Source organism: Aplidium turbinatum, chromosome 4 (assembly GCF_918807975.1).
Source record: "Aplidium turbinatum chromosome 4, kaAplTurb1.1, whole genome shotgun sequence".
In the NCBI taxonomy this organism is placed as follows: Eukaryota; Metazoa; Chordata; class Ascidiacea; order Aplousobranchia; family Polyclinidae; genus Aplidium; species Aplidium turbinatum.
This window is the reverse complement of record NC_137475.1, coordinates 39,576,503-39,720,681: the sequence shown is the minus strand read 5'-3', so window position 1 is coordinate 39,720,681 and position 144,179 is coordinate 39,576,503. Positions and strand designations below refer to the sequence as shown.

At 37.2% G+C, this 144,179-nt stretch overlaps 7 protein-coding genes across 9 annotated transcripts; 3 read left to right on the top strand and 4 right to left on the bottom strand.

Annotated features, from left to right (window-relative positions):
* The first annotated feature begins 3,191 nt into the window (after positions 1-3,191).
* On the top strand, positions 3,192-12,334 carry LOC145769156 (longistatin-like). Its single transcript, XM_082580746.1, has 4 exons — positions 3,192-3,328; positions 9,885-9,968; positions 10,689-10,816; positions 12,170-12,334. The coding sequence occupies exons 1-4, from the start codon at positions 3,192-3,194 to the stop codon at positions 12,268-12,270; spliced, it is 450 nt and encodes a 149-aa protein (XP_082436872.1). The 3' UTR covers positions 12,271-12,334.
* On the bottom strand, positions 12,209-38,407 carry LOC145769155 (uncharacterized). Its single transcript, XM_082580745.1, has 16 exons — positions 38,273-38,407; positions 37,193-37,246; positions 36,522-36,641; positions 35,619-35,720; positions 34,610-34,826; positions 33,869-34,067; positions 28,445-28,586; positions 26,325-28,108; positions 20,479-20,551; positions 20,140-20,193; positions 19,352-19,471; positions 19,009-19,131; positions 18,090-18,249; positions 17,362-17,560; positions 15,455-15,596; positions 12,209-14,881 (listed from the first exon to the last, which is right to left on the bottom strand). The coding sequence occupies exons 1-16, from the start codon at positions 38,331-38,333 to the stop codon at positions 13,122-13,124; spliced, it is 5,310 nt and encodes a 1,769-aa protein (XP_082436871.1). The 5' UTR covers positions 38,334-38,407; the 3' UTR covers positions 12,209-13,121.
* A 12,633-nt stretch (positions 38,408-51,040) lies between these two features.
* LOC145768436 (uncharacterized) lies at positions 51,041-66,424 on the bottom strand. The gene is made up of 11 exons (XM_082579928.1): positions 66,373-66,424; positions 65,734-65,811; positions 64,136-64,183; positions 63,574-63,720; positions 61,923-61,970; positions 60,929-61,051; positions 59,497-59,661; positions 57,877-58,129; positions 54,648-54,843; positions 53,518-53,662; positions 51,041-52,844 (listed from the first exon to the last, which is right to left on the bottom strand). Exons 2-11 carry the CDS (start codon positions 65,801-65,803, stop codon positions 51,238-51,240), a joined length of 2,802 nt encoding a protein of 933 aa, XP_082436054.1. The 5' UTR covers positions 65,804-65,811; positions 66,373-66,424; the 3' UTR covers positions 51,041-51,237.
* A 12,815-nt stretch (positions 66,425-79,239) lies between these two features.
* LOC145769540 (protein CMSS1-like) lies at positions 79,240-137,874 on the bottom strand. Of its 2 annotated transcripts, none has more exons than XM_082581189.1 (8): positions 137,738-137,874; positions 98,355-98,464; positions 97,000-97,117; positions 96,755-96,817; positions 96,118-96,253; positions 95,358-95,476; positions 79,806-79,894; positions 79,240-79,439 (listed from the first exon to the last, which is right to left on the bottom strand). In XM_082581189.1, exons 1-8 carry the CDS (start codon positions 137,814-137,816, stop codon positions 79,356-79,358), a joined length of 798 nt encoding a protein of 265 aa, XP_082437315.1. In that variant the 5' UTR covers positions 137,817-137,874; the 3' UTR covers positions 79,240-79,355. The 2 variants fall into 2 exon arrangements, with proteins under 2 accessions (XP_082437315.1, XP_082437316.1); XM_082581190.1 differs by lacking the exon at positions 137,738-137,874 and adding an exon at positions 126,812-126,896.
* LOC145768793 (uncharacterized) lies at positions 80,159-88,021 on the bottom strand. The gene is made up of 8 exons (XM_082580388.1): positions 87,640-88,021; positions 86,042-86,185; positions 85,220-85,342; positions 84,240-84,508; positions 83,030-83,640; positions 82,477-82,710; positions 81,893-82,011; positions 80,159-81,449 (listed from the first exon to the last, which is right to left on the bottom strand). Exons 1-8 carry the CDS (start codon positions 87,985-87,987, stop codon positions 81,201-81,203), a joined length of 2,097 nt encoding a protein of 698 aa, XP_082436514.1. The 5' UTR covers positions 87,988-88,021; the 3' UTR covers positions 80,159-81,200.
* LOC145769306 (uncharacterized) lies at positions 100,628-117,350 on the top strand. 2 transcript variants are annotated; one of them, XM_082580898.1, is made up of 19 exons: positions 100,628-100,827; positions 105,093-105,171; positions 105,673-105,916; positions 106,012-106,129; positions 106,608-106,752; positions 106,989-107,086; positions 107,377-107,508; positions 109,724-109,882; positions 109,972-110,163; positions 111,152-111,367; positions 111,763-111,954; positions 112,271-112,429; positions 112,629-112,781; positions 113,098-113,196; positions 113,550-113,663; positions 114,033-114,266; positions 115,144-115,405; positions 115,725-115,882; positions 116,115-117,350. In XM_082580898.1, the coding sequence occupies exons 1-19, from the start codon at positions 100,804-100,806 to the stop codon at positions 116,226-116,228; spliced, it is 2,892 nt and encodes a 963-aa protein (XP_082437024.1). In that variant the 5' UTR covers positions 100,628-100,803; the 3' UTR covers positions 116,229-117,350. The 2 variants fall into 2 exon arrangements, with proteins under 2 accessions (XP_082437024.1, XP_082437023.1); XM_082580897.1 differs by lacking the exon at positions 100,628-100,827 and adding an exon at positions 104,699-104,879.
* Positions 124,026-136,903, top strand: LOC145769539 (uncharacterized). The gene is made up of 13 exons (XM_082581188.1): positions 124,026-124,186; positions 127,268-127,370; positions 129,779-129,875; positions 130,602-131,009; positions 131,783-131,951; positions 132,038-132,216; positions 132,333-132,467; positions 132,717-132,844; positions 133,155-133,301; positions 134,080-134,189; positions 134,821-134,962; positions 135,647-135,790; positions 136,126-136,903. Exons 1-13 carry the CDS (start codon positions 124,050-124,052, stop codon positions 136,357-136,359), a joined length of 2,133 nt encoding a protein of 710 aa, XP_082437314.1. The 5' UTR covers positions 124,026-124,049; the 3' UTR covers positions 136,360-136,903.
* Positions 137,875-144,179: the final 6,305 nt, after the last annotated feature.

The window sequence follows — 144,179 nt, the reverse complement described above, 5'->3', positions numbered from 1 at the left end:
AAATGAGCAATGTGTGTAGGCTAAGCATAGGCTACGTAGCCTAATTCAGAAGTCTTTTGTATTTTCTTATGGTAGGCTACAGGGTCTCTGAGAGAAATTTTCACTAGGGGTACGAAGATAGTCATTCCGGGCTCCCCTCTCACTCTGGGCCCCCTTTGTCTTGTGCAAAACGCGTGATGTTTACTTATAGGCGTATTGCACACCATACAACATTTTACTGCAGAATTGGACATCTGTGAGCAATAATAGTAGGCTATCAGGCTTCAATAAAACTATTATTTAGTGCTTTGTGTTGTGCATATCATGTGATCTGTCACTCGCCAATTTGTGTATCCTGCATTGAATTCGTGTGTCAGTTGTTGATGGTGCTGTTGAAAGGTGCCGCTTGTACAGCTTTAATGTAAAATTTTAAAATTCATTGATTTATTTTTTTTAGATGTAGCATATAATTATACCTGATGAGGACACTATGTGGCATAGAAAATGTTACATTTAGAAGTTGTTTCTTGTTTTTTTGTGTGTTTAACAAAAACATGTTTAATTCATTAACGTTACCGGCATAGGCGTAGCCAGGGGGGGGCGAACGGGGCCATGGCCCCCCCCCAAATTTTCAAAGTTTGGATTCCGAAGTTGAACCCTTTGTTGAAAATATAATATAATTTGTATAAATTTATATTGTTTTCCAAGACATCTGGCTATTAACACCCCCCAGGACTTGTTTTAGACACACAAAAAGACACCAATAAATTTTGCAAATCGTAAATCGCGCAAAGTTTACGCGATTTACGCTTCTTTTAACTAATCTGTGGAAGCAATTTCAGAATCGCTTACTCTGTAGGGTTTTTGTGTAGCTGAGTTTTTTGTGTTCTCTAATTTTAGCCGCAGTTTTTGCCCGTTTGTGTGTAGATAAGAGCTACCTTTAATAAGTTAATAGCTGTTTATCTGTTAATAAGTTTCATACAAATATTACCCTGAAAGTGTTTTCAGAAAGCGTTATAATCCATTATTTAAGTGTAATTTTGCAAAAATTTTCCGGGGGAGCATGCCCCCGGACCCCCCTAGAATACGCGTGCCTTCGGCACGCTCTAACCCCCACCAGCTTTATTGCTTCCCTTGCTTAACCCACCAGGATGCGCCACTGCACATCAGGTAGTGATGTCTTAAATCAAACATTTTGTCGTTCTCTTCCATTCATCAAATCATTGGCCCCCCCCAAAATTTTTTTCTGGCTACGCCACTGGTTACCGGTACTGAGTGTTATGTGCATCTGGTACAAGTCAAGCTTTCTACCAAGGCTCAAACATAACATCTTGTTAAAACATAATCAAATTAATCATCTGACCAAACGTTTCTTTATTAACTTTTGCATTCACCACATGCCTAGCAGAGGTGAACGAAGTCACTTTTTTTAACACCGGCTCCGCTCCTGCTCCGAAAGTATTGACTCCTGCTCCTGCTCCGAAAGTCATTTCGAAGTAAAATAAGCGTGAAACTACCTTTTTCAAATAGTTTTTAAAAAACACAAAAATCCCCAAAACACCCGGGCTTTAAAAAAAAACCCTAGCGGGTTGGGCTTTTCCTCACCCCCCCCCCCCCCCCTCCTCGGACAGGAGAAGAACCAACGACTTAATTTAGAGTGCTTTTAACAGAACATTTTTGCACATAAAGCATTAAATCACCACTTTGGGTCCCTAATTTGCGCGCAATGCACTTAATTACTTTCCGGGCCCTTTTGTTACATTACGGGCCCCCAAGGACTAAAGAATAACAACTTTTATGCTTGAATTTAGTTGTTTAGGTTGGTTTTAACCAAACGTTTTTGCGCGCAGACTATAAAATCACTATCTCGGCCCCCCCAGCAATCACAGGCCTGGGCCCTCAAGGGTACGCCGTACCATCCGTACCCCCCTCTCATAGGCCTTGGTAGGCTAGTTATTAAACATTATATTTCCAAAGGTTGGCCTACCTTGGTGAAAACATGCGTAAGCTATAGATAAGCTACTATAGCCTACCTATAATTAGGTTAATGCAATGAGATTAAGTGAGCAAAAAAAAATTAAAATTTTTTTCGAATTTGGAGGACACATGACCAAGTTCCCCCTTTAAATCTTCCAGCCTAGGATACCAGTAGTCTATCCTGCAACTAATAGCTTACATGGTCACAAACACTTTGCTTGCTGAATTCATGGAGGTTGAATTTTACTGTTTTGTGCTTAGCGGTTAAAGTTTGTCACTTAGCCTATGCTTCTTTCTGAATCTGAGATATTTTTGTAGCCTAGGCTATGTTGTGACAAGTAGGCTAATCTTCTAGCCTACGTTTGATGTTCAGAAATAAAATAATTTAAAAACCCAAACCCAACCCAAAATATAATTGAACCAAGCAATGTGGGTTACTGTAAATTGTTTCCTTGTTGAGGCTTTGTGTTGAATTAACGTTCGTTGTTTGTTTAAAATTTGTTTGGATCAAATGAAATTCAACTCGACTTAGGCCTACGCTTTCATGAGCGTTCATATTAGGTACGTAGCGTACGCTAATCATTTTCCATCCCGATAACTCAGTTGGTAAAGTGCTTGTCTATAGCCTACGAAATCAAACTAACGCTGGTTCGACTCTCAGGGGTGCGCTTGAACAACGCTTTGCAAGGACAGGCTCTTCGATTCAGCGGCACTTAGTCGATGGAATAATTCATAGACATTTCAACAATTTCATTTCAACAACATTTCAACGATCAGAAATTAACTTCACTGCAGTCACACTCGGTGACCAGACCCGCGTCAGTGGTTCAAAGCCTTTACAAGTAGCCTATGTGAAACTGCCAAGATTACGCTCTCTTAGTAGCATTCTCAGTCCGAGAATAAACATTCAATCAATAAATCAAATATTTATCAGACAAAACATAGTCCTTTTATCAATTAACAACGTAAACAGGGCAGAGATATCCAGATTAGCAATTTTTCAAAAGATGTTTGATATTGTAAATGGAAATCTTCTCAGCTCATAGGCTACTGTGTGAAACTAAACACATGGCAAATTTAAAGTAAACCTTTGACGCAGCTGAAGACGTCGTGTGTGCTTTTATTGCAAATATGGCTACGCCGCTACACCGTATGAGCTACTCCGAAAAATCATTGACTAAGTAGGGCTAAAGCAATCTATAGCAACAAGTAAACCTTTGTTAATTTCTATTATAATGCATTGGCAAAAGACAGTTTTACTTTTTGTAACCTTTTCTTCTACGCTAGTGGAAATAACTTCCAGCACTGGTACGGGTGGCAACGCTAAGCCCTCATTTTCAGATGGAAAAGTAAGTTTAGTTAGAGATGAAGAGTAAGTTTTTGGTTATTATTGGAAGTAGCCTAGACTGGTTTCACTGCAGCGCAGCCTAATAGCAGTCTACCTTACTACTGTAAAGCAGCCTATCTTGATAACGACAAAGGTTATAAACGTATAGGCCGGCAGCCCGTGACGTATTTGTAACATCATAAGGTACAAAAGGTTTGAGTGTTTTATCAACCTTGCCCCACTGTGGGATGTTCAGAAACCCACATCCGAGGTTTCACTGCTGGGGCGTTTGGGGGCTACGGCCCGGTGAAAAACCCATTTTGGGGGTCAAAAAAACATCATAAGGTACAAGAACAAAACCTATGCCAGATTTTATGCCTTCACTTGTAGACTTTGGAACAAGTCGATCTGGGTGCCCCAGGTGGGGCATTTCAGAATAAGGGGCCCCCAAAGTTGGGGCAAAATACGTGAAAATAACATCATAAAGTACAAAGATGAAACTTCTTTCATCAGTTGGGGCATGTTCCACTGAGTACGAAACAACTTTTCTTATGGCCCCAAGGTGGGGCTTAACCTCATTTTGGGGGTAAAACCCCTAAAATTCACAAAATTAACATCATAAGGTACATGGATGAAACCAAGTGTAGGTGATAGTACCTCACTTACGGACTTCAGAACATCAAAATTTGGTCGCCCCAGGTGGGGCATTCCAGAATAAGAAGCCCCCAAAGTTGGGGCAAAATACGTAAAAATAACATCATAAGGTACAAAGATGGAACTTGTATCATCAGTTAGGGCATGTTCTACTGAGTTCGAAACAACTTTTCTTATCGCCCCAAGGTGGGGCTCAACCTCATTTTGGGGGTACAACCCCTAAAATTCACAAAATTAACATCATAAGGTACATGGATGAAACCAAGTGTAGGTGATAGTACCTCACTTACGGATTTCAGAACATTAAAATTTGGTCGCCTCAGGTGGGGCATTTCCGAATAAGGAGCCCCCAAAGTTGGGGCGAAATACGTAAAAATAACATCATAAGATACAGAGATGAAACTTGTATCATCAGTTGGGACGCGTTCCACCGAGTTCGAAACAACTTTTCTTATGGCTCCAAGGTGGGGCTTAACCTCATCTTAGGATATACAACCCCCAAATTCAAGGTTGTAGCCTATTTGGATGAAACCAAGTGTTTGTAAAACGTCAAAAATTTTTTGCTTCAGCTGAGGATTTTTTCTAGCACAAAGACTGATACCGGAAGTCATAATTCCGTAATAAGCAACTGCGCTATAATTTAATATTTCACTGGTTGAAGACTGTAGTGTACAGTAGCATACAATGTGATAATGATCGATTTGGCGCAACAGGCATGCTTTCGTCATAGACTATTAAGTGTTACTCTGTATGACAACATAGCCTAATGATATTATGCTACTCTTGTGGTTATATTTCGTACAAGACAAGAGTCGAAGACAATAATAGCGCTTAGAGAACTCCACGTGCTGTTTCTGAAATTCTCATACTGACTGCCAGTTAACCTGCGCCATTAGAAATGTAAGATTTAGTATTATAGATTAAAGATTTTGAATCTTGCCAGTGTGTAGTGCCGGTTCCAGTAGCCTACCATTTTAGTTCTACTCAATAGAAAAGGTTAATTTGATGAAGATATTTACAACAAACTACAAGCTAAGCTACATCTCAGGTTAGCAGACAGCATTAGTAGCACAGAAGCATCTGGCTGATGCAAAAAGTAGAATTCGACCACGACAACTACCGGTAGTAACCAGTTTACAAGGGCTATCAAATAATAAAGTTTTAGTCTTCAATTGTTTAGAATACCGGTAGCGTAGTCTACGTTTTGAGTTCCTACTAAGAATTTTCAAGGAAAACCGAAACAGGAGAAAATGGCAAGACTGCCCAGTACTGGTATGGATACTTAAAACTTGTCAAGACGTACCTCCTCTTTGCTCGGAGTATTCATTCTGCAAATCATCAGTTGTTTGTGCACTGCATAGGAGAGATGTCAAGCGTGTTCTTCATTTTCAACCAACCAAATTATGCAAGATGGATTTTGCGACTGCAGGATAACATGCTAAAAATGAAAGAAACTCACCCTGGAATAAGTGATCTGTTTTCACCCTGGAATAAGGCATCTTGTCCGTAAAAAGAACTGAAAAAAACTTTTATGGATGTGCTGTTGATCAAACTTTGGAGCAAACAATCAATGCAGAATCCGCCAATCGACTCACTGGGATTAGGCTACGTCTTTCACCAATTCAATTGGTGCCAGACAGAGATGGGCACTTACCCACTTTATGCGCCAAACGATCCTTCCCCACTTCTATGAAGATCTGGGGATAACATCAGCAGAGAAAGCATCATTCGACCTTCATCCTTCAAGCATCGATAGAGATTGCAGACATTTGGATAAACTAATGCAAAAAGTAAGCAATACAGTTAATCCATTTAGTGCAGGCTTCGATGTATCCTTTCTATTCAATATTAGCACAGGAAAAGCAGTAGCTCCTGCCACTTTAAATTTTCTTTTGAATGTTTTTCAAAAAGGTACTGAGGATAGAAACAAATTTATTAGTCAATGCCACCAGGACGCTAGCACCTTCAACAAGCCAATACGTAAAAACAAAATCTGCAACTTTGCTTCTGAAGCTGCCGTTGTCAAAAGCATAACCCGCGAAGGCAAATTTTCTCACTTGAGAATGGAACGCAATTTGATTGGAAGGCTTCTATGTTTAGCAGTAGATCACAAGGTAGACATGGAATTGATGCTGTCTTACCCCTTTACACCAGTACCACTGTCTTTGTGCCATATGGATGCAACGATGAAATCAACCCAAAAGTCAATGCTTTTGAAGGCTCTTTAAAAGAAAATTGGAAGTACAGATCCGCCTTTTGTTGACTGCACGTTGATCGATGGTATGTTTCTTCTTCACACTCTTGGATATTTGCCGATGACGTTCGGAGGTGTTGCAAAGACGATTTTGAAGAAATTGTGCAGACACAGTGGGAAAACAATACACGTTGTTTTCTATAGAACTGTATCGTCGTCCATCAAAGATGCCCAGCGAGATCGCCGAGCAATTCACGACTTCCGCGATCAGCAATACATCATCGAAGGAGAGGCCATGAAACGACCTGTTAATTTTGCAGCCGCAATGAGAAATGACAACTTCAAGCAAGCATTGGTGTATTTTCTTGTTAATTCTTGGAAATCAGATGAGTGTTCCAGCTTCCTCGACTTAAAGGTTCTTTATGCTACACTTGATGAAAAATGTTATGTTTATCGAAAAGATGGCGAAAAAATGTTGTCTGGTGAAGAGGAGTCCTTGTTATGCTACCACGAAGAAGCAGATACGCGCCTAATGTACTACATCGTCACCGCATGCCAAGATGTGAAAAATGTGGTAGTCCGCTCTAATGACACGGATGTTCTGATTATACTGTTGGGAAATTTGTCGTTCGTACAATATATATATGTAAACATATGGATAGAAGTTAGTGTACAGGCAAACAATACTCTGAGATATATTGATGTATCAAAGCTTGGCAGTACTTTATCTCCAGACATGCTTTGGTCGCTTCCCGGTTTTCATTACTTTACAAGCTGTGATTATACAGCTGCTTTTTTGGGTAAAGGGAAGGCTCGACCCCTTAATATATTGGAGAAAAATGTGCATGCTCAACATGTCTTTGCTGCTTTGGGATATTCGAAAAATCTTGATGAAACCATTGAAAAGGGCATTGAAAAATTTGTGTGTCAGATGTATGGATGTAAAAGTGGTCATTGCCTTAATGAATTACGATTTAAAAAAATCATTGAGACCTACAAACCGAAAGGTTCCAATCCATTGCGACGACTGAAAGGTTCAGATGGAAGCAACTTTCCCCCGTGCAAAACTGTGCTCCATCAGAAAATACTCAGAGCGAATTACATTTGTGGCATTTAGAATCATGTTGCCGAAAAAGGAAGCTTTTTCCAGACACCAGTTGAAAGCGGCTGGCGTTTGGAAGATGGTAAATTCACTCCAGCTTGGTTTCATGGAGATCCAGTTTCGTCCACGCTGGATAACGTTCTGCAAAGTGAGAAGAGTTTGGACCAAGACGGAACAGAACAAGATGATGAAACAACAGAAACGGATGAATGTGACTTTTCTGACGACGAACCTGCAGACCTTTAATGAATAGATGTTTTTGCCTTTCTCCACCTCAAGCATAAATAAACTGTCGGCTATAGCCTACATAAGCAACTTTTTACCTTTATTCTTGTAAACATGGGGATAGAGTATGATTTGAACTTGTATTAATTTTACGGTTTCCACCAGAACTCACGAAACCACATGGAACAAACTGTTAGGATTAATCTTTTCACATGGCTGCAAACCAGGGCCAATGGTGCATAGCCTACTCAAGAGAGATTATGCAGGAGGCATGCTTTTTCAAGAAGCCTCTTGACTTGATGAACAGGGCATACGTTTACAAATAGTTCAATGTGCATCTTTTCGTTCTAGTGTAGCCTATAGTTTAACGTTTCTTTCGCACGCCTTCCAGGTTTCGTTATTTTGTAGCAAGCAGTTTTTCCATTCCTTTCAGCACAAATCACATGTTATTCGAGAAGTCCTCTCAGTTGTTTAAATGAGACCACATAGTGTGATTTGTTTCTGTTCAGTGTTTAGCCTGAGAGAAACTTAAATGTAGGTAGGCCTACATACAATCCGGGACTGATTTTCAAACTAAATTAGCCCGGGAATTTAAAAATAATAACGGTCCACTTCTATCAAAATAGATTTAGCATAAAAATGCTCGTTTCACAAACAATTTATTTCATTTCAGAAAAAGTCTTTCATCGGTAATATGATGTAGGCTATAAAATTAGACATTGTACGTATTTGTACCGCAAGCTTCGATTTGTAACTTGAACCATTGTCAGTGTTATTCAAACAAACAATAAGGATATAGCGCTACGACTATTATATTTCAAATAAAATTTTCTTTTGTACATAAAACAGGACAGTCAGGGCCGGATTTAGATGATGAGGGGCCCGGGGCACTTTTAGATCGGGGGGGCCCCCATGCAAAAAACCATCTCTACGTCTACAGTAGCATCAGTCCAGTACTGCACAGCATTTTGCAGACTTTAAAGGCCAAAAGGAAAAAATACATAACAAAATCACATTTTTTTCCACATAGGGGAGCCCTTCAAAAGTCGGGGGGTCCGAGGCAACTGCCCCCCCTAAATCCGGGCCTGAGGACAGTGACCCTCTGACCGGCCAACCGGGAACGTTCTCGAATTCCCAGTAGGCTAATGATTAGCCGCCAATCCACCCCTGCGTACAATATCTATTTTCATTGTGATAAATTTTAACCTAATAAGCAAATGTTATGCTGTGTAGATATTATATCTTACATATTTCGTTGATTTTCCAAAATATTTGCAGACGTTTTGAAATATATACGAGAGACACTATTGGTTTTATACCTTCTGATGTTAATTTTGTGAATTTTAGGGGTTGTACCACCAAAATGAGGTTAAGTCCCACCTTGGAGCCATAAGAAAAGTTGTTTCGAACTCAGTGGAACATGCCCTAACTGATGATACAAGTTCCATCTTTGTACCTTATGATGTTATTTTTACGTATTTTGCCCCAACTTTGGGGACTCCTTATTCGGGAATGCCCCACCTGGGGCAACCAAATTTTAATGTTCTGAAATCCGTAAGTGAGGTACTATTACCTGCACTTGGTTTCATCCATGTACCTTATGATGTTAATTTTGTAAATTTTAGGAGTTTTACCCCCAAAATGAGGTTGAGCCCCACCTTGGGGCCATAAGAAAAGTTGTTTCGTACTCAGTGGAACATGCCCCAACTAATGAAAGAAGTTTCATCTTTGTACCTTATGATGTTATTTTTACGTATTTTGCCCCAACTTTGGGGGCCCCTTATTCTGAAATGCCCCACCTGGGGCACCCAGATCGACTTGTTCCAAAGTCTACAAGTGAAGGCATAAAATCTGGCATAGGTTTTGTTCTTGTACCTTATGATGTTTTTTTGACCCCCAAAATGGGTTTTTCACCGGGCCTTAGCCTCCAAACGCCCCAGCAGTGAAACCTCGGATGTGGGTTTCTGAACATCCCACAGTGGGGCAAGGTTGATAAAACACTCAAACCTTTTGTACCTTATGATGTTACAAATACGTCACGGGCTGCCGGACTAGTAGGCCTAGCTCAAAATTAGGAAAGCTAAAACTAATTCTTTTGGATAAACTCACTTTGGAACAATTCTACTGTAGAACAATCTATTGTGGACTGTGGACAGAGCCACTTACTCGATTGAAATTCTATCCAAGTGTAAACCCAAGCTCAGATGTTTTATTCCTCACATTTCAAATTAGAATGATCGGATTTCTAATCGATTTCAAGCTCATGGTGAGCAAAATGTAAAGCTTGATAAAACGAAAAACTGAAAGCAACAGAAACTTTTGCCAATTAGGCTACATAAAAATCGGGTTTTCACTATTTTTTTAATCTTTAATTCGTATTTTGAGTCAATTTAGCAAGCACCTATCACTTGTATGTTATTATGCAGTCACATGAAGAAAGAACTTAGTCAGATGATTAACATCGCCATGGATAGCATCAGTTATGAACACATGGAATTTTATTACTTCAGGTAAGGTTCAGCTCAGGTTCAACTGGAGATATGAAAAAGTGAACTTGTTTTGGATGTTTCCTTAAGAATTGATTTCAGCCTATTTTTAAGATGCAACAATTTCTAAGATTTTTTTTGGTAAATAGTGATTTTCGTCACCAGATAAATATTAACATATTCTCCTAAGTTATAAAAGCTGGCGGCGGGAAGACGTTGGCTTTCCAATTTTGGTTCGATCAACACCGGGCTTAAACTGGTCTTTGATAAACACCTCTCCCAGGGTGTACAAACTTAGGTGGGCATAATTTCTGCACTAAAGAAGGTCGAGAAAAACAACTGGCAACCCTACTCTCCTTAGTTTCGAAGCCTCAGTAGTCTACAACTAGACTCATCTTATCACCCCCGACACTTGGAATCAAGTATGGAACCACCTTTACTTTATAAAAACTGAAATGTAAAATGAAAATGTAGCCTACAAACTAAGTGTGCATAGGCTACATCATTCTACTCCGCATAAAAATATGTTTTGATTCCCGCATTGGGCAACTCAGTTGATGTGAAACAAGATTATAGCCTATACGCCCCAAATGCAAACGTAGCCTAACCTATAGCCGATCTTTGCAAGCTGAGATCTGTGGTAGGCTATTGGTATGATCACCTTGCAACGATAAAATGATATCTGGCAACATGTTTCTATTGTCTTGTTAAGACTTTGTGCATTATTATTTTTTGCCAAGAAAGACTACATGACGCCAACTACGATCAACATTTGGATGGCAACGAACTTTATGCCGCTTTAAGTGAATCATCGGTGAAATTGCTTGATCAAGCCCCTCCTGGCAAGATGGAACTGGAAAAGTATTATGGAGGTAGTGTGAGAGGTGTAGGAGAATTTTACGAATCAGTTTAAATCGTTAAAGTTTACTTGTAAACTCACAATGCTACAATCACACCAACCAAAAAAGCTTGGTGGTAAAAATGGTAGGCTATAACGTTTCAGACGCGGTCAAGAGTGCACAGCAGGTGCAAGCATTCGCAAAAACTAAATGCCTCCACCGATTGCTTAATTACAGTAGTTAAGCGCTCGACTTTGTGCACGAAGAAACCTCAAAATCAAGCGCGCTAGTTGGACTCTCGGGGTGTGCGCAATAACATATTAGAGGCTTTCTTAGTCCGAGGATAGAGATTCAAACTCAATCAAATGAAAAAGCTAGACTTCTTCTTCATTGTTACGTTTTGCCTCAATAAGTTTTGCCCCCAGCTTTTACAAAGTCTGTCACAGAATTAAATTACAACGAAGAACGAAATTTGTGGCCTTTACAGTTATAGATCAAGCACAAAGCATTTTTAACGGGCTTCAAACAATATTGCATATCCAACAATTTGCTTGTTCAGAGCGATGTTTGTGAGTTTGTTGCTAACTTTCAATAGAGCAGTAAAATGTGATAAACCTCCACTTTGCATATGCGCCTTGAATAGCTTCTCTTTATTGACAGACGCAAACACACTTTGCACTCGGTCAGGTAACATAACGTACTTAACTTATCCTGAAAATTTAGGTCGACCTAATGTTTAGCTTTACCAAAAAGGCCAGAGCCATAATCCACTGAAGATCCCGAGTGATCAGGACAGTTCTTTTTTTCTGCGATGAACAGCCTCACAACATCTTAAAGCTGAAAGAAGCGAGCGAGTAGCCTACCTAGCTGTTTGACAGCCATCTTAGAGCATAGGCTACTGCAGCGTTTGTGTTTGGTTCAACTCAGTCATCAGATTCTTAAATTGGCGATGATTAAGCGTACGGATGCAAACGTACAGTAGGCCTAGTCGACGATTTCCAACACAGGCTTCCTGTCCAATTGTCCAAGTTGAATATTTTGCTTACAACTTAGGCCTACATCATGCGGATTTTTATAAAGTCGACTTAGGCGAGTTCTATTGAGCGTAAGAGCTGCATAAAATCGGGAAAAGAGCCGCATGAGTCTCGTGAACCACGGGTTGACTAGGCCTAAAATAAACTAAATTTTGCTCAGTAGTTATAGATATCTCTGATTTTGCTGCAAAAAATGAACACCAAAAAGAATGGTCACGCCACGCCAATTGGGTGAACCACAACGCTTTGAAGTACGGTATTTCTATTTAAAAACAATCCTAGAGTTAAAGTAAGATGAAAACATAACATGCAGTAGGTCTACCGATATGTAACTGGTTTTGTTTGTTTGTAGATGCAGTTGACGCCTTACTTCGGGAAACTGACTCCGATGGGGATGGATTGATCTCTTGGCAAGAGTACTTGTCGAAAACGCGCAGCTTTGCAGACTTATAAACAGAGTGCTAACACTGTTTAATCAAAAGAATAAAATATTATTGATTGATATGATGTCATTGGAATTAAAAACAGAGTGAAACTGTTGACCAAGCATTTGATAAATAAAATGACTTGCGTTCTTCTGGTGACTATAGGCTACTATAGGTTACCTCCTGATGTTAAGGATCATATCTCGCTTTTATTTCCGACGTTCAGTCGTGCTGACTGACGAAATGTCGATAATAAAAGTTAGGTATCATCCTTAACATCAGGAGGTAACTTAGTAGCCTTTAGCCAACAGAAGAACTCAAGTCATTTTATTCATTGGGGTTAGCTATATTACAGTAGACTGCTGCTAAAATTGAAATAAAATAAGTTAATACAGTAAAATATGCTACTTTTTATTATTATTCAATCCCGTTTATTTTTCTTTGTCGGGATGCAAAAGAAAACGATATTGTGGAAATAAAATACTGATAGAACATAGTCCGTAGGCTAATAATCTACAGTTTCGAATTTTTTTTTGATGCAAATACTTAATACAAAGACTAGTCTATATAACAGGAATGATAGGTAGAATCTTCTTTCTGTTAATTAAGGTACATAAGGTAGGCCTATACATTGTATGGTTCGATAACGAAGTTTGATTTTGAGTTAAATTTTGAAGTATTTTTAAAATACAAGCTGTAGCCTACCAACGACTAACAGATTAAATCTCTTCGACTATTCAAATAAGGGGCTATGTCTAACAGTTAGCTTCAGAAAGGTACAATACTAGAAGTTAGGACAATAATAACTTAAAAAGTTCATCTCACAAATTCACTGTGCTTCGAATAACCTTGGTGCAAGAAGTAGATAGCACATGTACTTTAACCTATACGCAGGTATGCTTGGCATTGTTGTAAGGAAAAGGTTCGCGGACAGTAAAAGCATGGCCAGGTGGTAAAACATAATACAGTACGCTGCGGAATAAAATTAAAACAATGAGGTGTTTCATTTGAACTTTGTAAATGACATTCGTAATAATTAATAACCTTTGAACAAGTCGATTGGTCACATGGACCTTCGTCGAGTATTCTTGCAGTTCCGCAAAACCGCTCGCATGGTCTTTCATCATATTTTATTGACTCTGCTTGATTACAGTTTCCGATGCATCGTCTTTGACGTTTTTGAACTCCACGACCACAGTCACATTCTTCATAAGTACTCCATGGACCGTAGGTTGGACATGATCCTAAGTTGCACTGTTTTGATTTCGTTGATCTTCCTTTACAACTTTCGATTAGCTTGATTTCGTTACCATCAGTACACGTTCGTTTGCGGACTTGCACTCCACTGCCGCAAGTAGTAGAACATTGGCCATATTCTCCCCACGAGCTCCAAAAAGCACATTCTTGTGAATTGCATATCTCTATTTGGTAAGGTGATCCATGGCAACTAGGACTGTTTGGAAAGAACATCTCACAAACACGAGTTCTCCTTCTACTTCCTCCACCACATGCTGCGTTGCAACTTGACCATTCTCCAAATCTATTCCAATAGTTCTGAGGACCAGAATGTTGTTGGAATATATTTTTCTTCTTTATGTAGCAGAGGTGTCTTTCACAGCATTCCTTAAAACTCCCTTTTAGAGGTGGGTAATTTTCAAAGTTAAGGTCTTGATATGGACAACCTGGAGATAGATGAGCTCTGCGGCATAACAAACCAAGAAGATGGTTATTTTGCAAGTTAATGTTAGTTACCAATCGATTGGAGATGGAACCTTGTCTCAGTAAGTTGATGAAAGAATTACTGCTCAAAGAGGTCCCTTGTGGAATCATAGAAGAGAGTACTTCTTGTGGTGCAATACTTCTATTAGGAGTTATAACATTAACACCGGAATGTCTTGATCCTTGATCAACTGTTACTGAAACGGTTGGATTTATAGGTTGCTGAATACCAGAAAACGGATATTGAAAAACAAACGGAATAATGCCAGGAGTAGGCGGAACGGTCGAAGGATACGAAATAGGTGTCAAGTTGTTGATATTAGATGATAAAATGTCACATGGATTGATTGGAAAAGCTCTTGGATTAGGACTCAAATTAAAATTTCTTGAAGTTGTGGTCAGACCTTCACTTTGCCTAGCGAGAACACCTGCTCGAAATATGTCTTGGCTGTATGTAAGCAAAAATGAATTGTGAAAAGGGTCAGGATTTTGTGTTTTAAGAATATCACATGGTTGCTCTTTTTTGAGTTTTTCTTTCCAATTTCCTGGTGTTATTATGCCACTTTTTACTTGATGCCAGAAATAGGGTCGGGCATGAGCAGATATGCCCACCTTTTTTGATAGCATGATATTTAAAAATTGATTATAAAGCTTTTGAGAAGTCACCGATTCATCTACAGTACACCCCGACAACTTGCATTGATGGTACGAATTCAAATATGATTCAGAGGTATCTTTTTTGAAAAGCTGACAAATGTGCCTTCCATAAATATCTTTTGCGCCATGTTGATCTTCATTGCTATCATCGTCCCGAACAAAGTTAGGGTTAATTCTAGCTGGATAAAAGCAGTTGTATCCATTGTAGTTGAATTCAGGAAAATAACACCCGTTGATAAGAATGCAGTCTATTTCTGTGATTTCTGTGAAAGTCAAGCTAATATGTATTAGATTTCATATATAAAGAGCATTAATGAGTAGTTTAACTCAATTGCAGGAAATCAGCATAGCTAATTTTGGTTAGGTTTAAAGATGCATCAAGTTAAGAACACAATAAAGATTAATTTCTAATAAGCAGGTGAAACCAAGCAACGATAGGACATTTAACATATCGGTAGTTGGCCAATATATAAATAAACTATCAACCGCAAACGATTTCAGCTATGCGACATTTGAGCCCTTGTTAAGCATCTAATAAACTGATCTACACATAGTAGGCTACCCGAATTGACACATTCATTCTTTTGCATTTCTTATTCATGTAAGATAGGCCTATGTGTAAATCAATAGTTCAGATGCTTGATAAGGACTAAAATGCTGTATAGCCAAAAACGTTCTCAAATTCTATAGCTTATTTCTTTAGGCTATATACCGTGACAACAAATCTTTAAAATACTGTAATATCCTGTGGCATGTTTTTCTATTAAAATTTCTCGTAGACTACGTTAGTCCAATCGTGATGTAATAATATGATCAAAAGTGAAATAACTTGTTACCTTTCCACCCAGCTATTTTTGGCTGTATATCAACGCTGTGTAACATTTTTAACACATAACAACCAGGTAAAGGCTCTCTTAATGCAGGCATGATCTGTCTGATCAAGCATCTGGTATATAATGGATTCCAGGGCTGGTTAGTCTACAATAGAATAAGATTTTTGTCAGATGGTGATTACGTGCGTGCTCATATGCAGAGTGCAGACCCGGAGTGGGTTAGCCCACCAGAAGTTCGGCAACTTTCCCGATAGGCTGGTTGAATTTTTGAATGTGGGCCAAACAAACGATCACGGTATTTTGCTATGGAACACACAGCCTAGGCTTGTTTAGCACAAGATATTAATCCTTCTATTAGAATCAAAAAGCATTTAATGCATGGAAAAAGATTTGTTTAATGGAATTAAAATCAAGCGTAGAGTACGCCCAAGATGCTAGACATCGTAGTCTTCCAAGCTTCTGTCATTTAACATTCGTATAAAATCACCGTTTTAATATTGGTGTGTTTGTACCCCATTCACTCAGACTGTTTGCAGGCCTATATGTTAATTTTTGTCGATCTCTGTTTTGTTTGTTTTATTATCTTTATCCTGCATTGCGGGAAAGCGGACTTGAGCGCTATGCATCGGTGTACGTCTTCCGACGTACACCTGACCCACGCTGCAGCCGACGGCAATGTCTGTTTCCGGTTGTCTACTCTACTTATGACTTAAATTTGGTACTACCCATTACTCGAAATCGATCACTGGGTAGAGGCAATTATCGTAAAGTTTCTTGCCCAGAGAAACAACAGCAAGTGCGGGTGGCTGGAGTCGAACATGCAGGCTCTCGACTGCGAGCCCAACGCGCTAACCACTCGGCCACTGCTGCCGAGGTGTCTTGTAACCTACCACGCACAGGGCCGTTGAGAGGATAATTTCGGCCCAGTACCAATGAGATTCTCAGACCCAAAATCGAGGCACCTTTGAGAAAAAGCACCACTGTATATCCAAAGAGTACGCTGTTGTTTTTTCAAGTTTCCAGACCCTTTAAAAAAGTTATCGCCTCTAAATTTATCTTGGAGTCGAGTCCGAAGTAGCCTACTTCCTGGACCCCCTCCGGTCAGCGCAACTGATCATGCAAAAGAGTTCTTACTTACATTAGTGCATGCATAGTTGCATACTTATTGTTTCGTAGCCTATCCAAATTTCAGTTTCGTTTACTTTGTTTTTATTTCTGACCATCACAACGAAAAACAATATATGCCAAACATAGCATAGGTCTAGGAAAGGGTAGTAGCAACAAAATGCGGACGTTACAACATGCATAATGCTAAAGCAGGACAATCAGTTTAAAACATGGCACAGTCGCAAGACCTTAATCACAATTTAGGAAGCAGTATAAAATACGTCCGTTTCATCATGATTAAATTGTCACAAAATGCTTTGGAGCGAGTTAGCTAAAGAATCTTTTTGGATATAGGCTGCTGCTGCTTCTTCTTTAGGCCCAGTTGGCAAATTCAATCCACAGCACTTTTCATTAGGCTGTCATTCATTACTACATGTGTGCTTCTCTCTGTTTTTGTTTTATTTTTTGCTATTTGTTTTTTGGGTTTTGTGGCCGTGCTAACTACTGATATATAGGCATAGCCTATACTACATAACTTTTCATTCAGGCACGTTTTAAACCTTTCAAGGTTTTGCCACCTTTTCCCGTTCGTTAACGTGCTGGTAGGTTTATATCGATTTTTGTAGTTAGTATCTTTTTCGTCCCGAACGCGTGACGAAAAATAAAATGATTGATTGATTGTAGCCTATAGGCTACGCCTACGTCTAAAAAGTGTAGCTCATGCAGTGATATGACCAAAATCGTAAACCCCTTCCCAAAGTAGCCTGTGACAGCTGAATATATTAAGACATAGAAATACCTACTATCTCATTGAAGGTCTGTGCAAGACGAAGGAATTTGTTGTTTTGTATGGCTTGGTAGCATACAGGGACACCAGGCAAAGCTGCAATAGTAAACCCGTTGCGTCTATATGCTAACTCTTGGTCGAAATAGCACCCAGGGTTGGATTGGCATGTGAAAAGATCTCTTTCAACCATTGCATTGCTGGTATTGCAGGGGATTCTATGAAGAACAACAGATTTATTGAACATACAATTGAGTTTTATTACGGTAGTTGAACCCACAAACCGCTCGCTTCGTTTAAAAGTAGATACAATAAGTTTAAACAAATGAAAATTTGCACAATGCCAGACTATTGAAAAATCAATATGCATGACTTGAAATTAAGTAATAGATTCGGTAGCTTTTGCTAAAAAATATACAAAGAAATTAACCTTTGATTCACTTTGAGATCTCAATGTAGGCCACCACATTTATTAAGAAGAAATCCAAACTTTATCAATTCTCCTATAGGCATATTATAATTATACACTATAGGCTTTTAAGGCTTGTTCGAAGCCTGAAATGAGCACGGATATTTGTATTTTTTTTCATACACCAAAGTGATAAAACAAGCGTTTCCATAAAGTTCTGGAAATTCAAGTTCAAATGTAAAACGGATATTTTAAAATTTCAATTTGAGCCGGATCACAAATTTTCGTCTCAACTTCAATCTCAAGTCTGATTTAAGTGATAAATTCTATCATATAACCTTAGACAGTATGGAATATTCACAGGAGGTTTAATTAGATCTGAGAGAAGTTCCAAATTGGAAAAGTCAAGGTTGCAGTTGACAGCAAGGCCTGAAATGATGCATCCGTAATCTTGTAAGAGATGATCTTCAGCTGCTCCGGAAGAAGAAGAGCCGCCGCCTGCATTACATGATGGAAGACTTGACTTTAAGAACTGCTTCAATTATAATGTAACATTTTGAGTTAATGTCAAAAATGTGTATATTCAATTATTCATAGTTTAAAAAAGTTTATTTTCAAAAACATGGCTACTGCGCATCAACCTTACAATATCATTTAACAAGCTACGTGGATTTGTATAGCTTTAATCTTTAATTTTTTTACAGTTTTCATTGTGGCTTAAGTAGTTCGTAAACTTAAGTCTTCAATTAGGTGGTTCTAAATGCCGCCTACAATGGTTCTGCAAATAAATAAATAAAGCTATAATAGGATATACCAGGCAGCTGATTGCTCAATTTCATCCTGCTTATTGTCAAAATAGTTATCTGAGTTTATGGACTAATCAGATAATCACATCAGATAATTCAATCAGAAAGAAGGTATTTCTATGTCCTGATTCATTCTCAATTATTATGGTTTGGAAAGGGATTTAAGGTTTTTAAAACAATTTACACCCTTGTGACGTTCAAATTTAGTTGAGGCCAGCAGTAGCCTACATATTAAGTAGGTTATCATCCCTGAAATGGATATGGCTTTAATCTCGCCTGTTTATTTATTTAATGTTTAAAAATGTATGAAAAAATGAACTAAGCGTTTTATACTTTGATTACTCATCCATTAATATATCATTTGAGTTATACTAGAACAGTTTGAAAGTAGGACATTTCTTTCAAAAATACAGAAAACAAATTAGTTTAAGAACGTTTGCAGTTTGCTTACTTGTCTGAAAAAAGCTTCTTGGATTTACACTTGCGGTGAAGCTAGCCATGTTGGTCTGGGCAGCATTTTTAAACAACAATGCGGTTTGCTCTGTGGTTGGACTATCAATGTCAACATATCTTACTGAAACAGTAAAGCAATGTCCATCACAAAATTACAAAAAGCAAAAGAAATTTTCACATTCCATTGTAAAAAAAAAAAAAATCAATTTAAAAAGGGACTGATTTGTTGCCTAGTGGAAAGTAGGATACGTTGTTGAATGGGAAACTAATATTTTATAATCTTGAATTCATCCTTCTGTGCTCATAAATTTTGTAAAAACACTTTAAAATTGACAACTCACAAACTTTGGGCAAGCATTTTCCATTCACAGTGCCACAATGTGGTGGACAATCGTTGCCAGTTGTATTGAAAGGTAGAGAGCTGCTATTGCAAGGGTCCGTAAGACACGGTCTGTTGAAGCCTAAACACAGTACGTTTTACTTGTAGCATTATCAATTGAAAACTTTAATTGATCCCAAAAGAAATCCAAACTTTTCTGAATAGTTGTCAAAAGGTTGCTTTTGAATCTTTATCCTCAGACTGACAAAGCCTTGATTGGTTATTCCTGGTAGTTTCGCACACTTGTAGAGGCTCTTGACGCAGGGCCGGTTACGGCGATTGGCAGAGTGAAGTTTTCCGATTGTTGCTGTAGTGTTGTTGCCGAGGAATTATTCCATTCACTGCCGCTGAATGGAGAGCAGTCCTGAAATGAGTTGCTCAAGCGCCTACCCCGAGAGTCGAACCAGCGCCGCGTGATCTTGAGGCGGGCGCGTAACCACTGAGCTAACGGGGAGGCAAAAGGTATGGCAGAAGGATGCCATTAAAGACACAAAAGGTTCAATTGATGAAGACGATATAAACAAAGTGATATGAGAACTGTAGAGCTGGACTGACTTTCTTAACTTTTTCAACCTATTGTAATCTTTAAATTAACAATAAAAGTTGATGGCACAACCTAATCAGTTACAAACAACAACATACACATGTAAAGTATTCACTAATGCTCCGAAAACCAAGCTAGCAATATTGCCAATTTTGCATCACTATAACGTTTTTACATGTAGAAATAGTGTAGAAAAGTCAACTTACCAGAATCTACGAATCCTTTTGATATTAGAAGTTGGAGCCTGTCTTGGCAGTCGTCTGGAAAAGAAATCGTTTTAAACTCATGCTTGCTTTGCAAGAAAGAAAGAGTATCAACAGGTTTGGTGAGTGCTGTTAATATTATCAGAATATTCTTGCGTCAAAATATTCACACACAGTACAGTACGTTATTTCAAGCGGGTTTCCTTCGTCAAAAGCCTTTAGTTTATATCACATTTGCAGGAATACCACACTGCTGCCATGTCCAGCATAAAATCAATGGTTTTCCATAGATTAATGATTTATCACAGAATATTTTCCATCTGCAGTAAATCAAGTACTTACTGTGTATGCTTTGAGCATTGTTGGAAATGACAAGAAAGCAGATGGCATACAGAATATTCATTCCCTGCATTTCCTGCAGCGGTTATCAAGCTACCGTTTTAGCCTATTCATAAAACAACTGCAAAAATAAATAAAAATTCTTTCTACATTTTGCTAATTGGTAAACATTTTTCTGTGAGTCGTTTGTTTGGTAAAGAATATTGCTTTTAAAATGTGGTGGCCACCTGGAGTCTATAAACCTGTTAGGAATCTCTGGAAAGATTTCAGGGATCGCGAGTGTTGCGCCAATTTCTTACATTCTGAGATTTATTACGTTATTACAATTATAAGTTCAATCGAGTTAGTGTCGCAGTCATGTTGTAGTTGTCGAAGTCTGTGCAATATTACATGCACTACAAATTGGACAAACTTAATCTCTTGTATATAAACATATGCTAATTATTTATACGCTAGAATTTCACGCAAGCCTTGGTCTTGAAACGATGGAAAGTCGTAAGTTTGATATTTTTTGAAAAGGCTTCGTAAACGAATAAAGGTTGGAAAACTCTCTGCCTAATACGAAGCAATTTCAGTTAGGCTGCTGCAATTTCTGTCGTTTGATTTATTATGTCTTGTTAATTTTCATTTATGTCTTGGTTCTAACAAATTGTAGTATGTTTGTAATATTTAGACAAATATTTAAAAAAAAATCTTTACGCGTTGATTACCTTATGCTCCTGGAAGCTCTAATCAAATTAAAACTACTTTTTACGCGTGGCTGGCCTATCATCAACATTTTTTAATAAATATTTAATTTAACAAGCATAAAAAATACAGTTACAGATAGCCTACCTATAGAATTCATTTTCTGAATTTCCAATCAAGAACTGCCCGCATATTGATTTCAACCAAACTGTGCTGGAAATTATTTATCAGAGCAGTTCAAACTAATTTTATCTGGCCGAAACGTCATGCTTCATCAAGGAATAACAGAAAACAAAGGAAGGGTAAAAGACAGTACAGCATCACGTTTTGTTCAGCTTGTTATAATTGGTTTGATTCCAGTCCATGTCATATTCATTTGCCTCCCATTTGTGTTGTTTCTTACGCAAAACAGTAAAGGCACGCGGTAGATTGTATCAATTGTGATACAAAATCGCAACAATACAACTGTCAGAAGGCGATAACAGTTTTACGTGGCTACAATAAACGTAATATGAAGCTATTGATTACTTGAGGAAATCTTTATCTTCGGATTGGGAAAGCTTCTCTGAGAGCTTACTCCGGGCAGTTTTATATAGCCTACTTGTAGAGGCTTTGAACCCCTGAGGCTTGAATCAGGCCGGTCAACAAGATTGATAGAGTGAAGTTTCAGATTGTTGAAGTGTAACTGGCATTCATTGTCTGTGAATTATTTCATGTATTTGGTGCCGCTGAATGGAGAACTGTAGCCTACCTGAAATGGGTTGCTCAAGCGCACACCTCTAAAAACAAGCCAACGATGTTTGTTTTTGCCGTTTTCTCGTTCGTAATGTCCGGTGGTTAACTAGCTGAGCTATCTGGGTGAGGTTATTTGATTATTACGTCACGTTATTATCTTTGTTCGTTTGCACGTATGTGTGTGTTTTTATATTCAGCATAATTTCGCTTATTTTCGATGCATACGTTATCGAGATACGAATATAAGATAAATAAAAGGTAAGCTTAAATAAAATCGTTTGAATTTGTATTAGATGGCATTGGGACTGGCATCCACCACTTTTTTGTGGTACAGCCTGCCTACATTATTTTTACATTACATACAGTAGGCCTAACTATTCATCTAGAAACCATAATAGACTGTTTCAATTTAGTTGGGATTGTCAAAAAGTTCTTATTCAAATAGAAACATTTTAAAGTGATTTTTAGATGATTAGTTTGTTACTGTATTTGATGCTGTATTAAAATGCAGGGGATAAGATGCAGGAGATAGCCCTGACGAAAACACATGAAAAGAAAATGAAGTGACAGAAATGAAAATGTTACAATGATCTCTGGGGTTGACAAAGCAGAACAAAGTAAGAAATGAAATCATCAGAGAACGAATGCAATTCGGAGAGCTAAAAGACAAGCTGAGAGCGACATCACGCCTTAAATAGTTGGGTCATGTCGTAGGAGAAACGAAGGCTATGTTGAAAAAGAATATGATTATTGGAAGTTGGTAAAAGAAAGCCAGGAAGGCTGAAAAGAAGTTGAAGAAATTGTGTGACAAAAAGTATGGAAATGGTGGGAGTGTAGGAGGAAGATGTTGCTGACAGAGTGATGTGGAGAACTGCAATTTACATCGGCAACCCCACTTCAAGTGGGAATAAAGCCAGAATAAAAAATTAATGTATTAAAGTAATTCGCTGTGTTTGGCTTTTTTCCTTGGCATTGAGCATTTTTTGTTGTATTAATAGAATTTATTGCTTGCTATTTTTTATATCAATAAAGTATGAAGATGTCACGCATGAAACTTTGAGGTTGTGCTTGCTCCAGTTATTAGGTTATATTTTCGGGTTGATAAACTAAAACACAAAAATCTAAAATCGAGTAATGAAGACTCTAATTTCTTTTCAACTCTCTTCTTCATCTCTCGTGTCGCTAAATATCAGGGTACCCGTCGGTTAGCCACTGCCTGGCGTCATCGTCAGTGAAGACCAGGTCCTCCATACCATGAAGTGGCCTGTGCAACGGGCAATTTGTTACTATGTGGGCTGTCGTCTGCATTTCACCATCTTACAGGCAGCACCCGTGTCAGAGCTTCTTGATGTTACCGAAATTTAATACAGGGACTTAAGCACGGAAAGAGTCTTTAAGAGGGCAATCGTCTCTCCCGCAAAATTTATCTTCTTCCCCCAAAAAAATGTGTTTTGATATTATTATAACTTTTTAATAGCATTAGAATTAATGTAAAATGCCGTTTACCCCCAACAGTTGCTATCGCCCCCTAAAATTATTTTCTAGCTGCGTCACTAAATTACGCAGGGATGGCCAATTAATCTTGTGTGTTAATTAATTGCATATTAGTTTACAGAATTATACAAGAGACAGAAATTGCAACCCGCAAATAAATAAATAAATTCAAACTAGGCTGGAACCCAAACCGTGTTAAACCATTTGTAAACAAGTATCATTGTAAGTTCAGAACATTGTAAACAAAGTATCGGTAAGATTGATCTTAGTAAGATCAAGCAGCTCTGGTTCGATTCTCGGGGTGTGCACTTAAGAAAGGCACTTCAAGGACAACTTTTTATTAGGCGGCGGTTAATGGATAGAATTTACAGACAACCTAACTTCAAAATGCGGAAACTTTACTCTGTCAATCTTAGTGACTGGACAATGGACATGCGTCAGTAGGTCAAAAGCTTCAAGCCATGATTAAGCTTTCAAAGAGACTTTCTCAGTACGAAAGTAAAAACTTTTCGCAATCAAACCATTCAAACGGAAAAAAAATAACTGCAGTGTCAAAGTTTATAAAATTATTTTTGAACTTGTGATAAGGAAACACAAAGCGTAACGTTTATAGCGTTGTTTGAGCAATGCATGTTTTCCCCTTTTTAATTTACCAGTGGCTTAAATACTTCTTAAATAGAAATATAAACGCAAGGCGTAAATCTTTTTTAAAAATAATTTTTCCCCAAGTTTATAACATGTCTCTCGAACATGACAACAGTAAAAATAGAAGAAAGTAAATAGCTTTAACTGTTGCTGCAAGATCAGCTTAAAAGATGGTGTTCAATTAAACCATCCACTTAAATCAAGAAATCTTATTGCAAATAACTTGATAACTTTATACAATCATGACTACAAGAAGTTCAGTAGCACGAATAGCCGAAGGCTCAAAACTTATGGACTTTAATCTGACACTTTAAGCCAACAATAGAAAAATTGGTTGGATTAAAATTAACTACAACTTCTTGCTCTATAAACAACCTTATACTGGAAGCTCTCATTTAATTAAAAGCAAACTTTCTTCCTAACTCTTCGAGTAAATGACTGTTTTTTAAGCTTTGCTGTTCATTGCAAGAGCGAAATCAGCTCCTGACGTAGATACCATTTTAGCTAGCTTTCTTCTGTTAGCCTGCTACATGCTGGAGCTTTAAAACAAAGCAAGTGAATAAAGCTGAGCTACATCTAGTCATTGAAGTCTACACTAATAACTCATTAACAATTAAAATTGTTTTTATATGCTGTAACTAACTTTATCGTTTTGTTCAAAAACATTTAATTATAAAATTATGAAAATTATTCAATTTTCGTTATTTTTCTGAATTTTTAAAACTTTGTACAAATTCATCTGTCTCTGTCGAAAAACAACCATGTCTTCGTTTTGAACTTGGAAGTAAATTTGACATAACTTAGCATTGATGACGTTAAGTTTAACACAAGCGACCGCTTATGACATGTTTATCTCTTGATAGCTTGTCGAAAAGTGACTAAACTTCAAAATAAACAACACACATATGCTCTTGTCGTTTTGGGTGGTCCGCTCTGCACTCGTCCGACTTGCCTATGGCATTGTCCTAAGGCAAGTTGGCCAATGTCTATCACAAGACGTGATATTTGTTGCCCAAGAACAAAAAAACAGTAACCTAAATGGTTTTCTGGTCGCTGTTTGGAGTCTCCACCACATTGTGTTAGAGACCATGGTTTGAACCTCAGTCAAGCCATACAAAAAAGAAAAGAAAATGAAAATAATTTTGAAATTTTGCAATGCCTGATGATCTTCTGCTTGCCACCAGAAATTTTTTATCAAACATCGGTTGCACTAACTACTGTCTACTGTCAAACATCTCTTGAACATATGTCCTGCCCACGCTGGCAACGATGCAACAATGCAAAAGTAGAAACGTTGCTTACTGAGTAATCATGTCTACAGCATAAGTTAGTAGTAATGGGAAATCAACAACGTGTTGTAGCTATAGTGGAAAATCAAAATCTTATGAACCTATTTATCAATTAAAATTGGTTTAAATCGACAGCTTGTGCTTTTTACAAGTTAGCGGGCTTAACCCAGACACCAAAATCCGTCATTTTTACATTGGTTCAATGTCTGCAGAGGTTCAATCAATGTAAAAATAACAGATTATGCTGACTGGGAATCGACCTTATCTATCACAACTACAGATAAGTTGAACCTTTCCGATTTGTGAAATATAATAATGATTGTTATGTTGATTTGCTTCTTGCTTGTGAGACATCATCAGTAGCGTTGACAATGAGGAGGTCCAGGGCGTACGTTAGGACCTAGGATAATTTTAGGGGCCCGATAACTTTCCAATAGGCTCTGGAATTTGAAGAAGCCACCGCTTTTTTTGGATTTGTGCGTTTTTCTTAGAAGTGTGTTGATTTGGAGTCCAAAGATCTCATTGGTACCGGGGCCATAATACCCTATCAACGGCCCTAGACATCATACTTAGTTTGTTAGGCGTTGTTGTTACGCATCAGTTGAACTGTCTGCTCTCACGCGTTAAAGTTGAACTTTATCCTTGAAAAATTGAGATTCAAACTGACAAGACTTTTGTATTAAGCTCTGCTGAAGATTGATGTATTGGTATAAGACAAATGTCGACAATCTGAGACAATACTACCGTGTAAACGTTTATTCACGAGTTGTAGGTTCTGTTTAAACCAATGCCGCATAAGATCACAAAGTAAATACAACGTAGGTACAATACAAAGACATACCAGAGTTTAGAATGACGAAATTAAAATTATTATTGAAATCTTCATGCGATATGATTTTTTAATTCTAATCAAGGTTAAAACATCTTCAACTATAAAGGAATATGAGAAGCCCATACAAAATCTGCAACACCATCCAGCCCTTATCCTTATCATCCTTGTCGTTGAAGATGTTGTCTGCACACACCAGGAGTGGGGCGGAATAAACTTCGACATGATGAACACCTTCCGTTAAAGCAGGTTTCGACTTTTCGGGGCTGAAAATTTTCACAATGAGCAGGTTTATCGCATTCTGTGCGACCCGGTGTTGTGAGGGAACATCGATAGAATACAACTTGCTCGCATCTTCTTGTGTTACATCTTGCCCGTCTCCGAATGGATTCGCGTCCACAGAACTTTTCACATTGTTTCTGTTGTGTTTCCTTTTGTGGCGGAGACTCACAATTTCTGACGCATTTACGTTCTCTTGTTTGAAATCCTTTACCGCAACAACATTGGCTGAAATCACCCCAAGCACCAAAAATTGGACACTTTTTAGATTTACATGGTCGGGTGAAACTATCCTCTCCTATGCAGCCTCCTTTTGGCAACTTACTGTTACCGTTGATACATGTGCGTCTGCGTGTTTGTGTTCTTGTGCCACAAGATGCGCTGCATTCTCCAAAATTTGTCCACCGGCTCCAATGAGGACAGGGTTGTTCATTGCAATTTTGAGATTGCTCAGATATACCTTCACAAGTTGCTGTAGCTAAAAAGTATGGTTTCTCGCACTTACGTTCACGTCTTCGTACACCTCCACCACAAGATACGCTGCACTCTCCAAACTCCCCGTACTCCCCATAAAAAGGAGCTGGGCCTGAACGTTGTCTGGAGAGTCGTGATCGTGGAATGTAACACAGATTTCTTTCACAACAACCTTGAAAACTACCTTTTAACAAGGGATATCCGCTTATATATAGCTGCTGGTATGGGCAAGGATCATAAATTGGGTAGGTTGGAGGACAGACATACCGAACTAGTGGGTTTCCAACAAAAAATGGATTACTTAGTATGTTTCCATTGGATGTGGGTGGAAATGGTAGTACTTGAGGTACTCCTGGTGGCAGTTGTGCACCAAATTGTGGAATTCCTGACGGCAGCTGTGGACCAAATTGTGGAATTCCTGACGGCAGCTGTGGACCAAATTGTGGAATTCCTGACGGCAACTGTGCACCAAATTGTGGAATTCCTGGCAGCAGCTGTGGACCAAATTGTGGAATTCCTGACGGCAGCTGTGGACCAAATTGTGAAATTCCTGGCGGCAGCTGTGGACCAAATTGTGGAATTCCTTGTGGCCCAAATGGCGGAATTCCTTGTGTGCCAGGTCCGGGAAAAGGTCCCGGAATGTTTCCAAAAGGAGAATTACAAATACTTGAACTACCTAGATTTATGTTCTTTTCTGTAAGGTTTCGGATGTGTTGCTCTAAAGTTTGAAAATTGTATGGGTGCACAAGTTTATCTCGTTGATAATTAATATAACCATACAAGGGACTTTGATTTAATCGAGCAAGTTCTTCTTCATAGTTGGATGCAGTAATGGCTCCACTTCTTACACCCTGCCAAAAGTATGGACGAATAGAAGAGTCAACCGCAGGAGAAATTGTCAATTTTAGATACTGATGATACAAAGTTTCTCTTGATACTGATACATCAGTAACGCAACCAGCCTGCTTGCATTGGTAGTATGAGTTCAAGTAATTCTGAGGAGTATCAGTTAAGAACGGGCGACACTTGGGCTGCCCATATTGAGCTCGTCGATTTAAATCAAACGCAAAAGAAGGATCTTCTCCAGCTCGAACTGTGACGTCGTTTATGTCAGCCGGATAAAAACAATCGTAATCACTTGATTGCTCAAGAGAAGGCTCCCAACAAGCATTTAGAAGGTAACATTCTCTTCTGGTAATACCTAAAAAGTAAAGAAATCTTAAATTTTTCTGCTCATATAAAGAGATTTTGAGATTTAAAGATCACTGAGGCTACCAAAACAAAATCAATCGCGTACAATGGTCATTTTTTGGGTTAACATTAAAAAAAATTCAACATGCTTGATTAGCATAAGGACTTCAGCCTATATATCACATCTTTTATTTTGATATGATGTGAACACTGAACAGCTATAGAGCAAACTGCAAACCTTTAGAGTGTGTAGCCTGCTGAAAAAAGTGAATACCTCAAAAATGGTCACCGTATGCCATTGACTAACATGTAGGCTACCAGCTTATACAGATACAATTTCACAAACCTTTCCATCCAGCAAATTTTGGTAAAATATTGACTGCTTTTAGAAATTTGAGAGTATAGCATCCAGGGTCCGGGGTCGTAATTCCAGGTATGTTTTGGTTGATTAAACAATGTGTGTACAGGACGTTCCAAGGTTGATTGTTCTAAATATTGAATAGACATTAGACAGTGTTAAAAAGGTTGTGTGCATTTTTGTTTTTTATATTTGTGTATGCTTTGACTTGTCCCTTATTAGCCAATAACTGTGCATATATCTTCTATTCTTCTAATAAAGGGGTCACCAACCTTTTTTGCATGCGGCCACTTTGGCACTTAAGAGAGCTGTGGCGGGCCGCACTAGTAAAATTTTGGGTAGGTTTACTCTTATACTAGAAAAGAACGCATTTCGTACCCAGTATCCATCGTTACAATTACATGTTTTTAAATCTTAGAATACCGCAGCAACAAAATTAGTCGAACAACGCTACTGCCAGGCCAAGCTCCTTTAACAACACTTATGACTTCTTTAACATTGCCTAATAAACGAGGCCACTTGTTTTGCGCACGAATGCGGTTTCATCAGAATATTCATCGCCAAGCAAAGAGTGGTGTTGTCACTTCGCTTCACAAAAGATATCTTGCCATTTGTCACAATCAAGGTGCAATGCCTCGCTTTGTATCTTCAACGAGCGTGTTGTTTTCATTGTAGAATTCTGGTGCGATGTGTTATTGTCGGTTATGACCTGAAGTAACCTCTGATGACGAAATCTGTATTATGTAACGTGTTTTCTGGAATCATTTTCTCTACGTGACCTTCTATAGACTTCGGTTGTTTACATTTAAATGCTACGTGACCGAACGATGGTTCTTTATGATGTAACCTTCTCGAAGTTATTGGACTGAACAGCCAACTATAAATAGTGGTGTAGTTTGTGTAATGTTTATTCTGAGATTCTGAGATTATTATTATGGTGTTTATTATGAGTTGATTATGAGAGTTGTGCTATGAGTTGTGGATGGGTAGTTGATGCAGAAATTAGAGTTATTTGAGAAGCCGTTCGTTAAAGTTCTTCAAGAAGTCAGATTATCATTTCGCTAGTAGAATTATTCGACATTTAATTGACTTCTTTTCGGTTGACCCATTAAACTACGTCATTGAATCTTTCCAAGTCTTTTTCCTGGTAAGAGATAGAAAGAAATCGTGACATTCTGGGGGCTCGTCCGGGATAAACCGAAAAAATTTAACCGAAAAACCGAAGAATACCGAAGATTTATTGAAAGAATAATAAATTAATGTCAAGATGGCGGATACTGTCAAACATGAGATGATTGAAGACTTAGGGAGCATGGCTGAACGAATGGGGCTGACTGGTAATGAGAAGTCTCAGTTTGTGATGGAAGAGTATCACAAGATAATGGACCAAAAAGCTCAGCGAGAAGCTGACGAAAGAGAAGATAGAAGAGCTGCTCGTGAAATACGGAAAGCAGAACTTGAAGCTGAAGAAAAACGAGCACAGCGTGAGGCTGAAGCTGCACAACTTGAAGCTGAGGAAAAGCGAGCACAGCTTGAAGCTGAAGCAGAGGAGAAGCGGGCGCAGCGCGAAGCAGAGGAGAAGCGGGCGCAGCGCGAAGCTGAAGAAAACCAAGCACAACGAGAAGCTGAAGAAAAACGTGCTCAACGGCAGTACGAAGCAGAAGCTGAAGAAAGAAGAGCGCAATATGAATTGGAAAAGTTAAAACTTGAAGTAGAAAGACAAAAGCTGGACATTGGTGAGCGATCTAATTCTACTAATGATAATGCTCGAGATGTTATTGTGGCGCAAGTTAGACGTCCAGATTTGCCATCATTTGTTGAAGAAAAAGATGAGTTGGATAGTTATTTGTTAAGATTTGAAAGATATGCTACAATAGCCAAATTGGAGAAGTCGACGTGGGCTACCCAGCTAAGCATGTTATTATCGGGACAAGCTCTTGATGTATATTCGAGACTTTCACAAGAAGAAGCCATGAATTACGACAGATTGAAGTTAGCTCTGTTAAAGCGATACAATTTTACCGAGCATGGATACCGTCAAAGATTCCGTGAGGCAAAGCCTGAACGACACGAAAGTCCGGGTCAATTTATTGAACGTTTAAGAAACCTTTTGTTAAAATGGTTTGAACTTTCGGGGGCCGAACAATCATTGGACGGATTGGCAAACCTTATAGTTAAGGAACAATTCACAGATTCATGTTCAAAAGATCTGTCTGTTTATTTAATGGAGAGAAGTCCAAAGACTCTAGAAGAAATAGCCAGTGTGGCAGAACAGTACTTAGTGGCTCATGATGAGAAGTTGTCGACTGAAGAAACGTTGTCATGCGATAATGACGAAGAGCAAACAAATAATTTTAAAGGAGGTGCTGTTCCAAGAGAAGTACGTTGTTTTAATTGTAATGGCTTAGGTCATAAGTCTGTTAACTGCCGGAAGAAGACTAACAGAAATCATCAGGAATCGAGGAAGTGGTGCAATCGTTGCAATAGGCAAGGACACGAAGCGAAGGAATGCAAGGACAAGTCGTTCTCCCGATCCAATCAGTCTGGAAAAGATAAAGACACAGAGGACGTTTATCGATGCGGTTGTGCATTAATGATTCCTGAACCCACGCTTGGGGAGGAGAAACCGGATGAAGATGTTTGCGGAAAAATAATACCTGAAGATTACCTGCCAGTAGTGGATGGAAAAGTTGGAGACAAAAAGGTAAAAGTTTTACGTGATTCTGGTTCTACTGGTATAATAGTGAGGAGAGATTTGGTTAAAGACAGTCAATTAACGGGAAAAACTGGCCATGTGACAAAAATAGATACCACTTCAATCCAAGGACCGTTAGCGATGATATCTATCGAAACTCCGTATTGTAGTGGGACTGTGAAAGCGTTATGTTTACAAAACTCTTTAGTTGATCTGATAATCGGAAATGTTTTTGAGAGAAATTTTGAAGTTACTTGTTATTCTTGTGGCAAGAATGGTCATTTTGCTCGAGATTGTTCTGCAGATAATCAGCGACGATCTCACGGTCATGGATACAATGAGCGCGAAGAACCGAGGGGAAGAGGCAGGCGACGACCATTTGGAGTTTGCTATAGATGCGGTAGACGCGGACACTTCGCCAGGGAGTGCGTTGCTGACGGCGGACATTCGGAAAATAGACGTTGCCGTGACAACCACTGCTACCGATGTGGGGAGATTGGACACATAGCCAGGAGCTGCCCTTTTGATGAAAAGGCTTGCTACAATTGTCATAAAGAAGGTCATCTCGCCAAGGACTGTCCGGAGAGGAGATGTTTCCGATGTAGGAAAATGGGTCATCTCGCTCGCCGATGCACTGAAGATGTTGAGGACGTTGGAGACTTTCGCAGAAAACGTGACTATTGTTTTAAGAAAAGCTATCGTTGGTAGATCATGCAACGATAGACTTATGAGAACTGATTATTGAGTAATTAATTGTTTTGTGGTGTGTTTTGTATTGATTGTGTTGTTATATTGTTTGCAACAATATTCTAAGGGGGGGCGTATGTCACAATCAAGGTGCAATGCCTCGCTTTGTATCTTCAACGAGCGTGTTGTTTTCATTGTAGAATTCTGGTGCGATGTGTTATTGTCGGTTATGACCTGAAGTAACCTCTGATGACGAAATCTGTATTATGTAACGTGTTTTCTGGAATCATTTTCTCTACGTGACCTTCTATAGACTTCGGTTGTTTACATTTAAATGCTACGTGACCGAACGATGGTTCTTTATGATGTAACCTTCTCGAAGTTATTGGACTGAACAGCCAACTATAAATAGTGGTGTAGTTTGTGTAATGTTTATTCTGAGATTCTGAGATGATTATTATGGTGTTTATTATGAGTTGATTATGAGAGTTGTGCTATGAGTTGTGGATGGGTAGTTGATGCAGAAATTAGAGTTATTTGAGAAGCCGTTCGTTAAAGTTCTTCAAGAAGTCAGATTATCATTTCGCTAGTAGAATTATTCGACATTTAATTGACTTCTTTTCGGTTGACCCATTAAACTACGTCATTGAATCTTTCCAAGTCTTTTTCCTGGTAAGAGATAGAAAGAAATCGTGACACCATTAAAAGTTTCAGTAAACATGAAAATGTTTGACACATCGCAATACAGGCAACAATATAGTAACCTGCAAACATATCAGCGAAAAATAGGCTCCAATAACAGAGAGAAAGAAATCTGGCACCATGAAACAAACTTGTGGAAATCACCAAAAAAAAAAAACGGTTTCTATCGTAACGCATGAACAGTGTTCCCTATAAAAAAGCAATGAGTTGGTTTTTCATCCTTTTTGTGAGAGTCTATAAAACCGTCTTTCCTTGATTAGGCTATTACACAAATGTCACTTGCGGTGCTTATCAGCATGGCAAGAATTGTTGATTAACAACATTTTGCAGTAGGCTACTAAGCTAAATATTTTCATACCAGAAAAATTCTTTAAATTTATATACAGTATAATATTTTTCCAATTAATTATAAATTGAGTTGGCACACCGACCTATTTTGCCAACAAAAATCTTGTATAAAGGAACACTGCTCGTGAAATCCAATAACGGTGAAACGCACACAAGTGTTTACGGGACATTTACAAACTTAAAATAAGCAACCCTATGCTCTCAGACATTTTCGAAATTCGAAAACAGACGTTTTAATCAACCACCGGGACAGTGTGGCTGGACATCGCATTGGAATAACTTTAAACGATCCCTACTTAGAACTGCAATCTTATTGGTAGGTCGGTGGAATCGTATGCACAGCGAAAATATGCTTTCCGGAAAGTGTTTTTTGCCTTCATGCTCTTTAACTCTTCAAGAAAAGTATTTTTAGTTATACTTGTGCGCTGATACCTTTCGCTGGCCGCACAAAACAGCGTGGCGGGCCGCATGCGGCTCGCGGGCCGCCAGTTGGTGACCCTTATTGGGTTTTTTTGAAGACATGAGCTCTATTCATTGCACTTTTTTCAGTTCAGTTGTTTTTATTTCTGACAATCACAGCGAAAGCAATACACTTCAGTATAGCAGAGGTTTAGAAAAAGGTAGAAGTGACAAAACGAGAAAGTTAGAACGTGCTTGAGATGGAAGTATGTTATTATGTTAAAACAATTAGAACGGTCACACAATCTTTACAAAAGTTTAAAATGAAAAAGAAATAAAAAAAGAGTTCTTAAAAAACATGTGCAGGCCATAGCTATATTGCCTTTATCGGAAACAGATATTTTCAAGATTTGTATGGATAGACACTTGCTGTGAAGATCGGCCATGGTGCGTTATCAAGTGTGCTAAAGGTCGAAACGGAACACAATCATCTTGTAACGCTCAGCTCATAGCAAAGAAAAGCAAGGTATGTAAAGATAATTTTTAATATATTTTTTAGGTATTTACGTTATTTCTAGTACCTTTGAGGTGTAATCGTGAGCCAAACGCTGAAAGTTGTTGTTGCGAACTGCCAAATGACATATAGGTACACCAGGCATGATCGAATAAGCAAAACTTCGTCGCAAATCTGCAAGTTCTTGATCAAAGTAACAACCAGGTTTGGAGTAACATCCCAAGGGGTCTGTCTCCAAAGCTGGGTTTCCAGGACGACAGGGAATTCTTAAAAAAACATGTTGCATATGAACAATGCATACCATAAGCTTACAAGTAAATTGCATTGTTAAAATATTAGCAATTAAAATATGGTTAAAATATTAGCAATTAAAATATGGTTAAAATATTAGCAATGCAAGCTAAGTTATAACTTATAAACAATAGATGCGAATATAAAGGTACCTTTGTGAAGAAATTGAACTTTTAGTTCTTAACCTCAACTCATTAGCCTACTTCATATGGCATATAAGCTATTAAGCAAAGGTGATGAAAATAGAATTATGTGAAATGAACTATGTAACAATTAGAAAGAAAACAAGGACGAAATCAAATCAAAATTTTGATCATGTTTATTTATTTGGGCTTTACCTAGTGCGTACGCACTCCAGAATCTAAGTGTTTAAAGAAGTTTTGTATCATATCTATTGTATCATTTTTTGTATCATATCATATAGGCTACAGTTACCATCACCAAAGACCCTAACAAGCTGTTTTATTTTTATCGAGATCGTCAGAAGGTTTTGTTCAAATAGAATTTATGCACAAACCTTAAGCAATAGGGGACGTTTAAAGGTGGCTCTAGTAGATTTGCGTTGGATGTTATGTCATACGGATTCAAGCCACAGTTGAATGGAAAACCTCCCCGCTGGCATCCATATCCTCCCAGTATGTCGGAAAACAGATCAGGAGTTGTGAAGTCAGGAGCTGGAGCTCCAGGAAGATTGGATGGATAAAGAGCAGGAGGATAAAATTGAGGGAGAGTTGCTAAAAGAAAACCGCACATTAGCAGAGCAATAAAATACAAAAATGGCCATATTTGGCTTGTTGTGAATAGCCTGCTTTTGTTTTTACATTGTAAATTATCTATTTGTATTAACAGCAGGCAATGACACTTGTTAAGAGAACACAAGTAGACGAATATCGTATAAACAAAGCATACTATTGTTTCTCAGGTTTGCTATATGAAGTAAGTTAAACTTTGGATCTTAAACGAGATAACGAAAAACGAGATAACTTAAACGTGTTGCACCAAACATAACACCAGAAGTAGGCTATAACAGAAACTACAAAGCCACTTCTTGAAACCTTAGTTGCAATTGGAACTAGGGCTTTGGGTTTGGAGTCAGGCGACAAATATGCGACTCCAACGTCGGCTTCAGTGTTGCCAGATTTTTTTTAATCTTTGTCCTTTTCAGTTTTTGTTTTTTAAATTTATTTTCATTTAAATTGTGATCGAAGTTGAAACGGCGACGTTCACAAAAGTTGACAAGAACAGATACTTCTATTTTCGGGTGTAGTTTTAAAGCGCAAGACGGAAAACAAAAAAACAATAATTAAAAAAATAGTGCAGATAAAAATTTTCTTTTTCATCGTTTTGTATCATGGGAGTCGGGTAGGTATTTTGTTTAACGACTCCGACTCCGACTTTACAGTCCAAGAAGCAACATCGAAATTCATCCTTTGAAACATTTACAAATTTACGTAGCAGCCGCTATAAGTTACCGGTAATACACATTAAAAAAAAGCATTAACTTCATAGGCCTATAGTTACCGTACCTGGAATTCTTAAATTTCTCGGTGAAATATTTTCTTTTCTAAACGAAGCTCGTACTGTTTGAACAATGGAAGCCAAAGGATTTTCGCTGCCAGAGAACGGAACTGCGCAACAGAATACATGTCAGCATTTACTGTAGGCTTACATGTTTATGAGAATAAAGGTTATAGAACATACAATGTAACGTTATACTGTAGTTATCAGCTAGTAGACTGTTTGCCCAAACAAAAACAAAAAAACTTTCTTTATTAGGCTTCACAATCGAAATGTACTCTTATGAACATAACATGTTTCCCGAAACATCTTTCAATAGTTGTTAATAAATGACTTAGTCAATATAGGTTCCAGTATAATCCGTAAGTTATGATGAGTACATAATGAATAATGACTTGAAATTTTGTAACACCGCTGCAGGCAACAAATTACATCGCCTTGTCGCTGTTCGTTTTCAAGAAGACTTTACTGAAATTTATATTGTTTTATAATAATAACAATGAGCTTCTTCTGATCAACCTCATCTTAAGTAACTGTAATGGAGTAAATTGACAACCAGGGCCATTGATAGAATTACTTTTGCCCAAGCCTCTTATGAAGTTCTCTTCTAACGAAAAGAATAAGACTCCAAAAACATGCGTATGTTGTTTTACCCCACTTCCCCTAGAAACAATCCGTGTTCTTAAAATAACCAGGATAGAAGGTTACACAGCATGCACGATCAAATATGTGGAGCAGCTTTTACAGACAAACCGGGTATACAACATGCTTCTCCGGGATAAGCTTTAACAACATGCTTTAACCACAGGCACTAGAACACCAAACGGGGATAAAAAAAAAAACATAAGCAGCGACGGAGAACTTAAAACTCTGATCTTGCAGTAGCTTACAAAACGTATTCAAACACTCACGGGATTTCGAGAAGCATTTCGAATCTCTCATTGCACAATAGTCCTGAGGACAAGGCTCGCTTGCATTTAATGGTGTCGTCATTTCAACACATGGGTTTTCTGGGCATGGGACAGTAGAATCTAGACATAAAATTGTAAAAAGCACCGACAACATTTCCTAAGATTATAAATCAAACAGTACATTATGTGAAGATCTTACATAAAGAAGTTTTTATTGGATACAAACGCAACATTTCTAACCAAAGTTTTGCAGACTACATTGCAATGCAATCAATCACATTTGACCAGGATTTACATTATATAAAATTACGCATAATTTGAAAAATCAAGACGCAAAAGCATGATGAAGATAAAAAATATCAAACTGTGTCTGATTTGTATAAATGTATAAATAAAAGTATGGTAAAGGTTTTATTGATTACTTTATGTTTTATTTCAATGCAAGGGCTCTTTGAGGGTAGAAAACTCTTAAAAGGAATTCTTTCTGTGATCGTATTGATCCTTCAAATACAATCCCAGAAAACACAATCCGTCAGGTTAACATTCAGTCATCAACGTTAGCAGATGTTGAGTCAATGTAAAATTACAATTGACTCAACGTCCGCTAACGGGATAATTCTCGCTTCGTTTAATTCTGGGATAATTCGTGTTTGGTCTTGAATAAATCTTACTTGGGGCGAGGATTCCGTTTCGTTTTAAATTTTGTTTCTTTTGTCGGCATTCTTCTGCAAAAAAGAAAAAATACAATGTGAAAATGGACTAATCTGCTGGTAAGGACAATTGTTACTTATTACATATTTTTAATGTTTGCCTTCCAGAATAAAAAATAAAAAACGAATTAAGAAAGCACAAGTTTCAATTGGTAAGTCAGCCATCGATGGATGATGACTGTGAAAGCTTTATCCTTGATCTGAGAAAGACTCTTTGAAAGAATAATCCAGGAAGTTTCGCATACTTGTAGACAATGTAGAGGCTTTGAACCTATGACACAGGTCCGGGCACCAACATTGACAAAGAAAAGTTTCTGTTTATTGTTGAAGTGTTTTTTATAACCTCTTCCATTCACTAGGTGTCGTTGAATACAGAGCAGCTTTTAAAATAGATTTCTAAAACTAGATTAAACCTTAAATCAGGTGTTTAAATTGTTATTAGTAACAACTACTCCATACTTTTTACTAACAATAGAAATGGCCAATTGAGATGTGAGATTTTTTTAGCAATCATATAATATTAAAAGGCTTTTACGTTGCTAAGTCGCAACGAATATAACTTTTTACTAAAGTACTAACGTAACTCTAACTATCCTACTTATGAAACCGGTGTATAAGTTTAAGTACGTTGTTCGATATAATGTGACCTCGTACAAGTTATGAAGCTGATGTGGGATGGTGTTGAAATGCAAATAATATGTTTTTCCACTCGTTTTTAGTAAGTAGACTTTTTTTAGCAATAATAATAATAATGCTTGTTTTTATATAGCGTTGTATTCATTGCAGAAAGCGTTTCTCCTCAGCGCGTTATAAAGCAGGAAGTGTCAATGCAGCCGTGTAGAGACGCAGCTGAGCAGGCCTACGTTATCATCCGAATCCATTTTATTGCAGACCACCAAGCAGGAGTAAGATTCAGTACCATTTAAAAAAGTCTTTGGAATGACCTAAGAAGGTATCGACCCCATGCCTTCCGATTCAGTGGCGGGTGCACTAACCATTAAGGATGATAGGCCCATTGTACAGTACTTCACATATACCTACCTTCAGTTAGCTGAGAACTGCCAAACGCGAAGAGAAGGCAAAGCAATAAACAACGCTTCATCTTTTGCTTCTGTCTGCAGATAAATTCTTAGAAAAACGTAGACAATATTGTTAAGTAAGCCTAGTATACTAGGCTGAAATCAAATGAAAGGATCAGACACTATCTTTATTGTATCCAAGCAATGTTTGGTTCTGGTTCAATTCAAGAATTAAGAAAATAAAACCGCGACAAAACCATTCCTCGCTTTGTTCTGAAGCAGTGAAAGCCCTGAAACAGGGCTTTCACTGCTTGAAACAGGGCCACCTTTTGGTAGTTGTAAAACTAAATGTTTGGTTTTTGTCACTAAATAATCTGTTTAGGTCCATATTTTTTATATTTAATGATAAGGCCTCCATAAACCCATATAATGCTAAACCCTGTGAGTTTACTAGGTTATTTTAAATGCGCACGAGTAACCAAGGATGGTTAGAACCGATTCCGTGACGCTCGAATGGTCGTCCGTTCGATACTGCTCCAAAGCACCTTGTCTTGCCAATACAATTATAGCACGAAGGTATTTAGAAATTAGAGTTAGTTGACTCGATGACTCCATGTTCCTTCATTACTTCCACCTGCCTGTTGTGGCACACAAGGAAATAAATTTGAGTTAATTTCTCAAAATAAAAACACGATTATTATCACTATGATCGGTCATTGTCATCGTGTGAGCCTCTGCGGCCGAGAGTCTATCCTTTTACCACCCCACATTCACGATATTCCCAGGCTACACTGGAATGGCACCAGAGAGCAGCCAGTTTTTACTTGTATCCTTATTTTTATATTATCGGTGCTATTGTGCAACAAAACATTCTTTACCAAGACTTGATTTATTTTGTCTGGCATTGTTTCAGTTCTGAAGCTTTACACTCAGCAGCTATAATTTGTCCGGCATAATGTATTGCAGACTTTGTTCTATCTATTCTACTACTTTCGAATTTTACTGGCAAACACAACTAATCCTAAGCATCAGTCATCACTGTAGTTGATCGTATCATGATCATGGTCGTGTAAATTGACTGAAAGCATAATTATACCTTATCGTATTCATGATCATGATCGTGTAAATTGACTGAAAGCATAATTATACCTTTCCTATTTGTTAATACCTTCACGCAGATGCTATTTTTGTGCAGCAAGTGACTAATTCGAGTGCAAAATATCTTGAGGCTGGGACAAAAAGCAAAAAGTTTATCACTCATTAAGCTAACAAATTAAAGCCCGAGCAGTACAGGTAATTTTACTCCGTTTGATTTTTACCGTTGATCGAATTGATGTGACCAATATAAGTAGAGATAACAACTACTGCGTACCACTAATTTAATTAAAATATTTCCTTTCAGAAACAACCATTTTCAGTGTTTAAGTGTTTTATTAGTTGTTGAAAGCAGCCATGCAAGCTATAGTTAACCTGAGTGTCGTGTGATACAAATTTTTCAATCCATAACAAGTCATAAGTATATGTTTTGTGTTTTTACAGCAAACACTGACTTTGACAAGTTCTACGCTATGTAGGCAGCCATGGGTATTGGGTAGCGCAGAACTTGCCCGTGAAAGTTTTTTTTGCCATCTTTTAGCTCTGTTTGGTTGGTTTGGTTTTGAATCTTTATTCTCGGTCAAACAAAGCCGGATAGGTTATTTCTGGTAGTTTCGCACACTTGTAGAGGCTCTTGACGTAGGATCGGTTACGAGTTTTCGTCATTTTTTTTCAGTTTTATAATTGAACAAAAAAATGTTGAAAAATGCATTGTCTCGAAAACTAAAAAGTATTAGCCTATAATGGTTTGATTTGCAAAACTCATACAACGCTTAACCTACACTGGTTGGTTTGGTTGGTTGGTTTTCAATTTTTATCCTCGAACTGACAAAGCCTTGATAGTTTATTCCTGGTATTTTCGCATGCAAAGCCACTTTAACAGGCTCTTGACGCAGAGCCGGTTACCGAGATTGTCAGAGTGAAATTTTCCGATTGTTGAAGTGTTGTTGGCGGGGAATTATTCCATTTACTAGGTTCCGCTGAATGGAAAGCAAACCTGAATGCAGCAAATAAGCAATGTACTAAGATATAACCTATTTAATGTTGTCTTCTTCAGTACTATGGCTCCAAGAAATAAAAATGTCATTTATATATAACGCCGTATCCTTCATTGCTACTGTTCTTCGTTCTAAGCCAAGGGTCACCATATTACGACCGCAGATGCACCGTTGGGATCCGTTTATCCGACCTTCTGTACTATGCAAAAATGTGATATAGCACTAAATAAACATTCTTTTAACCCATTTACGGCCGGTGTCCTTTTAAAGGGACATCGTTTTGAATGCATCAGTATTGCATCATCTTATTTTGATTGAATCATTTTGGACTTGCTAGTAGTTGTTTAGAGTCTATTTTGGAAGGTGTTGATAAATATTTGCGAACAACGTAGGCTACTTTTTCTGAATTTTGTGAAAGTTTGAAAATTGTTGAAAAATAAGAAGAGCCCGATGAAATGAAGTGAGGAGGAACATGCATGTTTTATTGCCTATTGGTAATAGATATGAATTATGTTTCTTCATAGTTTGGCACTCTATAATATTGTGCTTCCTACTACTAGGGGTGGGCAAATTCAGGTCGATTTTTCAGGACCAATTTTTTCTAATGCTATTTGGGCTGGTAAATATGAATCCGTTGATTTTTTGCTCTATGGCGTCATAATAGGTTGGTTCAGTGGCCATTTTCAAAATGGCGGCCAAAAATGGCTATTTTGCTCTCAGGACATACGAGTGAGACGAATATACCTGTGCAATATGTCTAAATATATGTTTTGAGGATCAAAGATTACAATAAAAGCACTTTTAGCTACCTGTCATGACACCTTTTTGTCTTTTTCTGCAAAAAAGATCATTTTAGGTTATTATTTGTGTATTTATTACGCCGATGATCGTTTGAGCTTTTTGTTACATGCAGCCATGTTACCAGGAAGATTGAGAAGGCACTTTCAAACTGCATGGAAGTTCACAGATATTCGTTTTTGTACTTTTAGTTCGTGGCTGTTGTCAACTTCCGCGAACTTCGATCACTGAACTTCACACATAAAACGAAAATGGCGCGCGAACTTCCGTCAGCTCAAGAAAACTTACGTCCCGATTTTTTGTTTTGCTGGGTCCAGGTTCTTAGGCTAGGCTATTGAGAGTTTTGAGGTTAGCGGCTTATCACGTGGGTGTTGGCTTTTAGTGCTGCAAATCCTGCCCTTCAGATTTTTTTAACACTATGGTAGTTTGGTCAGAACGATAATGTTTTTCATTTTTGTTTGCAAGCTATTTTGCTTTCTGTATGAAACGAAATGAGCAACAGAGTCGAAGAGGTAGATCTCCACCTTCATTGGAAGTTACCGGTATCTTGAGCTGAAAAAAACTTCTGATTGTGATGTAACAAAACCTTATACAATCGCCATATTCTGCCTTACCATAGTGGTCTACCACAAGAACGGTTTGAATCAGGGGAATAACCGTTCTGTGAGCTTCCGTCAACTTATGTGTAGTGTGAAAGGTTTGTGATTTCATTTTCTGTGAACTTACGTGTAGGTGTAGTCTGAAAGCGCCTTAGACTTCTTCTGTGTGTAAGTTCATCATATTTACTGACCTTAGGCTTCTTTGTCTACATTCAGGTTGACTAGTTGTTGCACTAAGTAATGCAATATAGTTTATCAATTATGAAAACTGAACGACGAGTGAGAAGTGAAAGCAGGAAAGAACTTTTTGGATTCAACTACACTGAAATACAGAAATATAAACCCACAAGAAAACTAGCTGGTCACAGCGGTAAACCATAATCTCTTCGTGGGAAAATTGTAACATAAAGTTCCCGGATCCGTTCGTCTGTATGTAATGACCGAAAAAGAAACACTCCTTCGAAACGTCTATTCAAAATTGTATTTCTGTAAAAATAGCCTCAAAGCTGTCGAAATTGGATGCAACGCCGTACACCACTAAAACTTGTCACTACAGAACAGATTACTTAGATAAAAGACGGAAAATTTGTCCAGCTAGCAAGCACCAAGCAAACAGTTAAATTTGCGACTGACTTCCAACAAACAATTTACGAATGACTAGAATAATTTGCGATATCTCAAATGCACGTAGACAGTAACTGTGACGCAATAATGAAAGACATTGTTACGCAATTCAAACCGGTGTTCAAAGGTAGTGATGCAATATTTCATCAGGTCTTACGACCGATGGTGCAATATTTGGACATTTTCTAGCAATTTCCATGACGTAAGATGCCAGCTAGGTTAAGTAGACCATAACGGTTTTTATATATGACGTTTGATTTGTTGAACAATTGTCTGGAACACTAGCTAATGGGACTGTTGTAATTGGACGAATGCTACAGCTATGCAAACGAAAGAAGGGAAGCAAGGCCGCAGGACTGAAGCGAGTAAAGTTGTAGCTAGAGAACTGAGATGTGATTGGATATATACAAAAAATGTGTGTCCTATGAAGAAAAAGTTTGTTGCTGCCAAAATTAAGGAAGATAATGAAAAATTCAATGAGTTGCGAAAGGCCGAAAAATGTACAAGCAAACCTAAAAGTGATGCTTGGTTCAAAAAAGCATCTGAATTCAATGACAGGCTTACTAATTATGGATATGACATCCGCTGCAGAAACATAGACTACCAGAAAAAGTTAGAAAATAAATATCAAGTAAAAATGACAGCAGAAGATCAAAAGTTCTATGAAGATAGCTGTTTTGGCCCATACAGAGCTGTGTGAAGTAATACTGTACAAGGCACCAAAGATGCTCTACACTCTACAGTTAGAGCGAAATGCATATGCCAATAGGGCTCTACTGATTTTCCATGTATTTTGTAATAAAGAATGATTAATTGATACTTGATGGAGAATCGCTGGCCCGCTGCTTCTTAGTCAGGAGATCCCCTAGCATATCCTTAATGGAAATCAATATATGTTCTGTGCCAAAAGATTGGCTTAGATCAAAAAAGTGGAAAGAAAATAGAGAAATTTCGCTGAAAAGGAAGCATCTTGCGATTGAGGAAAGGAAGAGAGAACAGCGAGAACTGGATAATCTAGAGAGCATAGAAGCAATGAATTGTGCAGTCGACAGAGACAAGGATGTCAGCTACGAGGCTTCTGAACCATCGACATCCCAAATAACATTTCCCAACAGAATGCTTCGTTCGTCAAAAGAGTCAGCTGAGAAACAAACCGTAACATCAGAAGAAATAAAGTTCTCGTCAGTGAAGGTGAGGACTGGACGAAAATCTTTCAATGAGACAGTCATACTTTGCTTGGTCCAGTGTTTCTCAGAAACGGCCGCATCGCTCAATGAAATATGCAAACTAATCGTCAACGTAGCTAATATGATATTTGGTCAACGATGGCGAACCGAGAACGAGGAAAACTGCAATGCCGGGAACAAATATGATGATGGAATGAATAGCGATGACGATAATGATGATGAACCTGACCAAACAGTACGAGATCTGACTTACGTACTCCCAAGTCGACGTACAATATCGCGTTATCTGGAAGATGCATCGTATTTGAATCTCGAGTACGTCGCGCGACAGCTGCTACATGAAGATGATAAAGTTATCACTACAGGCCTCGATGACACACAGAAAGCTGCCGGTCACCGTCATTACGATGTTAAAACAGATCACATTACAATCGTTGGAAATGCTGGTGATAAAAGGTCATTTACTACTGGTTACGTGGAAAATTTGAGTCATTCCGGTGAAGACGGAGCGAAAGCGTACAGTTTCAAATTGAAAACCTTAGCTGTCCTCGCGAACTGCACTGTGGAGGATATCAAGAGTCAAATTGACTTTTAGATGTCTGACCGGGCGGCTGATTGTAATGTTTTACTGGACAAACTGGACATAGACACCAACAAGCGATTAAAATGTTGTGCTCACATAATACTGTGTGTTGACCAACGGCATAGATAAAGTGTACAAAAATGCTGAGCAGAAAATTGGATTGCAAAATCTGTTATCACTATCTGTTGGTGAGAAAGTCTTCGGCTCCCATGGCACATCAGTTCATACCTTAGGACTCGCTAATTTGTTTTTGCCAAGTCATGCGTCTAACAGTGTTTCGCTTTACAATGACTATACACAGTGGATGGAAGATAATAATATTGATCACCGAGGATTCAGAGGATTTGTATCTAACCGATTTGGGCGTATTGCAGATTTAGCGCGGTTGGATTTGCAACATCGTGTGCACATAGATGCGTTCTTTAACCAAGTGGTAGACATCAACAGCAATAAGTTGGTGCTTGCAGTTGCCGCATGCGTTCAGAATGAATGGTTCACTCGATGCTCAGAAATCTACACCAAAATGGGAAATGTAATCATATTCCCTCTGATGCAATTTTTGGGCATTGATGAGACTGACAACAAGGTGCGGAATGACGACAGAAATTGGAATGGAGTTAAAGTTTTTTTTTATCAAAAATTGAATGTGATGAAAGAAGTGATGGAGGCCAAGCGAGAAGGCAAACCAAGTGGTCTGGATAAGTTGGAAGCTGCAGTGATGGAGGAAATTATTGATTCTGTGGAGAGGCAACTTTCGGCAGTCGAATTCCTGTGGCAAGATGTAAACGTGGGCGTAAATAGAGAAGCACTGAAGCAGGCACCACTGACAAATTTGGGCTGCGAGTCACAGTTTGCAAAATTTGACAATCGTATAAGAGTTACAGGTGGGAGTACGTCTGTTACCACACCCTCGCGGAAAAATGTGGTTTTCACAAATGGCCTACTGGTGGACTCCAGCTTTGAACAAAAATCTTTATTGGAAAAGAAAGCACGCTGGAAATGGCAAAGATGTTCAGAAAAAGTCAACAGCGTGAAAAAACTGGAATCGGACTTTCTGGCTACTGTCGAGGCAACAAAAAAACTTTCACTGATTAAAAAAGCAGATCTAAAGAACAAGAAGACACAGAAGACCTTACGTCAGATCGACTTGTGCAAGTTGCATGGCGGTCCAGTTACAAGTACATCGCTTAATTTATTGGAATGTTTGAGTGGAAAACAACTTTTAGCCAAAGTTAGCCATCTTCGACTAACTATAGCACCCGAAATTCGACAAATGAGACTAGTTAAGGCGGCTGACGGACGATACCGGGTTGAAAATTTTGGTGCAGAAGAACTGAACTCCTCCATTAAAAATGCACTAATGCCAGTATCCAACATTACGACGACTGTGGACTCTCTTTTGAGCAGAATTATGTGAACTGGCATGAGTAATTATGCGAGAATGATTGTCAATGAGATATTCGTATGATTATTTTCTGTTAGATGGTGAAACACACTAAAAAATTTTAATTTTTTATGTAAAAAGCGTTCTTTTTTTCGTATTTTCAGATGATATCGCCACAGCAATGCCGTGAATTGTAAAACTGAGTTAATTTTTAGAATCTACGCCCCAAACAACCTATATTTAGACATATTACATGACCCATATGATCAAATCTTCATCTGATTGATGAAAAATATCAATTTTTTAGCGGCCATTTTGAAAATGACCGCTGAACCAACCTAAAATGACGTCATAGACAAGAGAACTCATCGGATTCTTATTCAGAGAGAAAAATGGCCATGAAAAAATTGGGTCCTGGAAATACTATTATCAAAATGCCTTTATTTGCCCACCCCTACTACTACACTCTAATTTGTGTAAGGTTTTGCTTTTTTTGTTTGTTTATTTTGCTTTATATTTATTGTTGCCTTTTAAAAGGACACCGGCCACATGGCCACATTTTTTTGTTTGTTTGTAACACTGTCAAAGAATATTGAACATCGTGTAAAAGCAGCACATTGTGCCTATGGAAGACTTAACCATTGTGTTTTCAACAACCATGCTAAATCTATCCGCACAAAAATTATGGTCCTACGGGCAGTCGTTCTATCCACCCTTCTCTATGCTTGTGAAACCTGGACGTTATACCGCCGTGACATCAAACGTCTTGAAAATTTTCAGCAGAGGAAACTGGGTCAAATGCTAGGCACTCGTTGGGATGATTGTCTCAGCAAAGATGCGATCCTAGATCGCGCTAGGTTGGTTGCCCAGTTCAGAAGCCACCATATTGCAATACTGCCGTCGCTGGACAGGGCATGTCATGAGAAGGGACAACGAGGAGAGACAACTAGAGACAGGAAACCCCCCCCCCCCCCCAGAAGACCAAAAATGCCATACAAAGATCAGCTGAAAGTCTTCCTCAACCATGCAAACATTGATCTGGATTCATGGGAAAACCTTGCTAGTGACAGATTACTCTGGAGAAAAATATCTAAGGACAGTACGGAAATTTTCGAAAAAAAAGGATACAAAAAGCCCAAGAAAAACGAACACTAGAAAAGCTAAAACTACAGTACCACGTCCTTCCCTCCATACAATCCATAGCCCCCATACAATGTGACTTTTGCCCACGTCTTTTCCATCATACACTGGCCTCCAAAGCCATATATGACATCACCATCCAAAGCCAAATTCGATTTGATGACGAAACCAATGCTCGGTCACTAGCTGGAGCCGACGACTGTCAGTAGCGTATCGCTATGGTTTGTGCCGCCGCGGCGGACCACGATTTTGCACCCCTGAACGCGTGAAGTAGGGGTCAGCAAATAGAATTCGAGCCAAATCCGTTTCAAAAAATATTTTTACTATGCTTTTTCGTTTAGGTTTAAAAATATTCTGCCGCCACAAGCTTCAGGCCGGGGGGGACTGCCTAATGGGGGGGCACCCTCCCACTAGCTCCGCCGATGGTTATCGTGAATATATTATGTTCATACAATAACTTTGAAACGTCTTTCAAGAAAGATCTGACAAATTTCTACCGAAACAAACACCTTCTTATGTTAAGGTATCGCGAGATTTACATTTGACTATGTGGCCGGTGGCCTTTCAAAAGGCAAACAAAAAAATGCATCAAAAAAGCAAAAATCATCAAATTTTTTTAAACTAATTCAAAAGTTATGACAATACAACTTTGTGGCTGAAATATTTCCTAAAAAGAGTACCGCTGTGTAAAGTGTTTAAGTGTTATAGTGTTATAATTTGCCATTTTCAGTCATGCTGCTCTGTTGGAACTTTGAATTTTCCAAAAAAATAATTAGCTTGCATGTGATTTGGAAATTTGTGATAAAATAATGATCTTTTTTGTCTCTTTTACCCATTCGCTTGCAACAACCAAAAGTGGCAATTGTTGCTTACAGCTGAATAAATCACCACCACAGATTGCTGACTGTGTTGAACAAAATGGCTATCTGGCCGCGAGCATCTCTTTTTACATCCATTTAGCTCTTTCTCAAAAACCTCTACTCTGAGAGCTTTAAAAAGCAGACATGTGAGTTAGTGAGGCTTACAATAGTACAACATTACCCTGGAACTAGCTGAGTGTCACAAAAATAAGACTTCGTACAGCTTTTAAAAATCCTTTTGTATGACCAGACAAAGTATTGCGATTTGAAGTTGGACATTTTAACCACTTAGCCACCGAGCCTGCAAAGGACTTTTTCTTAAACCAAACAAGCCACCATCCAATAGATTAGATGACGTAGTTCTTTCTTCGTAGAAGAAGAAAGAAGAACTACGTCATCTAATCTACTAATCAACTGATCCAACAAAACCTCACAGCAATAACGCCTAACAGCACAGAAACTCAACAGCCGGCAGCCTCAAGCTAAACCAAAGAGCCACTTTAAAAAACCACTCACTGACTTTAACACCATTCGTCATAGAACATGACTAGGGAACTGTGTTTCGAAAGCTAGTGTAATTTGATATTGCCAAAAAGAACCCGCAGCATCAGGCTATAACAGATCGTTTGAATCTACACTGTGAAGTAAGCAACGATCATGCTGCTAAAAGCGAAACTCATTCAACTACATTGTTGACTTGATTTACTCAATTTTGGTGGTTTTTCTTTGTTCTTGTTAAAGTGGCTCTAATCTGGATGATGTCAAGAACGGCGCAGCTTCTGATTGGTTAGCTATGTCGTCAGTGATGGGCATTATCGGCGATAATTATCGGCGATAAATTTTTATCGCTTATCGTTATCGCTTAATTATTTTTTCAGTTATCGTTTATCGTTATCGCCAAAGGCAATATTTGATTATCGCCGATAATTAATCGCCGATAAATTCTATTTCGGATCAACACACAAGTGAAAAGACCATGAAAAGTAATATTTTTACTAGCCACCTAGTTCATGAAACTAAAATTAAAACCAGTTCTTCTTCAGTGCCTAAAGTGTGTGTGCACAGGCCGTTGTCGTGGGAGGGCACGCCCCCTGCAGCGACGGCCTTGACAACACAATAATTTTTAGAGTTGCAAATTGCAATGCAATGAAATGCATGCAACAAGTCTCTTGTTGTTTTGCTGCAATCGGCAATCGCAAGTGAATTTTACAATTAAAATATAAGCGCACAGGCGGTACAGATTCCTTTGAAGCGAAGCGAAAGAAATTGGCAAGTGGTTTATGAAAATGTCGCAATACGAGGCCGCTTTTACATAGGAAACATGGTCTTTTGCGCCACCATCACTGAAACAAGTCATTGCAGAATATGATATTGCTTGAAGCATTTGATATGCAGACCGACATCACACTTTTTGCATCTTGTAGTAGTTTTTGCATGACAATAGGCGCATCGAGTTGCGTGGTAAAATTATGCTGAATACAGTATAACCTTTCTCATTTAGCCTACCTATGCTGCATAGCCGAGTGGTGAGTGCGCTGGAACGGCAATCGAAAGGGCGCCGGTTCGACACCGCTCATGAGCATACAGTTGCGTGGTGAAATTATGCTAAATACAGTATAACCTTACTCATTTACACCTATGCTGCATAGCCGAGTGGTGAGTGCGCTGGAACGGCAATCGAAAGGGCAGGACACTTTGTCTTTCGCAGGACACTTAAAGGCATGCCTAAAGGTGGACATGAAGATTGGCTTCCTTGCCTTCCCGTCCACTTAATCTAAATCTTCAACCACCGGGCGTAAGCCTGGATACGACGACGATTTACCTATGCGACATAGCCAACGCTCAATCAAATATTCTTATTCCCACTAATAATACAGTGCCTAGCCTATGTTGTAGTTCTTATCTCAACAACTCAGCGTTCTGCCATTGCTTTAATGATGGTGTTTACAGAGAAAACAGAAAAATTTATATGAAATTATCAGTAAATTACGATAATTATGTTATTGTTCTTGAACAAACACGACTAATTTGACAAGCTTGATGGATTTCACAGTATGCACATTTTTACTACCAATAACGCTTAAGATTACTGATAAATTTTCAAGCATTTTGCGTTTTTTGGAATTTTTTTAATTATTGCTGACTTTGCTGTAAACAGCCCGTAGAAAGCAAAATACAAAGTTTGGAATTTTTTATGGTACAGTATTTTCATTTGATTTAATTATTTTGCCTACTGCACGTAAGCGGCAGTGTAACTCAATTGATAAAAGCATCCAACTGGTATCTGAAAGTATAATTATAAGCACGGCGGTTACCTCAGTGGTTTGATTCTGGATCAAGAGGTTGAAGATTCGATACCTACTGCCGCTGTTGCGATTCTATTCATGCATAACTTACAAAAAGTTTTGTCCCTTTACAGTGTATTATGTTCGATTTTTCGTCATGTTGATGAAAACAGTTCGTGCTGAATGGGATGGGGCAGCGCTAATCAAGAAAAAAAAAGTTATCGTTATCGGACATTATCGGCGATAATTTATTGTTTGTCGTTATCGCTTAACTTTTTTTTGATTTATCGTTTATCGTTATCGCTTTAGGCATTTTTCGTTTATCGATTATCGTTATCGCTTAACTGAAAAATGAGTTATCGCGCCCAACACTGTATGTCGTTTCTACAACTGGGATCTCACTGAAAAATGACACGTTTAAGTGGCTACCATGTTTTTGGGTAGCCACTTTAACATAACTATTTTGTAAGCCAGTAAAGCTTCGAAGCAATCGCCCAATCAGAAATTCAGGCAGAACAGCGTGTTAACCAATCAGAAGTTAGACGTAGGACAGAGAAAAAACGCCAACAGTTCTGATAGAAAGTAAAATGAGTGAACGCTCCGCTCCAGCCAGCGTGGCCGAAAGGGCTAAGGCTGGGGTAACCAAACTACGGCTCGCGGGCCCGCCACGTGCTGTTGAAATAACAGCTGCACTACAACTGTTAAGGAAAAAAAGTTACCAAACTTTTTGTAAAGGACTGACGTTGTTGTTGAGCTACACGCAACCACAAATGGGGACAGCCTAGGCCAAATTTGGAAAGATGTAATGTTTTTTCAAAACCACGATGCCCTGTAGTGTTTCACAGCAGGGGATACTTTTCCAGCAACCTTTCGATTTTCATCACAACTTTGCTATTCCACCGCTGACTTTGTTATTTGTTGTGCTCAATTCAAGTCAATGGAGATTCTAAATAGTTGTACATCTTTTCGCAATTTGCATCTGGCCCGAAGCTGTCTCGCAGCAATCCGGCCCTCAGAGAAAAAATTTTGGTGACCCTGGGCTAAGGAATAGCCTACATTTCAATGACGTGGGTTCGATTCCCACTATGGATTCATGGGTTCAAAACCTCAACAATTATGCGAAACTGCTTTAGTAACTTTCATTGTTTCTTCCTGCCATTTACGTTTTAACTTTGATTTCATCCATTATAGGCTACTACACGACAAACACACTAGATAATAATCACGCGGCATAACCTCCAATTCCAGAAAATCTGATTGACCAAAATTGTAGCATCCAGTACTTTATTGAACATTACTTATAAACAATTCCAATAATGCAATTTTTACCAGATTAATGTGTATTATACATGTTGTTGCCATATTGTACGAACTTTAAATCAAAGTTGTGGAGAATATTTATCATTTCTTATTGCTAAGTTTAATTAGTTATCCCTACCCAAATTGGCTAAACAAATATCGACGGCAAACAATGTCATTGTTACAAGACTGTATTTTTGCTGGGGATTGGGTACATTTATATACTTCAGAATCACATTTGCAGGTGGCTCTCTGCAAGCATCCTCTAAATTGCCCACCAACAAACACAACTTCGCATGGGGTCACAATTTTTGGCAAATTACAGTCTTCGTGTGAACAAATGAATTCGCAAGGTTTGCTATGCTGTTGCGGTGGTTGACCGTCACAATTTTCAATGCATGGAAGTGTAGCCGTTTGATATGTTGCGGTCCCATCCGCGGGAGCACACGGACAGTCACTGTACCTAAGACTTTGAGCCACAGTCGGATCGTCTGGGTTTGCATATACCGGACATGCGCCCAAATTGCAGGCACGAGTTTGAGTTGCTCCCAAACCTTGTTCATCAACTGGGCATCCGTTATTTCCTTCTAAATCACCATTTATGCACGTGCGTGAACGTGTTTCCACTCCTTCACCACAAGTGACTTGACATGCCCCATACGCACCCCATGGGCCCCAATAAGGACATGCTTGAGTATTGCATAATTGCTCTCGTATATCTGGGGCACCGGTACGTTTACAATCATCCGTTTCTTGTTTTCCTCTTTTGTATATAGATGAGGCAACGCAAATTCGTCTTTGTGTTCTTTTTCCTCCTCCGCATGGCTTATCGCATTTAGAAAATGGGGAGTAAAAGTAATCGTATTCTGTGGCGCCAGAACGCTGCTGAGTAATTTGACCTCGAGGTAAGTAGCAAGAGTTTCGTCGACAACAGGTATCTGTTCTTCCTGGCAAAGGTGGAAGAAAATTAAGATAACCTTGAGGTAAAGAAGACATGTCGTATGGGCAAGCGTATTGCTGATCATTAGAACATAAGAAGGAGAAATGTTGGAATAAGCTAGGATTACCTAATGTGTTTTGCAGTTGTGCGCAAGACACTGAAGGTCCTGGTGGCGAAGTGCCAAAGCTAAATTGTCTTTGATCTGTACCTGAATTTTGCTGATTTTGTCGATTTCTTAAATCCAGTCTTAATGGTCCTAGATGAGCAAAAACAGATGGGCTTACAAGACTCTGCGGGTTTAAATTTGGGTAAATAGAACCAAAGCTAGGTTGCTGTCCTGACTGAAAAAAGTTGCAATTCGGTGTTCTAGGGGCATTGAACTGACCAATTAACTTGGCAAGCTCTTCTTTCCAATTATCAGGACGAATGTCGTTACTATTTACCAAGCCCCAAAAGTATGGCCTTATTGGTTGAGGAACTAAATCAGAAGTTGCGATGTCAAAAAATTGAAGTTTAATGTTATTTTCGTTAACCGAAGTTTCAAGAACACATCCAGCCTGTCGACACTCATAATAAGATCGTAAGTAATCTTGAGGAGAGCTTCTTTTAAAGTCTCTGCACTTCGGTAAACCATAAATATCTGAACCATCAGGAGAATAATTTGGATAGTTGTGTCTGGTGTCCACTGCAGAACGAACTCTTGTGTCACCAGTCTGAGAGGGCAAGTAGCAATTGTGACCATGTGATTCTAAACCACTTTGCCAACACCCTCCTATCAGCACACATTCATCTTCAGGGATATCTAAAATTGTATTGTTTTGTTAGTAACTTTATTAACATATAGGCTAATTGGCTTGCATTCGAAACACAAAAAAAACTTATGGAAGTTAAAATATTCGTCTGAAGCTTTGTTTTTTAAAGTTAACTTCATTTTGAACAATTTTATTTAAAAGGGTTTTGTTTCTATTTAGAATTCAAGCATCTTTGTTTCATTGTTAGCTCGAAACAAAACCAAAAGACACGACAATTTCAGAACACAGAAAACTTTTCAAAATGTAGGCTAAGCGGCATAATCTTGTATTATGTTCTTCAAAAATTCATCTATTTTATTTTTGGTGCTACACAAGATGCCTATTTGGCTGGAGCTTACGAGCGTGGCATCTATTACTTGATATATTAAGCGCAATATAGGCTATGTTATGCGAAAAATCATATTTATCAGTCCAAAAGATAATAACAAGTGATAAAATTATGTTTTATCTAGTTGTAAAATCTGTTTTAAATGACTCTAAGCAAACAAACTGCCATAATATGAAAGCGTTTTCATTACGAAGCGACAACCCAGCCCAACCCAGTAGCTACATTGACTCAATATCTGCAGATGTTGTTTCGTCGTAGTTTGAATAATATTATTCTACCAAGTTATTTTGTTTTCAATCATTTGTACATGGTAAAAAAACTTTTGTTCATCTTACTTTCCCATCCTCCGTACTTGGGGTATCCACCTAACTGATAGAAATATTGCAAAGTGTAGCACCCTGGTTGTGGGGCGAAAATTGCATCACGGTTTTGGTCAATGAAGCATTGTGTATATACAGATTCCCAGGTTCTGCCAGGCGCCTGAAATGTGAGGCAGCATTACACGTGTGTTGAGTCAACTTGAATAAAGTAGAAAAAATTGAAAACTGTTAAACTTTATGCTGCAAAAGCTCGTTTTGTACACAGGTGTTCTCTTTCTCGTCTCCTTTCGTCAAAAATCCGTAATCAGTGTATCCACTGCATCTTACAGAAAGTGTAAATATGGCGAGTCACTTGCAATATTAAACCATTGGACGAGATACCTCTAATTTTAATTATAAAATAGATAACGTATATTTACTTAATGCACACCGAATAAGCTTCAAAAAGGATGAAAACTTTGCGAAAATTCCATTTCGGGTGAATTGTATCTGCGTAAATACCTATTTAAGTTAGCCTATTTGCTGAGATTTAAGTCGAAGACATTTGTTCGCATTTGACTGAGATGGACATTTATCTTTAAAATAAAACGATATATTTTCCAGATTCCTGATTTTCGTCTCTAATTAAAACGTTTAGATACTGATTAGCGGCATGCCAAAGTTGTAGCCTGATGACGGTTAGTCAAAATAATCGGAGCAGTTAAATCGATGACTATGTCTCCTTTTGCTGCTTTCTATTACCTGCTGTGTTGTATACTTGACAGCAGTACACTGCGTGTTATCGTAGTAGAATGGGGGAAAAAATAAAACACAATTTTTTGTATTATTGGCTGTTCAAATGAAATACTACCTGTAGGAATAATTTGTTTTTATAGCATGGTTAAACAATCTAAGACCAATGGTGGATCCAGGAGGAGGGGGCGATTGGGGAGACCACTCCCTCCCCAAACAGAGAAAAGTAAATTTATTCACCGTGTTTTTGCAAGGTCAATTGAAACTTACATATCACCATGTTTTGTTAAAATCGTCCTCCCTAAAACTACTTATGAATCCGCCCCTGTCCAAGACTAAGGAAGTATATTTCACCAAATCTAAAACATGCTTAGATTATTTAGTATAGTTACCAATATTAAATAACTAGTTACCTCAGACAAATATTGATTTGCCAATCTTTGAAAGTTTCTGTTCCGTATAACCAAGTGACAGACCGGTACACCTAACATGAAGCCCTGTCTGATTTGTCTAATGTGTTGCAGAGTCCCGTCAAAATAACACCCGGGAACCGCGTGGCAAGCAATAGGGTCGTTTTCTAAACTTGGATCGTAGTTGCTGCATGGGATTCTGAAACACCAGATGAACTTGTTTATAATTTAATAATGCTAATAACAAATTATTTTGCTGTCTACCACGATCTATTTTTCAATGTAAAAATGGCAAAAGCTGCAATTGACATTTTACCAAAAAACAACATAAATGCATTTGTGAAAAACTTTTTGAGAATTAGACTATACAACACCAAGGATACATTTTTGTTTCCTTTTTACAAATTTCTCATGAAAATAAAATCATTTCTAGTATGCAGTTTCCAACAGTGCTAGATTTCTGAATTAGCAGCGGGCCAATTTCACAGAAATTTAAGAAAAATTTGCTTTGTTTTGGCAATGACATAGCCAAACTTCTTTTTTTCCGGCTTTACTCTCACTTCAAGTGTGGTCGCCGGTGCAGATTGCAGTCTTCCACATCGCTCTGTCAGCAATATCTTTCTCTCCCACTATTTTCATATCTTTTAATGTATCACACAATCTCTCTATCTTCTTTTCGGCCTTTCTCGCTTTCTTTTACCAACTTTCAAGTGTCATATTCTTTTCCCGACATAATCTTTGTCTCTCATTGCAACGTGACCCAACCATTTTAAGGCGTGTCTCTCTCAGCTTGTCTTCCAGCTTTACTGCTTGCATGCGTTCTATGATTATTTCATTGTTTACACTATTTTCTTTTGTCAATCCCAGAAACCATTGCAACATTTTCATTTCTGCCACTTTCATTTTCCCTTCCTGTGTTTTCGTCAGGGCTATCACCTGCATCCCATACAACATTGCTGGTCTTACCATTATTTTATAAAGTTTTCCCTTCAGCTTTTCTGGCACCTTTCTGTGACACATGATGCCTGTTATTTTCTTCCACACTCTCCATACTGCCTAGCATCTCTTCGTCACCTCTCTGTCAAGTGTTCTGTTCTCATTCACTCTCTCTCTCTGTCTCTCTGTCTCTCGCTCTCTCTTCCTCTCTCTATCTCTCTCTCTGTCTATCGCTCTCTCTCTCTCTCTGTCTCTCGCTCTCTCTCATGAACTGTCGAACCAAGATATTTGAAGTCTGAAACTTATTTTACCGTTTTTCTTTGCAGTTGCATTTCTGTCTCATTTTTTGTCATTATCTTCTCTTGACCTCTGGAGTTTGAAATATTCTGTCTTTTGCCTGCTTAATTTCATGCCTCTATCTTCCATCACTGTTCTCCAAGTCTCCAGCCTCTGTTCCGCCACCTCTCTTGTCTTTGCACACAACGCAACGTCGTCTGCAAGTAGTATATTCCACGGTGCTTTTCTTTGGATGTTTTCTGTTAAGCAATCCATAATATCAAAATAGAGAAACGGGCTAACTGTAGATCCTTGATGCAACCCGACCGTTATTTTAAATTTTTGCGTGATTTCTGCCCCACACTTCACTCGTGCTCTACTTCCTCGGTACGTGTCTTGGATCAGACGGACATACTTCTCCTTCACTTCTTTCATTCGAAGGCAGTTCCAAATCTATTGTTTTGGCACCCAATCACATGCCTTTTCTAGGTCAATAAACACGCAATGCAGATTTTCTTGTTCTTTTCTGTACTTCCCCGTCAGCTGACGCGTAAGCCTGAATACGATAACAACAATAACAGCTAACGCAACGCAAACATTGCATCTGACGTGCTCCCTTTCGGCATAAAACCAAATCTGCTGTAGTGACATGGGAACTTGTATTGTTGTACTGTTGTAAGTCTTTTATCTAATATTCTCTCCCACAACTTCAACGTATGCGAGATGAGTTTGATGCCACAATAATTATCACATTCTTGTATGTTTCCGTTTATTTTAAAAATTGGAATCAAGTGCTACTTCTCCACTCATCTGGCATGTTCTTCGTCTTCATTATCGTCTGGAAAATAGCGGTCATTTCGTTCCAGTCGCTCTTAGCACTTTCCAAACTTCTATTGGAATATTATCAGGTCCAACTGCTTTTCCTTGTTTTCATTTTCTGCAAGGCATTTGATGTCTCTTCCTCCTTAACTTCAGTCACATCTTCATCTTCTCCTGGGTCTGTTGTCACATATTTTTTGGGCTTTCGACACTCATCAGTTCCTGGTAGTACTCTCTTCATCTTTCTATAATTTCTGCATCACATATCGGTATCTGTCAGTTCTTATCCTCCCCCACCTTTACTTTGTAGACATCTCGGGTATTTTTAATCTTTTGTTTGGCCATTCGAGTTAACTGTAAAAGTCGGTCTTCATTTTCCGGGTTTTTGTGCAGGTCTTTATGTGTCACACTCGATGATATAGCCATTAGCCAAACCATTATGTAAAAAGAATATCGATTTCCAACTTTTGTTTGAGCATAGTAACAGGCTTAAAGTAATCGTAAAATAATGCACATTGTATGGCAATTGAATACAACTGTACAATTGTACATAGTATTCAATCTTATAGCATAAAATTATGAATATAATAATGTGAAATAATCATATGCGGTGTATATTATCATTAATTATATTTATATAAAGAAATAGTAATAAAGATTATGTTAGAAGCGTATGCTCTGATGTAGGCAACCGCAAATATTTGAAACCAACTAACATGACACAAGGATAAGTTAAAACAAAGTTCTGAAAAAATCACCAATTTGCCGTTGGAAATATACAATACGTTTCGTTCATATAAGTCGGCTGCATAGCTGATTGGTAAGAGCTCTGGTTCGACGTTCGAAAGGACGCTGGTTCGACACCGCACAATAACATATGTCTTTGGCAAGAAACTTAAAAACATGCCTGAAGGTGGACACGAAAGTTGGTTTCGTTGCCTTGACGTTTGCTTAACTTGGGTCTTCAACTACGGGGCGTGAGCTTGGTTATTACCAGACTTATAAAAAATTCTTGTAGTGAATACAACGATTAGGCCTACTTTGGTAATGGAAGTCAATTTATATCACCAACATTATCGGGCAATTATTGTTATTGGATTTAATCGATGAAACTAAACCGTAGATTAAGTTTTGCACAATTTTTTTTCTGTTTAAAGCTATTTTGGATTTGATACCAACATTATACGAAAAGCAAGCTTACCGATCACAGTATGGGATATTGATTGGGGGTTCGTAGTTTTGCGCGAAAATATCGTTGTTGTACAAATTTACTCCAGGGCAGTTAAAGGGAAACGAAGAGGTGTATAAAGGAGGAAATCCTCCAGGAAAGGGAGGAATGCCCCCTCCTTGGCTTGGGTTAAAACCCCCTAGGTTAGGAAACCCCCCTTGGTTAGGGTTAATATTTCCTGGAAAACCTGTTCCAGCATTGGGAATGCATGGTGGTATTGGAAATCCTACAAAATCAAAAAGATATATAAGCAGCCAGGCAAATATATAAAAAATTTGAATACAAAACTGGAAAAAGTTTTCAAATTATTATCCATAAATAAAGCACAAGAAAAATATTCCAATTTCGAATTCAGTATTTAAACATACGGAATAGGGGTTGGGAACCCATGGCTCGCGAGTCTTATATATAACTATATTGATGACGACATCTTGCTCGCAGATAAATCTAATCTTCTAAAGTACAGAATGCGAAAGTTTTATCTTAATTTTTTTAGCACAATTTAGAGCTGAAAACACGCTAAGTATGAACCAAATTAAATGCAATTTTTCAAACAATTCTGGGAGAGGCCTCCCTAGACCATAAGTTGTTTTTCTCGTCTTCAGAGAAGACGCGACCCTATTTTCACAACTCACCAGCTGCCACTACATGTTAGCTGTATTAAGTTTTAAAGCATTATATGGCTCTTACGGAAATACATTTCCAAATATGTTGCTTTAATGGCTTCACCATAAAGGCGAAGAGAGAGAGACCTGATGTGATACTGTGGAAATCAATATGATTGATGAGTATTTTCCAGCAGGTTTGTGTGCTATCGTCATGTAGCCTTACAACGTCTATGAAATGATTTTTGTGGTGAAAGCATGGGTATACTGTGTAAATGCAGTAACTATTGCTATTATCATTATTATTTATTATTGTCATTATATGTCGGCTGCATACACGCTCGACACCGCTCAAAAGCATGCAGCTGTGCCTCTGGCAGGACACTTAAAGACATGCCTGAAGGTGGACACAAAGATTAGCTTCCTTGCGTTCCCGTCCACTTAATCTAAATCTTCAACAACCAGGTTTAAGCCTAGATACGACCATGGCTACCTAAAGATACGGCCTGATTTGTCACATTTTGCAGAAAATTCCAGGTTTTGCTAACTTTTGGCAAATGTTTAAATAAATTTTTCTAAAAATTATATTTTTACGCTTTCTTTACTGTTTTCCCCAGATGACACCATAGGTTTTAACACCCTCAGATGTTGAAAAACGAAGAAAATTTGATTTTGAAGGTATTAGTCAGACAGGTAATTTTTCAATAACAGTCTGATTCAGCATTTTTCAACTTACTTTTTCTCATTTGTTACTGCTTTCCCAAGGCAACAATAAGCTTTTATATCACTAAGGGACTGCAAAAAGTAAAAAAATCTCAAAAAATATCAGTCAAACACTAGAAGTAGCTGTAATCAAAATTTGCAAAATGTGACAAATCAGGCCGCATCTCCAGGTGGCCATGATACGACAAACAAAAATTGTCATTACGTTTACTATTTGTTATTGTCATTATTATCATTATTAATATTATGTTAAATTGTTACTTACCACCGCCACCTCCACCTCCTCCAACATTGAGAAATCTTCCAGTCGGATTAGAGCCACCTTCAGTGGATTCTCCATCAGTTCCACTTTGGGTTCCCATTTGCTGTTGAAGGCGCATTTGAGCTCCTCTAACAACCGCAGTTCGATCAAATGTTTCTCTGTTGTTCACTGCAAATTTATGATATTTTGTTGTGGTTAATGTTACACATACTGTACTTATTACATTAACCTGAGCAATAGTGACCATTTAGATTGAAATTAATCACTAACTTGATAAGCATTGACTTCAGCTTGTTAGACTTGTTTTTTGTCTTTTGCAGATTTGTAATGGTTTCTCACTCATTTAACTTGCATCAAAATGTCGTTAATGCTTTTTTTCTACCGTACATTACTTTGAATCAATAGATATATGCTACTTGTTTCCTACTATCAGTGCTACGCGTTCTCTGAAATTATTATTGTTGCAAAACTTTTTTGTCTTGGACTATAGACCATACAGTCACTCGTAAATACAAATCCTTTTTTCTGGTTTAAATATTTGACCAAATTATGTGGCCAAACACAGATTTTGCTGTTTTGTAGAATGCTGATAAAACGAAATTGTGATAATTGAGTTCATTGCGAAATGAAATCTTTCATGCTCAATCCAAGACATTACAAACAAAGTTTTGCATGTAATAGTTGAAAAGTTTAGAGCAAATTTTTCACACAGTTATAGACATGGCCACTTTGATTTAAGAGACCAGTATTTTATCCTAATTAGCACTTTCTATAAGCACTTTTCAGAAAATAAAAGTAAGAAAATTCAAAATGCTACAACAAGCCCATTTGAGCGTTTTTGAATGTCCTCGGAGGACAAATAAATTTCTTGATACAAGCGGAAAAATCGTTTAGAAAGAGGACATATGGCAGCCCTAGTTATTTCTAACTAATCTTTTCAAACTATGAGTATCAAACGCTCAGTTTTCATGATGGGAACATCATTGCTTTAATAGATCCTTTTGGAAAGGTCCCTTAATTAAATAAAAATTTGCATCGAGGTGTTACAGTAGCAACTAGATGAAAAAATAATCTCATGCGTTAGCTGCTTTAGTCTACTTATAAAGTTAGGATACTATTTTTGCTTTGTTGTGATGCCTGATTGCACACCAAATCGAAGCAAAAAAGCCCCCACAAAGTAACCAAAAATAAACTATAGATAAAAAGAAATGTTACAATAGAATATTGTAACAGTATTATTAGTATTATTTTTGTCTCATTCAGACTTATGCCAATTGGTTTTAGATTTAAATTAATAGACGAAACAGCTGGCAAGCCAATTTTCGTGCTCTTAATTGTTCATTATGAAATTAATACTAGTAGCCTAATAATAGATAATATAAGTTATGACAAAATACAGTATCATATATATTGTAATGTACAAAATAATTCTTACAAAACTTTGAAAAGCATTTGCCATCGTCGCGGACACACCATCTGGGGCAATCACCAGACTCATCATCCCAGAATGCTGTGTTGAATACGCTGCAAGGATTTTGTCGGCATCGGCTCACGGGATCTAAATATCACTTAATTGTTAGGTGATAGGAAACGGTGGTCCCATACTCACTTACTGAGCTTCGGAGAATGAAAGATAAGGTCATCACATCAGGCCTTCGAAACCATAACAAAATTTTGGTGGCAAATTACTTTCTCTCGGCCGCCTTTCCTTCAGCAACTAGCCCACCCAATTTAACACACCTTGGGTAGTGGTGAGCAGGGTTTATCAATAACCAGCTTAAGCAGGGATTCGAACCAGGTTTGCATTACTAGAAAGTTTCGGTCCGCCCGATAGCTCAATTGGGTAGCGCGTCAATTCTGGAACGAAGAAACTTCAAGATCAAGCTGCGCTGGTTCGACTCTCAAAGTGTGCGCTTGAGCAACGCACGTTAAGGAATGCTCTCCATTCATCTAATGGATGGAATAGTTGCCCGGCAACAAGACTTCAACAATCGGAAACTTCACGCTGTCAATCTCGGTGACCGGGTCTGCGTCAGTGATCCGAAGCCTCTACAAGTATGCGAAACTGCCAGGATTAAACTCTGCAAGAAGCTTTCCCAGTCCGAGGATAAAGATTCAATCAAGTCAATGCCTTATCCGTTGTGCCATCCCACCGCCATTTGTCAAGCAAACACTAAATTAACCAACCATGAAATTAAACGTTTCAGGCTTACAGAAAAAAAAGCATATCGAAAAAATAACAATTTGTATGGTGCAAACTAAACAAAGTATTTTTTAAAGATGAATATTGTTTTGGGGGTGAAAAAGCTAACAACTGCGCTTTTCAACAACACGACGATAAATGTTAGTTGGTGTTGTATATAATAGATGAAAATCTGAAGTTATCACTATTAATCTATATAGCAACGTACAAAACTTTTTTGAAATACCTGGTCTGTTAGCAGTGTCAGCGATGGCGTTCTTTATTGCGTTACACACTGCAAATAAAAAATAACTCAATGAGTAGCCTACCTGGAAAAATTATGAATTTGGACTTAAAAAGCGAGATTTTTTCTTTATCAACTCTATAAAACTCATAGGTTTAGTATGAGCAGTATATGGTATTTAACGTATGTACAGTATATGTTATTTAAAGGTAATGTATATGGGATTTAAAGGTATTTAAAAAAAGTACAGGATATGGTATTTAAAGGAATGATGCATTTTCTTGTTGTTTAAGGCTTGCAGTTGTATTTTTTCTGAGTTTCCCTTTCCTGGACTACGAGCCACACAAATCTTTTCTTTTGAAATATTTAAACCTGTCCTGGATCAAGAACACTTTGCGATAGGAGTGTCAGTTTTCCACAAAAAAAATGCTAAGAGGTCATATTGTTGCAAAGATGCCAGTATCTAATGCAATCGTAAAAAAGAAAAATTAGAAATGGCCTACTACCTTAAAAAAAGCAAAACAACTACGGTAAAATTAGCCTACTGATTTCTCTATTTATTAGCGTAGAAATGAATCAACATTTAAGCTGACTTTCAGCCAACAGCAAAAGATAATTATCATTTAGTTAAAATAAATTTTATTTCTTCAAAAAGGTTTTACTAAGTTTAGACAATTTTAAATTAGAAAATTGGTTGTTGCTGTTAGGCTCTGTATTATACTGCGTAATACCTAAATATAGCCTACTGTAAAGGTATTAATTTTATGTAACAATTATAATGTTATGTCAATAATAAGTTGCTCGTACGCCGATGATGTATAATGAGTTAATGCAGTCTAGACAAAAAAACATATATAAAATAATATGTTACATATTTATTGGTGTACAGTCCATTGATTTGTTAGAAAACTTTAATCAACTTGATAGCATCATCCACGTGCAATAGCTGCACCATGGCTACCTAAAGATACGGCCTGATTATTGTCACATTTTGCAGAAATTTCCAGATTTTTGCTAACTTTCGGCGAATGTTTGAATAAATTTTTCTGAAAATTCTATTTTTACGCTTTCTTTACTGTTTTCCTCAGATGACACAATAGGTTTGAGCATCCTCAGATGTTGAAAAACAAAAGAAAATTTGATTTCGAAAATTTTAGTCAGACTGTTAATTTTTAAATAACAGTCTGATTCAGCGTTTTTCAACTTACTTTTTCTCATTTGCTATTGCTTCCCCAAGGTAACAAAAAACTTTTATATCATTAGGAGACAGCAAAAAGTAAAATTTTTAAAAAATTTCAGTCAAACACTAACAGTAGCGGTAATCAAAATCTGCAAAATGTGACAAATCAGGCCGCATCTCCAAGGTGGCCATGGCTGCACATTTGACTCGAAATCGAAATAGTGGGTGTTCAATTCGGTGGTGGGCTTGACTGAATGTATCTCTTGCAAGATATTCTGCACTAATTGTTCACATTGCGTTCAAAACTGTGTATAGTGTGTATTAAACCTAGAGGAAATCAATTTTATAAAACAGTCTACATGAGCCGCACTTGTTGGAATAAAATATGTCACATTTACGCAAAAACCGAAGTGATTGTTTCAAGAATAACAACTGAAGCGTTAATCAATGGGGAAAACACTATAACAAACTTACAAATTTTTTCTTTGCAACCGGCTCCTTCTCCTTTCTCGTCCCCGTTAAACATCACGCACCATGCTGGGCAGTCATCATCTTCATTTTCTGGCTCCCAATTTCCAGCATCTCTATCGCAAACATTCGCAGGACACGGTTTTCTCGGGTCTGTTTGGAAAGGATGTTTAGTATGATATCGGTAATTGCAATGAAGTAACTTGCAATTACAAAGTTAGTTGTTCATCGTGAACTGAAGATACAAACGCTTTTAACGCAGAGGAAAAAAGTCTTTTCATACATGATATCATATGAACAAAATCGTCTTACTTAAAGTTAAATTAATTCTCCCAACGCAACAAATACCCCTCAAAATTTCCATTCATGCAGATATGTCTTGTTTCACTATATTTAAGGTTTAAAACATAGTAAGTTAAACAAAAGTATATAATGAACGTTTAAATAATGCAAATAGATGAATCAACAAAGCTTACATAGCAAAAGCCGCCATCTCTACATTTTACGTCTGCAGACGTTGAATCAATGTAAAAATAGCAGATTTTGTTGTTTGGATAATTCAACTCACTTGGTTCCGCGAAAATGGATAAAATGGCATTAGCTTTTTCATCACAATCTAAAAAAACACAAACGAATCGATTAACTTCCCTGTATTGCTACAATAGGCTACATGTTAATTAACAGCAGTGCATGTTAATGTCTTAAAAATATCACCATTTCGTTAACAGATTATGCCACTGTTGGCAGATGGCCTCGATATTCATTGCCATGTCATTCACTCTCTGTATCTTCTCATCCAGGTGACGCCAATCACCTATAACAAGGCATCTTGTGCTTCGACAGGGACGTGGCTTGGGGGATAAACTCTCTCCCAAAATTTCTATGTTGCTCTTTCAAAAAATATGTTTTTAACATTATTACGACGTTTTTATGGCATGTATTTTATGTTGAATGACGTTTCATAAATGCTATACTGTATTCATAAATAAACTTTTTATTTCAAATATTGAAATACTTGCCCTCCAACAGTTGGTTTTGGTCCACTAAAATTTTATTCCTTGCTACGTCAATATACTGCGATACTATTTACTGTCTTGGAGATATGTTTTCAAAACCGCATTAGTTTTTTTCAGTGCAGCATTTTTGTTTTTTAGCGTTGCATTCGTACCCCATTGAGGTAGTGAAATTACATTTGCACATACGATAATGGGAGCAGCCAACTACTGTTTGCAGTTTTAGAGCTTGACTTAAACGTGTCAAAGATGATTTATTTTTGTAAGCCACCCCACTAAATGGTGTATGTAACAATTAAGTTCGGTTGACTGTGACTTACACCACACATTTCACATACGTTTCATTAAATGCGTTGCACTTGTTGGCAAACGATGGATGACTCAGTTTAGCTGCAGCTAGCATGCAAGAATGTTTTATTTTTTATTGCCTCAAAAACTCTCAAGATGGCATTATGAGTTGATGGGGTAAGACGTTGGAGTTGTTTAGTTGGTAATCCATCAGCCAAACTCAGCAGGTTAGATGTCTGCAAGAACTCCTAACTCAGCCTAAGTAATGCGCTTGAGTTGCGCACAGACACAGGGTCATATTATAATTTCTAACGCATTGTCAGTCGAACGAAGGAACTGCGCCATCGAGCGATATCAGAAAGTGTGAGAAGTCAGAAATTATTCCTCGCTTGTGCTCGCAACTAAGATCGGGAGAAACGCAACAAGACATTTCATTTTTGCGTAATTGCTGCAGATAATGGTGATGAGCAAGCGATCTGTCTAGATTTAGTAGTAGAGTCTCGTGTTATCTCGAAACTTTTTGGGTTTGTGGAAGGACGACGAAAGCTTATTTGTTTCACAACGAACAAGAACTTCATACAATCAACAGCAAAGATTAAGGATGTGCTGTTCTGTGAAACTTTAAAGTTTGTTGTAGTTTTATATTGAACTTTGCATCAAGTACGCTCATTGCCGCATTGACAATTACATATATACTATGTGGTGTTTTTAAAGCAGCGTGTCCCGCCTCAAAAAGGATACTGATGTTTATATTCAAATGCTGTAGAATAATAGTCTATGCAAATTGATGAAAGCTATTTGATTTCAGATATGCTTACTTTATGATATTAATGATGCACAGGAAAATGTATAAAATTTCACTTACCATCTGTGTCTTGTGCTACATTCTCGTTCACGAAGAAGACTACGCAAACAACGAATAAAGCGGCCTTCATATTTTTCACTGTGGTAAACAAAAAACATGTCAGTGTGGTCGGGAAACTACATTATAAGAATAGGTTGCTGAATTCCACACAAAGCATTTGGAATCGTAATTTATGAATTTATGGACAACGAAAAAAGGGTAGGCCTACTCTACTGGTTAATGTGCATATTTGAATGGTGGGGCGTAGGTTTAATTCTCGGTCGGGTCATACCAAAGACCTTAAAAAAAACATTATACTTCTTCTACTTTACACTCGGCAGTAAAAGAATGGATTCAGTGTAAAAACGTTTTCAGCTGCTCCTACCTACGGTTGCACTGAAACTGTTTGCAAGCATTGTAAATTTCTCTGTGGAGGAAACCGCGCTTTGCCATTATCCACATTGCTTTTTATCTAAATATATAAAAGGGCAAGTGTTGTCACTTATATATTTTTTTTAAATAATTAAGCTTTGGTAAAAATTTCACTTTGTTCCACCACAGACAAATAAAACTAAGCAGCGTCAATGGGTTTAACACATTTTCTATGTTTATTCACACACAAAAAATTCTAGTTTCTAAAAACTTTCTTACGAGACGTACCTCGGTGTTTAGTGTTCAGCAACAACAACAAAAGTTTTCTTCAATCGTTGACACGATATGAAGTGACGAAATTTTTGTCCCATTTTGCTTATATAGCCCCTTTGACGTCAGTATCACTTGGTGCCTATCGCGCCGAGACTGGCGGCTGTGTAAAAAGTGAAAGGCTTGATTTATTGAAAAATCCAACTTTCCGCATGAAAATGCATCTTTTATGACTGCAAGAAGGGTAAAATATATCGTCTCCTACTTTAAATACGGGCAGTGTGTTGTTATAAATTTGTGCACTCTTGAGTGTTCAACAAAAACAAAAACATCAGAAGTGTGCAATTATGTATAAATTTGCAGCATACAGTATATGTAGTTTCCATTGACTTTGTTCTGAATATTTGTAGAAGAACTACCAATTTGCTCGTTTGGACGTGGTTTATTATAAATGTGTTCAACACAATTCATTTCAAATTTTTTCCATTTTGTTTTAATGTAAAAACTCTTTTTCTTTCTCATTAAGTGTTTTTCGTAAAGAAAATTTTGTATTTCATCTTTTGTGTGGAGTAAAATTTCGTTTCTAAGAACTGGTTTAATAGAGCTTATCAAATAATTATCAGATTGCAAGAGCGGATTGTTTGAATTTTGATTTACAGGTGTCATTACGGTTTGAACAACATATTATTCTGCTGATGTTTCTCTTTTTGTATTTACCCTACAGTAGAATAACAGCAGATTTTTCTGAGTTTACCAAAAAGCAAACCTAGTAAGCGGAGAAGTAGCCTACAATTGCCTAAAGGTAACTCAAAATAATTTCTACAACTATAAAAATTGACTTTTGGTTGCAGAAACGATTGTTTTGCTTTGCTTCTAGCTTACAGAATAACAAATGCGCCAAACAGCACAAACCGGTTTGCTAAACTGGTTTCAATGCTTCTCATCAAGTAATTTTGTTTGATTAATATTTGCCACGGGAGAACAAAATGTATTTCAGTTCTTACTCAGCTTGCTAATGTTTTAATCGTATCAAAAAAACAAAAAAACAGGATAACTTCATTTTACGACGTTGTAAATTTACAAACGTTTGTGAATATTAACAGTTAAAATTAATTAAAACTTTTGAATTTATTAAAAAAATTAGAAGGGATTAGAATTTAGTATTTTGTCACAACCTGATAAGTTAATATTGATCTTTAGTAATTTCAGCTTACCTTTTGCTTAAACCGTTTTGTATCAGCTCAATAACTTGACTAAATACCTGATGGAGATGCAAGAGTTTATTGCTGGTTTGCTTCAAGATACACATTACGAATCCAATTATTAAGAGATGCTTTTACCACCACTGCACAGTGGAAAAAAGATGCCAAAGAAAATGGATTGGACTGGAATCTTTCGCAGAGTCATTTGGGTAGTGAGGAATGCTAATAAACGCAAAATCTGGTGGATTTGTCTTTGAGGTTTCAAAGGTTTTTGTCTAATTGGTTAATAAAGATGGTTTGAACTATCGCGAAACAAGGAATAATTAGCCTTGCAAGCACTGCAAAGCCGATTACATAGCTCCGGGCGCAAATTTCTGATCAAGTATATCTCAGAAGACTTTAATCTATTTTGCCAAGAACTTAAATGACGCACATGTTGCATGGCAGTTCTTAACCTGTACTTGCACATGCGCACCCGAATTTTAAACTTATGCCAAGTTGTTCAAAACATTTTTGATTAAAATCATAACTGACGTATCATTATCGGGTTTCCGAAAATTTTTACCAAAAGTGTTTTTATCAAAATCAGATAAAAGGGGGATTATCATGCAGTTCGGACAATTTTTTTATCGACTAAAATTTCATCTTATCGTCATATTAAAAATATATATTCTAAATCTAAATAAATCAAAATAGACAAGGTGTAAGAAGGCCTCCTTAATAAATGCATGATTTTATGATTTTGTAACAAAATTTTTTGGCAAAGAAATTAATTTCTCATTCTTCACAAAGTAATTATATAGTTCATCACTTACAATAATAGGCATGACTTGCAATAACAACAAATTGAACATAAAATTCTATAAAAAAGGCATAATAAAGTGTAGATGTGACTATGGCCCACTCAAACCTCCAACTCACTGATTTGTTTGGATATCATCACGGCAGTCTGTGCCAGGTACACAAGATTACTTAAATTTTGCTCATTGCTGCAGATAGTTCAAGGAAACACGTCGACCAATTAGGACAATGTATTTTTCTGCTCTGTTCTCCGCAATGTTTTTACAATGCAAAAATATTTTGATTTGCAGGTGAAACACTCTGCAACAAGTGAAAGGAGGAAAGAAAAGTTACTGCGTAAGTGTGTGCACGATGCAATTTTAGTTTAATGATTTGATTTAACTTTTTTAATTTAAAACAAATAAAACAATAAATTATCGGATGATTTTTTGTTTTTACAGTACTCGCTTTTTCCTACTTGATTTCAGTAATGCATTTGAAGTTGCTTGTTTTTTTTTTAATGACTAATAATTACCCAAGATATAACTAAATTTACTATTTACTCTCGTTTTCTTTACTGCAGATCTCTTCACTAGGAGAAAGATCGAAGAGCTCTGCCTAATACCTCTTTATATTCAGGACAATGGCAGTGTCCAGATGAAATGTCTGACACCCTTTGCATTACCTTTTGGTTTATCGATCCGAAAACAACAAAGACCCTGGAATTTACCTTCAATGATTGTAGGTATACCATCCTTCGTCACCCAAATGAAGCAAAAATTAGGCCTCTGAGCATCTTGAATAATGCAATCAAACTTATCTACTACTACCATTGCAATTTCAACAAACGTAGATACGCTGGAGCGATGAAAAATGTATGAATCTAAAGGCTCTAATAAATAGGAACATTTTTACTTCAAAAGATATAAAAAACATTTGCCACAAGTTAGTAGTCAGTTTTTTAACATCCAATGAACAAAAAGGAATGTATGAACTTATTTGATCAGTTTTTCAAGATATCTTTTTCTCATATTGGCAGTGCAGTTGAATTATAAAATAATTACTTTGTTGAATTTTTAAGAAAAAGCAAAGTCTGTAAAATATGAGAGAAAAAGAGATATAATTATCTTTGAAAAGCAATAATTTGTAACGAGCAATTTCTTGTTCTTTATAATTACAGTGCGGTATGTAGACAATTTTTGAAGTAGCCTACTTGTGGACCTATTTGTTTGCTCCACTGTTCGTTACACGATTTTTACAGCATCCAGTTCATGCCATAACGAAAAACACATTCTTTTCTCATAAAAACAAAAACGATCAGATAAAATACAAAAAGAAACATGACCACTCCCACATTTCGGATTACCTGTCGACTGCACGATTCAACGGATGTCATCAGTTAACCATAAAAGATTACTCAGCTGTTCTTTCAACAAACGCTGGCAAATAATATCGTGAGTTGAATTGAAATCATCGAATGGAAAGTTACCAAGAAACGATCGTTGCATAACGTGGTTTCAAAGCAAAAGTAATTGCATAATATGGATTTCCTCTTTTTGTACCATAGAATATCCAATAGTTTCCATTGACAGTGCAATGCTTGGCTTTGAATTTTGATTTATAAGTCAATGGGCAAGCTTACCGCAATCACGGTGGGTTTGAGTGGAACTGTTTATAGATGGTTCGTGTAAACAGGAATACTTGTTACCACACTGTCAATCAACTCAGTGGTTGAGTGGTTATCGCCTTCGAGTCCAATGATGGTAGGTCTGGGTCAATTTCAAAAGGTCATATCAAAGACTTTAAAAACGGTACCGATTCCATTCTTTCTTGCATAATGCAATGAGGATAAGTCGGGTAATAATGGATAACATATTAAATATACAAAAAAAAAAATTAACAATACAAAAATTAAAAAAGAGCCCAGTAGCGAAAAGGCCTTAGCAGTTGTAAAGCGACAATAAATAAACCTCAATAAAACGAAGTAATACAATGCACTGAGCAGTGGGCATAATTCAAACTAAGTGGAGAACGCTCATGAATACAAAAATATTCATGAAGTGAATCATAACAGGCAGTAAAATATACAAGCACCATCTAATAATAAATGACCAAGATTACACAGCTCCGGAAAGTAAGTGAAGTTCAAATAAAGACGAAGCAAGCATTAGGCCTACCAATGAGGTTCTAGATTGGCCACACTACCAACAGACTCGAAATCGTTTCAAGTCTTTTGGCAATCTCAAGCATTCCACTTGTCATTTTTGGTTTATACCATCAACCACCTATACTCTGCTCTAGCAGACGGTGTAGTCGTAGAAGTGATATCGGTCAAGAATTTCTGTAATGCACCTGTGCGGTTTGAACATTAGCCTACGCCAAACGTATTTTATATTTTCAGCAAGTTACCTTATATTTACGACAAAAGAATTGCTAACTGTAAATGAATAGGCCTAACTTGTAACAATGGCCACCTAAAGATACGGCCTGATTTGTCACATTTTGCAGAAATTTCCAGGTTTTTCTAACTTTGGGCGAACGTTTAAATAAATTTTTCTAAAAATTGGATTTTTAAACTTTTTTTATTCTTTTCCCCAGAGGACACAATAGGTTTTAACATCCTCACATGTTGAAAAACAAAGAAAATTTGATTTCGAAGATTTTAGTCAGACTGTTAATTTTCAATAACAGTCTGATTTTGCGTTTTTCAACTTACTTTTTCTCATTTGCTACTGCTTCCCCAAGGCAGCAAAAAAGTTTTTTGTCATTAGGAAACCGCAAAAAGTAAAAACATCTCAAAAAATGTCAGTCAAGCACTAGCAGTAGCTGTAATCAAAATCTGCAAAATGTGACAAATCAGGCCACATTTCCAGGTGGCCATGTTGTAACAAATTTAAGTGACTTTACATTTGTTAATTAACCGCTTTTGTATGATGATAATGCATAAATATAATTGTGGTGTTGCATTTTAGCATTTTTAAAAAATTAATAAATTTGAGCTAAATTTATTGCTAATCCAGTAATCCATATAATTTAAAGCTTGCTGGGTTCGAAATAGACGCTTGGAAACTGTAAATGATGAACCAGTTCCTAAATGAACAGGTTAAAGTAATACAAAATTTGCTACATTAATTTTAAACTTTAAAACAAAATGCAAAGACTTGCTCAAAAAAAAAAATACCCATGCATCTTGCTTGTTGTGTAGCCTAAAGTGCAAAAACATGCATCCGTTTTACTTCGTAAAAGTTAAAACAGACAACATAAGTTTGATGAAAATGTTCACCAAATATGGAACGCAGTCGTAGTTTTTGTTTTGTGGACATAAAATTCGTCACAGGAACAACATCTGATTCAGAGATATATATCATTTCCACGTTAAAATGACAACATTTTTTTAAATCTAGGCTTTAGAATTCTTAAATAATTACTAAGGAGTGTTTGCAGTCAGGGCCGTAAAGAGGACAATTTGGGACCGGTAGCAATGCAATTGTCCGGAGTTGTGTATGATATCCGGCGTTGTATATCATATGATATTGTTTTGCGGTGTTGTGTATCTGAATCAGTGGCTTGGCGGATACAGTAGGCTAAGCCTAACCCGCCTCTGAACCAGTATAGATGTGGATTGGATTTGGATACCTTGTTGAGTTATATAAAAGTCCTTAGTAAAAGTGGCGCTATGCTTTTAAGTTAGTTGCCAATGTACAGTATACCGTAGCTACAGCCTTTGAATGGGTGTCGCGGAGCGGGGTCCTCTTTGTCCTCCTAAAAGATTCACTGACTATATTGTAATGCCAGGTAGAAGATGATGTAAGGTAAAACAACTTTAACAGTAACAGAAACGACGCGTGACGAGATTTTCAGACCACTGCATGTTTTTACATTTATCCAAACGTTTGTATGTTACCTCACAACTCTCCATAAATAAAAAAAATTCTACGATTTGGAAACGGACGTTTGGTTGATAATGTTCGATTCATTCAAGTGATTGTTGTTTTGTGCAGTAGTTCAGGTAGCTTATCTTTGTTCTCGTAACTGAATTTTATCTCAAATGATAAACCAAGATAGAGTTGTAAGAAGATCAGGCACTACCTGAATGGTTTTTGTGCATGCTTTTCAAAGTTTAAATCATTCATTATTTTGAGCTATTTTTATGTTGGTGCGTATGTTTCTCTGCGGTGTTGCCACAGACTTGCACGGATCAAGAATGCATCAGTTTTCGCAGAGAAATGACTTCCAAAAAATCACAGAACACAGTCGCAAGAACTGAGCAAACAAGTTACACATAATTCCTTGCCCAAAGGCATGTATTGCCTTTATTGTCAAATCTCCTTTATTGTTTAAACATAGAAAATTTCGGCACTAGAACTAGGTTGCTTATCCTCATAAACAAACAAATTATTCTGTGCTTCAGGCAAAATAGGCTATATCACAAAAAAGAAAAATCTTTGTATAAGTTATACAAAGTTTTGTGGACAAGCAAACTTTTCTAAAATTTAACCTTTCTCAGCAAACTTGCCTGCTATAGGTCTGGATGGCATTGGAACTTACCACCTGCTTTCAACATAATGGAACTAATTTTTTTTGTCTTTTTAAACCAGCTATTTAAAAATAATAACTTTTAGTGTAAAGTTAGTTCTAATTAATATTCTTGATTTTGTTTACATTATCATTTGTAGGCTATTATTGATATGTCTTAATTAGTTGGTTTGATTTCATGTAAGTTGTTCTTTTTTAACATTTATAGGCTAGGCTTATGTAATCAAAATTTTTGGAACGCTTGCTCAATGTGATCAAAAATGCTTTTCGTTTACGTGAGTTTAAGTTTAACTTTTGGATTTCTTATTTTTTTTAAAATAGTTTGAAATTGATCATTTTTTATAGCCTATTTTTAAAAAATTCTCTAGTTTCATTTTTTTTCTCTAGAAATGAAAAATCACTTTACAGTAAATACAGATGCTCATCAAATATGCATCTGCAATATCTGCCATCACCTTTTTCGAGAGCATTGATTTTGGACAAGCTTTGATGGACGACAAGGAGATGATGACAAGTCACCATCTCCACATTTTCGATTTACTCATTTGCTGGGAAGGGTTTTTATTTTAAACTGTTTATGTGAGTCATGTGTGGTATATCAGAAAGCGGTCAACAACAAAATCAAAAACCATTGAAGTGAAATATGTTTTTAATCAAGTGCTTCTACTTTTTTCTAGACCTCTGCTATGTTTGTCATATAGGCTACTGTTTGTCATATAGGCTACTGTTTGTCATATAGGCTACTGTTTGTCATATAGGCTACTGTTTTTTCGTTGTGATGCTCAGAAATAAAAACAAACTGAACGGAACCAACGTCATTTCCAGGGATTCATCCCTGGAAATAACGTTGGAAATGACCAGGGATGGAAATGACTGTGGAAGCAAGCTAGACTACTGTTCAATTATCTTTTTAACTTCGATTATACCGTTCAATAGATAAAGAAAACAATAAACAAGCTTTCACTATTTGGACACTCAGCTAAGGTATGGAACATTGATAGTATGCTTTATTACACAACAGCAGTGTTGTACGCGTCATTGAAATAAGTTGACGGCGTCAGCGTCAGCGCGAATTGCCTAAAAACTTTACGGCGTAAAGTACTGCGTAAGCTCTTAAAGAAATTGACGGCGTCAGCGTCAGCGCTAATTTCTAGCGCTATTTTTTGCCAGCGTCTCATAAAACGGAAATATTTCAACCAAGTTTAGGCTAACAATAGCTAAAAATAAAGAGCAGATATTATGTTTTGAGACTGTATTGTAATGAGCTGCTTAGCCTATTAGTTATTTCCTTACAGAAAAAGCAAGCATTTCAAAACGTTTGTCTGACAATTTGCTGCGTTTGGGACGCATAGCCTAGGCTATTGTCCTTTCCAAGTGAAAACATGCGTTCCACAGCAGCGCTGGTTGGTATTGGTGTGTTGTATTTCAAAAATAAATTGAAAACGTTTACTCGGAAAGGTATCACTGTTCCTAACGTGCTGTGATAGTTTAGCATGTATAAATCTTTTAACCAGGTTCACTGCACCAACATCGCTCTTTTCAGAGGCATAAAGCTCTTGAAATAAAGTATCTTCAACGTTCCGCGAAGCCGATCATGGATTTTTCGCTTTCTGTCTCTGATCTCTCGTTCTCAATACATGGGTGATCACTAGGGCCCGCAAAAGTCAATAAAGTCAAAAATTTTTAAGGACCTCGTCTATCCACGAATCCAAGAATAAAGTTATTTTTAGCACCTAGGGGACTGTTTCTAAAAAGTTTATAGGTCAAAATAAAGTCAAAATTGACAATAAAGTCAAAATTTGTCAAATTATGGCATTTGACAAACTTTTTGTGTTTCTTGAAAGTAATTTTTGTCAAAATCCTCGTGGAAACATTGTAAATCAGGAACTGCGACGCAATTAAACCATATTAACCCATAAAAGCAGGAAATATGTCACAATGCTGACGGATCAGCAGTACCTTTTATCACAAGTACCTTTTATCACCTTATAATCCAAATTGCCCATTGTTTATTCATTGTTACGTATTTAAATATTTTTTATAAAAAGCTCCATCTTCACAAACGTAGTCTTTTCGAAAATCAACAGTTTGGATTTTAGGAATAGCCAAGCTAAATCGTCTTCAGCAAAAGTTAGACAGATTTGTGGAGATTTTCCTATCGCCGAAAAACACGACGCACTTTTTATAATCCATAAAAACCTTGACTTTTCGACAAAATATTACGTTTGGGTCTGAAATCGACAAAATATTATGTTTGTTATTTGTATTATGTTTGTATTGAGTTTAAATTTAACCGTTGTTATTGCGTTCATAAACGTAGTTGCACTGATGAGAATTTAATATTCGAAAACGCGTTCTGCAACACTGTTTTTTTGCACTCTGCAATGCTTGATGCAGATTTATCTGTAGATTTCCATCACGCATTGAAGCGGTAATCTGATAATGAAATTTTCTACGGTTTGAGAAAAAGTTTTCTCTGCCTATAAAACGTTGAATGGTAGTTTAATTAATTATATTATGTTTGGGTAACTGGTATCAATTCAAGGAAGAAATGTGACCTCTACAAATAAGCAATTTCGTTAGGTCAAAATAAAGTCAAAATTTGATAAAAATAAAGTCAAAAAGTTTTTTTTAGGTCAAAATAAAAATGGCCCTAGACTGATCACCATTTGGCGAACTTCTTCCGCGTGTATTCCAGGGAGCCATTCCAACCAACGCAAAAGCCGGTAATTCGGATGAGTCGCGCTGGCCAGAATACATTGTGAAACCATAGGTGAAACTCTAATTGTGAAACGAGATTTTTCATTTTTTTCCATGAAAATAAAAAATGACGCATAGCGCTTGACGCTTAAAATCGGCAAAATAGTTGACGGCGCTATCACTTCCGTCAACTGAAAAATAAATTGACGGCGCTAGCCTCAGCGTCAACAAAAAGTTGACGCCGTCAAATGACGCCGTCAAATTGACGGCGTCAACGTACAGCACTGCACAACAGACACATAAAGGTGAATCACATCACAAGTTTTTGCTGAGAAAGTTTCCTGTGGGTTATATTGGCTTGTGGCGTTTGTATCATCTTGATTGTCGGAAGCACGAAGTTTTATTGTAGATGATTAGACTTGTTTCAGGTAAGGCCATTACATGCAGTCCTGTGAAATGGTCAGCTTCATTTTTGACGAAGTTTGATATTAAATTTGACTGACACTCTGCAAATTGTCAACTTCTACCAAGAGCATACGGTTGTGCCCACGAAAGACATTGGCATTCCAGTAATTATTTGTGGAATCCGCGTGTTTTATAGGCTACTTGGAAGTTGACAATGTGATTCCACATTCTTCACCACCTAGGGCAAAGACTAGTTGCCTTGGTGGTGAAGTTGCCCGCCCCGTTAGCTCAGGGGTTACACGGGTGGCTCAAGATCACGCGGCGCTGGTTCGACTCTCGGTGAGCGCTTGAGCAACGCATTTTCAAAACTGCTCTCCACTCAGCGGCATCTAATGAAAGGAATAATTTCCCGGCAACAACACTTCAACAATTGGAAAACTTCACTCTGCCAATCTCGGTAACCTGTGTCAAGAGCCTCTACAGTCCACAAGTATACAAAACTACCAGGAATGACCAATCGAAGCTTTGCCAGTCCGAGGATAAACATTCAAAACCAAACCAAACCAACCAATGATCAAATGAATTTACGACATACCTCTTGTACCCCACCAAACGGATAAATAATTCTAGCCAATTTTGGGACTAGGCCTACGTGTACGTCAGACACCCAAATTGATTGATTGTGGGATCTTTATTCTCAGACTGGAAACTATTCTTTTAGAGCTTGATGCCCAAGCAGCAAATTAGTCGTTTTTTACATTGATTGAACGTCTGCAGACGTTGAATCAATGTAGAATATGACTGATTTGCCGTTTGCGTAAGCCTGGCAGTGTCGCATACTTGTAAAGGCTTTAAAAATCACTGACGCAGGGGCGGTCACCGAGTTGGTAGCCACTTTAACAAGTCGAAATTCTGCCACTGTAATTGACTACAATGCAACCGCCAACCAATCAGAACGTGTTATAAGAGGCTACCGTCCAATTTTGACCCTTCTAGCACTCATCCAGAGAGTTAATGCTTGTTTTGAACTTTATTTGGTAATTACAGAAGAAAAAGAGCAATAGCAGTGGTGAGAATCGAACACGCGTCAATGAAATGACTACTTTCTAGCCCTAACCCCTAAGCCTACCAGCTGACAAAAAATCCATCACTTAATTTGCTTTCTATGATCTTCTTTTCGCCATTTTTTACGTCACTTAAACCGTAGCTTATGATTGGTTGGCGGTTTCATCCTAGTCAATTTCAGTGGCAGAATTTCGACTTGTTAAAGTGGCTACCCACCGAGTTTGGTCACAGGAAAGTTTCCGATTGTTGAATTGTTGTTATCGAAAATTTATTCCATCCACAAGTGGCGACTAAACGGAGAGCTGTCTTTGAAAGGCGTTGCTCAAGCGCACACCCCGAGAGCTGAACCAGACCCGTTTGATCATGAGTCGGGCGCTTAACCATGGCTTTTCCTGGAAGACAAAACCCATTTCAGAGAGGGTTTCATCGAAATGGTCTCAAGCTGTCAATTGCTGATATGTTGTTGCCAATACAAAAAGCATGGTTTACTTGCACAAACAATTTACTTTCTTCTTATTTACTCAACGTCTTCTCTTGATACGTCATATGATGCGTCTTTGCCTCGTGTAATTTAAACGCCATGTGATGTGCCTTTCTCCTATGCTATGCCGTTTCATTTTGCATTTCGTTTTTTTCAATTCAGTGTTTAGATCAGTTATTCATTTTCAGTGTAGAAGTGATAAGCAGTTATTTTTTTGTTACTTGATAAGAGCTAACGCGTGTATGGCCGAAAACGTTTGTAGCTTATAGTTTATGTTCAATTTTAATGGATTATGTTAAATGCCGTGTGGTTGCTTGGTTGTATATGTCTGTGGTTGCACAAACAATATCGCAAAAAAAACATAGTATTTTTGTGTATAAAACAATATTTTTCAATAAATATTTCAATATGTATTACGTCATACGCATACATAGGCTACGCATTTGACGTAGCTTAATCTCCGCATTGCCTCCATTGCATCACCAACAGATGTCTTTCTACTCTTTCATATTTTGAGTCGGAAAAAATAGGCCTACTGTATTTTTCTCGCCTGAGGCCATAAACAAACTATTCCATAGCTTAAGACATAATCGGTTTACCTGCAACAAATCCTAGAAGAACTGTTGTCGAGTTTATGCATTATTCTATGCGATTTTGTGATAATCAATAAGCTCTTTATCAACTTCTTCCTTTAGTAGCCTATAAAGCTTCATCAGTGTTTGCTACAAAATACTGTCAGATATGTATTTCACGCACGCGGTGTTCTGACGCTTAGTTGGCACATTATGGCATTAACTGTACTGTATATTATAATGGAAATAAAAATAAAAGTGAATTAATTATCAGACTTCAATTATCAGACTCGTTGCTTTACTCTTCAGGACAATAAGGGTTGATTTCGCAATGATGACGCATCAATGATTTTAACTCTTTTAGGCTTTTCTCTTGTCTGTACCCAGACAGCAAAATTCGACATATTTGCATTGATTTAACGTCTGCAGATCGTGAATCAATGTGAAAATGACAGATTTTGATGTCTGTGTAAAGAAGATACTGCTTTGGTTATTTTCTTTTTAAATGCAAGTTGAATTGATATGACTTCTATCTTTCGGGCCGAAAATAACATTTTGTGTAATAAAAGCGCGGGCCACACAAGAACGTATTGCGAGCCAGATTTGGCCGGCGGGCCGGACTTTGGAAACCCCTGATATAGGCCGTTACGGTAGCCACTTTAACTGAACTTGGAAGCTGCGTTCATGTGATGTCATTACGTAAACGGAAGCCAGAGGTACAACAAAGAAAAAGCGCCAAACAGTTCTGATAGAAAGAAAATCAAGTAAACGTTCCGCCGTAGACAGCGTGTCCAAGTGGATTAGGGCTGAGGAATGCATTTAGATAGCGTGGATTCAATTCCCACCTATGTTATAACTTTTTTTCTTCTGTAATTAGTAATTACCAAACAACGTTCAAAGCACTGATCAACTCTCTGGCTGAGTGCTAGTAGGTTCACAATTGGACGGTAGCCACTTAAACGCAGCTCCTGATTGGTTCACGCCTTACAAGCTCTTACAAAAGTTGTTATGATAAAGTGGTATCAGTTATGGTATCTACCATTTGCATGAACCTTAACAAAATACAAAATTACTGTTAGTTTTTACTCGTTTTATAATAGCTCTGGTATTTGAACAAATGGCGTGGACTCAATTTTGAGAAGAATTGTATTTTATTCTAAAAATGAAAGTGATGGCATTTCACAAAATGGCGTTGTCAACAAAAAACATAATTCTTCGAGTATTAGAAGATCCGTGCTTGACAAAACCGACGAAGGAAAATCAAAACAAGCCGATCTTCATCGAATGTTTCTTACATGTTGGCACCACGAACTCCTTGAGCAGTGACATGAGAGACTGGCGAACCTATAAACATGATAAAAGGACATGTGCAGTTCAACAATACCGAAATGTACAACTACGCAATTGCAATAACCGAAAATGTGGGTTTAAGAACTACTTAAGTAGCAGAAAGAGGATTTTTGACAAAATGTTGATTTCATAAAGCTGTAATAAACTACGTTCAAACCAATGTTTTTAAGGGCCAGCACGACAAAATCAAAGCGCTGACGAATATACTTTTAGACAGAAAGATGCTTAGACCATAAAATTACACAATTTTAACACTAATTCAAGATTTCACTGTCATTGCTTAGTTTTTATTGTTTTCTTTTTATCAAATCAAAAAATATTTCTCAGTGAAACAACGCTAATTGTATAAACATCTCTTACTTGAGGAACATCCATAATTGTTTTCATCTTCTTATCTCGCCAGTTCCAATCAATAATCACCACGCGAGTCTGATTCAACAAAAGAGCACCTGAGAAGTAACACCTTATATTGCACCATGAACGTAATTTGCTTGAATGAACACTTGACGAATATAGAACCAAAGTACAGTTTATATTAATAACCAACTTCAGCCTTCAGTGTTGAAAGCTAGAGCACGGTGTCTAGGCCGTCTATTTTCGTAGGCCATGACTTCAGGCCATAAGCACACATTTCAAAGTCTATCAGCCATCAGTTATTACACAACCGGCGGTGCCGTGAAATAATCAAAAAAATTGCATAACTTCAAGGCAAGTTGTTCCAGCGCACAACCAAAGTTGTTTTGTATAAAAGGATCTCGACATGCAGTACAACACTAGGCTCACGATTTCTTAGTAGTACAGTGAGCATGTAAGTCTCGCTGTAGCTTCCATGCTGGCTGAGTGGGACCTTTAATAAACAATGATATCATTTCAACAATGCAACTGAAAAAACGTTCTGTTTCTGTACGTTGCGATCACTCAACAATTGAAGCATTGTCCTGAGTTCCATTGTATTTTCACGATTCGATCATAAATAGCTCAAATTCAATCAAGTTGCAGCAAAATTAAACATAAAAATCACGCAAAAACAATGACAGCGAATATAAAGATAACGTCGACAGTACAATATATATGGCGTTCAAATATGTAAATGTACACAACAGCATTGCGACTGATTTGTCATTTTGGTGTACGCAAGGTGGGTTTAATGACAAGGCTAGTTATCTTTTCACTGGATAAAAGGTTGAACAGTGAGCACCAAAGTAGCAGTACCTAAAACAAACTCTCCACATAGGAGAGGGCATTTATGATGAAGAAATTAAGTGACAACTCGTTTTTATATTATAACAAGTTACGTCAATAGTTCTTAGCCTTTTAAACGCGCTGACTCTCCACCCTATCTGAAGTTGAGTTCGCCTCCCTTGAGTTCGCGACAATTCCATTATAACTCACTTACAGCTGGAATTCTGGCCAGCTGGCCTTGCACAGCATAAACCGCAATCGAGAAACAAATACTCAATTTGTGTGTAACTTGAAGAAACTTAATCTCTTCGAAAAGTTTTTGCTTCAAATCCGATTCTACCCATCACGGGAAATCCCCGGTTGGAAAGCATTGAGTTAAACAAAAAAAAAATGAAAATTTTTGATTCAAGATTTTCTCAGAATCTTTTCCAGCACATAGTATATACTATAGCCGATGGTAGGAATACAGTCTTGGCAATAAACAGGATCTAAAATCTCGATCGAGACAAAGGACAAATGTCAATACAAAGCAATCACTAAATTCGCGCAAGAATCCAGTTCAAATACTTCGTCTCACACATTAAATTGAGGAGGAGGAGGAGGGAATTCATCATCATGGACTTCCGCATCAACCAAGTGACTAGAACTACCTCTTCCAAAACGAGGAGCTGCAAGCTCCGCAGCAGGGATGGATAACTGACGCGCGTGGTGGGCCGCCTCAAAAGAGGAGGTTGTGGAGTTTGCGTCATCGATGCCGCTGTCTACAGCAGAGACAGCAGTGATCGCGGAAAAGGAACTGAGAGTTTGCGGCTGTGCGGTGTTCTGCAAAATATAAAAGAGGTGTATCTTGTTAATGAGATTTTCTCAATAAACTGTTACGTGTAGCCTACCCCTGCCATACTGTCCTTTTATCACAGCTGAATGCCTTCCACGTGATTTATTCAACTTGAGGTCGCCTGACCAGCAGTATCGTTACTTGTGAAAAAGTCGCTGTGCGGATGGCATCGTGCTAATGAAAGCGAAATATCCTACACAAATATTACATGAAAAAGCTGGTATTGTCGCCTATATCATTCTATAAACCTTTGTTTTGTTTTGGCAAGTATAGCTTGTCAATTTGATGGCTAGAAACGAAGATCACTTGAGTTGAACTGAAATCCAGACCAAAACAGTACAACAGTCCCCGTTGCGTAGTATAAACTAATCTATACATGCCCGACTTGATTGAAACAATAAACTACAAACAAAACAGCCAAATATTTCACCTGTGCAGTGGGCAATCGTTTTTCCTTCCCAGCAACATCACCTATTTGGATATCATGGTACATCTGTGGCACCTTAATAGGCCGGCCTTTGTACAAGAGCCTTCTTGGTATCCATTTACCTAAAATTGTAAGTAATTATACAACCTATAATTATACAACCTATCTAGAAGTGATCGCATTACTAACTAAGGCGTTAAGAAAAATAAGTTTTTTTTTGGTTGTACAGAATAGCAGAAGTGCGGAAACAAAGTTTTAATTTGACGATTGTACATTGACGAACACAAAATTACATCACTTAAATTCTCTGCCAGAAAACATCAAACCATGAATGTGGTTGCATTAGAATTCAAGCACCAATTCAACAAATCTTGATTCTTGATGAAGTTATTGTATTTTTTCGTTAGTTTTGTTCAAAAAAAAACAAAAAAACTTGCAGATACATTTCCAAGTTTTTTGGGCTGCTAAACAACCGACCTACTCCTCTTAACATGTGATTCACATGTTAAGAGGTGATTCACATAAAATAGGAAAAAAAGCTTTCGCTTAGAGCCTTAGACCTTAGAGGCCATAACATGAACACTTGCCTGTTTTTCGTCGTTTCTCAGAGCAGCAAAACAAGAGGCAAAATATGACAAGAAGAAAAACGATTGCAGCAACAACCGACGCAGCAATGATCAACGTAAAACCAATGGAAGATTTGTGTACGTCTATTGCTGGTGTAGTTATGTCATCGCTACCATTGACGTTAGCTCCAGTGGATATGATATTCAAGCCAAAGATCGGTAGTTTTGTAGGTTGGTTGTAAAATTCGTCGAAATCTAACAAAACATACAAGAAACGTAAATATATTGATGCTACTATTGACGTTAGCTCCAGTGGATATGGTATTCAAGCCAAAGATTGGTGGTTTTGTAGGTTGGTTGTAAAATTCGTCGAAATCTAACAAAACACAAAAGAAACGGAAATATACAGATCACAATGAACGGATTACTCGAATGTTTCGTCCTCACAGAAGCCTACAAGCAATAACAAGCCAATAATTGCGAAGGAGATCTACGTATTCCGCTGTAGCTATGATCATCATCATCATTGGGTCATGAGAATGAATCAGACTGATGCTTATTCATAAGAACGTACCTGTTGCACCGGCGGAATTCACTTTCGGGCTAGTATCAGTGGGAGCTCTTGCTGAGGATGTTAAAGTTGTCCGGTCGTCAATCGATGTCTCTTTTGAGGTGGTAGCCGAAGTTGACTGTGCAGTGGTAGACAGTGTAGTTGTAGATTGTGTAGTTGTAGATTGTGTAGTCGTAGATTGTGTAGTTGTAGATTGTGTAGTTGTAGGTTGTGTAGTTGTAGGTTGTGTAGTTGTAGGTTGTGTAGTTGTAGGCTGTGTAGTTGTAGGCTGTGCAGTTTTAGGCTGTGTAGTTTTAGGCTGTGTAGTTTTAGGCTGTGTAGTTTCAGGCTGTGTAGTTTCAGGCTGTGTAGTTTCAGGTTGTGTAGTTTCAGGCTGTGTAGTTTTAGGCTGTGTAGTTTCAAGCCGTGTAGTTTCAGGCTGTGTAGTTGTAGACAGTGTCGTGGTAGCCAGTGCAGGGGTGGTTGTAGTAACCACACGAGTTGGTATGCACGATGGACAAATACTAGTTTCCCGTTCAACTGGAGGTGTCCCAGTTTGCTCGTGATAATCTTCAACATCATAACAATTTTGAGGATTCACTTCAGTTGAGTCGGCGTCGACACAAATTCGATCTCTGAAAAACGATCAATATAGTTAATCATGTGACACCTAATCTTCTTCTTTTTTGTATTCCAGCCGTACCATGCTTGTTCCAGGTCTAGGCGTTCATGCACAGATCTTTCCATTTATCTCGGTATTTTACTGTATTAAAAATTGTTGTGGTTGTAACGTGAAGATGATCTTTGAGATTATTCAGGAAAGCGAGACGCTGTTTTCCACGAGCTTGTTTTCCTTTGATGTTTCCACAAAAAGCAGTGTGTTCTAACGTGTCCTTACTGGTATAAGCACAATATAGCCACCTAATATACATACATATTTAAACGCATATCAAGAAAGTATGCTTTGAAATAACGTGATAGAAAGTGAGAGTGCAAGTCTTTTAACTAAACCAAAGAGACTAAACGTAATACAGTATGTGAATCAAAACAACTAGTTTTCCAAATTTGACTAAAGCATGGCCCAAACAGATTTTTCTTGGATGGCAACTCTGGTTCAAAGTGGTTGTGAAAACAACCAGCAATGAAATTGAATTCGGGAATTCAGCTAAGTCATATTGCGCAATCTGAAGGCCATATAATCATCATTTTGTCACAGAGAAATGTTTTAAATCACCTTGTCCTTGTGCAAACGGCTGGCGGGTCACAATCGCTCCAAGTTGACCACTCTCTCCACCTAAAGCAATTCGTTTCATCCAAATCATTCATGCAGTCTTGAACGCCATCGCACACTCTGAATGATCCCACGCAGTCAGCAGTGGTCGTGTTAGTGGACGGACCGCTGGCAGAGTCCTTCTCGTAAACTGCGCAACGGAATTGACGATTGCAATGCCGACAGTTGTATTCATCAGAGCCATCCATACATTGTTTAGTGCCATCGCATACCTGAATAAAATCACGCAGCAACTATTTACTTGTGCTTCATAAAGGAAGCAATGGGATGGCGCAGCGGATTGGTGCTCGCTTTCCAATAATGCGAACCTGGTTCGACTCCTGGCTTAAGCTGATTGTTGATAAACATCGATCGTCTCTACCGTGGTGTAATAAATGGGCGGGCATAGTTGCTGAAGGAAAGGTGGCCGCGAGAAAGGAACTGGCCACCTTACTCTCATAAGTGCCGAAGGCTTAGGGTGATAAGAACCTTATTTTCTCATTCCCTAAAGCTCAGTAACTGAGTATGGGACCTTTACCTATAAAGGAATCGTAAATGACCGATACAGCCATGTTGATATCGTGTGCGTAAGACAGCACGCTCGGTATTTCAAATTTAGTTTCAGTGGGGGAATGGCAAGGCATTCTTCGTATCCAACATTCAGACATCCCTTCAAGTGTCCTGCTAAAGACACAACCGCTTTGCAAGAGTGGTGTCAAACCGGCCCCTTTCGAGCGTCGCCCCAGCGCTCTCATTACTCGGCTGTGCAACTGGTATTTGAATTGAAATGCTGGAAAGCAGTAAATCATTTCTGCGGGTTGTTTGTCGACAATATAACTGCAGGAAGTGCAAGGTTTTGCTAGCTACTTGCTTGCGCTTTTTATAAAAAAGGTAGTTTTTCTAGTCTGGCTAAAGCCCCAAACAAGAAAGTATAAGCAACGAACCTGCGAAGTTGGGATGCATCTTGGGTGAGGCTCACCACATAAGAATCCATCGCACCATCCCCCATACCACTGACACCCGGTCTCATCTAACCCTTTATCACAATCCTTTCTTGAATCACAAATCTAAAAAATAAATAAACATGTTATACGTCTGCTTTCTGCAATCATCTGTGGCAGGTACAATTTCCTACTGGGAGAGTGAGTGAATTTTCAATTTCAACGCAGCAGGCAATGGTGGCCCGTAGCTATTTCTAATGGATAGGTTGCGAAAATCTTTTACATTGTTTTACGTTATATTTACATTTACCAATTTCACGAGGGTAGGCTGCAGCCTTGCAGTCTATTGGGACGAGCCGCCACTGGCAGCAGGTCTTGGGACCAAAGTCCAAAAAATCAATTTTGCTACAAGTTTCCTGGCATTTACTAAACAGAGAGATGTTTAGCGCTTGTTACTGAAACAGAAATATGTCAAAATGTTTTGTTTGGAAGAAGGTATTTTTTGTCTTCATTTCGCTTGAAAGAAAAATAAACAATTCGAAAGAGAACAGACATCAAATATATACCGATTAAATTATTCAGACATACTTGTGTTCAGTACATTATGATATTTTTTCGAAATATTTCGTTTAGGCGAAAAATTCTTTTGTCTTAATTTTATTTTGAATCATATAGGGCAGGCTACTGTACTTCTTCGCGAACAATATTTTTTGAATGAGTTCTGCTTTACAGCTAGCAAATCTGTCTGGAAACGTTTGCAGACGTTAAATAAATGTGAAAAGGAAGTTACAGGGGTTTATTTTAATAATTCTAGCAGGGCGTTACCTTGTTAGGGGAAATGCACGCATCTCGATTGAAAGTTGAGTCCACAGAATAATCAGTTGGCGAGCAGGCGAAATAATCAGTAGTGCTGCATTCACCGCAACCGAATTCGTCGCTTCCGTTGACACATTGCTTTGTTCCATCACACTGAGTGAAAACAAACACAATTGATAGGGTGAGATAACATGGAAAAAATTATACATTTTGAAACAAAAAACTGGTAACAAAACAGGAAAATCAAATTTAGCGACAAAAGCTTGAAAGAAACCAAACATGCAATGCTATGCACTATGCAGTCTTTCACACTAAATCTAAGACGCAATTAACAGAACAAATCCAAGAAAATATGCCCAGTTAACTGTCACGTAAAATAATAGGTGACGGTTGTAACCGACCGAGAATGGAACTACAGTACAAATAAAATCTATCTACAATCGCAAGCATCGCTGAATAAGTAGGTTTGAACTCAGTTCAACCGCGTATGAAAATTACAGCTGATCGTGTTGCAAGCAATCTTTTAAGCGTATGTGACAGCAGCTCTGCGAAGAAAGCCTTTTAAAATTTCATGAGCTGAAGAGCGTACAGCGCATGCTGGTGCCAACTCAGTAGCAGATTTAAAGTGTTTTTTTTTTTTTTTGGGGGGGGGGGGGCATTAGAGCTTTTATCAAACAAAAATGCTAAACTTAGTGAAAACGGATAATTTCAAACCCTCCCAAAAACGGTATTGCATGGGATCTGAGAGGCGGAAAACCCCTCAGAAAATGTTGACAAACTTTTATCTTGTTTTGATCGTTGTCCGCATATTTTGTGGACATCAATATGTTGTATTTTCGTTTAACATATTTCACTTTTACAATACGCCGATATGTGTCTGCGGAGCGGTAGAACAAACAATGCAACACATACTCCACGAATGTTCCATCTTACGGCCCCCAAGTGGAATCATTGGTATTCGACAACTGGACCCAACTACCGTATTTTGGCTGCAAGAGGAGGCATTGCCAATCTAAGCTACTACAAGTCAAACGAGAGAAGAAGACTTTGCATGTGACCGAATTTGTCAAATTAAAAACTAGATTTCTGTAGAAGTTAGAATTACAAAGTTTGGTTTAAAGGTGCAGTTAAATTACAAATTACAATTACATTGGCTGTGGAGCCGGAGTCGTAGAGTTGGTGGGATTTTGGGGTGTCCCGAATGGGAGTCGATAAACGATAAACAATAAAATTTTTGTTTGCAATACACTTTTTCAAAATATTGTATTTTATTCTCTGTATTGCGTTCCAAACCTTTACCAAAAAATGAAAGCGTTGGTTCTTGTCAGTTTTGTGAAGGTCGCGGTTTCAACTTTGATAAGAAATTTAATGAAATTAATTGTAAAAAAAAATGAAATATATAAAACAAAATTTTCGAAGAACCTGGTAACCCTCTAAAATCTGGCAACACTGAAGCCGGAGTCGGTCCGTTATAAATCGAGGAGTCGGAGTCGTATATTTTTCACCCAACTCCACAGCCCTGGTATAATAATAATGTCATAATAATAATAATAGGATACAGCTGAGCAAAAGTTAGCGAAGACGAAAAGAATAAATAAACCACAAACCTGGATTCCAGCAGAACAGATACCCTTTATTTCTTTTTTTGAATCACAGTTTCCAATAGTCACTAGAATTCCTTGGCAACATTCAAAGCCTTTCACTCTGTCGGTATTAAGCAGTGTTACCGACCGCTCTGAGCAAGTGACGCAAAACTGAGTGGAATCCTCAAACTGCACCCATCCGTCCTTGTGTGGGCTCAAACTTACATCAGACAATTTGCACCAACGTGACTCGGACGAAACGCGGCAAACAAACGACAACAACAGGATGGTGATGGCCAAACTTAAGTATCTGAACGACATTTTTTTGGCAATATAACTGTTTCCCTGGAGTAAGAGCAACATTAAAATCATAAGTTTCAAACATGTCCTTTGTCAAAAAAACGTTCTAAGCTACATCATTTGTTGAAGTCGAAAATTAGTGTGAAAAAACGATTAAATGGTCAAGTATTTCTATTATTACATGGTCAAGGTGGCTAGTGCGTTATCTTCTTGAGCACAGAGTTTCTAAAATAAAACGTACGTGCAGTTCTGTTCTGGTTAAACATAATAATTAGAGGCCGCTATTGTTCACACAAACAGCAGGCAACTATCTAAAAAAGTGTCTTAATCCAGACAAAACACCTATTCTGATTCACCATCTAACTTCAGTAGAACACGAATATGCGCAGGGCAACACTTTGGCGTTATTGACTGAACTGTTTGGATTTTTCTGGTTTTGAATAAAATCAGCCGTGCTCACTAACGAAACGTGAGAAACAAGCCCAGTTACAATCGTCATCATCTTTTGCTATCCTACACTCACAGAAAAAACGTTTGAGACCAAAAAGCTGTTCACTGTTACAACTAGCAGCAACAACAACACCAGTTTCAATTGGGTAATATTGTATCTATAAAGATTTACACATCATTTACACACATCATCACACGAAATTACAAAACAAACTTTGGCACGCCATAGACTTGGACACCTCTGATCTAATCACAAGAAACTTCAAATGCTTACACAGAAAGCCTCATGACTTCGAAACAATTTGTTGAAACAGCTACTGGAATATTTTAAGGCAAACTGTTGCGCGCCATTGTAAAATTACAACAATATGCTTAAAACCAATACCTAAATAGTACATACAGAATTTTATTCCTTAAAGCAATGCTATGTCATACTGGCTGATTTAGACGGAAAAGGTTGTCCAGAGAAAACAAAACTAGCGAGTATTTGAAACATCCAATGTCCCAAGATAAAAATCCTTAGGCTATCTTCTGTACACCTTCTCGTCGTTTCAGAAAACCAGTGATACCAAATATTAATGACACCTTACTCTGTAATAAATAAAACTACGAAGATTGCATTGACAATCGGACTTTCAATCAACATTGATGTATCAATTGGCAACATGCTCCTGATGTAGAAATGCTTTTCAAGATTGAAAACAAGCTCACAACATGACACGTATGAACACCAGTAAACATAGATCTTCCAAATCAGGGGTATATATATATATTCAAAATTTTCATCTCACCGCCCACTGTACTGGCAATGCTTTGAAGGGTATCTGCATTGCGGTGAAACAATGAGACATAGAAAATATACTAACAAGACTAAGACTAGTATCCTTCAGACACCAACAATTCAGTATGAATACAATTATCAATGACGAAACAATCACGTGCGAAAACAAAATTCCCAAAATATAATAATGACAAGCGCATGTTTTAGGTGTTAACATTTTAATGAATCAAATAAATTAATGTGTTTTTCGTTTTATAACAAACGATCCTGCCCAAAAATGCTTGGTGTATTTATGACTTTAAAAAGTTGCAATGCTGTCAATGTACAAAAATATTTCTACAATTAATTATCTTCCAAAAAATCTATCACTTAGGTTATGTTTGCTGAAGCGTCGTTGCAAAACAATACTGCATTATTCTTGCTCAATTAGATAAAAATGCATGTATATAATCAAAATGACATCGCAAAATTTTTTTTAGACCAACATTTAAACAAAAAGCCCCTGTAAACAGTCATACACTTTTGGAAAGGAAACAAGATTTTAACAATATATGCCAGCAAAGCGTCACGTTCTAAACGGTGTCTACAACACACAAATCTAATATCTCCCATTACCTAGAAATCACAGCTGTAATAGCCATGTTTTCGTTCCACCACGTCAGTAATAACCACAGGGCAGACATAATGTGGTGTTTTGTCAACACGTTCCTGTTATGGCGTAAATACAAAAGGGAGTGACACTAACTATGAGTTTCCCTATTACCGTAATTTAAAAAATGATAGGAACACATTGAATTGATTAACTAGTAAACCCGCCACACACAAAGCCTCCTTTTGTAGGTATACGCTCTGAAAGGTTTAGAACTACGACTTTAAAAGTCGAATTAAAACTGAAAATGATTATGATATTTTATCAGAACAAATACCGCATTATCCCATCAAAATCCGATGCAATGTATGCACTTGCATGCATTATATGGAAAAATATAATTTCAATGGATTAGTTAAACTGTATAAGTACCTAAACTCCATGCAATCTCGCTATGGTTTGTTCTTATTGCCAGGAATGATTCGATACTTTTCATCGACAAAATACTGTCGTTTGACGTCAAAACCTTGTCTTGAAAGTTACCTCTGCCTAGCTTTCCGCAAATTGACGGCTAACCAAAAAAATACTCAATCATATTCCCACTGAATTCAGTAAAAGTTGCTGTGAAAAGCCAAGTATTTCAATCTTAGAAACAACTGTGTGACGACAGCACACTAAAACGCGCAATAAGACGTGAAAAAGAGTTACCGAAGTTGGACAACTCGTCCATTGAACACTATGTATGTCAAACAATGATCTCCACTTCATACAACAAGAGCATTCTAAACGATATCAGAACGACAGCGTAGACCATTATTACCAATAAAATATCACATAGAGATTAGAGATATTTAGAAAGCCTGCTACAACGCCGAATTGATTCCCACGGTGTTCAAAGTTCATATTACTTTTTTACCCTTGCTGTATTCAAGTCAACTGGATATTGAATAATTGATCACAGTCGAGACTGGACGCAACATCTGGATTTGAATGGAATCTCTAAACTATAAATAAGCGAGCTGACAAACAGAGTACATCGAAGGATTTCGTGTATGCGCAGACAACTACATTAAAAAAAAAATAATAAGAAAGCGTCCGAGAATAAACTTTGGAAAAATCAACATAAAAATTTTTGTTAACAGAAAATTACATATAGTCACTTCACAGACAGGAAATCAGTCGTTTTACGTGTGCAGATGTTGAATCAATGTAGAAAACGACTGACTTGCCTTCTGAGGAAGCTCACTACCTGAAAAAGCTTGACAAAAAATAAGCGAAAATCGACTTAATACGTCTATACTTGCTAACCTTCACAAATAGGCTTAATAACACTGAATGAAGCAATCTATGCCATATACATCTAACGTAAGACTTCTTGTAGCTTCCACCACGTTAACCTGCGAAGAAAATATATCGCCAATCGCTAAATTTCTTACTAAACAATTATCATATCAATATATGTTTACAAAATACCAAAAACCTGGACGAATCGAATGGTTGTATCGCCGTAATCTAGTTAGTTCCTAGAATTTTCTGAGGTAAGAGTGAAGTATTTCCAGCCAGATAAGGCTGCCATTTTTACATTGATTTAACGCCACCTGACATCAAATCAACATAAAGGGATCGATTTCTCGGTTGGAATGATTTGTAATAAAATATATTAGCTTTGAAAAAGGAAAACCACTTCCAAAAGACACACATGCACTTTAAAACTATGGAAAAACATGAAAAACGTAAGCAACTCCATGAAACGCAGCTAGTGTGCAGTGCAACACTTATGCAAGACAAGTTTAGCTAGTATTCATTCGACAAAACACATTTAACTTGGGATAGTGCCCACAACCAGTTGGTTGCCACTTGCCAACGGTGGCCCGTACTAGAAAGCTTTCGTAACCGGCTGATGACTATTTAACTTTCACATATACTGTAGCTAAGACCTATTAAAAATAGCTAATGTTATCAAATGAAGTTAAAAATATTGTGATTAGTAGTACAATACAATTCTGTATAATTCTCTTCATGCACTCAACTGTGTCAGAACTAATTTACCACTACAGCCTACCTTGGCAAGATTTCAATTGAAACTAAATTGTGGCCTAAAGCGCACAAATTGACCAGTGACGTCTTTTCCAAAGCTGCAACAAACTTCTGCTTAACCTACCCAATAATTTTTCTAATTATGTTTAAATTAAACTAAAACATTTTGAAGACTTTTTCCCTTTGCATGTCAACATATCAAAAGTTCACTTCCATTACTAAACTCGCAATTTATCAAACTATTTAACTACCTATCAGCATAAGCGGTAATTACAACACAAGCTTTGCAACGACAAAGTTTAACCTACAGAATGTTTATACATGTTAGCCGTCAAATAACTGGAAAACAATAATCTGTACTACAACAGTCTCCAAGCCCAGGGTTATGTTTTCCCAGTACCCACTTTGTGTTGGTCAAAATTCTTCTTCCTGGTGAAAACAGTGAGGTTTGAAATTCTCCTGACTCCTGAAACCATTTCCAATTTACTGATTTTGCCAACAAATATTGAGTGGTAATTATATGAACTGGCATTATTTCACACTCCATGACATGCAATACTACGATTTTGTAAATAGCTCCTATCATCAAAGCACAGGCTAAGATTATAGTATCACTATCACTATACATACAGCTGAATGACGCAACTAATCACGTTTCTAAACTCGCTATAATTTTTTTCTAAACATGACATAATGGTTACAGCACTATGGTAACTTATAAGCGAAATGTAGACCATAAACTGCAGGTGATGTTTCACGGACGAAAAAACTGTTTCTTTCCGCCTATGAGTAATACAATTAAGACTTCAAATAGCGCTCAATCGATGGTTCATCTGGAGGGGTTGGTTAAATCAGTCGTAAATAGGCGACTGAACAAACGTGATCTCTCCTGAAAACAACAAGCATGAAGCCTACTACCTGCTGGCTTTGATGTCGCAAGAAACTCACGTTTTAAGTTTTTGTAGTCAATACTGATTTAACACCACTGCTCTTTTCACTGTGTGCAGAGCTACATATCAGGTATTATATATTTAAACAGTCACCAAATATCTTTTCAATTTGATTCTAGTAGTTCTTATTGTAAAAATCTTTAAAAAAAAACATAGAATTCTGATAAAGTACAACTGCTGATATTGTGTTTAAATTATTTCCCAAGTGAAACAGCTTTTCAGCCAGTTTTGCGAAATGAATTACTTCCTCTCGTTAATGTCAAAGCAAGTAACCATACCATGAAGAAATAACAAATCAAGGAGAAACTGTCGTTTTGCTGCAACAAGTAGTGATTGTTTAATCAAACGAACAGTATGTTTTTAGAACTTCGCAATAATTGGTATCGTTGTTAAACTGGTGTTAACAACAAGGTAGTGCAATTACCAAGCTATTATTAGATGCGTATGTACTCTAACAATGCAAGATTAATGGGGTCACATAATAACATTGTAAGACTAAGAATAGTGTTGTAGTTTCTCCTATCTTCAAATTTCGCAAATTGCATCCAGCCACTGATTTTTTTTAGTATGGAAATTAAATGATTACGTAATCGCAAGTGATACATCTTCCAAATTTTTAAGAAAACGAGGCAGCACGGCCTAGGAGGCAGAAATTTTTTTTTACTGCGGCGAAGCACAATAAAAGTATATGTGAGCTAAAATCACTACCTTTCACAAATAAAAGTGTTATGAAGATAAAATTGAGATATTGTTTTTATTTTTGCTATGAATTTTGAAAAAACTCGCATGAAAAAAACAGACAGTGCAGATTTTCTACGCGAAAGGCAAAGAATTTAAAAAATGCTTTTTTAACAAAGCCAACATAACCTTGAAATGGAAGACATGATGTAGGGCTGTAGGCTATTCCATCAGTTGCAACATTTTATTAACTTTTGTATTAAAATTTCTTGTTTACAATATTCACGTTCAAGAATATCGAATGAAAGCTTACTTTCACCCGACAGCTTTGATTAAATGCTCATCTTCATTGGAAAAAATACTTTTTGATGATCCACAGAGTTATATATTTTGTTAAATTAGAAATGCTCTAGCCAGGAACACGTAGAATAGATTATATGAACGTTAAATAAAAACTTGATCAATTAAACAATCATGAACACTAAATCAGCCACCAAATGATGTCAGCTTAACCATGAATGTTCTGTATGAGAGTTTTACGGGACGAATACGGTTTGGACTACCCTGTTCTATTGAAATAAATTTATGAGCTTTACTTAGCCAATAATCTTATAAAATTATTAGCTAGTTACAAGGCTAATAGAATAGATAGCTATAGATAGTATATAATAGCCTATAAAAATCACTATTAAGAAAAATTTTCCTACTCTTTATAAAGATGCTAGCCTACGATAAAACAAAACTTACCTGTCATGCCAGAAATCATGCCAGAATATCTCCAGAAAATGAAATCTACCTCACGTTAATTGAATTGAAATGATGGATCAAAAACACTTTATCTATCTTAATAAAAAGTCTGTGCTTTGTGCGGTAAAAAGAAAGATCCTCTAACAAGAGAAATCTTGAAACGAAAACATGAGTAGACCAGTAGCAGAGCCTGTTGATTAAAAATTCTGAAACTAATCCTGCAATAGCAGTGGACTTCTCATACGATCATGTTCAACCCCACTTAGATTTTTGTTTTAAAACATTTGTAACAACACCCACCGCCAAAACAATGATGCTAACCTACAAGATTATTTTGACATAAAAAAGTTTTAATTCCACTGAAATGTATGGACCACGATTCGTGCTTTTGCTTTACTTGTCAGTTGCATAGCCAAACGGTGAGAGCCTTGGCACGACACTCGAAAGGGCGCCGGTTCGACACCGCTCAAGAGCATGCGCTGTGTCTTTGGCAGGACACTTAGTGACAAGCCTGAAGGTGGGCACGAAAATTGGCTTCCTTGCCTTCCCGTCCACTTAATCTATGTCTTCAACCGTAAGACTAGATACGACAAAAAAGATCCCAGTGAGCTTATCTCACCAGTTGTTAGTGAGATGAAAAACATAAATCATTACACGACGAATCTACGAAAGTAGTATGGCATCAAGATATATGCGCCGAAATGTTTTAAGGTCAATAACATTTTCGAACTGATATCATACATGGCGTCTGACAGTAACTTACTCACTGCGCTCTCTCACAAAATCTCAAAAGCAGGCCTTGCAAAATCACTTCTGAAACTTATACCACATCGAAATCCATTTTGTGTAGAAGAAACGATCTATATGACGTCAACACATGGCTGAGTACTCACTGGAGCAGCGATCGAAAGCTCAGTAGCATGAATTAGTGGTGCGATGCTGATGAGCCAAGGCTTATGGGCGAAACACGTGTTTATAGCTGTCAATTCGTGCTGCGTTGGAACGCGGAGAAACAAAATTCGTTTTTTGAAAAAAATAAATTAAAGCCTAAAAACAAGACACAAAGTAAGCAACAGAAAACTGTGTAATATGCAAGAAGTTACATATCAATCGTTTATATAACTCTGGTCGCAATGAACACTGTCTCTTTGTTATAATTTTTAATTGGTTTTAATACAATTATATATAATTAGTACAAAAATGGTCATACCTTGTTGGATTAAAGCCCTAATCCTCTCAGGAGTTCCCACAGCAAAATGAGTTATGTTACTTTTTAACGATTGGATTTGTTCGTCAATTTTTATGTGACGCGAAAATAATTTGAGAGACCTGTCAACAACAAAAAACATATAAGTCTTCCACTGTTGGGCGATTTTTCAGCTATGGTGATGTTTTTCACAAAGTGCCTAACAGTGTAGTTCTGTATAATGTAGAACACGTTCAAACATTTCCAGCCGCTTACAAACAAGGTTGGCACCTCAACCGCAAAATATATTAGAAACGTCACATTTCAATTGTGTAATGATTGAAGGCTTGATTATGCTTTGTTCGCTTTAGCTGACGAATCTTGTGCGCCCTAGATATTCACTCGCTTTTAATGTAGTCACATTAACTGAATTCATTTGGCTTCTGCCACAGGTAGAAATAAGAGATAACACTTGTGTATAATTTCGTTGCAATAGATTTGACTTGTTGAGAAGGAGCGATCTTCCTGGCGTCAGCACTACCTGACTAGTGACTACTCACTATAGAACAGCGAGCATTGTGTTTTGCTAAACATACCGGTGTAGCCTTCACACTAGCCATTAATACTTTTCCCAAAAACAGGTGTTTTCCCAAAAACAGGTGTTTTCCCAAAAACACCGGTTTGACTTGTCATTGTTTTGTTGAAAATATATTTCAAGTTGTTTGTAGTCCAGTAATGATTTGGATTTAGTGAAAGCCCAACACCATGAAATCAATACACTTACTTGCATTCTTTTCCTTTGAATAACTTCGCTTCAGTATTGAGGTGAGACGCGCGTAAGGCGTTTCCAGAAATAACCAGGATCAATGGCGACATCTTGTGAGTGAAACTAGAACTGACTCGATGCCACTTTGGCAGCACTGAGTAAAGAAGAAAAAAATAGAAACACGACAGAAAAAAAGCAAAGAAATGCAAAATGTTATGGTTTGGTTTTGAATCTTCTTTGAATCTCGGATTGAGAAAGCCGGGATAGTTTCGCATACTTGTACAGACTTTTGACGCAGGGCCGGTTATCGAGTTTGACAGAGTGAGGTTTTCGATTGTTGAAATGTTGTTGCCGGGCAATTATTTCATTCACCAGATGCCGCTGAATGGAGAGCAGTCCTGAAATGCGTTGCTCAAGCGCACACCCCGAGAGTTAAACCATCGCCGCGTGATCTTGAGTTGAGCGCTTAACCACTGAGATAACAGGGCGGACGTCGATCAAATGTTCTTTTCTAGTTAACTTCACAACAGAAAATCACTAAAAGAACCAAAATGATGATAAACAGAAATGCACAGCATGTCATGAAAGTACCTTTCGACAAATTCCCTTTCTAAAATTCAAATGGCATTTAAAATCAAATTTCACTTCAACTCACCTGCTTTTAAATACGACGCAAGAGTGTGGTCTTTATCACTGTTACAGGTTGTAAAATGATTATCTGAAATGAAGCAAACGTTGTAAACGCTTCAAAATCAAAATATCTTTTATTTTTTTTATGAACTTAAAACAGTTATTTTCTCACTTTATCTTGTGTGAAAACTTTACACAAATTAAAATCTGTTCCAATTCACTTTACACTTCCAAAGTATTGATCAATAAACACATTCATTTGCAATTTACCGTGTAAAGTTAGTTCTTCAACTTCGATTGCAGATAATTTATTGAAATGTTTCATTAAAGCTTCTCTTAAGGATTCTGGTTTTCCTCCCAAACTTGACAACTTTTCTTCTGTAATGCGCTGAAATAAACAGTTTAACATTAAATTATTGGCTGCAAAAAGTTTCAACGCATTGTGTTGTTATTATCGTCCTACATCATATAATTTTATTTTTGGACGTTAACACAACCTAGATGAAATGATAGTTCCAGCTATAAGGGATAAAAATGATCGTCAATGAACATTTCCAAGCGCAAAAAATTCAAAGAATGCACGAAAAACTGTGTGATCAAATTTGAAATACGCTCTTGTAGACATGCATAAATGAGTCGTCGTCAAACACACTGGTAATCACTAATCAGATGTGACGTGAATTTGAACGTGGCAGTCGGCTACTCTTTTCCACTTCACTCATGCTCTGGTTTCTACTGATGAGCGATGGTTTATCCCCAGAGTATTACACAGTCACAAATAGACATAAAAGAACCAACACGCTACGCTAGAACGCTACAATAATGCGACGCTCCAATAAGTGATATAGCGGCCGATAGAAAACAAGATTGCTAGAAGTATGCTGTGAACAACTATAACAACTCGACCATTTCTCTCAAGCGCAGTACAGTAGTCGTAACGAAATAGGGTAAATGCAAGGCTATTAGAATGCCATACAAAAGGCTATCCGATTTAATAAACAGCTGTGAAAAAGCTCAATCAATAATCATGGAAGCAAACGTGGGTGCTCATACAATACGTAAAATTTTTAAAAATTTAACTGTTTGCAAAACAATCTTAAACTTAAAGTAACAAAACTTCATCATTAATAATAATCCGATCCACGGAGGCAACGTAATAATGCCCATTGGCCAACGAAGAAAACTCAACCTGGTCAGATATATTCTTTCTCTCAAGCTCTCACAGTTACAGTAGGTAGGCTACAGTTTTACTATTGTTCAGATTTAGAGTTCAGACAATAATGGTTTGGTTTTGAATGTTTATCCTTGGACTAACAAAGTTTCTGATAGATTATTCCTGGTAGCTTCGCACACTCGTATACTCGCACACTCTTATATGCACTTTGAAGACGTTTGACGCAGAACCAGCTACCGAGAATGGCAAAGTGAAATTTCCGATTGTTGAAATGTTATTGTAACATTTCTTTGTAACCATTACACAGTCACCTGATACTGTACATGAACATGAAAAGCAAGAGAAAAGTTGGTAAAAGTTATAAAATTTCACCATCTTTCCCAAGCCATAAACCAAGTGGCTGTATATGCCATGTTCAAAATCTGAATCTAGACTACAGTACAATGATCACCTTTCGGTTCCTCTTTCGTTTTTTTTTCGAAGGAACATCAGCATCTCCATCTTCTTCTTTCGTTGGAGTTTCATCATCTCTAAGCTTTCTTTTTACAGCACTTGATAATTCTAAAAAAAACAAATAACTTTAATATCAATAAAGGAAATTTTGAATAAACAGTAATAAAAATGTTAATGCTCCAGAAAATAAAAGTCTTATATACCACAGAAAATTAAAGGTTTGACAGTATGCCTTTTTTCTAAGTATAGCACCAATTCGTTTATTACGAAATGTGGAAGACTGGATGACTAATGTACAAAGTTGAACACCACTGCATTGTGAGCACGTTAAGCGCAAATTGTGTAAATGTGACAATTTGTAGCCTTTTCATATTTCTTAGTCTTACTATGACCTGACCCAGGATTAATCTAAGATCCCAGAACTAATGCCTAATGTATAGTCCGGAATGGCCCGTTTCGGTGAGTCCGATCCCTTAACGGGGGATTTTTTCAGTTTTTTTTTAAATTATCGGGTACCGTAGTCTAATTATCATTGCCGTTTTAGGGTTAGGGGTTAGAGGTTAGGAACTCACCGAATCGGACTCACCGAATAGTACCAGACCCGTAGGCTACTAGTCAGTAGTTGGGCAGTGAGTTGGTCAGTTGCAAAAAAGCTCAAAAATGTCTGCAAATCTTGTGACATTTGAAGTCATTTTCCGAAAGAAAAACGATTTTTATCGACGTCAACATCCCAGCTGCAGCCTGTCGATACCGCAAATTAATTGACTGCAATATACAATCAAGAGTTTCCATCTTTTGCACAGTCATGCATGGAAGCAATGGCGCGTTTGTACAACAAATTAAGACGCTGAATCGACGTGATATTGATTGATGCCAAGACATGGTAATTAACGAAAAAGTAGAGAAAGCAAAGGATAAGTGGAATCAGGCGGCACTGTCGTGCAAGCAAAATCCCAGCACGCAAGCGCAGTTAATTGAATCACCGGACTTAGAGGAATCTGACATTAGCAGCTCAAATAAACTTGTTTAAAGGCCGAAATTACACTGATTTTGTGATGAAAAGCAAAACTAGAAAAGTATTGTGTGCAGTACATCCACATACGAAATGTGGATTGCAATTACAAATAGCCTATGCAAACAAATTTTCATAAAAAATGTTAAATCAAAAAAACAAGCGCGACACCAAATACTTAAGTGCCGGTATATGGTAAGAATTCTAGGAACAAACGTAAACTTAAAAGAAGTGCAGCATATATATTTCGTTTTTGTAAGTGATTCTCTCAGCTGTCAGCCAGCCCAACAGCATAAGTTGGCTGTCAAGAGCAGAGCGTAAGTAGTGAACGACATCCTCCATATCAAGATGCAAAATAACTGACACAACAAGACAGCTGCGAAATGACGCGCAACATTCGAAACAATACAGCAGTTCGGGAACCCAAAACATCGCTTAAAATGCAAGTGAACGGTCCGTTCTTGTTCATCGACTTTTCTTATGCAATCATAATTTGCCCTGCGCAAGTTAATTTAATGATGCAGATAGCAAAAGAAGTAAATTTAATTAGAACGCGCAAACTGCATTGGATGCGCGTGTGCGACTGAGTCTATAACCGTATCGGTTAATACTTGAGGTGCAGGACCCGTGTTGATTCGTAGGTTAGGCTAATGTCAGCAACAGCGGAGGATATAGTATTGAATGACGTCAAAAGTGCTTGCATTGAAAACAGAAAAACAACAGTGATGATTTGAGATAAGGTTGGGATCTAGCGTTTCCGAACGAAGCAGTATGACAAACAAAAAAACTGATTATTGAGTATTAAATAGAACTGTCCGATTTCTTCCTAATAATACTTATTGCTTATCGTTCATATCACAGGGAAAGCAAAGCTGAATTTGTTAAATCTCTTTACTTCGCACATAACTACCCTTCAGAAATGGATTAGGAAGTAATAGATACATAAGGCTTAATTTGTGGAAAAACTCCTTTAGAAATTTAATAAGCAAGCATGAAAAAAATGCAAAGAGAGTTGTGACATGCATATTTACTAGCAGTAGTTGCTTTACTAGCAGTTACTTTCGCTTTTCCGCAGTTTCACGTACAGAAAAGTGTGAGATAATCGTCTATACAACAATGCTCTGCAACGGTCGCTTCATATGTTTTATGTCTGCATTCATAGTGTAAATAAAGGTATACAATAATCAAATAATCGTTGTGCAGTAATAATTAATTCATAATTTATATTTATGTTAAAAGACTGCTGTGAAACACTAACAGGGTGTGGTAACAACTGAAGTGTAGGACATGTGACAATCAAGTTAGAACAATATTCCATGAACTAGCGAACAACCAAGCATCATCGTGACGTCAAATGTGGATCTCACTACATAACTGTCAATCAACGAGTCCAAGCAAAAAGTTAACCCATCTGCTGAGACGACACTAACAAAGTATGTTTCGATCAAAGAAAAATAAGGTATGTTACAACTTTGTTAGAATTGCTAGGAATACTTGATAAAAACATCAATACAATTTAAATGCAAGGATATATGAACAGGATAGAGTTTTTCAGAAGCATCTGAAAATCGTTTATGGTGAGCCCATGGCCACCTGGAGATGCGGCCTAATTTGTCACATTTTTGTAGATTTTGATTACAGCTACTGCTAGTGTTTGACTGACATTTTCTGAGATTTTTTTACTTTTTGTTGTCTCCTAATGATATAAAAGCTTTATGTTGTCTTGGGGAAGCAGTAGCAAATGAGAAAAAATAAGTTGAAAAACGCTCAATCAGACTGTTATTGAAAAATTAACAGTCTAAAATGTTCAAAATCAAATTTTCTTTGTTTTTCAACATGTAAGGATGTTAAAACCTATTGTGTCATCTGAGAAAAACAGTAAAGAAAGCGTAAAAATATAATTTTAAAAAAAATTTATTTAAACAGTCGCCCAAAGTTAAAAAAATCTGGAAATTTCTGCAAAATGTGACAAATCAGGCCGTATCTTTAGGTAGCCATGGTGAGCCCAATAAATCTTTGTTTTTTCAACTGTTTGGCGCTGATGAGGCTGTTCAGGTCAAGATCACTTACAAATTACCGTAATAAACAATAAATATTTAAATTAGCTTGAACACAAACAATACCTGAATTACACCACTGTGACTTCCCACTTCTTATTTACTATTGCAAAACTGAACACGCGTGACATAAAAATTTGACTCATCAAGGAACAAAGAAAAACAAGACAGCGGCATGTTGTCTATTACTGGACTATGTTTTACAGCCACACAAAAGACAAAACAATTTTGTAACTGGATACAGCAAAACTCTTTTTCAAAGAGAGGTGTCATGAAAAACACCGGAATCTCGGCTATCTATAGAAAAGGAAGCTTAAAACTTCACTCCTGCGCTTTCCAAAGCCAAACAACATTTCATCCACATTGCAATACGAATTTTTGTGTGCAAGTTATTTCACGTTTTATGTTTAGGAAATGTTCGCCGACATGAAAGAATATTGCGTTTGTTGGTGACGTAGCAGCGTATGCTTACGAATGCATAGCACGTCTAGACAAGCAACCATAATTTCTAGTTGTTGGCATGTAGAAGAACGATAAAGATTGATGGATAAGTTATTCTTGCCTATCTATCGCACGAAAATATCGTTTCTATTCATCTTCTGTGTTCTCAGTCCAATACTAACAACTAATCAACTTTTGTAGATCACATCCAACAGCTTTGAAATTTAACGACTTTAGAAAAGAAACAAATTTGATGACAAAATACTTTTATGCAAAAACAAACAAAACTGGGTTTCAAAACCTAGAAAAATAATCACTTCTACAACTTGAGCTTGAGTATATAAACATTTCACTTGGTTTTTAGCAACGCAACAAACCATTAACAGCAAAATGAAAAAGCATAGAAATAAATCAGTTGGTTTAGAAACTAAACCCATCAATGGATCTTAATTAGTTCAAGTCGTATTCTTGAAATTTCGACCGGATTATAAGATCAAATTGATCAACCAACAGTTGGATGTACACCGAACTGTGATTCCAAAAAGTTCACCTTTTGAAGACCTATTGATAGAGTGACATTGCATTGAAATTATGACATTGTAGTGACAATAAAAAAACAATGCTTGATATGAAATTCGCGATCTCAATATGACAAACATACACCGAATCGGAATGACAATGTAACTTTAAACCAATTTTACAAGCGCGGCTCATAAAAGGAATCAGTCAGCTGACTGAATCGCTTAAATATTAGAAATGCGTGAAACTATGGCGAAGATGTTGCAAGAAAGCGTGTCGTTACAAAAGAATAAAGAATTGCGAACAAGCGTTAATTGAAGTCTTGCTAGGTTCTTGAAGCAACTGCAAGCATTGTGAATATGATCTGATTATATCGTAATTTGTGACTGAATCAGATTCATTTAATATGTTACAAAATCAACTGACGATGATAGTCTTTTTAGTAACGGAACGAAGATAAATCGTGTACTTAGTAGTACATTAGAAGCTTTTTGTGAAAAAAAAATGACTCACCGATATATCGATGAAGATATTAACAGTGGCACTAGCACAGCAAAGATTGAAGAAGCAAGATAGAAATTATACGACAAAATCGAATAGGAAGCAATGGCATACCAGATGCCACTTTAACTTCCTACTTCGTTATCTTTCTGATGAAATATTTGTTTGAGGGATATGTTTAGATACGTGCATTATGGTAAGAAAAGTTAAAAAAAAACTATGCGGAATAAACAATGGAAAGGGTGCGAAGTTACTGCTTCAATACATCAATGTAAACGCTCTTCTAGCGCCTGGAGGGGTGATAATGAGTGTTTAAGATTGTAAATTCAGCAAGAGTTGATCAAAATCAAAGTCAGCAACGTTAGTTTCACTTGTAAGGATACGGATAGTTGATTCTAAGTGACAGCATTTGCAATCTAGCAACAAGGTTTCCTTTTCAAAAACTGGACACATCGCAAGTGTGGTTGCGATATAGCTATACGGGCCATTGATAACTCTTCACTACAATATATAGATGTTGGATCAATGTGATATAAGCTTTGATTTTTTTCAATTCATGGCAAGATTTTGATTGCGAAGCAGCAATATGAGGTTATCCAGGAAGTAACTGTTGCCAGCTTGCAAGAACATCACGTGACTTTGGCTGATTGAACAGAGAGTATATTACGTCATTAGCGCAGCGCACCGGAATACTCGAGGAGATGTAAAATAAAACATGTCCTATTCACATAAACCAATCCTACAATCCTGTTGGATATTTATTGATATCCGCACGCGTAAAATAAACATCGGATTCAATCATAACGAATGCAACGCATAAGCAGATCGTTTCTTAACAGTAAGAACCCGGTTTGTACACAAGTCAGTAGATGGCAGATGACGTAAATGACTTTAAACGAAGCGTCGCGAGCAGCATTTCCGAAAGGGTTAAATATGTAGCAAGCTAGTGCATGACAGTAGGCAAGTTGATAGTTTGAAATTGAATAGACTAGAAAACAGTTTTGAAGCACTGTAATGTGAAGTTGCAAACCGTAAACCTCACCAGAGGTAAAGTGCATCATTGTATTGGTACATTTATAAAAGAAAATACGCTATGAACCAAACATGTAAGGCATACGTTAGAACGTAATCAACCAGAGGGTGAAGAGATTTGGGCTCAGCTAGCAAATCGAATTTTTTTAAAATTGATTTAGCAAATGCAGACGTTGAATGAATGTAAAAAAATTATTTTGAGTTGACAGCTAGAAACAACAAACAAAACCCCAGACGCCCACAAGAAAGACTAAACAATGTAAACATATCAACACTGTACCAGCTAAAGCAACTCCTAAAAGTAAACTGATATTCAAATGAGAATACCTCTACAATTTCTAAATCTACCAAAATGAAAGCAGTGGTATTCAAGGTCTCCCATTTATACAGTGATAAGTGTGTTTTTGTTTGCCAGAGTTGAAGTAAGAAACATAAATTTTTGAAATTATCATAATATCTAACATGAAAATAATCGAGCGAGCACATCCAATAGAATACCAGCCTTTTTATTACTGCAACTGAGCACTTCCTTCAACCGATGAAATATCTAGCTGTAGCTTGCATAGATAGTCGCCGCGCATTGGTTTAATCAAAACATAACCCCAATCAGCAACTATTACTTTTTTACGTTGATTCAACGACAGCTCCGGTTAAATCAATGCCAAAAAACCAGTTTGCTTGCTATAACAAAGTACTTTCCGAAAACCATGCAGCTTCCCAACCTTAAAAACCGCTTTTCTGTAAGGTATACCCTCCAGAAGCATTTAAGCTTCACGGGATAACTTATGTTGTATTACACATCAAATAAAAGATATGCTGCACAACAAACTTAACACAAATTTAGTGAAGATAATATACAGCAACTCAGGTTCGACAAAGTGATGTTTTGAGTAAAATAACTTGATGGTATTCTGGCACAACAATGGAAGATAGCCTTCAAGATATACATTTTGACTTTGAGGTGAGTTGAGCAGAGTAAAAAACTTCTGGTTTGAAAAACAAAAAACCTTTCACTGTTTTTACAAACACCAATCTACCAGCAGCCTTGCACTAATAGCTACCAAAATAAGATTAGTATACAACACACGTTGCTGTGACCAACTAAATATAAAGCAGTTTCGCAAATTTATGTTGTAGTAATTGTTGAATAATGTGTAAAATCGTTTTCCATTAGGTCACAAGTATTTCATCAAAGTCGCAAAACTCGGATTCAGGAAAAGTGAAAAAAGGCGGAAAAAAGCGTTTCGAAAAAGGTAAGTTCAATAACAATTCAAACAGGAAACTATACCTTTACCTACCGCAATGCACTTGATATTTGTATGCGGTTAGTCAGTAAACTTTGAGATTAACTTTTTTCATGATCACTATATCATTCGTGTGTTTACTGTTGCATCAGATCAGGGGCGGATTCAGAAAGTAGCCTTTGGGGTGGGGAGGGGCGATTTCAACAAAACACAATGATATGTAGGTCTCCATTAATTCGACCTTGCATATGCATCGTGAATAAAGTTACTTTTGTGTGTTTTAGGGCGGTGATCGTCCCCCAATCCCCCTCCTAGATCTGCCACAGCATTAGATTAAAAGCTAACAACATCATGACATTTAACAGCTTCAACTTTGTTGATATATTAAATCCGTACTGTTTCTGGGTTTTGTCTGCGTTCTAAGCTCTGCACATTTCATAAAGCATGATATACACTGAATTTGTTGCTGAAAACCAAACTAAGCGCTGCTATAATCAACTACTACTGTAGATGAACACATAAGCACTCAAGTCACGAAAGAAGACATTTCGAAAAAGTACCCCAGTGCAACAACAAACAATGGGAAGTTTAGCAATGGTGAGGGTTCTCCGACCCATAACTACGATGAACCAAACATCAATCTCAGCAGAGAGGAGTTGCTAAAACTCTTGAGCGTGTTCGAGGGTGAATTGCAAGCAAGGGACGAAGTGATAGCAATCTTAAAGTCGGAATGCGCACAAAATACCGACACAAGGTAACAAAAAATTGCATGTCAATAAAAATTCTCAGAACTGGTGTATCGTTTTCATTGCTGCATCAGTAAATCACTAAATATTGTTTTTAAAAAAGATACGGGTTAACAAGTCAGCCACTCAAAGCGCTACAGAGGGACTCTGCAACATTGGAAATGACATCGGACGACGATGTTTGTGAAGAATCAAAGGATCAACTGAAGAATATAATACAGGTGATGAAAATAATACAAGTGACCTATTGTTCACAATTTCATATATTCACGAACGGAGCCAGACAAAAGCTTGTCCGACGTCAGTACAAAAGTAGTCATGTAAGTCAACAATCTCAACAATAGGCACCAGGAAATGTATATTTAAGAAGTTACATTACTTACGAAACGATGTTCTGTTTCAATGAACAATATTTTCTTGTGCAACTGCTTGAAACATTACACGAAATCATTTTTCCAGTCCACAAGCGGAGACACAGCGTGCTTTTTTTAGTTACAATAGTAAATTTAACATAATCCAGATTAAGCCCTTCAATCCACAGAAGTATAAGAGGGTAGGCTCAAACCGTTGAGCACAATTGTCAGTTGATCATTTGGAAAGAGAGTATTTCTGTGAAGTACCGTAGTAAAAGCTTTAAACGAAGAAGCACATCTTGTACACGTTGAAGAGAATTAAAATCGTGCTTTGTGTATTTGATAGCAACAAAAAGAGCAGTACAAAAAGTTACACCATATGCACCTTGCCTCTGTGGATAAATATAGAAGGCTGTCCGTTGAAACAGAAGAAGAGAAGCAGAAGCATCAAGAGTACATAATGAAATCTGACGACTTTGTCAATCTTCTAGGTAAGTTGCAGTTGAAAGGTAGTTTTAGCAACTTAAAAATTAAAACGGAATTTCAGTCCATAATTGGCAAGTTAAATAAAATTTTAATTTGTAGATCACATTGAAAGCGCGATCAAAATTGTGGATTCGGACAACTTGTTTCAATGGCAACTATTGATAAACAAAAATTGAATGGTTCTACTACATGTTTCAATGCCAACATGTTTATTTTTCTCTGTTTTAATGAAATTGTTTAGAACATGACCGCGAAAGGCTAAGGCAATTAATTGAAGAAGAAAAGGCAACTCGAGATATAAAAGAAAAAGAATTAACAAGAAAATTAAAAGAAAACAAGGTGATATGACCTACAATTAAGATTTTGTGATGGTTATTTAGAATTTTTATCTGATAAAACTATTAGTCTATATTGTCTAAGCCATGACGCAACAAGCAGTAGCTGATTTCCCTGTTAACAATATTAGACCTTTGAATCTTTTTGGTATAAAAAAAATCAAGTAGAAAACATTGTGACACTGGCTTGGTGTTTAAGTTTTAGGAAATACGCACAAAGATTCAACGAAGCTTGCTAAGACTGGAGTATAGCCATTGTGTTTTATTATCTCAAGTTGTATGACTGTCATGCAGGATGAGGTATTGCGACTTAAAAGTCTTTCTCTCGAGCTTGTAGAAGAAAGGCATCAACAGCTGGAAGCACTCGATAAAGAAAGGCAGCTGACAGCAACTCTTCGACAGCAAGTAGAAGATCTGCATTCGAAGGTTTGAAATATGTGGGCAACTACGCCCAGCAAGCAAACCAGTCGTTTTTACATTGATTCAACATATGAAGACGTTGAATCAAGGTAAAAACAACGGGTTTTGCTGGCTGGATACATTAATAAAATGTAACACAATTTCTTGCTATTAGATCTTTCTGATGTAGCAGACACTGGCAAAATGTATTACATATTATAACTAGCAATAGACAAAGGCATCAAAGACCGTGAACTTCAATATGTCATATGTACACTGTATTTTGTAGCAACAAAACCTGGGATCGATATTGTCGACAGGGACATGCAATATATTGTTTATATATAATAAAATATTTAAAATAAAATTGCATCACTACTGTTAACCCTTTCATTCATCTTGTATCATATATGATACATTTTTCAAAGTCTTGTTCTGCAGCCCCTTATTATTTTTTATTTGTCAACTAACTTGGTATCATGCCTGAATGAGTGTGGGAATGAAATTCAATCAAGTGTGACGAGTGATTTCCTGCTTGGCAAGAATTACTGGTGGTCAAAGTACAAGGTTGTTGACTTAGGCTATGTGCATGTCAACTTAGCCCTGTATTTCCATCTGTACAGCTTGAAATGTTTCGATTTGTAGTGGGGGGACATTAGAGACTTCGTACCATGTTATTTAGCAGGTATTGGACTAGATTCTCATAAATTATTGGTACTTTTTGACATGTGTATCAAATATGATACAGAATGACTCTATGGTTGTGGAAAATAAAATGAAAGATACTTGTTGCACATCAAAATTTTGCATAAAATGCATGTTTGAGCTAAAATAGAAACTGTTTTCATCACTTCCATTCATTGTATATCTAATGTGTGTATGTAACATGTTTGTTAGGATCATTTTCTGCTATTTGCTTCTTTTTTTGGGTAAGCCAAAGGCTTTTTAGCCAATGCTTGGTAAAATTTTGGGGGAGAGCTGCCTGCAGGGGAGTTGCAAAATGCAAAAAAAACAAGTTATAATGTCTTGCAGTTTGGTAGTAAATGCAATGTAAGCTTTCTAACCTATAAATGTAAGCTAAAATGTTATCACTTCTTACATATCCTGTGTTTTGTTGTAAGACACAATTTTGTCATTTTGCACCCATGTAGTCATATTGTATCATATATGATACAAGCAATTTCTGCCAAAGTAAAAATTTTTGGAATACAAAATGTGGTTAATCATGTTCAGTGTACTCAATTTACCCAGAATTACACAAAAAATAATAAAAAAAGTGAAAAAAAATAATTCATGATTGAAAGGGGCTGTTGTTATATAATATTAATGGAAGGTATTCCCAGCTTTCAAAAAATACTAATTAAAAGTGATTCGAACAAGTTACGTGAACAAACACAACTTGCACGAAAACAATCAGTTTAGTTGCGTAATAAAACGTATTTAAAATAAACCATGATAACCGTTCAATTCAGATGGAAATATCAAACTAGCATTTAAAGCGGAATGGCCCGTTTTGGTGTGTCCGATCCCTATTTGGTGATTTTTTCAATTTTTTTTTTAAATTATCAGGTACCGTAGCCTAATTATCATTGCCGTTTTAGGATTAGGGGTTAGAGGTTAGGAACTCACCGAATCGAACTCACCGAATCGGACTCACCGAATAGTAGCAGACCCCATTTAAAGGCCTTATCGGATATAACACTTACTATTTTCGAGTTAACATTACTATTTTTTCGTAACAATAATTATAAAGTACAACAGCACGTAGGAGCAGATATGCTGAGAGGTGACTGAGACTCGTCGTTGGGCCTTCACAGCAATAACTGCGTCAGCAAGTCAGTCGTTTTTTATCGTCTACAGACCTTGAATCAATGTGAAAAATGGCTGATTTGCTGTCTGGGAAGTGTCTCACCAACACACAGCTCTCGATGTATGTCGAAGTCGAACCAACAATTTTATAGAGTATCCAACATCAGCTTTGATACACTGATGACAGTGTACAGTTCTTTCTTGCTGTTCATCCACGTGAGGATTTGAACAATAAAATGTGCTTAAATATCGTTTACGTTGGTTGCGCATCAAAGTCCATGGCACATCGTGTGGACTATAGGCTAGTAAGTAAAGACTAAGGATGCATTCTTTGACGGAACATGTGTTGGATGAACTGTGAATCTTGACTGAAAATGAAATGTATTCTTCAAGGTTACAGACTATCATGCTAAGAGCACTCACTTTTTGCCAGGTCAATGAGTCGGAAACGATAGCCGCGACAGAAAAGGAGCACGCCATACAATTAGAAAACGAATTGGAAGAACAAACAAATCAATCTTACAAGGATTATGAGGCTTTAAAGGAAAAATTAGTAGCAGAAGAAGCCAAGACAAAGCAAAAAGAAGAAAAAGTAAGTCAAAAGTCATAAACACAGTGGAACCAAATAATGTCTAGTCCTGGTATGATGATCTGTGGTTTCAAATTACTGTTTACTTTCAGATAAAAAGCCTTGGTAGACAAATGAGAAAACTCAAGTCGGTTGACAAAAATCTTCGAAAAACTGACGACCAGCTACTGCGAATTAAAGAAAAATTAGAGCAAGAAGAAAGATATGAAGATCTTCTAGAAGAAGTAGAATTACTTAGAAAGACAGTGGCTGGTATGCAAGAAGCTGAAAAAATATACACACAGGTAAGCATTGTTATACTAAATTGATCGTATGAAAGCAAATGCTACATGCAACTTGTTTAAAGAAAATGTATATAAGTGTGTTAAATCAGTATGGACCTTGGAGAAGCATGGAGTAAATCTAAAAATTGGTCTACAAATCAACTTTCCAGGTTTATTCCAATATGTTTGAAACAAAAACAAATGTATAAACCACCGGAGCACATACGTGTGTTATTATAAAAAGAGGCCTTGATTTTGACTGTGTAGTGTGTACTGTATATATACATATGTAACGAATATATCTTTCAACTCAATGAGCATAACAAAGATTGTATCTAAAGGTTTCCATCAGATTCGTTCGACCAAGCACACAAACTCAAAGAATATACACAAACAGAAAGAATATCACATTACAAGAGTCGTGATACTGATACAATAAAGTTTGACGCATCATGATCATATAAAAAAAACTTTTAGTTGTTACTATGGTGCTTATAAGGAAACCATAACTAAATACAAAGACTGGAGTAAATCTAGAAGCTGGTCTATAAACCAACTCTCCAGGTTTATTCCAATATGTTTGAAATAAAAACAAATATATAAACCACCGGAGCACATATATGTGTAACTATGTAATTATAATCCATAACTAAATAGAAAGACTGGAATGAGTTTTAAGGACATTAGGCTTAGACGGGTTACATTCACACTATCAGCACACCAAGCACATGCATGTATTTTAATCGACTTTAAGCATATGCCTACAGCCCTACATTGCCTAGTGGTTAAAAAGATTTAGGTTACGTGCAAAGAAAGTATGTAACCAATCCTAGCAAACCTCCTTTCCAGCATCGGTTAGAATTAGGCAATTCAACCACACGGCCACTCAGCCTATGAAATTTAACGCTGTCGATGATATTTCTTTTGTACGGTATGAGGCATTAACTCAGGGCAAGTAAGAAAAAGCTTTATCAATATCATAATGAATAATCACAGAATAAATTTTCAGGCTCATGAAGATTGCAAAGAACTCAAAGAAACACTACAACAAGAACTAAATAAAACTGCTAGTTTGCGAAAAGAACTTGAAACGTTACGTCAAGGCGTGCGTAACAGAATTGACGCAGAGAGATGTGTCGAAGAAGCAATGTTCCGACTTGACGAAGTTCAACAACTGTTTGAGATGGAACGCAAGAAGGTCGACAAAATGAAACAGCAATCAGAGGTATGGATAAAGCACAAGACTATAAAATTAAACTGATAGTGTTTTGTAGTATTGTGTAGTGGTTTCGTGTGGCATTTTCACACTTAAACTAGTTGCCAGTTTTTAATTATATTTCCGCATTAGTGTACCACCGGGCAGTGCAGTGTACCACCGGGCAGTGCAGTCCATGGACAAATGACTAACAGTTTGTCTGCTTTTTTTGGCAAATTGGAGTTGGACAAATTGGTGTGGCTTGATGGCCCCATAGGTAAAGAGTGGTAGCAGTTCGGGTATGACAAAATAATATTCTATTGTAACCGTAAACCAATAATATTATCCGACAATGTAAATCATCTTTTTATGAATTATCTCATGTGTAAAATTTAAAGCCTTGAAATCACTTATTTTGCGACAAGGAATTCCGTATAAGACTCGAAAAAGTTGACGAATCAGAAAAGCTATTGCAACTGAGCGAAGAAAAACTGAAGAAAGTCCGCATGGTGGCGGATGAAAGCAAAGAAGCCCAAAACGTATTAGAAACTAAGTTACAGCTGGAGCAAGAAAAGTCTTTACACTATGAAGAGATTATTGAAGATGAACGAGCTAAGGTGAACCATTAAATTTATTTGGCCGATATCTCGTTAAAACATGGTTATGAGACGAAGTATTTTAGAAATATAGTAATTATTATATCCATAGCAGCATTTCAAAGTCAATACACCAGAGTTAAAAAAATTGTATTATTGAATTAGTTTCAACATGTTCGTTTTGTTATCCTGCTGTGACGCATAGAAAACACACGGTATTCAACACTACTATTTGCATTTGCATGAAGAAAGCATTTGACATTGAAATGGAAGTTGTCGTTGCCATTGGAGATGTAAATAAGTGATGACGTTGTATTTAGCTTGTTTGAAATTTTAGGTCACCGAAATGACACAAAAAACAATCGAGGAAAGCAAAAAAGTATTAAAACTGAAAGAAAAAATCGCAGCTCTTGAAACAAAGCGCATAGAAAAAAGTGAAGCATTACACCGAAAATTGGAGACAGCAGAAGAATCAATTAGTCAAATGATATCTAAGGTAACGAATGAATTTACAATCTTGTGTAGCCTAGAGAAGACCAATATGATACGTATTTGTAGTGTAAATACAGTTGTACATAGGCTAATTGCAACTGAGTAGAGGAAAATGATTTGTTTTTGCAATAAAAAAAATATAGCAAGTGGCACACAATATTTTAACCAGCAAAACCAACCTCTTGCTTTCTACGGGATTGCAGGAAAAAGCTGACCAAATGGACAGTTTAAGCAACAGCCTTCGAAAACAAGTTGAAATGTTGAAAAAAAGATTAGATCAACTTGAAACTGAAACGGAAAAAAAAGGAAAAGAAGCTCGGATTGCAAAAGAGGAAGCTGAAACAGCAAAACAAAACGTGAGAATTTCAAAACAAACCTACCACACGACACAAGAATAGACCTACCTTATTGAACGCAACATAAATACTCTTTACGTTTCGTAAACAATTGAAACTATACAAAAATTCGAAAAAATGGGTGTTTCCCAGCATACCTTTAATTTGTGTAAATGCTGAAACATCCTAATAGGCCAATAGGCCAGGCTACTTTGAATAGCAGATCTAGATCAAAATATTTCCTTGGGTTCATGGAGCCTGACATCAAGTTGCTGAAACTTGAAACAACAAATCAAGATTGACAACGTCATCACTGAACTAATGTTTTCAAATGCAGCTAAACACATCCACAGAAAAGCTAAAACGTCTTGTTGCTCTTGGATTAAATGAACAGATGGCCATTGCACAATGCGAAGAATTCAAACAGAAACAATCGGTACAATTTTTTTTTGTTATTCAATTTATTAGTAAATAGAAATGCTCCACTGGGGCTACTCGCAGAAGACTAAGTATCACCAGCGTAGCTAGGGCTTTGTTTTTAGAAGGGTAAAAAAGCAATGTTATAATTAGTGTTGGTTGGTACCCTGTGGTTTTAATTGCATGATACAGACCCAGTTAGTTCTTCAGTTCCTTTCACATTGATTCGATGTACGCAGACAGGGAATCAATGTTCAAAGCACCGATTTTCTCAATTCCTGGCTGGGATACTACAAAGCCACAACATCTTCTTGCGATATTTCTTTTCTACTATTTTCGTTGTATTTGTTGTTACGCGATTTTTCGTCACAGAGTTTGGAAAGAACCAACGCCAGTTTACGCGAAGAAGTAAAATCTTTAGAGTCGAAACTTCAGCGGAGCACGACGACAAGTTCGAATAAAAACAACAATAACTTTGCTTCAAAGGTAACTAACAAAATCACTTTGCAGTGTTAGACGGTGTTTTGCAAAGAGTTCGATCCCTTGCTAGAGCACAGTCCGGAAGTACTGCGACAATCGGCTGAAAATCTCCAATTATAGACTTTTTATTTTGCACCCAACTGGTGTGAAATAAATTTTTATTATTAATAATAATTTGTGAAGCTACGAGAAACAAGCAGCTTGACAAGATAAAAAGCACCTAGTTGTGCGAAGCGAGCGCAGTAGCTATATTTCGAGCACCTTTTACGAAAGTCAAAATCAATGCAAGACACCACTTTTCAATGTAAAACTTGAGTATTTTTATTTCCAATTTATATCTTCGCTTTCGTGTAACCCATCCATATTTTTTGTTAGTATCCCTTCGCATTTTTGGAAGCATCAAAATCGTCGGATCTCAATGAAAGGGGCCACGATCAGTCCAGTTCCAGAAAACAGTCTTTAAACGTCAGTGCTGAAGATCCAAAACCATCTAATTCTACTCTACGTGCTTCAAGGTATTTAAAGCAACAAGCTTCATTTGACCGCATAAAATCTAATGGAGGGTCAGATGTGCACTTCCATGATACAACCGATTCAAGACCCCAAAAAGTGAGTGGCGATTAGTGGTAATTCTACTTTGATAGTATTCGTTATTAAAGGTAACAGATCCAACGTCTAAATCTGCAATTTCAGTAAAAATTCCACTTCTACCTGTTTTACGTCTCATTTCCTAGATGTCGGAGTAAGACGGGGTCTGGCAAGCCACATACTCTGTCTGCTCTCTGCACTCATCACGATGGTTATAGGCGAATTCTTCGTAAACAATTCTTCGTAAAGCAATTCTTCGTAAGCAATTCTTCGTAAAACAATTGTTCGTAAACAGTTGTTGGTGAAATGAAATCCGTAAAAGAATTTTTCGTAAAGCATTTCTTCGTATACATCAAATCTCCATTGCATGCACGAATAAATGCTTTGGGAAGAATTGTTTTACAAAGAATTAAGTTTACGAAGAATTGTTTTACGAAAAATTGCTTACGAAGAATTGCTTTACGAAGAACTGTTTACGAAGAAAACGTCGGACACCCATCACGATCTAGGGGGCTAGTGTTGGTCATCTGCTACCGCTTCTTGTCACCATTTATTGTATCAGCTCACGTCTTTCTGGGACGTCCAAGCTTCTTTGTACTAGGATAATAATTATACTTTTTGAAATTTAAAATCTAAAAAGATGTTTCTCTTTAACGAAAAACGTTTTGCAAATATAGTGCCTGAATAGACACATCAGTCTATTATTACATTTGTTCAACACTCTCAAACGTTAGATCAGTGTAAAAACGACCGACATGTTGATAGGCTAGTTATGACAAACCGAGAATTAAACGAGTGTGCATGATGTACCCTATCAAACTTAAAAGGGTTATACATTTTTGATCGGTCTTACAGGAAGCGATTAGAAATAACATGACATGTCATTGTTGCTTTGCAGACTGTAGCATATCCATTAGATCGAATGGTCAAGAGCCCTTTATTAGAAACAAAACACAGACGTCCAACATCGGCTCGAATGAAAAGCACAGAAGATCACAAAATACCAATCTCATACACCCCCACAAAGACAGTGGAAAATCCACCTAATGCTACAAAGTTGCTTGAATGTCGAGCGGAAAATAAAGAACCAGACAGACCAAATAACACAGTTGATGTGATCAATACGAAAGAGCAAATTCACAAGATTAACAGAAAAGAAGGTAGAGTATTCTAGATTAAAAACTAGTGTTGCTACGTGTAAGAATTCTCTTTTTCATAAAACTAACTTGCCAGATAGAATGTACGAGCAAGTTGATTCTAAGGGTTCAGCTTTAATGCATGTAATATATATAAGCACGCTAAACAACAAAACATTGATAGCAAAAGCATATTAACATGCAACATACTAAAATCATGAATGCGTCCTGTAGTCTTTGCATTGCATCTACAAAAAAACAATAGGCTAACTAATCTAACGTGAAGCCAACATGTTCATTGCACTGATAAGATTGAATAGCAATTTGTATGAAATCAATGCAGATACAAGTCTGGCACGCCGGCCGTTGTCGTCGTCTCACACAACTGAGAGATCTCCCAGAATATGGTTATCCGGGAAAGTATCTACCAAGATTGCTGAAATCCACACCAGTGCACAAAGAAGAAGTGAAAGCAAATCAACAAAATCGGTGGTGAACAAAGTAAGCAATAATAAAAATCAAATACACGGCTTTATCCGATGTGGTATGGAATAGTTTGCTTGTACAATTAGCGCTTGCAATGAAAATACAAATAAAATCTTGGTTACCAAGCCTTATTTACAGCAAAGTGCTAAGGAATATTACGATATGTTGAAATAACATTTACGACACCTTACGGCTCTCATGTTTATAAGTACGCTAACACACCACTCTAGTAAAAAACTGTTTTCAGGGTGAAAGGAATTCATCAAATTCAAGTTCGAGTTCAAATCTGTTGAATGGCAGAGCAACGCTAAACTCGTCAAGAGTATCCAGAGAAACGTGTCCGAGCAAACCACAAAGATAAGGCAAAAAAACAGAGGGAAAGTCTGTTTTAACAGAATAAGGATATTCAGTCTTACTGTGGCTATGTAGAAATAGCATTGTTTCTGATCATTCGAGTCAAGTTGTCCTAGTGTAAGAGTTGGTACACCTCCCGAAAATGGTATTGGCAAACTCAGCAGACAAAAGATCTAGCAACTATCTCCAGCGTTTCTTATTATCACATTTTATTGATATATTACAAAAGTGAAAACGCAACCTTGAAAGACAAGAAACTCTTGTAATAAGAGCATATGGATACTGTAGAAACATGTTGCTAAAGGTGTTTTGTAATGCATATTTTTGCACTGAGTTTGTTTTGTTGTATCTAGGCTTATTCCCAATAGTTTGAGATTTAAATTAAGTCAACAAGACAAGAAGGTCAATAGTCTTGTTCACCTTCAAGTACGTCGTTAATGACACATGCCATGCTAAAGACACAGACACGTGGTCTCGAATCTACGTTTTGATGCCGAGACGTGGTGATTATGTTAAAACCTTTCAAAGCTTTAAATGTATTCCATATAAACGCTTAACGATTCTCAATTGAACAAACAAGAGAATCGAATTTTTATGAACTAAATCAATGCTACTATTGTACCAAGTTGTAAATGAGTTGATGATAAAACTTCCCTTGCATGATGTATTTGGCCGCATTGTTTGTCAGAAGTTAACGTCAATGTTACAGAACCGTTTTTTATTCTCTGACATTTCAAAGAAACTCACTAACGTTTGAACGGTGTAAAAGTGGCTGCCTTTGCTACCTGGATTATTTTTGTCTTTTTTGTAGTCAATTTTATTTCCCGTCAACAGGATTACGGAGAAGTTCATTAAAATTTGTCGATGGAAACGAAAAAATACCCAAATTTTGATTTTCTGGTGTAATTTAGTCAATATACTAGCAAGAGATCTTTTGATTTCGTAAGCTAAAACTATTGCAGTTGTAAACGTACTTACTTGACATTAATAACCGTCGCTATGATATTTCTCCATTATGTGCTGAATGCACAAGTCTGCACTTTTTCTACTCTCATGTTGTGAATATTTTTTTGCTTCAAAGGCTAAACTTCCTTTTTAAAGTTTATTAAATCGTCTAATAAACAAATTATTATACGAGTGAATGTTGTTTATAAATCATGTCATTTGAAGAACTCCGTACTGGCTTGCGAGGCCAGAATCGTATCATTACTATCAGCTCTAGAATTGAGTTAGACGTCAATTCTGGAAGGTAATGAATTCAAGAAATCACAAGTGAAGGTATCATTAGAGTTGTCAAGTACTGTCACTTCAGAAACAAAAACTTCAGTTCAAAACTAGAAAGTATATGGTATGCCCTTTCTCTTGTTTTCTGATATTTGTGTGAGAGAAGCACCTGACTTCGTTGATCCTGTGGTCATACGCTGTTATCCTAGTACCAACACCATTTTCAAAGTATTTATTTATATATCTGTGCAGCTTAACTGATAAACAATAAATGCTATTAATACTATAAAAAATGCTCAATGCTAAGGAAAAAATCCAAGCAAAGCAAACTACATTCAATTCAAGTTACTATTCCAGCTTAAGTGATGTATATAGACGATGTAAACTACTAAATCTAGATTTAGAGAGTTTTGGCATGCTGGTTGTTGGGTTCTCCTGGGTCTGCAATATGGCCGTGAAACTTGACGTTTCACGAAAAACTAAATCATGATGCAGAACAAATATGCTTGTTTTTATAAGATCACCAACCAGCAGCAAAAAATAAAGCTTGAGTGGTAAGCTGTTCAGAAACTGAAAAACAATCTCACATCATTTGAAAAAGTGTTCGTGAAGAGGTCCATGTTTATGAATTTTTGACATAGTCTTACGAGAAAAGAAGACCTTGAAGAAATTAGGTTCCGTCAGAAAATAAAAACGGTTCAATTTTTTGAATAACGTCAGAATTAATTTTCGCTTGGAAGCAGAGTAATTTTCCATAATCTTAAATAGCGCCGTTAACGCATAAGCTCCAGAGAGCAATGGAAAAGCAATCGAAAAGCGCCGGTTCGACACCGCTCAAGAGCATGAGGCTGTGTGTTTAGCAAGACACTTCAAGGCATGCCTGAAGGCGGACACGAAGATTGGCTTCCTTGACTTTCCGTTCACTTTAACTAAATCTTCAACCACCGGGTGTAAGCCTGGAACCCGACAAACAAACAAACAAACGCAAACAAATAACCCTCGGCCACGGATTATAAAATATCCTGACTAGAGTCAGGCTTGGCTCATAAAAAGTATACTGTATTGCTATTTATTTGTTTCAAAACAAAAATCTTCAATTAGCAAAGACAAAATAAGGATGACCAAGTGAAGACATATTTGTTCATCCTTTTCGTTTGATGTTAAATAAAGCACAAAGAGATTTAAATTTTAAAGAGCACTTGGACAATGTGACTGGAAAAGAAATTTAATACCAAGTACGCACAATCGACTAGTCACCAAAAACCTCATTCTTAAATTTCTCTCATGTCCTATCGTGAATTTATCACCATTTGCAGCAAAGCTAAAAGTTTATAATTCGATTTCATAGGGCACTGGCAGATGACCAATGATCGCTTTTGGTCTTTCGTTGTAAATAGTGATGCTGCAAGCCTGCAACCTATTATTGTGCAATAGGCCCAATAGGCCTATAAAGTTTTGAGAGTTTTATTTTCTCAGTGGCTCTGTTGAAATACATATATTGGTTTGAGTTCACATTGTATTTATCGTGTAACAACCATAAACGCAAACCCCTACAAACCTAGAGCACAGAAGCAGCCTGGACAAGGATTGCCAATTTCGTTGAAAATTTGACTTCTATTTTTTCTGGAAAAATTACTCAGGTTTCCATACAAAGTGTGATTTTCAAAACTTTGCTTCTACCTGATTTTTTTAAGAGTTGATTAGTGGTACAAAACTTGAAAATTGCGAGAAGGTTGCGCATGGCTCGAAGCTGCAGGTTTTCGTCTAACTCTCTCGATCCAATCTTATGCCGCCAAAAGGAATTCGTTTATTCCTTAAACCTCCTTTGTTGATTTGAATTCTTTTGATTAATTAGCCAAACTTATATTTTGTTTTTCTTTTACGATAAATACTTCATCACATTTAGGTTTATTTTATTCTGACGTTAGCCCTTGAAGAAAGTCAAACGAAAATCTGCAGCTTCGAGCTATGTTCAACTTTCTACTCGCAATTTTTGTTTTAAAAAGCAAGGAAAAGTAAGTAAAATATTAAAACTTTATTTACGGAATAGTATTCACTTGACTGAAACTTATCAAGAACATGTTCCAAAATGTTGCTGAAGATTAATAAAATGCACTTTACGATGTGAAGACATATTGCGTAACAACTCCCAGAATGACAATGTGTCAGGTGTAATAAAGTTCACTTCACATGAGAGCAACTGCTTCACTGCTTCCTGTTGTCTGTACTGACCCATTTGTGATCGCAGTGGACTATGTGTTGTTGCAATGGACGCAAAATAAAGTTTGATCATTATCAGATTCATAAACTGCGCACACATAAATCGCTTAGTTAATTGGGCACAATTTGGGCATGTTTAACATGTCAATCGGGCAACCCTGAGTTTGAGTATCAGGAAATTTTAAAGCAACAACATTCCAACTGTTGCTTTTCCGTGTCAGTTGCATGAATGGTGAAGACGATACTTCCTTGTTTGTAGAGATTGCTGATAAACCTTCAGGACCTTTTGTTAATATCTCGCTTGCACATATAAATATAACGCACTGAGTGGCGTAACGGTCAGTGGAGTGGTGCCTCAACTCCACCGGCCCGCGTTCAATACTCGGTGCTGTCACGGGAAGCCTCACTGATGAGGTAGAATCATGATAATCATGATAGCTTTATATCACCAAAAATTTAACAATTTAAAATTATAGTAAATCATGTTTTCTTTTGTTGTTGAATAACTTTTGTTAATTAACACTGATATTGTTTTAAAGTGAAAAAAGCACAAGCAGTCAAGTTCCTGTTAACTTTGTTGCAATTTTTATAATGTTACATTCACAGCAGCTGCAAGAAAACAAGTTTAGTAACGAATAATATTACTGATTTATTGTTTTACTTCTTAATTCAGGTAACGACCGTCACTTGACAAATACTGCATTAAACTTAGTTACACTGTACAATACTATTATTATTATTCTCATTCTTCAGGCAATTCTCCTCTCCAAACACAGCAACTAAGCATACAAAGATAAAAATAGTAAGGTTAAAAATATTCGCATTTTTATTAAAACTGTGGGTGCCACGGGGCAAGCGTAACTGGAGAAGTATACTTTGTTTTATGTATGTTTCTATTTTCAGCAATAAATACAATCAAGAAGGCTTGCAAAGTGAAACTATTGTCAGTACGTCAAAAACGTAAGTCTATCGCGCATAAAAAGAGCTGATCCATTTTAATCCATAGTCTGTGCTACGCTGAACTGCAAACACGTAACTTCCGTTTCCCGATGACAACAGAGCTTTAATCCAGTCTCAGTGTAAGTTGATCGGTCTATGATTATGCTGTATGTTGCGTTAACAGTAAAGAATGCAGTCAAAAGAAGCTTTCCCCAGCTGAGATGCTATCAGTGAAAAAAATCATATTATAAAAACAGCAAAGTGCAATACCCTGTGTGTGAAAGTGAAGATATATATAGTATATACTACAGATTGCATTAAAACTTATCAATAGTTTTAGAGTGCAGAAGCTCAGTGCGATGGAAAATGTTCTATTCTTTACATAACCAAATGAAAATAAAACCACAAAGTGACAAATCAGGCAACCAAGAGCTTGGACAGTGAAAACAGACAAGTAAAAACCCAATGCAGGAAACGAGAACCTAAACAAATATAAATCGATGGCAATTAAATACTAAAAAAATCAAAAACAGACATTGTTTTCACTACAGCATAAAGTTTTGTGAAGTAGGCTACTGTTGGCTGAATTCCACCCACGCAATTAAGGAAACGTTGATCGTATTGTTCAGCATTGACTGTAAGCAACTTCGAGAAAATAACGATTTCATGAGATCACTACATAATTAATGCATTTGCCAACATATGTTAATACTGTAGGCTACAGCATTTAGTAAAATACGGTACATATATTCAGTAGATATAGCAGAAAGCCTGATAAGCCAACGCCTGACAACACACAAACTCAACTGATGCAGCAATCAAGACAGCAGTTTACTTCGAAAAAAAAGGACCTTACCTAACATATAAATTACAATTAACTGATTCGACAAATTTAATAGTGATAACGCCTAACACACAAACTCAACAGACAACAGTCAAGACAGTATCCTCGAGCCGACGAATAGAGCCTTACAAAACAACAACACACTGACTCCAACACCATTCGTTATAGCACATGACTAGGGAACTGTGTTCCGAAAGCTGGTGCAAACCGCTACTACCACGGGTCCACGTCTTTTAGGCGTAGACAGTTAGGCGCCCGTCAAATAGGCGCGCACACTGTGGCGTCAGGATATTTAGGTGCGGAGCACTGTGGCTCGCGCTCATTTAGGTGCTATTCCTAGTAAAGTCTGCAAATTGTATCAGCTCAGCTTTGGCAAAACCTAGTCGGGGTTTTGACGGAAAACTAAGTTACTCTTGCTAGGGGTGTTCAATTTCGATTATTTGAATATTTGAAATTCAATTTATTTTCGATTTTCGATTTCAAATATCACAACTATTCACCAAACTGCAAAATGTGATTTTATTGAAAGAAACGACATGAAAATTCGCTAAAAAACGCGAAAAAAAGCCATGAAAATTTGCGAAAAAAGAACACAAAATAACGTCTACAGCTCCAGGCCCATGTTGGTGTTTATGAACACAAGCTGATTGACATGGTCACCCGTCAGTCGGGATCTCAGTTTCGTGACGGTCAGGCCAGCTTTTGAAAACGAACGCTCCGCTGAAGCCGAGATCGCTGGGATCCCAAACACTTCAAGTTCATTTTCACAACGAGCGATTCACTGCCGCGACATTTCACTGCAGAGTGCAGAGGTTTCGACCCGAAAGCGACATCGAGTATGTTTGCAAGCGCATGAAGCTAAACGCAGGCTCCGTCTACGTAGCAAATTATGTTGTTTTTGGGTGCATTCAACATCTGATGACATTGAATCGACACAAAATGGTAGATTTTTGCTATGTCCCCGGCAGCAAATCAGTCATTTTTAGATTGATTCAAAGTCTGCAGACATTAAATGAATGTAAAAATGACAGATTTTGTTGTCTGGTGTTGGGTTGTAGCATCGCAACTCGTTCTAGTGATTATTTATCGCGAAGCTGTTGCGGTTTGCATTCAAAAAGTGTTTTCCTGCTGCCGATCGCTAGTTCATCTATTGTTTTATGTATCAATACAGCATAAAAAGTTGCTCCCACACAGAAATATGCGTGGGGGCCTGGCCCTCACGCAGGCCCGCAGCCAGGGGGGCCTCGCCCCCCCCTGAAAAATTTTTCGCCCCCCCCTTGGCAAAATCTCAACATTCTCGAGCAACAGCTACAATTATAATGATTTTGGCCATTTAAATTTTTTGGGTCCCCCTAAAAAATAGTTGCCTCCTCCTTTCTCTGCGGTCTGGCTACGGTCCTGCTCCCACGGCTTAGGCGCCTATGGATTCGGTAAAAAATGGATAAAACTGCGACAAAGCTCACCCTACACTTTCTGCTATTGCACAACCTAGCTATCTTCATTCTTGTGGACCCGCGAGAGCGTGTGATAGTCACGTGATCGACGATGCGCATGCGTTGAAGTCTTTTTTCGCTTGCAAAATGCGACAAGACAGATTTCGCGCCACTCGCGTTACTTTCAACCGCGTTCAGCCGAAAGGGCGGCTATAATTTCGAATATGTCCGATACGAAAAACGAATTTCGAATATCACCTTAATCGAAATCGAATCGAAATTGAACACCCCTAACTTTTGCCTACCACCCGCTTGAATATAGGCTACGGTATATTTTTTACTGATGTTTAATGTAGTTATTATTTGACTTATATAACTAAAAGTGAACTCAGTCATGTTCGGCAACTTGAATAATTTATTGATAAAGCTTTCGCCGACGCAAACCTGGACAAACAGCAAATAAATGCCGAACACGCGCATTAAAACAACATTTTGTGTGAAAAGCATTGCTGGATAAAGCAGCTTCACTCACTGAAGCCATGACTAACAACAAATAAATGCACGCGCATTAACAAAACAACACATTTTTCTGTTCAATATAACATTTTGTGTGAAAAGCATTGCCCTGCCTGCCAAGCTAATACAATCTGCAGACTTTACTACGAATAGCACCTAAATGAACGGGCGTCACAGTGCTCCGCACCTAAATATCCTGACGCCACAGTGTGCGCGCCTATTTGACGGGCGCCTATTTGACGGGCGCCTAACTGTCTGCGCCTAAAAGACTTGCTCCCACTACCACAGCGAACCCGCTTACGTTGTCGTCTCCGAACGTTTATCTATTGAACTACAAGTTCAGTTGAACAGTGTGGTCGAACTACATCAGACATCTCACTGAGATGACAAATTATATTACTGCAGTGTATATCAATGAGTTTCAGCGTGGTATATAGGCTTTGACTATATATTAACATGACCAAACAGATCCAGCAATGATGCCCAAGACAAAACAAATATTATTGTAAACCCTACTACATATGCGCTTCTTTTTTTCACAGGTAAATTATTTTTTTAATTTTGAGTAATTAACGTCCTGTTAACACAGCACAGATGCGGCTTCTATTATGATAGCGGTTGCAGCGGATGTCTGGAAAAACATAAAATCGCGATGACTGAAGACAGTATGCAAAGCCGTCAGCATAACCACACTATGCCCAAGGTTTTGAAGCAGCAAGTTGTCTCAGCAGACGACTGCGTAATATCTTCATCTAGTACTCGCACGCGCTCTCACAGGCATACAACATCGTAAGTTTTGTTGATTTTAACCTAAACTTATTATTCTTATCAAAAGGTTTATGACTGTTTGTTTCAATTTTACTTTAACCCTTTAAGGGACAATGGTACATATGTGTACCATACCGTTTTATAAAAAAAAAAATAAAAAAAAAAAAAATCTTAAAATCAATTTAAGTCGCCATTTTAAACTACAAAACATGTTTATTTGGAAGAAAGCTTTCTTAGAAATATTATGTCCCTTAAAGGGTTAAAGTCCAATTTTTGTAAAAAGGTCACTTTCTTCAACCACAGACATATACAACCAAGCAACTACACGGCATTTAACATCATCCATTAAAATTGAACATAAACTACAAGCTACAAACGTTTTCGGCCATACACACGTTAGCCCTTATCAAGTAACAAAAAAATAACTGCTTATCATATCTACAATGAAAATGAATAACTGATCTAAACACTGAATTGAAAAACGAAATGCATAGAATGAAACGGCAGAGCATTCTTTTCCTTTGCTCTGCCGTTTCATTTCATGCATTTCGTTTTCAATTCAGTGTTTAGATCAGTTATTCATTTTCATTGTAGATATGATAAGCAGTTATTTTTTTGTTACTTGATAAGGGCTAACCTGTGTATGGCCGAAAACGTTTGTAGCTTATAGTTTATGTTCAATTTTAATGGATTATGCAGTGTTGTACGCGTCATTGAAATATATTGACGGCGTCAGCGTCAGCGCGAATTGCCTAAAAACTTGACGGCGTAAAGTACTGCGTAAGCTCTTAAAGAAATTGACGGCGTCAGCGCTAATTTCTAGCGCTATTTTTTGCCAGCGTCTTATAAAACGGAAATAGCTCAACCATGTTTAGGCTAACAATAGCTATGAATAAAGAGCAGGTAGGCCTATTATGTTTTGAGAATGTATTGTAATTAGCTGCTTAGCTTATTAGTAGGGCCATTTTAATTTGACTTAACCTAAAAAAAAAAAATTGTTGACATTATTTTTATCAAATTTTGACTTTATTTTGACCTAACGAAATTGCTTATTTACAGAGGGTACAGTTCTTTCTTGAATTGATACCACTTACCAAAACATAATATTTTGTCGATTTCAGACCCCAACGTAATACTTTGTCGAAAAGTCAAGGTGTTTTATGGATTATAAAAAGTTCGTTGTGTTTTATAGCGATAGGAAAATCTCCACTAATCTAACTTTTGCTGAAGACAGAAGACGATTTAGCTTGCTTAGGCATTTTTGTATTACAAAATGTCAGTAGGCTATTCCTAAAATCAAAACTGTTGATCTTCGAAAAGACCATATTTGTGAAGAGGGAGTGTTTTATAAAAATTATATAACGACGTAACAATGAATAAACAAAGGACAATTTGCGATAAAAGTTACTGCCGATCCGTGGTCATTGTGACATATTTCCTGCTTTTATGGGTTAATATGGTTTAATTGTGTCGCAGTTCCTGATTTGCAATGCTTCCACGAGGATTTTGACAAAAATTACTCTCTAGAAACACAGAATTAAGTTTGTTAAAAGCCATAATTTGACAAATTTCTACTTTATTATCAAATTTGACTTTATTTTGACCTATAAACTTCTTAGAAACAGTCCCTTAGGTGCTGAAAACAACTTTATTCTTTGATTTGTGGATAAACGTGGTCATTAAAAAATTTTGACTTTTGCGGGCCCTGTTTATTAGTTATTTCCTTGCAGAAAAACAAGCATTTCAAAACGTTTGTCTGACAATCTGCTGCGTTTGGGACGCATATTGTCCTTTCCAAGTGAAAACATGCGTTCCATAGCAGCGCTGGTTGGTATTGGTGTGTTGTATTTCAAAAACAAGTTGAAAACGTTTAGGCTACTCGGAAAGGTATCACTGTTCCAAGCGTGCTGTGATAGTTTAGCATGTATAAATATTTTAACGAGGTCCACTGCACCAATATCGCTCTTTTCAGGGGCATAGAGCTCTTGAAATAAAGTATCTTCAACCTCCGCGATGCCATTCATGGATTTTTTGCTTTCTGTCTCTGATCCCTCGTTCTCAATACATGGGTGATCACCATTTGGCGAACTTCTTCCGCGTGTATTCCAGGAGCCATTCCAACCAACGCAAAAGCCGGTAATTCGGTTGAGTCGCGTTGGCCAGAATACATTGTGAAACTCTTATTGTGTAACAAGATTTTCCATGAAAAAAAATGACGCATAGCGCTTGACGCTTAAAATCGGCAAAATAGTTGACGGCGCTATCACTTCCGTCAACTGAAAAATAAATTGACGGCGCTAGCCTCAGCGTCAACGTACAACACTGGGATTATGTTAAATGCCGTGTGGTTGCTTGGTTGCATTATTATGTCTGTACTTTTAAAGTCATCTGCTAACGTGGTTTACCGACTGTAGTTGATAGTCCAAAAAATAGTTAATGTTTTCCGTGTAGGCTACTCTCCTCATTAACAAAGTTTATGGTTAATCACATGACGAATATGATTTAATTAAGTTTTCGAATTGATCTTCAAACAAAAGGAAATAGCTGAAGAGATGCACATGATCTTTTTAATTGTTGTAGGCAGCTGAAATTAGCATGCAAGGCAATTATTATGCAATATGTTAATTGGCGTATATTACTATGTACCGTAGTTCCTTCTTGGCACCAGCATTCTCCAATCAGAGTATACCAATTACATTTCAAGCAAAGTATCTTTTTCAACGTAGGCCTACTCTACTCCATTTCTCTGATATTATCAATTTCAGCGCTTTCGGTGTTCTTTATAATAATACTGTACTGCTGATTCTAAGAATACCCTAATTACCCTATTTACCCACGCAGCTAAGATTCACACTTTGGTTTCATCTGGTGATGTTGCGAGTGCGACAACTTAGATAACTCTTCTTGACTGACACAAAAATACAAAAGCAATCTTCCATCTACGCTTATGCTACATTTCTAGAGTCTACACACTGCACATTAAGAAACAGCGCAACCAGCGCACCGGACGGATTATAGCAGAGAACTTACAGACACAGTGTAACCTACGATACGATTTGATAGTTTCACATCTTTACTTTAAAACATTGTATGCTTGATCAGTTGGACGCCACAATCAGACCTTGAAGAATCTCTGGTCGCACGTGATCGGGCATCTACAGTAGCACCAATATTACCACCCAAGCAACATAGACGTTCTACTGCGGTAAGCTTAAAGATTATTTTCGAGTTCTCATTTCCTTTCTAGCAGGCAAACTGTCTGCTTGAGCAGTTAATCAATTTATACCACTACAGTATCATAGCCGATGCGGCTTTTGATGAACTAGATGCTCGGTTTGTATTTTTTCCAGCGTTCTCCATGTCGTGCAGTATCCCAAAGTGTTCTTGGTTGGCTGATAGATTTATTTTGTTAAGAATTAGATACAAATATCATTCGTTATCTGTCAGAAGCGCGGCGTCTCCCGAGAAGGCGACCGCTTAGACCAGACATGTGCAACCAGTGGCCGCGGGCCGCAATGCGCGGAATGGCCCGTTTCGGTGAGTCCGATCCCTTAACGGGGGATTTTTTCAATTTTTTTTTTTTAATTATTGGGTACCGTAGCCTAATTATTATTGCCGTTTTAGGGTTCGGGGTTAGGATTAGGGGTTAGAAACTCACCGAATCGGACTCACCGAATAGTAGCAGACCCGCACTACAGCCGCCAGGTTGTTCCGAGCGGCCCGCGTGGTGCTCAGCAAAATCTTAGAAGTTCATACTAGCCATTACTATTTGATGCAGTTTACATCAAAGCAATGAAAATTTTCGCACGCTGTGCACAAAAATATTGTGCTTTGTGATGCAAGAATGCTGCGTTGCATAATTTCGCAATGGCCTTGTACACTGTACAGTGCTGTAGTTGATACTTGATGGAGTTGTTAGTGCAACATAGATAGGCCTAGTCTACTGTTGAAAACGATTTGGTGAACTTCTATAAAAACTATGTTAGGAGGAAGCATCAGAATCTTGTCGACCATGCCTTAAAAACCATTTCTCTTTTTGGAAGCACATATTGCTGCGAGCAATTTTTCTCTAAGATGAAATATTGCAAAGGAAAGCAAAGAGGCCAACTATCGGACCAACATTTGAAGTCAACTTGCTTGTAGTTCTGTGAAAGCAAATATTCCAAAAGTTTGCAAAGATCTGCAACAGCAAAAATCACATTAATCTGTGATTAAATACGCTTGACTGAATTTAGTTTCCTCATCTTCCATCGACAATTATTCACAGTTTTTCAATAAACTGTCGCACAAGTGTGTCGTGGACTGCATTAAATCTATTTCTTAACTACATAAACTACTTTCATAGGAAAGTACTGTACCTGGAACTGATGTACCTGGAACAAACTCTTGCATTTGTGATATGATCAGTATTATAAATGAAAACCGGAGCATTCTTCTATAAAATCACATTTCAGCTGCTTTAATCAATTTATAGAAATAATTAAAATTATTTAATAAAAATCCAAACCGGCCCTGAAAGCAGTGCACCATTGGCTTTAAGCGTCAAGTCAGTTAAAACTGATTTTAAATACACAATCTTGAAAACAACTTGATTTCCGCTGAAACTAGCTTCTCAAAATGGGAATCCTGTTATATTCCAGTGAAATCCTTTCAAGAAAAAACTCTGCCACTGCATTTGAAACCTCGAACCAACCAGAAGCTACGTTCAACCAATCAGAACATGTTATAAGAGCCTACCGTCCAATTGTGACCCTTCTAGCACTCAGCCAGAAAGTTAATCCTTGTTTTTGGAGATATATTTGGTAGTTACAAAAGAAAAAAGAGTATCCTAATGGTAGGGGTGGTAATCGAACCCATGTCATGGAAATGACTACTTTCTAGCTCTAATCCCTACTAAGCCAACCAGCTGACAGAGAATACATCACTTAATTTGCTTTGTATCATCTTCTTTTCTCCCTTTTTCACGTCACGGAAAATGTAGTTTATGATTAATTCGAGGTTTCAGATGCAATTGCAGAATTTTTTCTTGTTGAAGTGGCTACCTTTACTTGAATATTGGAAACTGAAAGTGGTTTAACTGGAACTTCACGCAAACTAATTGCAATGTTTGAATATTACATCCAACCTCATCACCATCCATTTGTCTCTTATTTAGTAGATGACAACGCCTGGCGTTTGTCCCCGATAGAAAGGGTCCGACGGTTATTGCAGCACTGGCGGACCTCATTCAAACTCATGTAAAAAATCGTGTAATAAAGACATTTTGGTAAAAGGCGCTCTTCGTTTCGTAGAGATAGCATAGCGTGTCCCAGCAGAGGTCTGGTCTTCTGAAATGGATGAAATAGCCAACTGACTACGTACTACTTTTTTGTTTTTAACGTCAAGGAAAGCTATGCTGACCCAGTTTTACACATTTTATGTTGAAAGATATGTGTGTATACCTTCCAGTAACGTTTTACAATGCCAAACATAACAAAAAAGAATTCATGCAAGAAAAATTATTGAAGTCCCCATTATTGTAACCTAAACCGCAATATTAAAAAAAAAACGAAACAGTACATAAACTAAATTTATTAAAAACGTGTTTTTTTCAAAGTTATATTGTTATTTCAGGCAGTTCGGCCACGGCAAGACATTGCTAAAACGCGTTCTTTGGAAACTGGTGGTTATCAAACATTTCCCACTGGTTATGATGGCGGTTCAAGAGAAAGTAAGTTTGCTGTCTGCGTAATCGAATGTTTGGAATTTATACTACTGGCTTTGATGGGTCTGCTACTATTCGGTGAGTCCGATTCGGTGAGTCTGATTTGGTGAGTTCCTAACTTCTAACCCCTAACCCAACCCCCTAACCCTAAAACGGCATTGATAATTAGGCTACGGTACCCGATAATTAAAAAAAAAAAATTGAAAAAATCCCCCGTTAAGGGATCGGACTCACCGAATCGGACTCACCGAAACGGGCCATTCCGGGCTTTGATAGGCTATAAGCCTATAACTAATAAATGGTTCATATCGCAGTAAAAAAATAATTCATATGCAGAACAGAATTATATTTCCAAAAAGTATGCAACTGACCAAGTAAATTATTTGATACCATTTTACAATGTGCCACGAGATTTCTGTGTTACTTGTAACCTAGGTCCTTAGTGATGCTTTCCGCATTTAACGTGGGGTTTGCAAATAAGATGCTCATTTGTTTCAATATCTAGTAACAATTAGGATCAAAATGGTTGAAACGCCTGGTCAACGTAATCAAAAAATAGACCGCAAAACGTAGATACTAAACTCATTTTCAGCAAACGTTCTAAAAAGTAAATTAACCATTTTGTTGAAAACCAGAAAAGTATAATAGCAACTGTGAAAGAGATTTACAGGAATATTATACCTTTGTGTAGCGCCCAGCTTTTGTCTTAAATATAATGCTTTCTTTCTGCAGGTGCATATATCACTGTGAATGACGTAGCCACTTTGCCAACGAGAAGTCAAACGACAAGAATTCGAACACAGCCTCAAGCAATGATGGCTGGCATGCGCCCTGTATCAAACAGGCAAACGGTAAAAGTTAACGTAAAACCTCACCCGCGAATACAGAGAAGCGATGATAATCAGCAATATCACTCAGACCATCGTCAACCAAGTGGAATACATCCATCATCACCCACAATGCTGATACCCGGGGACACTAGGAACCTTACGGAAATGAAACAATTTCGTCCAGTATCCCCAGCACTTCAAATCGGCTCAAGGTCACCGATGTCAACAAGTCCAGAATTTGGAACAAACTTAAGGAATTCTCATGCATCCTCCCATAGAGCACTGTCCTCTTCCACAGTGGAACCGCAAGGTAAGGATCACTGGGTCAGGCTTGAATTGACACCTCAGTAGATTTATAACCACCTACATAAATTTTATTAAGGCAAGGTACAACCGAGAGACAACAGCTATATCTGGCGAAAAGCACAACAGAACAGTATTTTATCAGAAAAGTTTAATAGTTAAAAGCTCACAAGAGGAAGTAAGCTAGGTAGAAACTTTGTGGTTGTAATTCAGCTAAGTACTACTAATATCTTCGAGTTTGGTCATGAATATGCAAGCAGTCAGATAACAAACCACAAAAAATAGCATTCTAAGAACGAGAATGAACATTTTTGCATACAATCATACAATGAAAATGAAGGAGTGTACCAGTAAACAGTGATACCAGTGATCGAAACATTGGTCATTGTCCGCACTTAATAATGTCTTTTTAGACATTTTCTTTAAGCAAATAAAAAAAGAGTTAAAAGTCATGTAAATTTCAATGTGTGTGAAGCTACATGTCCTTGAGAGGTAAATGACATTTTTAAATTCACAATCATGCCAGTCGTTGCATTTTACACAAGCAATGTTGATTGGAACGATAGAGAGCTCCACATCGCTTTTTCACAATGTTAATGTGTTAAATTTCAACTTTTACCGATATCATACGTATGGGAAATACTACTAACTGCATCCATTTATTAGTCGTTACAGCATAAATCATGCGAACTTCAAATGCCAAAAAGTCGTTTGTGCTTTTAGTTATACTATGAAGACAATTCATCGGCTTTTTTCAAATTATTTCCAAATGCTTTACAGCACCAGATCTTCAGCCTATGACTGCAATATACGGTGCTGCACAAGGAAGGGGCTCAAACTTAGTAATGGACTTCAACAGAATACGTGCAAAACTAACAAATCTATACAAAAAAATAGCAGACACGCCTGAAAACTCAGCGTTAATGTTGGATTTAAAAACGCACTTAAGGTAAGTTGGAACAGTTAAGAGTAAAATGCGAAAGTTCGTCTTTTAAACGACACAATGTGTTAACAACAAGTTACCACTCTTTTAAGACTAATGGAGCATGAGACAGCCGGCGATGTACTCCAAAGCGTTTATTCTGCTTTGGCACCTCCTTCCGAAAGCAGCGGAATAGAAAGCGAGATGCTGTACGTCGTTGACTTTCGTCGATTCCGTGACAAATCCAATCTTCGACAAAAAATTATCCAAATGTTTGCTAAACCTGGCCCACGTAAGTACGAAGTTTAAATTTGCTGTTTTGCAAATGAGTGATTAAAACAGGCAAAGTTAAACACAACCGGACGTGATTCATTATTTTATGGTACTGCATAAAATATTTATATACAGCTTCTATCAGCTACGCTCAAGTGGACGCAAAGATGGATTACATTATCACAGAATTTTCTGCAAGAGTGGAAACACTGCGTTCAACAAGAAGTGAATTCATTGAAAGTCCTGCCCATGCAAGAGACATCTTACAAGGTGGAACTATTAATGAAAAACTAATAAAAAAGTGCAAGCAAGATATTATGCAGACATATCACACATAAAAACTTCCTAACTGCATAACTTTACAGAAGTTTTGTTTTAAACAAAATAATGCTGTTTACCAGGCATACAATAGTAGCTTTTGTTACGTAGCATACATACCTCACACAATTCCGCGTGCAGTAACATTTCCACTCATTTATTGAAATATTGCCTTACAATAACCGTGCACTAATGTACCAGGAATACCTGACCCAGAGGGCTTGGTGAAAGCTTTACGAGAGAACCAACTGTGGATAAGATGGGGAACATCTACAAACCTCCCCCCTCTTTCCCACCTCTACATGCACAAGCAACCCCCATCCTATGAAGTAAATGTCTACAGTAGCATTTTTAACAAGGGTTTGTAAGTTTGGTGATATTACCAAATTTACCAACAGTTTGTAATCTTCCAAAAACGTATGGTAAATTTACCCTCTGACGAATGTCCAAATTCTGATCTGAGAATACGTGATAAAAGTAAATATATCTTTAAACTCCAATAAGAGGAAAACAAGAAGAAGTGTAAACCCTTTGCCCTACCGATTTTGAAACGTTTTCTATAACAAAAAAAATCAGCTTGGCAACACATTTAAGAACATGTATATTATGTAGGAATATAAATAAACAATCTATATCTAGGTAAGAAAAGCGGTAACAATATCGTTCATTGCTGAAAGACAAAAAGCAATGCACGATACATTTAAATCTGTCAAAGATCCTAAAGTTTTATGTCCACCAATATACAGCCGACTAAAAAGTGGAACTTCAGGTCAAACATTGTGGCAGGTAAGAATGAAAATACATCGTAACAAACTAAAACATTACAATTTTCACCTCAATTTAGCATTACACGACCCATCCCATATAACAACATAACAACTTTAAGCTATAACATAAACGATTAGGAAAACTATTTATTTTTGTAAATAATCTTATACGTTCAAATATCCTTGCTTACATTTTCTAGCTTAAGAAACTAAAACGTTTTCTACTACATCCATTTTTATTGTTCCTCTTCGAATTTTATAATCTCGCGTTTGAAGTTGTTTTGTACTATTTAGTTAAGGGACATTGCTTACAGTTTTAGCATAGACACATCTTATTTCTGTCATTTTTTCTTCAGATGTATTTAAATGATTTCGTTCCTGATGGTTGCACTATACTGCGCCGAAAAAGTTTACGCGAAAAAGTACAGGTACAACGTTTTCGGCGCAGTATAGTGCAACCATCAGGAAATAACTCATTTAAATATCATTTAAAAATCAGGGTCTGCTACTATTCAGTGAGTCCGATTCGGTGAGTCCGATTCGGTGAGTTCCTAACCTCTAACTCTAACCCCTAACCCTAAAACGGCAATGATAATTAGGCTACGGTACCCGATAATTTAAAAAAAAAATGAAAAAATCACCGAATAGAGTTCGGACTCACCAAATCGGACTCACCGAATCGGACTCACCGAAACGGGCCATTCCGTAAAAATCATAAGTTTTTCGCTGTGTGTCTAAACAAGCATGTGAAATCCATTGGTGCTACTTAGTTTTATATGTTTGTTTTGACCTTGTAGGTGACGGAATACAATGAAAATAATGGAAAATTTGAAAATCAAACGTGTCAGCTTCCATCTTGGCTTGACGAAGAACAAAGTGCGAAGGGGCTTTTAAAATCTTCTCACAGGTTCATTCAGTTTACGTTGAAGTCACGTTCACGTTAAAGTCACGTTCATTCAGTTTACGTTAAAGTCAGTAAACCAGTAAGCTTCCAACTTGCGAACGGGAAAATGATAATTGGTCACTGAAGACAAATGTTTCAACAATAAATATCTCATCAAACGTTGGTGACTTCAAAATATGACAGCAAGTTTGAACACATTCCATACTGAAGTTATAGAACTTTTTCACGTGGTATAAGCAATTAAGCATTGGAAAAACGGTGTCCAATGTTTTCTTCGTAAACAGTTCTTCGTAAAACAATTCTTCCCAAAGCATTCTTCGTGCATGCAATTGAGATTTGATGTATACGAAGACATGCTTTACGAAGAATTATTTTACGGATTTCATTTCACCAACAACTGTTTACGAACAACTGTTTTATGAACAACTGTTTACGAAGAATTGTTTTACGAACAATTTGCCACTAACCGGAAAAACAAATCATTAATTCATTCCACATAAACATTTGCAGGTAAACGCATGCCACAACAGTACAAGGCGCAAAATTAGAGATTAATAGTTAGTCCATGCATGTCGTAATAAAATAAGTTAAGAAGTATTGTAGTGACTAACAATGGATTAATTCTTTGCAACAGAACTGCATTTGATGCTGACGAACACCCGTACGCTTTGTACAGCGTGTACGTCATTATAATTAAGGACTTCACGCTTGCTCAAGATGAAAGCTTGAGAAAAGGAGAGCGTGAATACTCAAAATCGACGCCAACAAAATGTCAGGTAATAAATTTGAATTATATACATTATCATACATAAAAATCATACGCTATTGCACTGAAAATGAAGACAGTTTGGATTTCGAAACGTTTGCTGAACATGAGTTTAGTATCTACATTTTGGGCTTATTAGTTTTTGGGTCACATGTAGTATAAGAATACATCCATCTTGGGTTATACTTATTTATGTAGAATGTTATTCACTGAATACAACATGTGCATTATAAATACGACATTACATTCTCATTTACCAAAAGACAATTAGACATCTGTCAAAAGGAAACTGATGAAAGTTGTTGTTTTATGACTTTAAAGAACGTAGGATGTTGAATATATCGTATCTCTATCACATATAACATTATGCCATGGTATTTTCTCGCAAATTATAAAAAAATGCTATGCCAAAAAATCAGTGGCACGTTTTTTTAATTTTGACAATCTTCCAAGTATCCAAACTGATATGTGCTACTGCTAACAAAACATTAATGTTTGAGATAGAGTTGAAGCAGTGATTCATATAATTCCAATTTCATGAGGAACTTACTTGATCACACCTCACGTATGTGACACTGAAATAACTAATCTAAGAATTGAGAAATCGACACCAATACAAAAAACTGTTGAAAAAAGACTTCTAACAACCAAGATTTGCTTTTTATTGCTGTGGACTCTTTCTTATTTATCACAGTATTACGTCGGCTCCTCGAGCACCGGGGTACTGTATCGTTTCACTGAAGTAGAAAATAGCCACTGTAGTCGAGCTTTCAAAGTTCTACGTGAAGCGTCAACACTAAAGCATTACCGTTGCTATGAGGGATGTGATCTCGTTGAGGTAACACTAGTATATAATAAGTATTTTACGTCCAATTTGTACTAATGGCATACAAACCAACCTTTCATTTTTGATACTAAGCTGTATATATAGCCTATAATATACACTGTAAGCTATTATCCAGTGGAAAAGCTTACGATCAACAACACAACTGGGGTAAAAAACGTAATCAACAAGGCAACCATCTCACCAAAATCTGCTTATCAACCCAGCAAAGCTTTTTTTACTTAAAAATATATATGGAATGGTGATTTCACACATTGCGTGTCAGGTCAGTAACTTTGGATGCTTGAAATGAGCCCCAAAATATTGCATGACGACACTATCTTTTGCAGGCATGCTTAGCATTGTCATGGGCAAGGAGGCAGCCGAGAGCAGTTTTCGTTCTAAATTCTTTCCTACCACGAAACATGACCAGTCTAACTTTGGAATTGAAACAACCATTCAATGAAAAAATGCTCGCTTTGCAAAGTGGTCTCATCAGTGGTAAAAAGACAGGACCACTGTGCGACATGCGCTATGGAATGAATGGAACTTCAACAATCCAAGACAATGAAGAAGAAATATAAGATTTTAATCATGCTTAAATGAATAAACACAACTATTTCATCAAAACGTTTTCAGAATAATGCAATAGCCTTGCAAATAATTTTGTACTTTTCAATTCTCAAGCAATAAAATCAATGTGTAAAATATGCAAGTGACATTACTGTACCATATTATTTTACAATTAGATCTTTTATGTGCAATTGAAACATAAAAACTGGAAAAATTTTGAAAATAAAATTTCAAAGGATTATAATCTAACTTTGGATTTCAGAGGATTGTTCTGGAAGCTTTATGCATGCTTTTGACAAAAAACTTGAGACCATCTCGTTGTTTAGAAATTTGTTACTTTCACACAAAAAGATTTCTAAAAAAGCATCGTCTTAAACTGACTTGCAAAACAGATAAAGAAAATAAAAAATTTTGTCTGAAGTCTGGTCTCTTTGCATCGAAAATGCCAACTCAATGATCGAATTTGTTTTCATTATGACTATGCAGAGACAATTGGTGCACAAATACCGTATACAATACATGTAACAAAATTGCGCAGTTGTGATTCAAATCTGAATAGCAACTGATATGAATAAAAAGTTTAAGGATAGTTCAATGACTGATCTCTAATGGTGGTTTAGTCTCTGCGGCATGAATTATTGGGTCTGCTACTATTTGGTGAGTCCGACTCGGTAAGTCCGATTCGGTGAGTCCGATTCGGTGAGTTCCTAACCTCTAACCCTTAACCTTTACCTCTAACCCTAAAACGGCAATAATAATTAGGCTACGGTACCCGATAACTTAAAAAAAAATTGAAAAAATCCCCCGTTAAGGGATCGGACTTACCGAATCGGACTCACCGAATTGGACTCACCGAAACGGGCCATTCCAGAATTATTAGGACAAAATTAATGAGAGCTACAGTAACAACAGGTTGAAAAGTACTAAAGACTTGCGTTGTGAAAGGTCGTCACAAGGACTTGTGTTGCGAAAGGTATGGCGTAATCAATTATGCCAACTTGAGTTATTATATCGAAAATAGCCAGTACAGTAGATCTTGGTCTGGAAGTCTTAATATGTTTAAAAAAAAATCAAACATACCGATACCTGATTTTCAAGTTTTACAAAAAGTAATGCGTTATGAGTTTATGGTCACTCACAAACCAAATCAATGGCATCAAGTATCATACGACAATTTCTTTCACAGGCTTACGATTATAGTGGGTACAAAACTGAATTTAGATGATGATGAAGATTGTAGAAAAATGAAAAAAATGGTGAAATATCTTGAAATAGTCAGAGATTTTAATGTTGTTGTACCTCAAAATGTGTACAGTATCAGATTTCATTATTTTTTTGGAAAACAATACTATAAAACAATGAAAAAAGAGAAAAACATAATATTTTCACCTGTTTCCTCAAGTACTGCAGGTTCAATATCTTTTTCTTCATCTTCTTCCCACCAATTGACACCTAGATCATCTGCCATCTGATGCCAAGTAAGCAAATACCGACTATGAATATATGCAATTGCAATAGTTTGCTACTTCAACCTTTAGAACACATAATGAAAGTCATAATTATTCAGTATTCACTGTAACAACAACACTAGACAAAAATTTAGGGGATATTACTTGTATATATATATATATATAAGTAATGAAATACAAGAAGTGCATCAAATTTCATACACCGCAGTAAAATTTATTATTGCCTGCCGGAAACTACAGATAAGTACTGAATGTTATCTGACAAGAAATGTGGGCTACGTTTATAAATAGTCTTATGCACAGTGCTTTTATTCAGCTATGATGCAAGCAATAAAAACATCAATGTTTGTCTGTGTACAAAGTAGAATAGCCTACCAAAGTTAAAGTGCCCTCAGTCACTAGGTCAAAATGTTTAAAGCAAAGGTTCTCAACCATGAGCAATTCTACAACAAAAAGTTTGGTCACATATCCAAAATCTGATTCGAAAAGTCTGATTAGTCTAAATTTTGGTTTAGACATGTCGGCAAGGAGGAAACAACATATATACAAAACAAATTTAAAACTTTGGGTTTAAAAAGTTCAAGCTGAATAAGTTGTAAAGCATGACAACCTTTGAAAGAGTTTCATAATCACAACTTTTTTAATTTAATATTTTTAAGTGAAAATGTAAAATAAGTAGAAGCAACAAAGTCAGACTTTGTCTCCACTTTGAGATTAAAACAAAATGATTACAACTTTTTATAAACAAAGGTGTGCTTCACATCTTCAAGTGAAAAGTCTGTGTTATGATTCTTTAACTGTCACATTCACTTTATGAATGTTTTCTTGCATCATTTTTCTCTGGTATAGCTTTTCTGATTGTTTTCTCCTCCATACGTCATAGAATGTTTCACCGGCACCGGCTCCAGGAAACTTTATCATTATCCATTCAATGCATCCACCAACAACAAACAGCAATGGAACCAATTTGTAAGGACTATCAGATTTTATTGGATAATAATGCAAAAAGGTTTGCACACATGTTCTGATAAATGTCATCCTACTGCTTTGAAGCTCATATACATATCTAAAAGTAACAAAGAAATGAAATACTGAACATAAAGACAGTTTCCCTACAACACTCGATAAGCAGCCATTAACTTTAAAATGGTATCATAAAGCATAACTTTTTTATGTGATACTAATACTTGACCAAATGACAATATAATCAAGAAAGCATTTGCTTGCTTTTGGGTGTAATTTATTGGAATGGCCCGTTTCGGTGAGTCTGATTCGGTTAGTCCGATTCGATGAGTTCCCTATTCGGCAATTTTTTGAAATTTTTGAAAGGAAATTATTGGGTACTGTAGCCTAATTATCATTATCGTTTTTACATCATTTTAACGTCGCTAAACGTTGAAATCGTGCAGAAAAAAATAAAATGTTTGAACTATTAAATTAAAATTCGTCATGTTTATGTCATTTGTCATATTTATGTCTAAAAGTTAGTACCTTTGAATACGGTAGTTAAAATGATTAGTTTGGATCAACAAATGTGTGGCCTACTATCGGGTATCGTAGCCTAGTTATCCCGACCAGCAAGAATTTGTTCCAAGAACTCAGTTAGCCTAACTGTTCATTTTTACATTGTAGAAACAGAATGAAAAGGCTAACCAAATGTGTGGCCTACAGCTTGGATTAAAAGAAAATTATCGGGTACCGTAGCCCAGTTATCCCAACCAGCAGAAATTGTCGCTTTTACATCGTCTTAACGTTGAAATCGTGTAGAAAAGGGAACTTTTGCTGACTAGGATAAATTTGTTTCAAGAACACAGTTAGCCTAACAGTTCATTTTTACATTGTAGTAACAGAATGAAAAGGCTAACCAAATGTGTGGCCTACAGCTTGAATTGAAAGGAAATTATCATATATTGAATATCTGAATATTGAATAATATATATTCAATCGTTGGATTTGCAGAAGGCGTCGTTGGATTTTCAAAAAATCGCCAAATAGGGAACTCGCCGAATCGGACTAGCCGAATCGGGCTTGCCGAATCAGACTCGCCGAATAGTACCGTAGCAGACCTGTAATTCATAGCTCAATCGCTTGTGTAGTGCATACTAGCATAAGATTGTTCCACTCTAAACATGCACATTGCACAAACGGGGTGGCATCATCTGCCATATCTGTGAGTGCGCGAAAGTAGAAAGATTTCCACAATATCTTTCCAAACATGGCCTACCAGAATTGCTTCCCGGCTGCCAAAACAGAAATCGCTTAAAAAATCGCGTTTATAAAAATCCGCTAATTCATATCACATTTTTGCATTCACTTAGAAAAGAACAACGATCTGAAACATATTTGAAGTTGTATTCAAATGCACTGCTTCCTAGGTGTAGAGCTACTCTTCAAGTTAAGGTTTTGATTTCTATGAAAACCCTTCTAGTCGTTCACACCACAGAAACACCAGTAAAGGTAATTTAATTAGCATAACTTATCTAGATGCAGACGTGAAATTGAACTTGGTAATTTAAAGGATTTTTTGTAGCACAACACTCTTGAGCTCAAGGTCGATAACCCGGGATTACAATCTGCACGTTTGACACTTTTTATGGCAGAAGCTATATTTACCATGTATTGTGAATATAGCCTCTAAGGCAATATTCCTCCGTTTACTTAAGCAAGACGATCACCTCAATTATGCACTCAGGCGGGCTGTAAGGTAGCCTAGACTCTACATAATATCTTTTTGAGTAACCATAACACCAAGTGTGAAATGTCAAGTCGCGCATGCTTTAACAAACGTATATGATGATAAAGATGGCAGCATTGAGAAAATGACAAAACTAAAACCCTTAAAGGTAATTACATGACTTGTGATAAAACTATTTTTTACAAATAAGTATTGTTAATTTTTGCAGGCACCAAAATTACTCGTTGAGAATAGATAAAAATAGAGTGCATTAAATCAGTCATTTTTGTATTCTTGGCTAGTAAATAACATGAAAAGAAGTTTGACTTAGTGACCACTACAGTTGTGCAGTAAAGATCATGGGCAAGTTTGTTCGGCGAACATGTCAACCCCTGCCAACGAAAACTTACGGTATTATGAGAAATTCTCAACTTTAGCAAATTTAAAAAATTCTAATAACTAAGCTTGATTATTGATACTGTTACAGCTAGAAGCAGTACAAAAGGGTGCTCCTGTAGTCAATGATTAAGGCAGACGATTCTATAGGAGCACCGGTTATTTGTTTCGCATACTTGTAGAGGCTTTTGACACAGGGTCGGTTATCGTACCGAGATTGACAGAGTCAAGTTTCCGATTGTTTAAGTGTTACCGGTACTGCCAGGGAATTATTCTATCCATTAGATCCCTCTGAATGGAGAGCAGTCTTTAGAATGCTTTGCTCAAGCGCACAGTGCACACCCTGAGACTCAAACCTGAAGCATCTTGAAGTCATGCACTAACCAACTGAGCTATCTGGGCGGACTAAGCAATTGGATCGAATACTCACATTTTTTTTCCTTAGAACTCATGCTTTACCTTCATCTTTGTCGATTTCGATTCTATGATCAGGATCCCGATAGCTCAATTGGTTAGCGCGTCACTTCTGGAACGAAGAAACTTCAAGATCAATAGCGGCGCTGGTTCGACTCTTGGGGTGTGCGCTTGAGCAACGCACGTTAAGGGCTGCTCTCCATTCAGCGGCATCTAATGGATGGAATAATTCCCCGACAACAAACCTTCAACAATCGGAAAACTTCACTCTGTCAATCTCGGTGACCGGGCGACTGCGTCAGTGATTCAAAGCCTCTACAAGTATGCGAAACTGCCAGGATTAAGCTCTCCAAGAAGCTTTCCCAGTCCGAGGATAAAGATTCAATCAATCAATCACCTGGCCGACTTATTTAATGAAAAAAAGACATGTTACAATAATGTTGCCAGATGCCCACAAATACAATATCGATGACAATTTCAAGACATCATTTCTAATTTTAATTTGAATGTCTTGCGGTGAAGGGTGAAGTGAAGAAACTCTTTCTGATGTAGCCTACATACACAGACCACAAGAAGACCACAGATTATCCAAAGGTTTTTTCTCAATCCAACAAGAGCACAGAAACTCCAAAGGTCAGAAACTCCAATCCAATTTTCTTATCTTTCCAAACAAAAATAATTCACAGGCAACCGTCTAAAGATGATCATTTTTTTTTCAAGAAAATAGTTATTGTTGCCACAAACGTTAGGTCAGTAGTTACGCTCCCAACTCAAGATCAAGCAGCGATGGTTCGGCTCTTGGGGTGTGCGCTTGAGCAACGCATTTCAAGAACTGCTCTCCAATCAGTGGCATCTAGTGAATAAAACAGTTCCTCCATAACAACACTTCCACAATTGGAAAAACTTCACTCTGCTAATCTCGGTAACCGGTCCTGCGTCAAAAACCTCTACAACAGGGGTTCGGAAATCCATGGCTCGCGAGCCATATATAGCTCTTTTGATGACACCGACAGCATCTGGCTGGCAGATAAAATAACTCTTCTAAAGTTCAAACGGCGGAAGTTTTATTTTAACTTTTTATTATAATTTAAAGCTGAAAATACGCTCAGAATGTATCAAATTAAATGTAATTTGTCAAAATTTTGTGGGGGAGGCAACCAGACCCCTCGCTATTTTTCTCGTCTTCAGTAAAGACACGGCTTCACTTTTTACAACTCAATAGCTGCCACTATACATGTTAACTGTATCAAGTGTTAAAACCATATATTGGTCTCACGAAAAAAAAATTTTTAAATGTAGCTTTCATGTCTATCTTATTCTTCCCTAAAAAGACTCCCAGCCCCTACTCTGCATTTCTGCAAGTATGCGAAACCACCAGGAATAATCTATCAATAGTTGTGTCAGTCTAAAGATAAAGATTCAAAACCAACCAACCAAATTTTCATACCAGCACACAGTTTTTGTGATCAAGTTTTTACATGCACGATTATTAAGTCGTCAGATTTTCGCGTTTTTTTTTTTTTTTTTTTTATAACTACCACCGTTGCTTTTGCCAAAATCACTGTGTTTCTGCAATTGAATGTTATCACTACAAGTTTTTTTATTTCTCTTAAACTTTTTGTTTGGCAAGTGGCAGCACTGTTTAAAATGGTAACAGGGAACTTCCCTTACCAAAAAGGTAAATTTTTCAAAGGACAACTTTCAATTTTCATTTCTGACTTTCACAACGAAAAAAAACAATATATGACAAACATAGCATAGGTCTAGAAAAAGATAGAAGCGACAAAACGCGGACGTTATAACGTGCATGACACCAAAACAGGACAATCAGTTTAAAACATAGCACGGTCGCAACACCTTAATAAAAAATTTATAAATTTAGAAAAAAGAGAAAAAACAAAAATAGGCTAATGAATTTTTTTTTAACAATTTATATGAGTAAAACAAACAAGACAAAAAGACAGCTGCTATGTTGATCGACCTTGGTGGGTTATCAAAGGTGTTGATGGTTTTGAAGAGAACATTCTTGATGCGTTAGCTCATCACTTTATTCTTGCGATTGAGTGGAAAAGACCTGTCGTTTTTCCACAAAAAAAGTTTTTTTGCAGACTGCGGGGTTCACACTGAGCTTGTCTAGCATTTAGCATATAGCGGGTGGGCGTGTTTTCATGTCTGGCGTGTTTCGGCTTTATGATTTGCGCTGACATGTTCACATTGGTTTCCATAGAAATAAGACGTTAAGCGCGTGGAAGCCATTGAGTGAGTAAGCTTGTTCATATATCCGTTGACAAACTTTCAAAGTTATAACAAAGCCCGACATTGCATTTAAATCCGCTCGGATGCTTCCTCAACAAGAAAACTTGGTATTTTATTTTTGAAAAGTAGCCTATGCAAGACTACTTGCAAATAACAATGAAGTTTTTCTTCTGGCATTGACCTAGGCTACTTTAAAAAAAGTTTGTTTATTGTTCTTTACAAGTAGGCCTACTTCACTTCCTGGCTGATTAACCAACAAAACAAACTGAAGACGGTAGCCTACGGTATTTTTAATAAATTTTTCATGAAACATTCAGATGGTTGGTGCACCCATATTTCGAAGAAGGGATGACCTGGGTCCTGGGAGAACAAAATCTTGTGACATAATGGAGGAATGCTTCCATCGTTACCGTAGTTTAGAATGAGTAGTACTATAGGTACCTTAGATGATCTGCTTTCTTGACAAAACGTGTCAGCTCCGCTTTGTCGCTTCTACCCTTTTTTGGACCTCTGCTATGTTTGCCATATATTAACTTATATGGTCAGAATAAAAACAAATTGCAAGCGCAGGTTACTTTTATTTCAGCGATGTTGGAAAATACAATTGGTTGTAATTCAAGTG

Excerpts from the sequence above, each read along its gene's own strand:
- LOC145769156 (XM_082580746.1), top strand. The coding sequence starts at position 3,192 with ATGCATTGGCAAAAGACAGTTTTACTTTTTGTAACCTTTTCTTCTACG. Across the intron at positions 9,969-10,688 it reads ATGGAATTTTATTACTTCAG|ACTACATGACGCCAACTACG; the intron begins GTAAGGTTCAGC and ends TTGCCAAGAAAG. Across the intron at positions 10,817-12,169 it reads ACTGGAAAAGTATTATGGAG|ATGCAGTTGACGCCTTACTT; the intron begins GTAGTGTGAGAG and ends GTTTGTTTGTAG.
- LOC145769155 (XM_082580745.1), bottom strand. The coding sequence starts at position 38,333 with ATGAAGCGTTGTTTATTGCTTTGCCTTCTCTTCGCGTTTGGCAGTTCT. Across the intron at positions 37,247-38,272 it reads CAGTTCTCAGCTAACTGAAG|AAGAATGCCGACAAAAGAAA; the intron begins GTAGGTATATGT and ends TCTTTTTTGCAG. Across the intron at positions 19,472-20,139 it reads AAAAGGATTCGTAGATTCTG|GCTTCAACAGACCGTGTCTT; the intron begins GTAAGTTGACTT and ends TACTGTGTTTAG.
- LOC145769539 (XM_082581188.1), top strand. The coding sequence starts at position 124,050 with ATGACTGAAGACAGTATGCAAAGCCGTCAGCATAACCACACTATGCCC. Across the intron at positions 124,187-127,267 it reads TCTCACAGGCATACAACATC|TTGGACGCCACAATCAGACC; the intron begins GTAAGTTTTGTT and ends ATGCTTGATCAG. Across the intron at positions 132,468-132,716 it reads TGCAAGAGACATCTTACAAG|GAATACCTGACCCAGAGGGC; the intron begins GTGGAACTATTA and ends CTAATGTACCAG.
- LOC145768436 (XM_082579928.1), bottom strand. The coding sequence starts at position 65,803 with ATGAAGGCCGCTTTATTCGTTGTTTGCGTAGTCTTCTTCGTGAACGAG. Across the intron at positions 61,052-61,922 it reads TGACACTGCTAACAGACCAG|ATCCCGTGAGCCGATGCCGA; the intron begins GTATTTCAAAAA and ends AGTGATATTTAG. Across the intron at positions 59,662-60,928 it reads CAAATGCTTTTCAAAGTTTT|TGAACAACAGAGAAACATTT; the intron begins GTAAGAATTATT and ends ATAAATTTGCAG.
- LOC145769540 (XM_082581189.1), bottom strand. The coding sequence starts at position 137,816 with ATGGCAGATGATCTAGGTGTCAATTGGTGGGAAGAAGATGAAGAAAAA. Across the intron at positions 98,465-137,737 it reads TGCAGTACTTGAGGAAACAG|AATTATCAAGTGCTGTAAAA; the intron begins GTGAAAATATTA and ends TGTTTTTTTTAG. Across the intron at positions 96,818-96,999 it reads TGAAGAACTAACTTTACACG|ATAATCATTTTACAACCTGT; the intron begins GTAAATTGCAAA and ends GCTTCATTTCAG.
- LOC145769306 (XM_082580897.1), top strand. The coding sequence starts at position 104,841 with ATGGAAGATAGCCTTCAAGATATACATTTTGACTTTGAG. Across the intron at positions 107,509-109,723 it reads TAGAAGATCTGCATTCGAAG|GTCAATGAGTCGGAAACGAT; the intron begins GTTTGAAATATG and ends ACTTTTTGCCAG. Across the intron at positions 115,883-116,114 it reads CAAAATCGGTGGTGAACAAA|GGTGAAAGGAATTCATCAAA; the intron begins GTAAGCAATAAT and ends AACTGTTTTCAG.
- LOC145768793 (XM_082580388.1), bottom strand. The coding sequence starts at position 87,987 with ATGATTTTAATGTTGCTCTTACTCCAGGGAAACAGTTATATTGCCAAA. Across the intron at positions 85,343-86,041 it reads CGTGCATTTCCCCTAACAAG|ATTTGTGATTCAAGAAAGGA; the intron begins GTAACGCCCTGC and ends TTTATTTTTTAG. Across the intron at positions 82,711-83,029 it reads GAATTCCGCCGGTGCAACAG|ATTTCGACGAATTTTACAAC; the intron begins GTACGTTCTTAT and ends ATGTTTTGTTAG.